This window comes from Clytia hemisphaerica, unplaced genomic scaffold (genome assembly GCF_902728285.1).
Source record: "Clytia hemisphaerica strain Z4C2 unplaced genomic scaffold, Clytia hemisphaerica genome assembly, whole genome shotgun sequence".
Classification (NCBI taxonomy): Eukaryota; Metazoa; Cnidaria; class Hydrozoa; order Leptothecata; family Clytiidae; genus Clytia; species Clytia hemisphaerica.
In genome coordinates, this window is record NW_027104114.1 from 1,758,405 (window position 1) to 1,902,583 (window position 144,179).

Consider the following 144,179-nt stretch of genomic DNA (forward strand, 5'->3'; position numbering starts at 1 on the left):
AATCAAAACATAGACCTTATTCGAAACCAGTGTATTGTATAGTTTTTCAACAACAGCCTTACACTTACTGTTTCTTATAACAGCGACAATTTCAATATCCATTCCATAGGTGGTCTACCATCGGATGTCCGAAAATTAACCAAAACTCATTTTATGTCCGGATTTAATGGTTGTATTTCTGAAGTCGAGTTTAACGAGGAGAAATCAGTAATTGATTTTGCATCAAGATCGAATAGCGTGGGAAGGAACATTGGTCAATGCATATGAAAATTTTGGATATTTATAGTGAGTGTTAAGAATCTTGCAAAATGGCATCGAGCGACAAAGCAGTGTACAGTTAGAGCTGTTTCACGCTTATTTGAATTCCCCTATAATTTGAATTTATTCCTGGTCCTCGTCAAGGAGAAACCCTTTTAAGATGTTTTCCTTTATTCAAATCTTATTGTAACTCGAACATAGAAAATTTCCCTTTCGAACACCCCCTTCAAAATTTATAGACCCGGTGGGATTTCTTTAACCAGTTGGGATGAAAACAACGGACTGAAACTCGATGGGGACTGTATTTTTTATGGCTGGGGATTTCAATTCTCTTGTTTTTAAGCCAGGAAATTCTTAGGGGATGAGAAAAATAGTAAATATTTTGCAGTAAGGATTGGTTTATTTGATTATTTTTTCAGTGGGGACAAAAAATGGAGGATAATTTTCCACTGGGGACGATATTTTGGCCAATTTTTCCAGTTGGAAGGGTCCCAGTGGGTTTCTGAGACCCCCTGTATTCGAACTTGAATTAACGAGAGTTAACTTAGTCCACATGAAATTTTCCACTTAAGGTACAATGGAAAAAGATAATATCATAGGTGGTTCACAATTTATTTTGAGTTTAATTGAAACTAGGGTTGCATTGTAAATTTAGGAGATCTAGAATATTCCGACTTATGTTTTTATTGGGTTATACCTAATCGTTTTTTGCTAAAAGATTTCAACAACTAGAAAAAAACAATTTAAATAATTTTCTTTTGAGAAATACAGAAAGTGTAAGAAAACAAAAAATTAGGCTAGAGCATTGGGATTATTGGGATCGTGTTTCTTTAAAATGATACTATTATTTCAGATTAAAAGTATTTTTCTCACTTTAGTTTCATTTGAATATTTTTTCAACAAATTTTTATTTTTTTATTTTTTGTTCATGGTCTCCTGGTCATTTTACTTTATAAATTATTTTTAAATAACCTTGCTGATTTCGATGTGCCCTATGTTGCAAAACTATGTATACATTCGCTTTTCAATGTTCCTTAGAATTAGAAATATCGCTTTGATAAAATTAGGAATTTCGCTTTGATAAAGTTGATTTTTTCAAAGCGAAAATTAAAATTTTATCAAAGGGAGATTTTTATCTTTATCGAAGCGAAAATTCAAATTTTTTAGCGAGATTTCTAATTCTACGGAATTTTAAAAAGCGAAAGTTTGTATAGTTTTGCAACATAGGCCGCGGCATAGATATCCAAGCTGTTTTAACAATATTATTTTATTTTGACATTTCTGTTAGTTTCGGCTTGGTTGGTCTACGTAAAAATTTGTAACCTCCCAGGGTCTTTCTAGTTTCTTATAATAATCAGATTTAGCTACAAGATACGCAAACGCTTCCTTCAGATTTTCGAATTCAAATCGAATTTGCCATAAGACAAATAGAATAAGTTTTAAAAATTTTACCTCACCTAGTCATCTGCAATGTTGTCAACAACAATATGGAGTAGAGCAAGTATTCTCAGTCACGTTAGTTTTTGCTTTGAAAATATTTGAAGGTATTTTAAAGGGACATAAAAGTACTGACGAAATTTGTGAACAAACCGTATGCAGCGGAATACAAAATCAAAACAAATGTCACATGTCAAAATCAAAAATCAAAACAAATATGGTTGATTTTAATTGTTTCAATTGTTTTACAAGTTTGTTTTGGACACGTGATTTGCAATCGTTTTCTTTAATGACACGTGGTTAGCGCAATGTTTACATTTTACTACTTTTATGTCCCTTCAAATGACAGAATTTTTATTTTTGAAAATAAACATAACATATTGTAAATAAAACACTTATAACACAACTATTAATATTATTCCTATTATTAGTGATATAATATAAAATTATTTTGAATCTAGAAATATGTACAGAAATTTTAGGACGATTGTACAAATAGTTAGCAGAAAAATAAACTGTAAATTTATCGCTTAAAAGCTTGGGTTAGTTGGTCTACTTTGTCCTGTTTTGCTGTATTTCTTCGTTTCTATACTCTACCTTGTTTGCAGTGCACTATGGCGCCCAGCCACAATCACGGTCGAAATATATTGACATTTTAGTGTGTTTTAACGTTTTTCAGAATTTAAAGTTCGGGCGAGAATTGCTATTTTAGCACTACCACTTTCTTTCATTGAATATTTCGATTTTAGAGGGGCTCGGTGGCTTCTAGGCTATATTCAAAGCCTTATTCGAGAAAATTTGAGCTTTTAAATCCTGAGATCCTAAGGTTGTAATAAAGCCTTGGCAACACAGAGACGACGTTGTTCTCAATTGAGCTATTATAGAAAAATTGGAAAGCCGTACTAAAGGTCGCCGGAGGAGGCACTTCTAAGTTTTCAGATTTTTGTCAGCTGGATTTTTACATACTGGCATTTTTTATTTGGTTAAATCATAGTATAAGAAAGCCGCGGCTGGAATGTGTACCGCATTGTCTTTTCAGTTAATTACTGTTCCATCTCTGTCTCCGAGCTTTATAAGAACATCAAGATGCTCATTAAATATTTCCTTTGAGAAGGAAATATTTGTTAAAACGGTAATTTTTCTTCTCCTTCTTCAAGTCTAACGCTCGGTTTTGGTCAATTTCGTGAGTTTGTACATGAGTCTCTTTTTAAATCAAGCTCCGGCGGTAAAAACAGTACGATGTTCTTTTTTTCGAGGCGGAAGACGTCATTTCTTCGAAAAACGTCTATGGTAAATATCCGTACGGCGCTCTATTCTCCTTGTCGATCGGGCAACGTCGGCCGTTTCAGAAGCGTATTGTTGATCGGACCATACTGCTTTGTTTCTAACTGTCAAACCAAAGATGGCAGAAAATAGACAACAACTTTTGCTCTTTCGCTACTTTTCTTTGCTTTGGTTTTTATGCTTTGATGAGTTGAATTGGATCATGATTTTTGAAAGATTGTCACAAGGAATGGTCGATAGTGAACTTTTCTTAATATTTCTTTCTGGATTTGATGTTTCGTTCAAATTCTGTTGGTTTGGAATGAGCTGGAATGAGAGATGATGTAAATCTCTTGGTCTTGGAAAAAAACAGGACATTTTATCAACTTTCACAACAAACTAACTTCAATTTTGTTTGTATATTTACATAAATAGTACGAAGGCAAGTGACTGTGAATAAATCTGACCATTTTATACCTGAAAAATTACACTATTGCAATATGAAAAAAGTTTGCACCCAACGAATGCAGCAAATGCGCCGGCAATGCAACAATGGGAATGGGTTGATGAACTGATTTTAGCTAAAAAAAATTTAAACATGGAGCAAATCTGACTGGTTAATGATTGAATTTTGGTTTTTTTATCTGCAACAATGAATTAAACTGCTGTAGTGACAGTTAGTGAAAACTCGTTGCAGTTATAAGTTTCAAATTTTAAAGCTGATAACCGGATCCGGAACACCACGGCCCCAATATGAAGAATGTTATGTTATACTTCTTAAAAGGTTTATTGCATTGAATATGGATGTAAATAATTTGAAATCACCTCACATATTATTAAAATTTTTCTTGAACTTGGAGATTTTCTTCCCCGCGTGCAACGTGTGTTTTAAACGTGGAAACATTTGTCGTGAATTTGGAGATTTTCTTACCATCAGCTGCTCCAACTTGGACTATCTGACAAAACATGGGACGGCAATTTGGCCACCATTTCACTGGACCTCCAAAGTCATTTGATTTGAGTTAATGAACGGCGTATTAAAAAAATGGCAAAACGATGGAACGTTTGACATCACTCGCGCGGCAAGTTACACACACGTTATTTGTTAATCCCATCGAGCGATAGGCGGTTAGGCGGCGGGTGTTCTCTAATTCTCCGATCGGCACTATCAGTGAAAGTTATCATTACATGTTACGAAAGGAAGTATGATTGATAGACTTGGTGGAGTTATCAAAACAAATTTGTTGTCAAAGAGATTTAACAAGTTAGTGAAAATACAGACCAGATATCAAACAGTCCCATGTTTCGACCGATCGTCTCAAGTTAAAGCAGTTTATGGTATGTACATTTAAAACGTGGTGGAAACTTTTGTGATAAATTTGGAGATTTTCTTACACGTGCATTCAAAACATGGAAAACTTTTGTCGTGAACTTGACATTTTCTTCCAGATGCATTTAAAAAAAAAAATGAAGAAAACTCAAGTGATTTCCTGGCATGACAATTTATTTTCTTTTCTGACATTTTTTTTTTTGGAAATTTGGATTGTTTCCAAGTATGTGACATTTTTTGCTCTTGCAGCATGCTTTTAGAAATCATAAAATGGCTTCTGTTTGGGGAATTTATTCCTATCGCCATTCTTTCAGATTATGAAATGTTTCCCAGTATGAGATTTTTTTTTTTTTTTTTTTAGCATTCTGTCGGAAAATATCAAATTGTTTCCCTGTTTTGAAAGATTTTTACTTTTTAGCACGTACATTATTTCAAAAAACTCCAAAAGTTACTTTACATTTTTACATTTTTTACAATATTTTATATATGAAAGTATAATGCAAAATATTTCATCTCATTTGGAAAATATATAAAATTTTCTTTGGTTTTTTTACTGTGGAATATTCTCCTTTTTGTTATTCTTTCATTTTAAATATTTGCCCTTTTTGGCTATATAATATTTCTGGAAATCAGCGCATGAAATAATAATTATATAATCAGGTCTTTTGATGTGTTCAACAACACTCTACTTGGCGGTGCGACGCCGGGTGACCGCTAGTATAATACTAAAATCCATTGAAAGTCCACCTAACGAAAATTAAAGTTCTAGCCAATTTGATTACTGTATGTTGTTCTCAGTCGGGTTCAGCTTGGATATATTTCGTGGTCCGTAGCTTTGAACCTACAGTCATCTTATGAATAATCCTGTAAACTGGCAATAACATAGATGGAATTTTGAAATTCTTAAGGACTTGTTGCTTGATGTTGTCTGAGATTTAAAGCACTTTGAAATCTTTTGAGGACATCAATTATTATTTTAACATTTGTAAAGGAAATATTTATCCGCATCTTTGCGGCTCTTGTTTTATTATTGGTAGATAGTCTTTGAAATTTTGCTATTATTTTTCTTCACAAATTCTTTTTTTGTTGCTAGATATCTTTAAATCTGTACCCAATAGAACACTTGAACTAATTTTGGAATATTTTAGGGGTATTTTGTGGAAACAATAGTTTTCCGCCAAAATTGAGATTATAAGAACTATATTCAAGATGACAACTTTCCTATCAGTTGGAATGATAAATTTTGAAGGTGCTGGCTTGAAATTTTCACAGTTTTGTCTTGATGTACTTTTTCATTGATTTCTAAAATATTTTCACTGAAATATCGTGAAGGCATTTGAGGCACTTTATTAAATTTTGAGTTCTTTCAGCCCAGCCATTTTGTGCTTGTTTAAATTTCTTATTGTTGATCTTTCCTTTACAATGATTTTATAATGCAATTGTATTATCAAGGGCATATCATTAATGTTTAAAACGCACTGAGAAGTGAGTGTTAATGACAAACCAATGAAATTTACCATTAAAAATAGTCATCAAATACGACAGAGATGGAACAACAGAAATTCAGATGTTATCATTCCAGCAGCGGCTTTCTTATACTATGGTTAAATCAAGTATTTTTTTCTTATCTTCTAACGTGGAAATAGACCTTATCGGAGCTTTTGATTTTTCTAAAAAAGCGATATGCATTGTGGGATTGTTTCGAGTGTATTACAATAGAATCCCCTCGAGGAATTCAAAGAGATTTCTATTGTAATACACTCGAAACAATCCCACAATGCATCGCCTTTTTAGAATAATCAAAAACTCCGATAAGGTCTATTGCAGAATAACCAGTATATTCTATGATATAGATTACTACTTTTGAGATATTCAAGTTTTAAGTTTTATAACATCACAACGTAGTGTTTCCCGAGGCTCGGAATCTGAATTTTAGAATTTCTGACCAACTTGGTTTCATGAAAATTCAACTCGTCAATTTAAGGTGCACCATAAATTGACGAGTTAATTAACTCGTAAGATTAAAGTGCACCATAAATTGACGAGTTAATTAACTCGTAAGATTATGGTGCACCATAAATTGACGAGTTAATTAACTCGTCAGTTTAAGGTGCACCGTGAATTGACGAGTTAAATTATCTACTTGTGACGTCATAATTTCCCATTGATGACGTCACATTTAACGTAACTCGTGCTTTTTGTAACTCGTGTTTTTTAATAAGGGATCATATCGAATAATAAATCCATGTTATTAACAGCCAATATACAGTTGACGCACTCTAATTCAATCTTCAATCAAGGGGAATTTGATTTTCATCGAATTAGGGACTTGCTTATCAAGAATAAGGGTGTGTCGAGAGTTTCTTGTTATGACGAATAATAAGGGGTGCTATCGAATAGTAGTAGAACGTCGAATTAGAGAGCGTCAATTGTACGCTCCTTTTGACGTATAAATGCTAAAGCCCCCGAATTTTCTCCCCCAAACTTAAGTCCCTCTGACATCACACGTTAGATTGACTCACACTCACAGTGCCAGCGATAAACATATAAAACCGACTGGACTTCTTTGCTATCTCCTTTGTATTTTTGTAGAAAGCACTGGTCGGCACTAGTAGCTTCGTTGTGTGTTGGACCCTTACCGGGAGAAAACAAAGGAAAATTTCGGGAATTTTACGACCCTTAGCAGGGCAAATTTGACCAAATTTAACCAAATTTCGATCTTTCAGGGGGTAAAAAGTTGAAATTTTCACATTTTTCCGACCCTTAGTGGGACTGAAATTAGATTTTCTAATTTTGCCGACCCTTAGCGGGACTTTGGAAGTCCAAAATAGGTACCCATAAGGGCGGCACATACTGTACCCTCCATTTGCCTCAGTACCCCCCCCCCCCGGATTACGAGTAATGTTCAAGCTCTATGAATCCTTTTACCTAAGTAATTCAAAGAAATGAAATTGTGACGGAATATTGTTGGATTTTTTATTTTATCTATGCCAATTTTGAAATACAGACGGCCCGGGGGGGGATACTTAGGCAAATGGAGGGTACGGTATGTGCCGCCCTTAACGGTACCTTTTTTGGACTTCCAAAGTCCCGCTAAGGGTTAGGCTGCTGGCATCCACTAACGGATTCGTGCTCCTTATAGAGGATGCTTAATAAGCTATATTTCCTTTGTCCAGAGATTTGCCGCCTTTAGCCGATATACGGCTAAAGACATTTTTAACTGGCGAGTGTCTACAAATATAACATTACGTAATGTTTAAATTTTCTGTGAGGCACCAAATCATAGATTGGAAAATATATTTGGATTTTGAAAAAAAGTAGGCGGAAGGAAGTTTGCTTGTTTTTCTTCCTCCTTTCTTGTTTAATGTGGAGATTTTGTAAAAGATGAGAAATTAGATTTATTGAATTTAAGTGCTCTGATGTATCTTCTGTGTGCACCAACAAAATTTTGCTTCATAAAACTACATTTTTATGCTTTAATTTGGACTTGCATGAGTGTATAATTTTTTACCACACTGGATTCGTTGATCACTTTGGCTCCAGATAATTGTTTTGTCAGTTCTACAGATATGTTGCAGATTATTTCAAGGTATTCTAGTTATGTATATACAGTACATTTTGGGGGTCATATTGAATATTTCTGACATTAGTTCTTTATGATTCTACAAAAGGGAGTGTTGTTGTTCCTTCAACAAGGGCCTTTAAATGTTAAAACAAACAAAGAACTTTTCTTCAGCTTTAGCATTTCACTTTTTAATACTGTGGCCTTTGTATCTTTCCAGGTACTTAGCTTCAATTCTTTGAAGAGATTGGAGTGTTTCTGGTTGTTTTCTTTCACTTTGTTCATATTTGTATTTTTGAGCTTCGACCGAAGAGCTGATGGAAAAGTTTTGATAAATTTACAGACCAGATATCTTATAAAAGCAAAAGTCAAAAATAAATCTACAGACTGTACATAATGCGCGCATCAGATTGTTTTTTTATCTTTTTTCTGTTTTGTTTTTCTGGTCTGGGATTCGAATTTCAAATGTAAACATTCCATTGAAAACGTTCGAAACGATCGTTTTTGCGCGCACATCAATGTCAATCAAATTACTCGCCAAGATTTCCTTTGCGAACCGGAAAGCGGTTGGTAGATCATTAAGCAGACCTATACTACCTGTGGTTTTGTAGAGGTCTGCGATTCAGACTAGCTAAGGGTCGGAAAAATCAGAAAATCAAATTTCAGTCCCACTAAGGGTCGGAAAAATAGGAAAATTTCAACTTTTTACCCCCTGAAAGATCGAAATTTGGTCAAATTTGGTCAAATTGGTCCCGCTAAGGGTCGTGAAGTTCACAAAATTTTCCTTGGTTTTCTCTTTTTTAGTCCCGGTAAGGGTCCAAAGTTCGAAAGTCGGGCAGTACCCCCCCCCCCCCGTCAGCTCGCAACCCTAGTACCCCTTACACCTCCCGGGGTGTCTTATAAGAAAAATTAAGAATAATTCTTTTGTGAATTACGAGTAATGTTCAAGCTCTATCAATCCTTTTACCTAAGTAATTCAAAGAAATAAAATTGTAATGTAACGGAATATTGTCGGATTTTTTATAACTATTTTGAAATACACGCAGCAAAGGCGGTAACAAAGCTCGCTTCAAAGAGACAATAAAAGATAGATGTCTAACCCCCTTTTCTACCTTTTTGATGCATGGCCACTAACATCACAAATTGGTGAATTTTAGGCTCGAAACTCAGAAAGTTAAGAACATCTGAAGCAGCTTCAGAAATTTGGAATGTTCTTATTCTTATAAAATAAAACGTACCTTCGGTTTCGGATTAAAATCGGGAAATTTTTTTGGCGCGAATCCAAGCCACGAGGAAGACTTGGTACAGCCGGGTCCAACTTAAATACACTGAGATAAATAGATCTTAATTATACTGTGATTATGATCTATTCGTATATTACTATTCTACGATTCTCACTTTTACGATCTTGTATACTTAGAGCATATAATAGGCAGGTCCGACTGGACTCAGTAAAATAAAAGCGTAGTAGAAACAAAAAAAAAAATATGAAAGACCTAGAAAAGACAAGCCTCAGACAACCCTTGAAGGTATTTTTTTAAGTTTTTTCAATTTGTTTGAAATCAATCATCACATCAATCATCATGCCACAAAAAAGCTCAATCATGCCATCCATCACAACTTTGGTTTTGCTTTGGTTTGCTGCGCGGCTGCTCATGAGCTTGTAGGTAACTGCTGCTTGCCTTGGCAGTCAGTCAGTGCTTCTGTAAGTTTGGTAAGTCAGCAGTGTCTTTCTCGATGCTTCTTTGTGCAGAGATCCATACTTTGTGTGATACGTGGAGTGGTCCTAAAGAATGTAAACACAGGACGCCCTGCCCTAAATCCGACCCCCCAAATAACTGCTATGAAAAAAAATTCTATGTTTACAAACATTCCCTCTCTAGTTGAAAAATAAACTATACAGATATTGCAAGAACTCTCGAAGCAAAACATCTAACAAGATGACTAAAATGTCAAGATGTCATTTAATGTGATAAAAAAGTGTGAGTTGTAAAAATAATTGCCTCTATTATTCTGAAACGCAAACTACCCATGTAAAAACTTTTCAATATATCTCCAGAACTAACAGATTTTTTGAAATTCTGTAAAAAGATCTAAGTTCCTGAATAGTTTTACTATGTTCTATGGAAAAATCATAAGCATCAGTCAAATACTCGTTCATCTATTTAAGAATGAAGACAAAAATTTGCGAAGAAAAATATACCTTGAGCACAAAAAATGCTTTTTTAAACACTTATTTCCACCGAAAAACAAATAACTTTTACAGACTTACCTTCCCCAAACATTGAAGAAGCCTCTACTAATTAAAGTAAATGAGATAAGATAAGATAAAACCTTAAAATCACCAGAATTTACAACCTTTCGTCCAAAGCAAAGACGTGCTTTTCTGCCGCCATCTTGAATTTAAAATGAGAATTCTAGAGAATTCTATTCGTTTCCAGCTCCCGCGGTCTTTTTTCATCCAATCAGATCGCGCGATTTCACTTTCGCTTCTCTAGTCCAATAAGACTGCGGATTTGAGTCATGACTTATCTATTAAAAAACCCGCGTGAAATCGGGGGTCAAAAAGAAATACAGGGGGTCACACTACTGGCTACAGGAACTGAAAGCAAGCAATTAAGGCCAATATTTTTTGGTTTTTCTGAAGGACAAAGGTATAGGAAGCTTTACTGAAAAGAGGGATAAGGCTGGGACAATATTAAAAGATATGGACATAAAAAAGCACTTTTTTGGGTGATAATTAAGATTTTACTTAGAAACTTTAATTCTTTACCCCCGTCGCTCGGCCCCCCCTGATATGAAGCAAGGAACCTGATGGCCACCCCTACTGAAAATTTCAATCAAACAAACAAGGAATTAATTCCTGTAACTCGAAGAAAATTGGAAAAAACTGGTTTTTGACTGTTTCTGATCCTAAAGTGCTATTTTTTGGTAAAAGCTATACAATTTATGTTTGGATTTCTAGAAAGCTTACCCATTCATTGTTAATACATTTTTTATTTGAAAGTAATTTCTTCATGGAATAAAAAGATATAGTCAAATCTTTTAAGGTCATTTTTCAAAAATTTTTTGCCAAATTCGATTTTCGTATTTCGCCATTTTACCCTACGCAAACGCACGTGATAGGCAGGGCTGTCGGATTTAGGACCACTCGTAACGGTATATATAGACAGGAGACCTGTTGTGTGTTTTTTTATAATTTGATGTACACAAGACGGGTTCGAGGTGTGAGTCCAATATTGGACTCACATTTTTTACAGTTGAAAAAGCGCAGGACTCACTCACTAAACAGTTAGTCACACTAGGAAATCAAGCTTTCAGAAAAAAACAACATCAGTCATCTACAGGATGTATTTGCAACAACAAGGATGAGAGTTATTTGAATTAAGTTCAAGATCCCAAGACAATCAATTTAAAACTTGGAAACTTAAAATGAGACAAAATGACAGATTGCGAACGTGCAGCAGCCAAATATCAACCAACCAAATTTTATCAATAATTCCCGAGACAGCGCTTCGATTTTTAAGGCCTTGTTTATACGCTAAAGTAAAAATAATTCCGCACATGTGTCATTGTTTGAGGTCCGGCAAAATTTCCGGGGAAATACAAGGGAGCATCCCTCAATTAAGGGATTAAGTCAAGAGAGAAAAATAGTGTCGCCGGGAGTCCTAGCGTTCCCCACTGAAACGAGTATCAAAGATTAATGCAGTGAAAGTGCTACCGTGAAGTCAGGCAACTTGCATCAGTGGAGGAAAACTTGCATAGCCATCAAATGACTGACCAATCAAAGCAGCAAAATTTCAAAACAAATTAACTACGCAGCTCCGCTCACAGCTCTACTCTATCATTTTTATTTTTATTCTACTTTGTTTTTTAATGACCAGACAGGTTATTCATTTGAGGGCTATGCATGTTTGCCTCCACTGATGCAAGTTACCAGATCTCACGATATATTGTTTACTTGCCATGTAAAGCAAAAAATTGTGCCGCAAAACTTCTAAAGAGATTTTTGAAAAAGTAAACTTTTTGCTTTTAAAAAAATGAAATTAACATTTTCAAAAGCTAGGAAAAATTACCTAAATTTGAGCGATAGATGAAAAAATTTGAACCAAACAACCTTGTGTTGAAAACTAATTTGAAGAACAAGTTCATAAGTAAAAGATCTATGGGGAAGAAAATGTGCACATAGATCTGTGCACAGCCGAATAGGCTATATTCCGGAAATTTCCTCAAACCTCAAACACTGAGTGACCCATTTACATATGTGCTGAACAGAATTATTTTTATTCTAGCGTGTAATCTAGGCCTTAAGAGCCAGTTTTTTTAAGAGCGGGGCAGGTCCAATAGTTTGAAACTGAGATTTTTTTCATTTTTGGATATGTTGTTAAGTACAATGAACTGAGTAAAATCCCAAAATATTTTGGTCTGAAAATCCATAATGGCGGATTTATGCCAATTTTTTGACATTTTTGGGCATTGCACTTAAAAATTTTTTGATATAGAACCATGCTTTCTCAAATCAAAATGAGGAATTGGTTTTTGGTTATTCTGAAACTATGGCCAGTAAACTATACAACTTTCAAAAAAAATCAAAATTTTCAAAATGGTAGCTGGAGTTATGACGTCACAAAAACACTATAAATTTGATTTTAGGGGTATTTTAGAGCCATCTGACCTGTCCCAGGGGAGTTTCTTACTGCTCAAAATAATATTTTCTGGTAGTTCAGTCCCTGGTCTATCCATTTGAAGTGATTGCAATAAAAAATTCCCTCCCTACTAGCCCCTAGAGGCCCGAAAAGCCAACAAGGTCTCAAAAAAGTACCAACTTTAGCCCAATTTTCCTAGAAATCCCAACATTGTCTGACCTCCAACTCTTCTGTTCCTGAAAGACAACCGGCTATTCTCTTAGGATCAAAAGAGAAACCTATGTGATCTCCTACCATTAATTTTTGGACCTACCTTGGAGGTCCTATAAATTAACCGATGTCCGTCCGTATGTTCGTTCGTCCGTCGGTTGGTCCGTCTGTTACCAGCTTTTCTCAGGATTGGCTCATTAGTTTTTTCTAATTTTTGGCACAATGATGCAAAATGGCAAGGCCCAAAATGTGACGGAGCCCGATTTTCGAAAAAAAAAATTTTCTGGCCGAAAATACCGGAAATATGCCGGAAAAACTGTTTTTTAGGCATTTTCTCGAGATTTTATCATTAGTTTTTTCTGATTTTTGGCTCAAAGATGCGTATTAACAATGCCCAAAACATGGCCAAGTTCGATTTTCTAGAAAAATTTTTTTTTCGACTTTAAATGCCGGAAATATGCCGGAAATCGCCGTTTTTCTGGATTCTCATTGGACTTTTTCCTTATAATTGGTTGTTTTTTTCATTCAAAAACATTATTAATAGCAATTCCCACCATCAAGCATGTTTTAATTTTCAATAAAATTGATTTTTGAAGCCGGAACTATTTAAAAATCGCTGGGACAACCTATTTTCGCAGGAAAGACATTATTTCTTGAATTTCTCAAGCTGTACTTTATATTTTTTTATGAATTTTTGCACACTGATGCAAAATGACAATTACCTAATATGTGACGGAGACCGATTTTCGAAAAACATTTTTTCCGGCCGAATATGCCGAAAATATGCCGAGAAAACCGGTTTTTGGCATTTTCTCGAGATTTCAACATTAGTTTTTTCTGATTTTTTGCACAAAGATGCGTAATAGCAATGCCCAAAACATGGTCGAGTTCGATTTTTGAGAAAAATTCTTTTCTGGCCGAAAATGCCAGAAATATACCGGAAATCGCCGATTTTGCAGATTTTCATTGGACTTTTTCCTGGTATTTCTTTGTTTTTTCACGCAAAATCATTATTGATAACAATGCCAACCATCAAGTATGGTTCAATTGTCAATAAAACTGATTTTTGATGCCAGGACTTTCTAAAAATCACTGGAACAGCCGAAAATCGCCAGAAAAATGGTTTTTCTTGAGTTTCTCGAGCTGTACTTTATATTTTTTCATGAAATTTTGCACATTCATGCAAAATGGCAATACCTAAAATGTGACGGAGCCTGATTTTGGAAAAAAAATATTTCAGCCAAAAATGTCGATAATATGCCGTCAAAAGTTACAAAACCAGTTAGTTGCCATTTTGTTGAGATTTCATTAACTGTTTTTCCTGATTTTTGCACAAAGATGTGTATCAGCAATGCCCTAAGTGTGACCGATTTGGATTTTTGAGAATCATATTTTTCCGGCCAAAAATGCCGGAAGTATGCCGGAAATCGCCGTTTTTGCAGATTTGAATTGGGCTTTTTCCATATATTTATTTTTTTTTTCACTTAAAAAGTTATTGATAACAATGCAACCATCAAGCATGATTCAATCGTCAATAAAACTTGCAATTTTGCAACCTGAACTTAATGATTGTTTTTCTCCTTATTGCTATCTAAGTTTCATCATCAGGTAGGTCCATTCAGCATGTTGCTTGTTTATGTTGATTTAAAATTTTATTAACATCGCTCGAAAAATGACTAAAATTTGGGATATCTTGGCCCATTGGCAAACTTCAAAGGGGTCTAGGTCACTGAATTTGTTATAATATAAGGGCTATGATCAATTTTTTATATAAAAACAATGAAACTAGGTGAAAAAAGTTGTCAAATGTGCTTTTTTGGGCCAAAAAGGCTTTTTTTTTCAATTTTTTGACTAGAGCTGAGGTCATTCTATTGCAGCATGTAATTGGCAGTTCGAAAGTAAATTTTATCTGAAAATTATGATTCCTCATCACATTCCAGAAAGGTTTCTAGGAAAATCAAATATGGTACTCTTCGAAAGCTTATAGAGGCTGAATTTTCACTCAACGGCGGCTTCTAACTCCCCTAACCCCCTTAATTTTGTAAAATTGACTTAAAAGTACATTTTTGGCTGAAAATTTTTGCCCAAAATATTACCATTGATACTTGATTCTTGATTTTGTGAAAGCATTCTATAAATAGTTCAAGAATTTATCAGAAGTTGGAACCTTTTCCTTTCTTTTACAGATTAGGGCTAGCTCAAAGTCAGTCTTAACTCTAAAATCCTAAAAATCTTGACAGTGTTGCTCAAAACAACAATTTTTGCTCAAGATTAAACAGAAAATGAGCCCACTAAGATAATGAAATCTTGGTTTTTGGAAAGTTTCATGGGGATAGTACAAACATTCATCAAGATCTTTACCTTCTGATCTACCATTTAAAGATCAAGTCTGTCAAAATGTGCTTCTAAACTCTCAAATCTTCAAAGGTGGACTTTACCAACCCCATAAAACAATTTTGCTATCAACCTGTTTGCTCTTAAATGCAGTCAATGAGCCCAAAGTTCAAATTATCCAAAGAAAAGGGAAGGTTTAGGAATATTTTGTACTTTTGGACTTATCTCTAAGTATTTAAGGGCAGAAAGGTTGATGGCAAAATTGTTTCATGGGGTTGGTAAAGTCCACCTTTGAAGATTTGAGAGTTTAGAAGCACATTTTCAGTGCTGCAAATAAGGAAATTTCAGTTGGCCGGTAATTTTTTGAGTGTAACGAGCAGGGGGTCTGGTGGAACCATCTTAGAAAATTTTGTAGTATGTGATGACTTAGATTGGTTAAACACCTATTTTAGTTTGAAAACTGTTCCTCTTTTAATTAGAAGCGCTATTAAGTATTTATCTAAGCCTCTAATCTTCAAATTTTAACCGGACAAAATGAAAAGCTGAGCCTCAGAATGACCGGTAGAAACTACAAAATGACCGGTAATTACCGGTCACCGGCCGTTATTTGCAGCACTGCATTTTGACAGACTTGATCCTTAAATGGTAGATCAGAAGGTAAAGATCTTGATGAATGTTTGTACTATCCCCATGAAACTTTCCAAAAACCAAGATTTCATTATCTTATAGTGGGCTCATTTTCTGTTTAATCTTGAGCAAAAATTGTTGTTTTGAGCAACACTGTCAAGATTTTTAGGATTTTAGAGTTAAGACTGACTTTGAGCTAGCCCTAATCTGTAAAAGAAAGGAAAAGGTTCCAACTTCTGATAAATTCTTGAACTATTTATAGAATGCTTTCACAAAATCAAGAATCAAGTATCAATGGGTAATAATTTTGGGCAAAAATTTCAGCCAAAAAATGTACTTTTAAGTCAATTTTACAAAATTAAGGGGGTCAGGGGAGTTAGAAGCCGCCGTTGAGTGAAAATTCAGCCTCTATAAGCTTTCGAAGAGTACCATATTTGATTTTCCTAGAAACCTTTCTGGAATGTGATGAGGAATCATGATTTTCAGATAAAATTTACTTTCGAACTGCCAATTACATGCTCGGTAAGTGTAAACCGCAGGTTACAGGTTGCAGGTTACAGGTCACAGGTTACAGGTTACAGGTCGCAGGTTACAGGTTAACAAAACACAGACCGGAAAGCTGTAACGCACTCGTAACATACAATTCATAACATACAACTTATAGCATAAGTTCCTGAAAATATTATATGTAATGGGAATGTAATATCAAAATATGTTAATAATGTTATTTAGAAGACTTAAACGACAAATCATCAACCCCAAATATTGACAACAAATGAAACTTAAATTATGTAAATAATGATGTTATCTGAAAGTATGAGGTTTTGTACGCCAATTAACAATAAAATATTCTTCATGCATAATAGGATGCTGACGATGCAAGTGGATATAGATTGACAGGTTTTGAAAACAATAAATACTCCAAGAGAGCTGTTTTAGAGAGATGAAAAAGGTGACGTCATTTTATCAAAAATACAAAGCAGGGGATAAAAATATTGAAACATTTATAAAATATAATCCCATTGACGCTATTTTCATCAATTCTTGTTATCATACCCAAGGTGATGCAGGAGATAAAATGAGATATGACATAGTGATTGTGAAATAGCTATTTTCCTGTTATGGGGCTGTTTAAAGCAAAGGTGAGATCGATATTCGAATATTTCTTTATTCTTTGTATATAACATACGTAACATGCGTATAACATTGAAAAGTTAATTTTTTTACATGTGTGATATAGATGTAATATATAATACAAGTATTACAGGTCCGTGTTATACACGGCATAAAACGCGAAATCACATGGTCAGCACGTGGGTAGATTTTTAGCTTTAAAATAGTTCTAGATCAATAAAATACCTTTGGAATTATATTTTTGACAGTTAACAACTGCTTTTCAAACATTTTCTTTGTGTTTTACAGTAATTGAAGCTGACCAACACTGACCTGTGACCTATAACCTGTAACCTGTGACCTGTAACCTGCAACCTGTAACCTGCGGTTTACACTTACCGTTACATGCTGCAATAGAAATGACCTCAGCTCTAGTCAAAAAATTGGAAAAAAAAGCCTTTTTGGCCCAAAAAAGCACATTTGACAACTTTTTTCACCTAGTTTCATTGTTTTTATATAAAAGATTCATCATAGCCCTTATATTATAACAAATTCAGTGACCTAGACCCCTTTGAAGTTTGCCAATAGGCCAAGATATCCCAAATTTTAGTCATTTTTCGAGCGATGTTAATAAAATTTTTAAATCAAGATAAAAAATTAATGGTAGGAGATCACATAGGTTACTCTTTTGATCCTAAGAGAACAGGAGGTTGTCTTTCAGGAACAGAAGAGTTGGAGGTCAGACAATGTTGGGATTTCTAGGAAAATTGGGCTAAAGTTGGTACTTTTTTGAGACCTTATTGGCTTTTCGGGCTTCTAGGGGCCAGTAGGGCCGGAATTTTTTATTGCAATCACTTCAAATGGATTGACCAGGGACTGAACTACCAGAAAATATTATTTTGAGCAGTAAGAAACTCCCCTGGGACAGGTCAGATGGCTCTAAAATACCCCTAAAATCAAATTTATAGTGTTTTTGTGACGTCATAACTCCAGCTACCATTTTGAAAATTTTGATTTTTTTTGAAAATTGTACAGTTTTCTGGCAGAATCACCAAAAACCAATTCCTCATTTTGATTTGAGAAAGCATGGTTCTATATCAAAAATCTTTTTAAGTGCAATGCCCAAAAATGTCAAAAACTTCAAATTGGCATAAATCCGCCATTATGGATTTTCAGACCAAAATATTTTGAGATTTTACTCAGTTCATTGTACTTAACAACATATCCAAAAATAAAAAAAATCTAAGTTTCAAACTATTGGAACTGCCCCAAACTGCCCCATTCTTAAAAAAACTGGCTCTTAATATATTGAAGCACTACCCGGGAATAAAAGTTTTAATTGATTGTCTTGGGATCTTGAACTTGATTCGGGTAACTCTTATCCTTGGTGTCGAAATACATTCTGCCAATTAATTTTCTGCGCAAAACTTATGTCCTTTTTGGACATTCCATAAGTTACACAAGAAACAAAATCTGCCAAGCCTGAGTTGAAAAATAGGGTGCAAACCGTCAGACAGGTTGTAGAGGGGGAAATTTGTATAATCGTGAGACATTAATCAAACTTGATTACACACTCACTATCTTTTATTGGAAAATCTGGGAGTTAGATTATAATTATTTTAGTAGAACTTTCATCATTCGATGGAGTTTAATTAGTTCTTAATTATTGGTTAGAAGTACCATCGATTGGGTCTGGTTTAAAATTTTCCTTGAGCTTGCCCTCTAAACCCACCACAGGTGGTCACCTCCTGGATTATGTTTAATTGGACCTGTAAGTTCCCATGCTTGTTCATTTAAATGCTGAGAATTAAATACAGCAGGATAAATCAAACATAATGTACAGGGAAAGAATCACAATGATTTTCTAAACAATGTTCTTGTTCTTGTCCCAAACCATCAATTTATTGGTGAAATACTTTTTAATAAGGTAGAAGTATCATGATATTTTCTGTGGTAGAATATGTGGAATATTGATAAAAAAGTACCACCAGTAGAATTTTTCCAACTTCGTACAAATTCATAGGGATATGTCAAGGTCATTAATTCAGACTTTGAACGAAAGACTTTGAACAGTTTTGAAAAATATTTAATGTGAAAAGTGAAAATGAAATTTTAGTCTACTTTCAAAAATAATTTTCCTTACTCTGAAGAATGCAGAAGCGCTTTACAGTAAGGTTTAAATGAAATGGTAAATTTGTAAAAATAAAGGATTACTCAAAATTCAATATGGAGGAATAAGTAAGTTTTCTGTGCTTTATTGTTAGATTTTATATTAGTCATGGGTACTAATCAAGGGGACAAAGATTACAAAAAACCTCATATTTTATTGATGCGAATCCAACATATCCCCCGGAAAAAGATTTACGGAAATCAATAATCGCTAGTGAAAATCATAACGCTGCAAAGAAAGGCTTCAGACATGTAAGGCTATTATTGTATAGACGTGCGTGAGTTAATTGGAGGTCTAGGGCTAAAATATGCTATTATTATATAGATTTAGATAATTTTGTATAAAAAAAGATTAATGGGATCACCATTATTAGATAACCAATTTTTTTTCTGATATACTCTTAATGAATGCTTCCAAATCAACATCCTAAGCGCTTTATCTAAATATTATTTCTTTAGTAGGTGTGTTCATTTGATGGAGTTTGTTTTGAGTGTTGTGTTGTGCGTTTGAAGTATTAGCACTTCCATTATTCTTGTTACAAGGGAGTTTCTTTCACTAAACAAAAGAACCTGAGTCTTATCTCGTGCTTGTAAGGGATATCAAACAATCATTTCATTTATGGGTTCATTCTTTTGATATGTTTCCAGCCGCCTCCTCTCGGATGGAATCAAACTATTTCTGTTCTTTTGTCTCTTCTCCTATTCTTGATATTCATGACGTAATCTTTCAACAATAAATTTGGCTGGGCTTAAAAAATTGTTAGTTTGCCGTCACCCGACCCTAGATTTTGGAGGTGGGTCGATCGGTCGGAATTTTTTTTTATTTTGGCGATTTATGAAATTTTTGTCCATGGAAGGGTTAACAGTTTGTTTACATTTAGGTAATTTTGAATAAAAAAACAGAAGTGCTAGCAGGGAATTTACGATTTTTATGCTTGAGAAAAACAAGATACGAGAAAAAATCTTCTTTAAAATGGCAATAAATTTTTTTGGGTCGGCAGGTTTCGAGGTGGGATGGGCTGGAGTATTTACAAGAGACTTCACTAATTGGTTATTTAAAGTAATAGAGATGACGCGTTCTTTAGAAAAAGTAACAAAATTATTTTATTACAGGTTAACGACCAACCAAATCAAACGAGAGCTTGTAAAAACTCCACCTTGTCCCTTTGAGGTAGGGTCGGTCGGGTGACGGCAAACCAACAATTTTTTAAGTCCAGCCTTTGACATAAAAACTTATATTTTTTTCTGGGGATCATTATCTGAGAAAGATTGCAGAGCGCAAATGTTATTCCACCTACCTCGTTACATGAATTTAAGTATGGAAGTATTTAACGACATCTGCTGACCTTTTTCTTTTTGGACCTACCTCCGGGTGCCCCGGTGGAGGTCCTATGAATTAACCTCTGTCCGTTCGTTCGTTCGTTCGTTCGTCTGTTACCAGCTTTTCTCGAGATTGGCTCATTAGTTTTTTCTGATTTTTTGCACAAAGATGCAAAATGGTAATGGCCAAAATGTGACGGAGCCCGATTTTCGAAAAAAAATCATTTCCGGCCGAAAATGCCGGAAATATGCCGGAAAACCCGGTTTTTGGCATTTTCTCAAGATTTCATCATTAGTTTTTTCTGATTTTTTGCACAAAGATGCGTGTTAGCAATGCCCAAAACTTGGCCGAGTCCGATTTTTGAGAAAAAAAATTTTCCGGCCGGAAATGCCGGAAATATGCCGGAAATCGCCGTTTTTCTGGATTTTCATTGGACTTTTTCCATATAATTGGTTGTTTTTTTCATTCAAAAACATTATTAATAGCAATGCCCACCATCAAGCATGTTTCAATTTTCAATAAAATAGATTTTTGAAGCCGGAACTTTCTAAAAATCGCCGGAACAGCCGATTTTCGCCGGAAAAACGGTATTTCTTGAATTTCTTGAGCTGTACTTTATATTCTTTCATGAAATTTTGCACAATGACGCAAAATGTCAATACCTAAATTGTGACGGAGCCCGATTTTTCGAAAAACAATCTTTTTTCCGGCCGAAAATGCCGAAATATGCCGGAAAAACTTTTTTTTGGCATTTTTCTCGAGATTTTATCAATAGTTTTTTTTTCTGATTTTTTGCTCAAAGATGCGTGTTAACAATGCCCTAAACATGGCCGAGTTCGATTTTTCAGAAAATTTTTTTTCCGGTGGAAAATGCCTGAAATATGCCGGAAATCGCCGTTTTTTCTAGATTTTTATTGGACTTTTTCCTTATAATTGGTTGTTTTTTCATTCAGAAACATTATTAATAGCAATGCCCACCATCGAGCATGTTTCAATTTCCAATAAAATTGATTTTTGAAGCCGGAACTAATTTAAAAGTCGCCGGAACAACCTATTTTCGCCGGAAAGACAGTATTTCTTGAATTTCTCGAGATGTACTTTATATTTGTTTATGAAATTTTGCACACTGATGCAATATGACAATACCTAAAATGTGACAGAGCCCGATTTTCGAAAAAAAAATTTTTCGGCCGAAAATGCCGGAAATATGTCGGAAAATCGGTTTTTTGATATTTTCTCGAATTTTCATTTTTATTTTTTTCTGATTTTTTGCAGAAAGATGCGTATTCGCAATGCTCAAAACATGGCCGAGTTGTATTTTTGAGAAAAAATTTTTTCCGGTTTAGTTTACTTATATTTCTATGCTTTTCACACAAAAACATTATTCATAACAATGCTCATTATCAAGCATGATTCAATTGTCAATAAAACTGATTTTTGCGACCAGAACTTCCTATTTATTATTTCCCTACAACCCTTCCCTCTCCCCCCATCAACAATCAATGATGAATTTATTGTGTTGTGTATTTTCGCTAAACGCTATATTTTCTGACTGATTTTTTTCATTTTTCTTTTCGCATTGCTATCTAACTTTAATCATCAGGTAGGTCCATTCAGCATATTGCTTGTTTATCTTGAAAAGAATATAGCAGAAAAATTTGGAGTACACTTTCACCAAAAAGAATGGATGCTCAACCTTGGGGTATATTGATTCCTTTTGATTCAAATAAATATATGTATGCCAACCTTACAAATCAAGGGGAAACCAAATTTGGTCGCGCACCCACGTGTGATTATATGTTTCATAAGGATACACTTACATTAAAGGAATACATGAATATATCAAAGGTACATTTTACGATTAGTAGACAACACAATGGCACAGTATGCATCAAAAATCATAGTCTCAATGGGACTTTCGTCAATGGAGAACACATTGGGAATAATGTTAACTACCCTCTCCCTCACGATTCAATAATTGCTATGGCTTTGGCTGAGAACCACGTTTTCACATTCTTGAATCGAGAAAATTTAAGAGAGGAATAATATGATATGAGGAGTACTAATGGATTGTCGGTTTTTGATAACTTTTTAAATATTTTCATGAGTCAATGGATTAGTATAAAACACAAAAATGCTATTGATGCAGTTTGCATAATTCAGACGGAAAGACAATTCCCAACCCTGTTGGACACATGACTGATTGGCTGAACTATATATTACATTCATAGACACAAACACTTCTAACACAATTGTCTTTTGTTTTTATTTTATTCGTATAGTTTTTTAATGTATATATTTGTAGTTTTTTTTAGGAAAGATTTTTATTTACAAAGGTTATATTTATGCATTTTTACCATAGGAAGTTTATGATACGTTTCTTTTATGGTCCAATTTGGACTGCTTTTTTGATTTTTTACACATATTTTTAGGTAGAAGCTTACTCTCGGGTACCTAATAGCCGTCCCCCCGCTAATTAATTTTTCGAAAATTTTCTACCCAGGAGATTCTTATGCCAAACCAACCCCCCCCCTGCGTATTACTCTTTGGGACAGTTTTGGAAAATGTTTTTGAAAGTTCCTTTATTTGTCCCCATTCTGCTGTATTAGCCTCCTTTTCAAAAATTTTCCACCAATGAAATTTTCATCATTTTTATCTCCCCCACCTATTAAGTTTTCAGATTTTTTCACCCCTCTCCCCCCCCGGCTATTAGGTACCTCGGAATTATCCGCTGTCGTCCACCCACTGTAACAGATTTTAACTGGAAGCGCCCATCAGGAGTTTTAAATGAGAAGACTAGCCAGAGCTTTCTGAACTTTATTGAAAACTAATTTATAGCACTCCTGTTTTGGACATACATAGAGGTTATATAGTGTTTTTCGTTCGTTCGTTCGTTTGTTCGTTCGTTCGTTCGTTCGTTCGTTCGTTCGTTCGTTCGTTCGTTCGTTCGTTCGTTCGTTCGTTCGTTCGTTCGTTCGTTCGTTCGTTCGTTCGTTCGTTCGTTCGTTCGTTCGTTTGTTCGGATTTTTGTACTTAGTGAAAAAATGCTTCATTATTTTTTCTGTTTTTTTTCTCCATAAAATGATGGCTGGAACAGATTTAGCAAAAAGTTTATTTCTTGGATCGTAAATGAATCTATTGTTTATAAGCACTTGTCAATATTCCCTTTTTTGATGACACACACGGTTTTTAGGGTTATATGGAATTGCTATTTTGGACAAGATATTTGGGCATGAGATTTTAGTGGTTTTCCACGGTTTTAAAGTCTAAATTTTATCTGCATGAGCTATGAGAAACGATGCATTCATTCAACTGTTTAAATCTTTTTGTACTTACATTTAGATCATACAAAAAAATAATAACAAATGAAAAATAATACCACCAAGAAGAATGGGGAAGAAAACAAACTTATTGTTTTTTGTCTTCGGGTCAATCATGGTTTTGGTCTACCAAAAATGGAATTCACGTTCAACATTCAAGACCATATCAGCTCTGCCTGGTGCTTCAAATAACATAATACAACAATCGTATAATGGAGAAAACGATAGTTTTGGGACACCTCGACCGAGTGTTATTACTATAACTGAAGAATCAATGACCAGACGAATTTATAAGAAATCAATGCCGTTTGGTACGACAAAACATGTAACATCTCATGATGAATACACTAGAACGTTCACCTTTACGAGTAAAAGACGAACGAGTTTTAGCCCAACCTTTCCAACTAAATTTGAATACAACGATAACGATAAATCAACTTCTAAAGATATCAGAATAACCGATTATAACCATGGTGTAACAACTGATAATTATTTGACCACTAAAAGAACTAAATATTTTCTACAACAGCTATCTTCCCACGCGAACATCAAAGACAGCAAGATGGTAAGGAAATCTCAGAATGAAACAAACTCTAATTTAGAAGAAATCATAAAAAATAACAGTATCGGAAAATCGGGTATAATCCGATTTGTCGGGAATATATCTTGCGATCCTATATATCCGGACGTCCTTCTATATAATCGGATTTTTAAAACCGGAAGTACCAGTATTTCCGGTTACATAGATGAAGTCACAAACCATACGGATATCGTGGTAAAAGCCGGAACAACCGAAGATTGGTACAAAACCGGTGATCCATGGCCGTACCCGGGTCATATCGAAAAATATGCTCGAATTTCGAAAAGACTTGCATATATAGCTCATTTCTTTTTTAGACGGAAGCTAAAGATCTCGAAATCGTTTACGTATATTAATATTTTTCGCGAACCAGTCGAAAGAGTTGTATCGCATTACTTTTATATGCGTAATGAAAAATTACGGCCTAAAGGTCGGATACGTGAACTTAAGAGATCAGGCCAGTGGAATATCACATTACTAGACTGTGTTCGTCATCAGTATAGAGGCTGTGAAGACAATGTTATGACTCATTTTATATGTGGGACAGCCGACTACTGTGATACAGGTTCGAGAGCAGCGTTAGTACGAGCTAAACGAAATTTGAAACGATATTATGCAGCTGTAGGGCTTTTAGAGGAAGTTCAAACTTTTTTGAAAATTTTGAAAAAAAGGTTACCATCATTTTTTATACGAGAACATGAGGAGTTGTATGCTTTGAAAAAGAATAGAAAAACTCATGCTACGGTAGATCCGACAGTGTTGGAGGTTATAAGAACTAGAAATAAAGCAGATGTAGAATTGTATGAATATGTTCGAGAAATTTATGGCCAAATGAAAACGAAATGTGGCTTATAGCTATGGTTTGATTTTCTGGGCGTAAGAATGACTTGTTAGAGAATTGAAAGCTTTTTGGGAATCTTTTTCGTAGTAGTACACACAGGGAGCCTATTTTGACGGGAACTAATTTTTGCGAAGCCATTTAATTTTGGCGAATTTGGTGAATTTAGACTGAAAGTATAATATTTTCGATCATAAAAAAACGGTTTTTCATGGTAATTTTTAGCTGATTTTTGGCGAATTGTGAATAATAAAAAATCCAAGTATTTGGCGATTCTTTCCCTTACGAAATATAAACTCTCAAAAATTGAATCGTATTAAAGAAGGAGCTTAAAAACCAAGGCTCCCTTAAGTATCGCTTGCATTTTTCTCCAGAACTGCCCAATTATTAATACCTCGTGTTAATTGTATTACTCACCAATTCGATTCCCTTAAAAATCAATTATAGATCGTCAATTTTTACTTTGGTTTGAATTGGAAGCAATCTTTTTTAAGGAGCATTTTATAGAAGTAAGGATTATATCCTTTGTGGCCTGCAGAAAAAATCTGGAAAAAATAAACAAGCGAGGGATGTTTATTAGGCACATTGAGAGTACCCTAGTTGGATCGATTTTCGCTTGATCTAGATCGCTGTCACGCGAAATTGAATATACACAAATTTTTTTAGAATCATACGTTAATTATCCGTCTTAAAAAAATACTGTAAACTTTAGTTTTCAAGGTCATTTTCAACTGATTTTTTGGCTAACTCGCGATTTTAAATACACGCCAAATCTTTGAAATCGCTGATTCCTGATATAAATCCGGAAAAATTGAATCCGATTAAGGGCTCTGACCATAGTGAATTTTTCATAATTGCCGTGTTTAAAATGTGTTTCCTGACTGATGTAACCAACAAAACTATGGCATGTTATACATTTTCTGTTAGACAAACTATTCCTGAATCTGAAAATTCAAAAATTGCATTGAAAAAATTTGATGAAGAAGAAAATGAAGACTTTTGCGAGGAAGAGTATTTCAACTTTGAAGAGCTTAGTTTCGGCGAAGAAAAAACATTTTGAAAAATTTTTCGCAGTAGATGGTGTATCTTTTACCGAACAATAAAAATTTTTGCGGAAAATTTTTGTAATTGCTTCTTTGTCTCGAAATCTTCAAAATAGTGGTTTTTCATCAATTTTTCATCCGGATTTTGCTTAAAAAACAGAAGTATAAACTTTTGACACATCTTTTTAGAAATATTTTCCGCAAAATTTAAAATAGTTCAATTCTTTGCAGACAGTGTAAAGAAATTTTGAAACAAAAAAGTTAATTACCCATTAAAACTAAGCACTTTTTGTAAATGAGGGTGATGCAACATATTATTAACATCTTTTTAAAGTTCATAACGTCATTTTTGCAATTAGATTCTTAATTACTCTTAAGGGATTCGATTAAAAAGCAATTTATAAAGGCAATTCTTTGTTAAAAGTGTTAAGGAACCTGAAATATAACTTTTATGTTCAAATACCAAAATCAATTTTTGGACTATGGTCAGAGCCCTTAAAGCAGACATTGGCAATGAATGATACTTCTATTAATTATTAGATTTTTATATAGCATGCATTTTCAAGTTTTTATTTAATAATAATTTCTTATATAACTTTTTTAGATTTTAATTTTTTCACAATACAGTTGAACTCATGTAATTCGAATTCTCAAGGGACCGAGAATTTTGTTCAAATTACATGAGTTTCGAACTAGATGAGTTTTCGTATTTTTGACCTAATTCGACGAAAAAAGTCTTTCTCAGGTTTTTTGTATTTTCGAGTTAGAATAATGAAATACTCAATTCATAATTTTTCAAAAAAGTCTATTTCGATTGTTTCATTTTCTGCTCAGTTCTGCTCTCGTTTCTTGGAAATCTCTTCGGAGATCTTCTGAATCAATGGGATGACGTTTGATGATTCGAAAAGGGTCATCTTTTTTCGAGAGTCTCGATCGCGTCTTCAATCTCATTTTGCGATGGGGTAGATTAACAAAATGTCGAGTTTGTCAGCTTCAAAAACTCAAAAAGTTCGAAAATTCGAATTATATGATTAAAATTTTTTGATGGGACCGGAAAATCTGTTTGATTTTTCGAATTACATGGGTTCGAATTATAGGAGTTTTCTTGTAGGGTTTCCAAGGTAAATTCTGAGGGGACCACAGAATCTGTTCGAATTAAGTCAGTTTTCGAATTATAAGATTTCGAATTACATGAGTTCAACTGTATGTCGATTATGTGGGTTATCTTCAAAAACTGCGTTAAAAATACCGAATGAAGTCCTTTTTCAAACTTTTAAGCCCGAGATTGAGAGCTCTTGAGTTGATTATTATGGCCAATACTCTCTGGCATCTAACAGAGGGGACTTCTGTTAACCTTGCTAATTTTTTTTTTGTTTTTTGAAAATTTCCAACTCATAAATTCTTATTCAACTTTGAAAAAATATTTTCGAAACATCCTTATTTTGCCCCAATTCTTCTATCAGCCAATTTTTAGTAATTTTCCATCCGGGACATTTTCGATCAATTCACTCGATGAATTTTGAGATTATTCTCAATCACAAACCTTATTTAAGACTGTTGGGCCGCTTATTAAAGACCTGAGTGTAGCTTTAACGAGATGAAGATTTTTTTAGTTTTTTTTATAGACTCTCAGAGATATTTTCCTTAAAATACTTTTAGGTTGTGATTTTCGCTAAATTTTTGTCGAATTGCTGACACTCTATGAAATAGTCTGAATCGCAGAACTCTACAAAACCCCAGGTAGTATAAAAGAGCACGAACCTGTTAGTGGATGCCAGTGCCAGAAGTTTATCTATGGATGGGAGTTTTTCGATTTTTGTGAATTTGGGAGCCTTTTAGTGCGTGACTTGATTTTCGTAACTATTTCAAGCATTTTTTTTGGCATCCTACCGCTTGTACATTAGGCACCCCCTTCGCACATTTTTAGCCACCCGAGTTGACCCTAGCCTATAATAAACGTCACTCGCGTTTTTCTACGCAATTAACGTAATGAAAAATCCCGGTTTTTGGTGACGTGCTCGCTAAGTAGACCCCAGACTAGGTTAATTTGGTACAGAGATTTTGAGTTGGGAGGTGTCGCCGGACAGGATACCTTTTCAACGCAGACCCAAATAGGTCGCAAAAATACAAAATTGGAAAATTAGTTCCTCCTCTTCGCAATAGCCGCACTAAGCTTTCACCCCTTTACTAGTACGTAAATTACGTAAATGTTTTTTAGTTTCGAAGCGTTTCGAACAGAAAATGAGATGGGGCATATTGAGAGCGTGAAACTCGATCCAAAATCGGAAAAACTTGATAAAATTCAATGGGAGTGCCTGGAATCATTTTCTACATACAGTGAAACCTCCAATCAACGGACACTCCAAAAGGCAGATATCTCTGAACTTTTAATTAGCGGTCACCGATGATGGTTGCCACTAATTTAATTGGAGGCTCCACTGTATATCAAAACGATTCGGAAAAGCCTAAAGAAACTTTTACGTAAAGGGCTGGAACCTAATGCGATCATCGGGGAGTGTCTTAGGCACCCAAAAGACCGAGCTCGTGGTATTAGGTTAGGATGGTTTCTTCAAAAATTTAGAAAATTAGAAATAATTTTCGGGAAATTTTAGTCCCACTCATTATTCAGGGTATCGCTATTTTTGCACAAAAAAAACACTCAAAAATTGATCCCATTCTACTCTAACTAAGGGTTAAAAAAAAATCCAGAAAAACACCGAGTTTTGACTTGGTCACTCGAAAAGGCTAAATTTCCAACCCAGCCGTCATCTGGAAAACCAAAACCGGGAGTTAGAACCATGGGGGAGTGGTCCTAATTGATTAAAATCACACCTCGAAAATCTTTCAAAGCGAAGTAAATGTGGTTTGACTCACTGTGTTCATATTAATTTACATTTTTTATTTACAAGAACAATTTTGAAGACAAAGACACCACCCTTAAATCCGGGGGGGGTTACTCAGGCAAATGGAGAGTACGGTATGTGCCGCCCTTAATCCCTTAAGGGTGCCTTTTTTGGATTCAAAGTCCCGCTAAGGGGCCGGAAAATCAGAAAATCAAATTTCAGTCCAACTAAGGGTCGGAATAATAGGAAAATTTCAACTTTTTACCCTGGAAAGATCGAAAATTGGTTAAATTTGTCCCAATAAGGGTCGTAAAATTTTCCTTTGTTTTCTCCTTTTTAGTCCCGCGCACGGTGTAAGGGTCGAAAGTCGGGCGGCATCCCCCCTGCTCCCTTCAGCTCGCAACCCTAGTACTCCCCCGGGCAAGATTAAGGCCCTCTATTGGTTGGAACAATAGAAATTTAGTTAAAGATCAATCTTAGGCTCAGCTAAAATTTGCTGGTTCTTATAAAAAAACAAGCGCGTGTATTTGCGACCCCTTTTGATCTCTCAAGAGACTTGATTTGTCTTTAATCATTTTCGTTCTTTTAATACCGTTTTTTGTGAATTGGGAATTGCTCTATTGTTTGTTTTTAATTGTTTATTATAGGACCAAAGCAAAGTCACGCAATATAAAATAGGCGGTGTTCATTTCGAAAAGAAGACATTGCAATGTACTTTGAGAAAATCGAATGTTTATAATTTTTACAAAAGCTCGTGGGCAGTTTTTCGGGAGAAGCAAATCACAACACAAACTGCACTGAAAGGATTTTTGATCAAGTTCCTAATATTGTGATATTGGATTGATTTTGTTGAAAGAAATATTGTATACCTTAAAATGATTTATGACTGTTACTGTCAGCCTCAGCCAAGCGGCAAAGAACATTCTTGTGGAATTTCTCGAAAAATGTTTATATTTATGATTTTGGTTTTGCTGCAGCAAATTGTTTTGATTTCATCATCGGACGAGACTTTTCCAATCGTGGTATCTTATGATTACGCTCAAGCGCGTTGCAAAGCAAGATGTCTTTCCTTGGTAAGAAAATATTTGTCTTCGAGCTGAATTTAGTGTTTTGCTTTCCTCCTTGTCCAATTTGTTTCAGTCCAGGGGGGGTTCTAGGTTTGCGAGGTGATGGGTATGTCTGGGTTGTGGCTTCTTCGGGTGAGAGAAGATCTTGTATTTTTCTATCTTTGATCTGGAGTTTTCTGGAGTTTCTAAATCTCTAGGATGTTTAGACAATTCTAGAGTTCAACTTTAATATTTTGAAATTTGCCAAAGTTGAGTTTCTGCTGGGATTCGAACCCCCACATGAAAAGTACCTCACGGCACAAATTCACAATCTACTTATAGTGTGTACTTTATAGACCTATATATATTGACATACCAGGGTTAGCCCCAACCCTAGTGGTATCCTTACCATGGCCTAGAGGCTTATATGTTATATTTACCTACCAATGCTACTCCCAACCCTATTTTGACTCTCGTACTCCAAACCTGACCCTATCAGAGACTAAATTGCTTTTTGAGAGACTTTGGAGGGTGCGAAAAAGGGACTGAAAGGTATCAGGGGGATCCGGGTCAGAATTCGCCGGAAATTCGGCCGTCGAAATAGTTCCTCAGTCGGCGGAATAGTCGTCCGGCCGTTGGAACAGTTATCTGGCCGCCGAAAAAGTCATCCGGCCCGCGGAAAATTGGCCGTCGGAAAAGTTATTCGGTCCGCGGAAATTGAGGTCGAGTTACTTTTTTCGAGTAATTTTTTATTACAATTTTCATGACGTTAAAGTTATTGAGAATTGTTTTTTGTAAAAGTTATTGATAAAAGATGTCTCATGACAATTAATATGACATAGAGAGAAACTTTGGTAAACATTGCCAATTTAGTGAAACCATGGAGGTATAAAGAAACAGGAGAAGTATGCTATTGTAACCAAGCTCGCCCTACGATTAAAAAAATTACGATGTATGCATGCTCATAATCTCATATATCGTGCATTCTTAATGAGCTCTTTTATCCATAGGTGAAATCCTATTGGCTCATTTAAGCTTTACAAATTAGATGAGACGAGATTCATTGTTTCTGACATCAGTGTAAGAAAATATTTGGACTAAAACAAGGCCTGTAAACTTGGCAATCCTTCATCAAATGATAAGATTTTTCGATCAATGTTTTCCTTAAGGTGAACTCTATTGCTTGATACTTTCCTCCAAAATTCTCCAGCGACTTTATGTCTACACATTGAGTCTGAAATCGTGTGTGCTTATAAAGAACTTTTCATTTTCTGGCTTGAGAAAATATTTTTTCAAAACAAAATTGAACGGATAGCGAAATGGAACATAAACTTGCTTCCTGGACGAATTTTTATCTAATTTTCGTATATTAAAAGGCGAGAATCTTCAATACTGATTATTAGAATGTTCATAGCAAACTTGAGTTCTACTAAAAAGTCTTATTTCATCGGGCGAGCTTAGAATTCCTTTTGATACATTTTATAAAAGAAATCAAAAGACTTTAACGACCAATTACCGACATATTCAACTCCTGTTTTTCTTTATACCTCTATGGTGAAACTCACACAAGAACTTTCTTTCTATAGAAGTGGTACGACTCGATACTTTTTTACGGACACCCTGTATATATTGAATGAATGATTTAGACATTTTGCGATTCTGATCTCTTATTTTGCAATTTGTTTTATTTTTTTCCAGTATGCTATACGTCAAAAGAAGACAATCAAATGTGGAATATTCGATGATTGCCGAGAGGTATGGAAAATTAAAATCGTTTGGGCTATGAGGGAGGGGAGTTATAGTTACAAAGACGTAAAGTCGTTAGCTTGATTTTATCCCAAAAAATCAAAACAACTGTTAGAGCATAGTCATAGCATACAAAGAACCTGGTCTGGACACCTTCATCTATTAAAAAATGCTTGTTTTTGTTCACCATTTGATCATGTGATTAAAAATGATTAATAAAAATAATCTCCAATTAGGTTCCCCTCTTTTATTAGGCACCTGAGAGTATATGATTTATAAGTAAACCGTAGTGTAAAGGTAACGCATCCGTCTACGTGCGCAAGCTCATTGGATGAATCCCGATCAATACCCTACCTTCGGGTAGATAGCTATTGAAAGAGGAGCCATCGGGTCACCTCCGACGGGGGTCACAGACTTACTTTTATATGATTTACATTTCGCTTTCTTCAGTGTCAAAAGATATGTTACAACGAGCAAATAGCTGACGATATTCGAATCGACTGTTCCACTCTATGCGTAAGTCAGAGACGTTTATAAATTTATAAACACTCCTATCATACAGCCCCGGTGGATTTTTTCCACAGTGGGGATAATGATGAAAATTTCTATCGATATCACATACGGCCCGAACGACCCTGAAATTCCAAAAATCGAAATAAAAATATAATTTATTTCGGTAGTACATTTTAATTTTCGTTGCTTTTACAGACTGCCAAATTTTTGAAATTTTGGTAGTTTTTCCAACTTTTTGAGAATTTTTCATTTTATCCTTGAATTTGACCTTTTTTCGTCTTTTTAGGAGATTTTATATGTGAAATTCTACTTTTATTTTTATTTTTTCGCCGACCGACCCTCTTTTTTGGGTAGCTTGGCCAGTAAAACAACAAATTAAATTGGTCTCGCCTGAATGGTTGATTTATCGTAAAAAGAAATAGCTACTAGGCTAAGTCAAGTTAACCTACTTGTAACTTATAATATTTCTTAAATGAAGCCGCTATCATCAATGTACATGTATTTTACATTAAGGTCATTGAGATGTCGAAGTTCTTGGGAAACTGATTCCCAGTATTTTTGGGCCTTGATAAGATAGAGACTCTTCACCATGGAAAACTGTTCTGATGTTTCTGAAAACATTTGATATCCTGTGTTTGCAGACTTTTCATTACGAACAAACTTCGCAAGCTAAGAAATTTAAATGAAAATAAAGATTGTCGAACTTTGGACCTATTTATTTATCTCCCTCTCAGGAAATTGATTGCATGAATCACAACAAGACTTTCTTTACTACCAAAGGGTACACCTTTTCATAAATTACGCACACAAGCCAGCACAAGCAACGTTTAGTTTGTTAGTTAGGGTTTACACCTTGTTAATGGTTTCAAAACGAGACATTGTTGCACTTAAAATGGTTTATGAAAAATTCCTGTTTTTACGCACAAGAAGTGGCATTAAAGTAAACTGCAAGTATCATATTATTTTTTCCTGAATTGAACACTAACGAACTATATATTTAATTTTCATTTTTCTAAATTACAGCGAGATCAGACTGAAGATGAGTACCAAGGGATTTGTATCAAATCGTGTCATTTTCTTTACAACGTCATCAAAGATGGTAAGGATATGGATTACATTAAAAAAAATCCATGTCATAGGATATAGGATAAGTTTTGCCTTGGAACACCCTTCTCTACTATCAAAATCTCAATGGAGGAGGGGGGGTAGAATTTTATTGTGCCCAGCCCAAGGTTAAAGAATCTAGTGAGATGATTTTGTATTACAATCTTTTGCAGGTATTTTTCTCTTTGGGGAAGAAATTTTGGCTATATCTTTCAGTTCTCGTTTTCAAACTATTGCTAATGGGGATTGGTATTGAGTTTTCTCTGTTTATAAAAGTAACACTTGATGATTCAAGGGACTTAATCACCTTGGTAATAATGGTCTTAAAACGAGGCAGCCGTTGCACTCAATAATTTATGAAAATGCGTATTTCTTTCTTTTTTTGAAGGCAAGAAATCTGGCACTTGTCCTGAGAAGCCGTCCCTTATCCAAGCGTTCAGTACCATCAGACATCAATGCCATAGCGATTGGATGTGTTTAGCTGGTAACAAGTGTTGTTCGTATCAAAAAGATAAAATGCAGTGTGAACCCGCCCTTTTCAAACAAGCTAATGGTACGTTTACATAACTACATAAATTTTACAGAATATATATTCAAAAGTGACAAGTTTCTTCTTGGTTGAGTATGTAAATTTGAAATAAAACAATATTTAAAAATTTGAATTCAAAGTTTTGTGGCGTTTTAAAGGGTTGTCATCATTAGAGTAGACGAGTTGAAGGCTGAGAGTCGAGGTAGATGCTCAAGGTCTTGGGTACAACCCCCAGCCGGATCATACCAAGACTAAGTATTATCTTTGCTTGACGCTTAACAATTAAGAGAAGATTTAGTGAAGCAATCCAGGGAGAAAGAGTGGTGCCCTCCTATACCTTGGAGTAGATAGCTATCGAAAGATGAGCCTTCGAGTCGCCACCGATTGCGGTAGCAGACTTAATTCTTGGGGACACGAGAAGATTTTTTCACGTTGGTGCAATGCAACATGCTCCATCCCACCAACCTGAAACGCTTTCTCATGTCTCGACCCCATTTTTCATTTAATAACATTTGTGCTTCTCTCACTTTTATCCCAGGGGCAAAATCAGCGTGTCTTTTGTGTATTTTCCTCACTTTCTTGTGTTGGTGGGATGGAGCATGTTGCATTGTACCAACGCGAAAACACTTCTCCACTTCTTGTGTTCCAAAGCCTTTACTTACTTCATTATTTGGTTTAGACGAATTGAAGATTAGAATCGGAGACATCAAACCGACATCTGTCCATTTATCATGGGAGTTGCGCAAAGAAGACTATTCGCGCGGTTATCAATTCGTCATCGAGAAACGACTGATCAAAGATGATAAAGAAAACACTGGATTTTGGCATTACGCACATCAGGTATGGGTTTTAAAGTTTCATTTCTATTACCTTATCGGCCAAAACTTAGTCGGCCCTAAGTGACTAAATTTTGGCTTGGTGACTAAAATTAAGGCCGACTAAAAATTTGGGCCAACTTAAAAGTTTGTAATTAAGCTTTCCTTATTTTCCAGTATTTTAAGCTTTCTCCTATTTTCCATCTGCTTGTCAATTTAGAAATGGCCCAAATTTTTAGTCGGCCCTTAGTGACTAAATTTTGACGAGGTGACTAAAATTAGGGCCGACTAATAATTAAGGCTGATTAAAATTAAGGCCGACTAAGTTTTGGCCGATAAGGTATCAATTTCAAAGTATATTGTAAATTTTGGGTATCTTAATGTTTTTCAGAATTTCGGGTGTGAGAATTGAAATATCAGTACTTCCTTTTTATTTCATAGAACATTTCTATTTTGGAGGAGTTTGATGGCTGATATTTGAATGTTATTCTCAGCCTCATCGAAATCTTTTTTGAGCTTTTGGATCCCGAAATCCTACAATATCGGTCAAAATATATCGAGAATTTTGATTAATTTCTCGTTTAAAGTTCGGGCGAGAAAGTGGCTTTTGGGCTTTTTGTTAGATTTAATCGAATATTTCAATTTGGGTGGGGTTTATAGACTTCCAGGCCATATTCTGAGCCCTATTCGACCGTTCTTGAACTTTTGGATCCTCAGATCCTAAGGTCTTAAGTCTCATGTCATAATGTTAAAACTCAGCGTTAAAACTCTCTACCCTTCCAACCTAAGTTAGAGCGCTTCCAAATCGTTTGTGGCTATAAGATTTCGTGGGAATTTCCCTTTTTTCTCAAATATTATGGCCAATATTGTAAGGTATCTTCTAAAGTCTCGTGTTAGAGTTTAAATCCGAGGGGGGGCGTCTTAAATAATCATGACTTTGATTATCGTATTGTATGGAAAGAAGTATAATATTACAAGTAGGTTGTTCTTCCATTGTAGCCGAACCTTTCTGTACCTTGAGCATCACATTCTGTGAGTATACACTGTGGCGACAGATCGTGCAAACAGTAGAACAAACAAAAGTAAAAGTAACCATAGCAATTAAGTCTTTGATGAAGGCCGAACCAATCAAATTCAAACTAACAGGTTCTCGGAGCTTTAATTTCAGAGAAAGTGAAATTGTGATACTCACGGTAATGGGAAAGTTTTTAATCGGATGTTTGTCAAGGAAAAAAATATGATGTTGTCTTAGGCAATATCTGTACAGACTGCTTCGTTTTGATTCTTTACGTGCCACAAACTGTTCATTTTAAGACATCAAAACTTCGTCACCACGCTAAAGGGTTGAAACTAAATGGCATCTATCAATTCCGCGTCGCTGCCGTTACTATGGACGGTCACCATGGTTACACCTTGACAACACCAATCACGTTACCGGAATTGAACTTAAAACCGCCCTCCGCCCCACGTAATTTTCAAGTGGTGGAAACAATTTTAAAGAATGACGAGAAAACGGCTGAAGTTGTTTTGTCATGGAGTCCACCCGCTGAACTTATCGGTAATGTTTAATACTCTGATCGTAAAGATATTCACGGTATACACCTTTTCCACCGTAGTCGTGCGGGCATTTTTTGGTCTGCTTTATATCCTACTAAAACTGTCCCAGTCCTTTTTTCACACAAATAGACATAGAAAAATGCGTCAAAAAAGGATTGGGACGGTTTTAGTGGGATAAAGCAGACAAAAACAATGCCCACGCGACTACGGTCGAAAAGGTGTATTTAAGACATAATGGTTGCATACCTTTTAATGTTCAAAACTGAAACTGTTTCACTAAACTGTAAATGGTTTGGGTTTGTTTACCTAGACAAAGAAGCTATTGCATCGCCAATTCGATTTCTAGGATCTTGCCTGAAGTCACAGCAACGAATTTCAAAAAAATACCAAAAAGCTGCGCGACCAAGCGTGGTCCGCGCTGATTTCACACAAATACCGGATTGAAAGTAAAATTTACAGCTAGATTTTCAAAAATATACCACTCGAAAACAAAGAAATTGCTAGATTCAATCTGTCATAAAAAATACGGTGCACATTTGAAAGTCCTCACTTTTTCTTGCCTGAGAAAGGTTAAAGATTCGCTTCTAGCCCTTTCGGGCTTACACTTCATTGCTTTAAACACAATGTGCATTGTTCTGAATGACACATCTGAACTTCTTTCTATTTTTTCGTGACAGGAACCAAAGTGCGTTATCGTCTTCGCTTCTCAAAAACTCGTCAACAAGGCAGGTCCAAGTACAGTATGAGCCAGAAAGTGGATATCCCTAAAGACAGATTCTTAACGCGACTTGTTCTCTTGGAAATCAACCAGATATATCATGCACAGATTTTCGCGCTGTTAACGATCGGTGGGAAAGTGTTTCGTGGGGAGAAAGCGAAATTACACTTCGATACACGCCAAGTTAAAGGTAACACCTCCTTCTCACAGACCCCAGTAGCCTAGACAGGTGTGAAGAAAGATCTACATAGGAGAGCAGATTTTTGAGATAAAGCACTTACTTACCTATTCATGGTATAAAAACATAATTACTGTGTCGTTAAAATCTGCTCTCCAAAGCAAATCTTCCCTCACCCCTGCTACAAGACCCGGTAGGATTTTTCTAACTGGTTAGGAGTTAAAATAATGGATGAAACTCGATTGGGATTGATGTTCCCATGTTTTATGGTTTGGATTTGAATCCTATAGTTTTCGAGTCAGAAAATTCAGCGGTGATGGAAAATTGCACAATATTTTGCAGGGGCTTAACTTTGTTGACCTTAGCATTATGATTTGCATGTTTTCTTTTATAAGCAACTCTAATTCGCAGGTCAAGCTTGGGGCTGCTTAGCTAAGTTGTTGGTTGCTAAATTTTCGCGGGGATTAAATTTTGCGGTTGAGCTCATCCAAAGCTCCAAGTCCCAAGCTATGCATTTTGGTTGTCGAATACGCATTATTCTTTGGTGCCACTAAAACATTATAAAAGTAGTTATTTTACAAGATATTTCGCGAATAAGTCCTTTCCAAATTTCCATTGGGACTTAATTTCGCGGATTACACCAAAATCCGGGGATGAGCTGGAGTTTTTACAAGATACCTCACTAATTGGTCATTTGAAGATGACGAGATGACGAGATGACGCGTTCTTTAGAAAAAGTAACAAAATAGTTTTATTACTGGTTAACGACCAACCAAATCAAATAAGAGCTTGTAAAAACTCCAGCTTGTCCCAAAATCCGGGAAATTCGCGAAAATTTATCCCATCAAAAGTAGATCATGTTTTTTTTTTTGATTTGACTACCACTGATATTTAAACCATATGTCTATTGAGTCCATGGTTAAATGATCAGCTAATTCGAGGCCTTAAAACCTAGCTTAAAATCAAAAGCTTATAATAAAAATGTGTATTTCTTTATTTCGGAATAATTTGAATTTCATTGGAAAAATAATGAACTCCAGGCTCGAAGCCAAGTTAAGGTTCCTTATAAAAAAACGCGTAATCAAAGAACGAATCCCTTTTAAAGAATACAATAAAGAAACAAGCTCCTTCTAAGCCGGATTAATTCAAAGTACGTCAAAAGATGCTTTTCCTGGAAAAACCTAGCTTAAAATCAATTTTTTGTGTATTTTTTAATTTCAGATCGAGCACCACCAAGCATCACTGTACAGGAGACTGAGGAGGAACCACCACAATCATCAGAGATGACGGTTGTGGACATGAAAGCTTACATCGATCGTGTGGTCAACCAAGGGAAATATGTCTCCATTCATATCATGTGGTCTCCTTTCTCCAGTGAGTTCTCCATGCATTCTTGACTTTCAATTTTTAGTTGCTTTCATACAAAAGTTCTTTTTAACAGAACCTCAGGAGTCAAATTTGACGCTTCTGCCATAGCAAATGAAATAAGAAACAAATACTATGTCCCCTAACCAAAAAAAAACTATCGCTTTCCTCCACCTGCGGTAGCGAGCGAAACATACTAGGTGTGGATGGGTTTGGGGAACAATCTTTCACTAGGTAATCTACGTATAATATCGTCTCTTTTACAGTAAAATCTTTATCTATCTCGATCAAAACTCTTGGTCCCTCTTGAACTATTGGTCTCTAGGTAGCATAAACAGGGATGAATTCCTTTCTCCATCTCAAATATTTCAAACTGTGTGTACCTTTAGTGGATCATTAAATTTCGCATGTAATAAATTTTCGCGAATTTTGGCCGTTTTCGCGAAAATTAGTCCTCGTGAAATATTTTAAAAATCCTAAAATTAGCCAAAACTCTAGGAAAATGAAAGAAATCGGGCGAAAAAAAGAGGCTGATTCGCGTAATTTTGTCCACTCAGAATAAAAACATACTGGTTTAAAATATTTCGTTCTCTCTTAGAGCATCTTCAGTTTTTTTGAATAACAAAGACGTTTAACAATTATATTTAACGACGCTAGAACGACATTACAATGGATCATGGTCAAAAATAGTGTGACATTTGAAAATTGACATTTTTCAATTTTTTAACTTCAGGTGATAATGTGGTGACATTTGTTTGACGTGAAACATTAACACTTCAAGTTCAAAGCTTACCTAGGCTTGTATTCGTTGAAAAGTCTGTTAGGTGATGGTTTGTGGTTAACCATTTAAGTGACTACTTGGAAATGTCACCCATGTTTTCACGGCGCGTTTTAACCACGATCCATCACCCATTAATAAAATTTTAATTCTCTATCGTTCCTTGAATTTTTCGTCTTTTTACACATACCTGGTAAGCCAACAATTGTTCTCCAAAAAGTTGACTCGTAAGCCACATGACAATGTAAGCCACAAAAAATCACCTGATTTAGAGTGAAATTTAGGGATATCTAGAAGAGATATTGTAATCGTTTTTTCTGCACTTTGAAATTCGATCTTTTCCCCTTTTGAGGAATATACAAACTTAGTGTCAGCCACATTATATCACCTAAAAACCTTTGGTTAAAGATATCATATACAAAATGTCACAAAAACAGGGGATATTTTTGACCATGTTCAATGACTTCTTCAGTTTTTGACGTCACGGAACATCTGGTACACTTCTTTCGCGTATCCGTGGCAGTCTTTGTTGAGACCTGATGGAGCCAGAGTTTGGAGTCTGCACATCCATTTATCTTCGGCTCGTTCTCTTTCTGCGGAGGATGAAAAGTCACTTTCTAGGATCATCACCTCAAGGTCAGCAAAGGAGTGGTCGCGATGGAAATGTTCTGCCAACTCTGAATTTTTCGGTCTCTTTCCAATGTCGTAGCGGTGCTTTGAAAAACGCGTTGACAATGCTCTCCTGGTGACAACGTCAACTTGTCATGGATCTTCACTGGCAGCATACACAACGTCTTCGTTTTGCAGCTACCACCATTGGTTACACGTAGTATAATTGTGAGTGATTTCTTCTGGGTGCAATGTTGGGCATCGCTTGCATTACACACGGTTGTGGTGTTTTGAGTGGTGGTCTTTCCAAGATATCATTTCGCACGATTTTGTTGGCGATTGTTTTTCGGCGGCGGAAGGCGACTGTTGGAGTTGAAGGGAAGACGGTGGATAAGGTGATGTCGTTTTTGACGTGTGAAGTTTTACGAGAGTGATGATAGGTTCTGAGCGGATGCCATGTGCAGACGAAGATGGATTGTTGATCTTGTTTATCTTTTTCTTTTGAACGAAAGAGAGATTCCCGGCTGCCCTTCAGGACGTCTTTGTACGCGTTTTCAACAACATCGTGTCTGTACCCTCTCTTCAGAAAGTACTGAAGGAGTTGTTTGCCATGGTTGATGTAGTCAGCTACGTTCGTACAAATTCGACGGATTCTGGTGAATTGTCCCTTCGGGATGTTTCTGATGACATGGTTTGGATGACAAGATTTGGCATTGAGGTATAAGTGTGCATCTGTGCATCCTCCGCAGAAAGAGAACGAGCCGAAGATAAATGGATGTGCAGACTCCAAACTCTGGCTCCATCAGGTCTCAACAAAGACTGCCACGGATACGCGAAAGAAGTGTACCAGATTTTCCGTGACGTCAAAAACTGAAGAAGTCATTGTAATGCCGTTCTAGCGTCGTTAAATATAATTGTTAAACGTCTTTGTTATTCAAAAAAACTGAAGATGCTCTAAGAGAGAGCGAAATATTTTAAACCAGTATGTTTTTATTCTTCGTAATTTTGTCCACGCGAAAATTTGAGAACTTCCAAAATTTTTGAAGCCTTCGGATGTTCTTATCATCCCCATTTAAAGGTTTTATTTTTACTTAAGTGTTCCCGTTTTGTATCAGACACATATTTCATATCAGGACAGTGTCTACCTATTATATGGTTATATAAGCAAAAAATGTTTTTCTTTTTCTCGTTCGACCAATCTTGCTTCACATTCGTGTCAATTCAATATCAAAAAGCTTGTGAATTTAAATTGATGAGTAAGCAAACGTTATCACTCTTATTTAAAAAAACAAAACCTTTAAGCAATCTATTCTGTTATCACCAATAGATCAAGACATCAATGCAGTGACCATTTTCAACTTTTGGATCCTCAGATCCTAAGCTCCTAAGTTTTTAAAAAATTTCTACCCCCTTCCAACCTAACTTAGAACGCTTCCAAATCGTTTGTGGCTGTAAGATTTCGTGGGAATTTCCCTTTTTATCAAATATTATGGCCGGTTTTGTACCTATTCTCTTATCATCAATAGATCCAGATATCAACGCTGTGAAGGTCAGCTGGAGAGGTGAAGATTGCCAATTACCGAAAGGTGACCAACAAGCAAGAGTCAATTACGTTTTTGTCAGGTCTTCGTTGAGAAATTACACTGTGTCTGGTCTCGACAGATTCTGCAGGTATCGACTTCAGGTAAGCGCGTTCTTAGTATACACATTTTTTTTCATGAATATTGCCCTTATGTATTACAATGAAGTGAATACAGTCGCTCTCGTGTCGTCTTCTAACCAGCCACCAGAACCGTTGGAAAACCAACCAGTCTGTGCCACTAACTCGATCGGGAAGATTCTTCCGAAATGGGAAGAACCTTCCCGAACGGGAAGAACTTACTCCATTTTTTTCTGCCCGTTTTGGAAGATTCTTCCTCTTTGGGAAGTTGAAAATTGACTGAATCTCGGCGAAGCTGTACGATGACCAGCGAAAGTTGAAACTTTTTGGAGGTGAAGAAGCATCAAATTTTAAGGTTTTTCACCGAAAGAAAAATAGACTTTACCGTAGAAATCTTGTTAAATTGTGAAAAAACTGCGTAAACTTCCAAAACGGGAAGTTCCAACCCGATCGAGTTTTCGCTAGTTTCTCGCTTCTTCCTGATTTGGAAGTCCGTTAACCTGTTTGGGTGTTAAGTTAATTTCCCGTTCGGGAGTATTCTTCCCATTTCGGAAGAATCTTCCAATTTTGGAAGAATCTTTCCGATCGAGTTAGTGGCACAGACTGCCAACGCATCCGGCGAGACTCGAACTCACAACCATGCCATTCGCGGGCAGAAGACAACATGAGAGCGACTGTATTCACTTCATTGTAACACATTTTATTATAAGTAAAAAAAAAACTATATAAGAATAAGGTTTCGATTGCTAAAGTATTGAAAGAACAAGCTAAGAAAGTTAAACCTAAAATACTTAAATTGTGAAAATAAGAACATTTTAAGAACATTTTTGAGCTTAAAACTCAAAAAGTTAAGAACACATGTTCTTTCAAAAAAAGGTGTATTTCAAAATGTTTTTAGAATATTTTTTGAAGTTGTCAAAAGCCTCTTTTCCAATTTTACTCCCACTGTCTTTTACACAACATCTAGCTTTTTAGATACCTAGTGCCTTATTGGTGATATTTACTATGGGTGTAAATTAAAGGTTCAATGCAAGAGCCACCAAATTTAAAATCTATATAACAATTCATTCCAGTTGGAGCCTCACTATCACTATGGCAACGCCGCAGGAGCAATTTTGTTTGACGTGAATACCAGTGAGTTGTTTTATAATTTCCTCTTAAAAACTCTACTTCCGTTCGTTATATGAATTTTTCGGCTAGAAAACGAGGCAACGAGAGATTACGACTTTTCACTACAGGCACTAAGTATTCATTTTATGTAACTAGTCGGTATCTTTTTAGCGGGTATTAGAATTTATGATATTCGTGACGTAATCTTTTATATGGAAACAACTAAAATGGCCCGTGATGTGTTTGTCACTAGTTCGATTGGTTGAAAATCTAAAATTAGTGGCAGATAACAGATCTTTCTTAAACACATCCGAATATCAAGAATGTCCGATAAAATATCTGTAATGGGTAATATCACTGCATTTTTACAAACGGCTGATAAATATCGTTAGGGGGGGATACCACCGCATCTGTGATACAGGGATGATGCCGTCCACTAAAGGCTCTTTGATTAAATGCTTGATATACGTGAGCCATTTTTTCTAACGGAAACACCCGGAAAAAACGGGATTCGACCCCTGTCTGTTACTAAAAAGAAACAATGCCTTCATCTTGATTACGCATACAAAGAATATCTTTTAATCTTTTTATTTCCAGTCAAAAGAAAAGCTCAGTTTCATCAAATTGACACTTTTGCTGTCACACTAAACAGACAAAATCAAGGATCATCCAATCAGATTGCGTCTAGAGCATCACGTGACCAACACCCACCAATCAAATTGTTGGTAACGTGTTTGTTTCTTTTGTTCTTGTGCACGTGTTTACTATAAGTTTTTACTATGTGACATAATCAAATCATACATGATGGCAAAGTAATATGGATAGTAAATAGTTTCTATTGTTGCTATACTCAGGTTGAAAAAATCAATAATAAACCGCCTGACAGAAGACTTTGTTGAGCTACTCCATAGATTTATAAAGCCCGAAGGGCTAGATGTCGTGCTTTGGCTGAAAAGTGTGTCTTGATTCGGTAGAAAATTCTACCTAGGTCACGTGACAATACAATAAAATTTCAGCGCTTGATCAATCAGAAGCGTCGCGGATTTTCGAAAACACTAGAAACTATATTTCTTGCGACATTCACTTTTGTTACCTGCGATGGTTTATAGCACGACATTTAGCCCTTCGGGTTTTATAAGTCTGTGAGCTATTCCTATGGTTGTTCATTCTGGCAATGACCTTTATTGACAAGTAGGTATTGTCATGGCTACCCCTCATTATTGGTTGATTAGTTAAAGGGTTAAACTTAAGAAGTTTTTAACAGATTTCATAGTTATGTTGTTCAAAATTCGTGGATTTGTTCTCCGTGTTTTAATGAAAGGATATATTATGTTTTCAGTTTAAAAAAACGTATAGTTATAATTTAGAAATTAATTTATTTCATTTATGACTTTTTTCGTCACATAATAATAACTTATTGTTTTTTACAAACTTTTTGCAACGTTTTCGAAGAGGCTTTCACATATTTTTTTTTAAACAACATAATTTTAATTTTACCCAGTCAACTTCAAACAAGAGTTCTTAGCTTTCGTTACCTGAGAAAAAGATGATTAAAATCAATTCTCCCCCATAAAAACAACTGAATTGGCCAATCAAATAGTGAACAAGGGAAAATTTGAAAGGCTGGTCTTTTTTTGTTCATGCTGCTGGGTAAAATTATTTTCACAACACCTTCGTGTCACAGAACTGTCCTTTTTTCCATCTGTAGACGGAATCCGTCAAAATGACCTATTTCACTTAAATTTTCCATCGTAACTATCTATGTACACGAAACATCTTATGGACATTCAATGGACGGCTTTAAGACCTTTGAGCATCCTAGAAACGTACATTAGACGTCCAAAAGACGTTTGTGTTCATTGGGTTGTAAGCTTTGGAAGATTAAAAACACTGATCATCTTTTATTGTGAAACAATAGCTCTTTTATTGTCAAACAATAGCAAGTGCGTTCGGGGGGTTACAGTTGCTGTCCGGGGGTAAAGTTGTGGTGATTTTCCAAGGGTATATAGGAATGGCAGTGGGACTGTGATACAAGGGTGTTTTAACTCTTTAAAGATTTGTTTTTCATTAAAAACGTTTAAGGAGTAGTTAATTTTTGTTAGTGTTTACAAAGTAAACGTGAAATCTTTTTTTTTTTTCAAGATTATTATAGAATTAGATTATTTTGATCTACGTTATTACGGTATAACCCGTTCTATCATAGTCCGCATAATGAAATCCGGTCTGGAAGCCTATTATTGCAACCTTTTGTTAGCTCTACTCTTTGTCAATAGATCTTATCGGAGTTTTGATTTTTCTAAAATAGCGATGCATTGTGGGATCGTTTCAGGGGATATTACAATAGAATTTCCTTGAGGAATTCCTAAGAGATTTCTATTATAATACCCCCGAAACAATCCCACAATGCATCGCTTTTTTAGAAAAATCAAAAACTCCGATAAGATCTATCACAAAAGATTCACGAAATTAGTTTTTAGCACGTTACCGAAATCTTCTCTTGAGATTTGTTCAAAATTTAATCACATGATCAAAAAGTGGAGCAAAACAAACAAATTTCTCAACGCAGGTCCAAGTTAGAAACAACGGAAAGATTGAAAAGGCATAAAGACTTTGTTTTTTTATACGGATTATGGTAACCCTAAAAACGACGTGCAGAAAATAGGGGTTTCGTTAACAGTTTACAATTCGACGTTCACTTGCATTTTGTTTGCAATAATTTCACTAATTTTATTTATGGTGAAAAGCCCTCAACCTTATTAATATTTGTTACACTTCATTAGCTATTGATAAAACTACTTGGTGAGGTAGCGTAGAGGTTTTTTTCGAGTATTTTCCATAGTTTTGTACAATCGAAAAACTCGCCAGTTCTTTAAACTAGTCCTAAAGTCTGTCTAATGTATTCATGATATGCACCATTGCAATTTCTTCCACGGACTAAACTGCTGATATCATTATTAGCTGATATATCAGATACCAATATTGGTTGAATGTGAGGTATTGACTGATTTTACGTCACTTACAACCAGTCAGCTATTGGGCCCATGATGTAATGTCAGAAGACATTGCAATGGTGCATATCATGAATATAGATACTTCACTTTTAAAAATTAACCTAATTTATGAAAAGGTCTATTTTGAGACAAAGAGTAAGATTTTTTCTAAGAACCTTACTTGCAGTTTCGCAAAAGAAATTCATATCTTTTCATTTATCAACGTTTTGAATTTTCGTCTTGTATATTTTCATTTCCATTCTGTTTTTGTGACTACTTTCTTAATGTTTCTTCTTTCAAACTTTTCAGTTGTTAATTTTTAATTTTTTAGTTATTTTTAAAGCAGTGTCTCTTTAACTCGAACCTCCATAACTGAAATATCTCCTTAATTCGATCACGTTCCTTCAGTTAACAACACCCTATAAACGTTACACCATAACCTGAAAAAAGTCCTTAACTCTTAAAAAAAATTGTATTCCCCGCACGGGTTCGAGTTACGGAGACTCCACTTTATTCAATATTTGACCTGGTCGATATATCTATAATCAAGTAGTAAATTAGCCTGATTTCTGTTTTTGGTTGGATATCTAAGCTGTCAACTATTCATTCATTTGCCGTTTTTACAGGCTGTTCTACCTAGATGTTTGTAAACTCATGTCAGAAAATACTTGGCTGGGTGTAACCACCATTGAATTGGCAAATAACCAATTTTGTATTTGGCAAGCATACATAAGCATCCGTAATTCTGATCACGTTATCACGCATCCCTTTGAAAAAAAATCTAAATCGCTCATCACAGCTCAAAATTTTTTCAAATAACGATCACGTTTTGACCTCTAACCACTCAATTCCGAAAAAACCTCCATAGTGCAAACCGCTTGGGGGCCTCATACAAGAATCATTAAAAATAGTTTACAGCCTTTGATATCCAAGATAGATTTCTGTCAGTTCTTTTAATTTAATATTCATTTTTAGTTTTGTTTATTTCCTATGCAAAAAGATGTTTTTGAAGGCTAGAGTCGAATCTCCTACGTAGGAGTAGCAACACTAGATTGAGAGTAACATTTACTTTAGGCGTACAAACTTTTGCGAGCAGAAACTCTTGTGATTTTTGGCCTTTTTTGTGAAAGTTGATATCTTTAAAAATTCTTAACAGGGTAATTCACGAGAGTTTATATTCTTAGAAAATCTTGATGAATGTAAAACTTTCAGCATACTCTTAGCCTTTTACGCCTTTTAAAAACACCTGTTTTTATCGGATTGACTTTTCACATTTTAGCCATTTTCATTTGAAAATTCTTATTTTTATCCAACGATTCGCCAAAGTTTGTACGCCTAAAGTACATCCAGAATGTGAAAGATGTTAAACAAGAAAACAAATGAAATGCTAGAATTCTAGATTTGTCATCCAAATGCTACGCAAACTTTGAGGTCACTTTCGCTTGCCGTTGACGATGCCCGCGTATGAAAGGCTAAAGATTCTTCTCTAGCCTTCGGCTTTATATTAATTGTTTCTAAGATTTCAGGGTCTTTTTTTCAAGTCATTTTTCTCGTGTTCACTTTATTTATTCAGTTTCTAATTTAAACCCCCAATATTTAAAGCAAATTTATTTTTGACAATTACATATTAAATTATTTAAAATTATGAAATATTATTCCGAATTAAGATACATTTAATTCCAAATAACATGTTGCTTCAAGTACTATTTGCTGCTTTACAATCCGAGACTCAAACAGACTCAAAAGATCTTAGTACAATTTTTAACGGTGTTACCTTAAAGCTTTTTTCACATGCACGTAAAATTTTATTAAGATCTTGAAGGGGGGGGGGGTTCCCTAAGCTTACGTAGTGTTTTGAGCCTTTTAAGCTTTTTTTCACATGTACGTAATGAATATGTCATAAACGTATGCAATCCCTCATTAATTTTGCAGGATATCTCGCTACATCTATGCAAAAAAATCATGGTTTTGTGTTGATGGTAAAGCAATAGTTTCAAAGGGTGTCCCGAAAGAAAAGTATTGAGTCGTATCACTTCTATAGAAAGAAAGGGTGGTTTTTCACTGAGACTGTCTGGCGAAAATCGATTAGCTGAAACAAAGAAAATTGATAGGAAAGCATTACTGACTCCCAAAACAGTTGTCAAAGCGTTTACAACCCTTTGAATTTGAAGAAAATTTTATTAAAAATCATCAACTCGCATATCAAGGATTTTGAATTACAGCCTTCTAATGAACATTTTCTGTGACAAGATTCCTCGTCTTTTGTATCAAATCAATACAGATGAAAGTTTGCTCTTCAACGTCCTTCAACTCTATCGGGAAAGAAAACACTTTTCCCATATGACCAATTTTTTACAAAAGAATCCCACTGCACATTCTGCTACTTTTATTACAACCAATTTATTTATGCTGCCTTTTTCGCTTAATTGGTCATTAAGCCAAGAGAGGTCTATCCCTCTCTTGGAGAACAAAAGGTTTAATGACCAATTTTCGATGTTAAATCTGGAATGCTGATATGAAGCGATCAAAATCTGATGTGAAGCACGAATCTTCATTGTATATCTTTTACGACCCTTAGAAATTTATGAAAAGGACCGTTGGTGAGAACCACTTATCTATCTAGCGTAGTGAAAAAGCATCCAAAGTTAAAGAAACAAAAGCAATTATTACTTTCCTTTGAACGTTTCACGTACATCAGCAAGAAGAAGTAAAAACTTCCTTTTCTTTTTTAAACATTTCATCATTCTACCAACAAAACATTTTTATGATTTAGACACGTTAAGGTCATTAGCTTGAAACTTTCAGTGTGCATACTATACATACACCCTAATACACGCATTTTTTTTTTATAAGAATGGTGTTTTTTCATTTCATCATGGATATTCTTAACTTTTTGGCGAAAATCATCCAAAAATATTCTTATGGTATTCTTAGGTTAAGATCGAAATTGGCAATCTACAGGTTAAAATGCATTAAAAATGGCATTCTTAGGTTCAGTCGCTAAATTCTATGATGGTGATATTCTTACCATATTCTTAATTTTTTGGCCATTTTCATCATGGACATTCTTATAAAGTGTATTCTTATTAAAAAAAAAGCGTGTAGTACTATTTAAAAGAGCATTTTAAAGTTTTAAACTGTAAATTGCAATTAAGGCTCATTATTTTCTCAAAAACATCCACCGACATTTTATGCATAGTCATTATAAAAAACCCCGGTCGAGCAATGTATTGTTTTAGCTTTTTGTTCAATTTTCTTGCAAACAAAAGTCAAGTTGCGATTTGCATACTTTTTTATCACGTTACCAAAATCTCTTCTTGGGATTGGTCTATTTTCTAATCACATGATCAAAAAGTTTGCAAAATAAACCAGAATTTTTTTAGATTTTTTGAAATATCCTCCACTACCCCCTAGCAGAAGATTCTTTCCGACCTCTCCTTAAATTGCCTAAATTTAGGCAAAATATTTGACGTAAGGTAAATCGCCAAAAATTAGAAACCACGCGTCGTCACAACAATTGAAGGATTATTTTTTTTCCCGCGCCTTTTAGTTTTACATTCCGAAGCTCCCCAATTTTTACCCGATGAACACGACAATGACTTTCGATTTCGAAAAAATTTCTATGTACAGGTCTAATCAAGACACCGTAGAGTCAAAATGTAAAACCTGATGTCATCAAGAAGTCCTGTACATAACACAGAGAGCGTAAGTCAAAACAATACCAGGAGTTGAACTTTTGAATATGAAGATTTCCATTTCTTGGACTTGTGTGCACTGGACGCTGAACTGGACGTCAAATCCTGAAAAAATTGCTTGTTCAATGTTCAATGGTATTGTTGTCAGATTTCTTTATAAAATTCTTCTTCCATTGTGTTTCCAGAGGGGGTTAATCTAAAGAATCCTTCATTTACTAAAAATAGACAGAAAAACAACATATTTTGCTGTCCACTTCCTTCCTCGTCGCAACTCAGTCGGTTTGTTGTCCACCCCTACACATTATTCATTCATCGCTCTTCATTTATCACAGTTTTTAAATACATATGGTTAAAAGCCAGTTTGAAGAGGGTGGCACGTTTGCTCGAGATCTTGAAGTGCACAACTCTGAAAAAGTGAGTGCAGGTGCAAAATTTTAGGTTTTAAGCCAGACCCGATCAATCGAACTTGTCGAACCAATCGAACAATCGGATTTAATCGAACTCTATCGAACGATTAAAAATCGATTAAAAAATTATTCGAACTCTAAAAGATTTCTTTAAAGATTGTGAGTGTTCGATTTTTTAGTTCGATCAATGGGTTTCGGTTCGATCAGTTCGATAAACCAATTTTGTTCGACAAGTTTGTGCTGCTCCGCCACCGTATATTAGCTTCTTTTCAAAGCCAAATTCGGAATGTAAATTGGGAAATTACCTACAATAACGGATTACACACATTTCCTGTATCCTTTTAGCACCAGAGGCGGTTTGTTGAGGCGTAGTATTCCACCACTCGGCCGTGCACGAAATCGCAACAGAGGGGCTACGGACTTTATTCTGGATAGAAAAATGTCCGGGGTACAATAAATGTCAAGCTGTTAAAAGTAAGTCCGGGAACTGTCGAAATGGCAATCGCGTGCCAGGACAAAGTTTTTGCTATGAGGATTTAATATCATCGAACTAATCGAACTTTTTACTGACCGAATTAATCGAACTGCTATTGCTTCAAAAATTGTGAGTGTTCGATTAGGTTCGACTAATTTTTTTAATCGAACTTTAATTGTTCGATAGAGAGTTCGATTAGTTCAATTGTTCGATTGGTTCGACAAGTTCGATTGATCGGGTCTGGTTTAAGTAGGGTGGTCAGTCGAAATTTCAAACTGATTTCTGAAGCTTGTAACATGGTTTTTCTGAAAGTAAAAATGCAAAAAAAATGAGGGGTCATAGAGCTCCTGGAAAAAAACGGTTCCCGAGATATTGCAATTTTTGTACCTGAGAAATTAGCGTTTTTGCACAAAATTTTCAGGACAGATAAAAATATGGAAAAGCTTTCAAAAAAGTTAAATATTGAAGTTTTGTTAAGTTGCGAAGGTTTGAGTATTTTACAGACCAGTCAGGTGCAAGTGCAGATGGTTTTCTAACCTCAAGTGCAGAGTTCTGCTATTTTCCCCTCAAGTTCAGCTAATTTTAGCAGTTTTTTGCCTTTTTGGGCCAATTTCCGAGGTATATAGGTGCACCTATTCCGGACCAAAATTTACCAGGTGCGCTCATCCACGATCCAGTGCAGAACTTTATATACTTGATATTTCCAAATTTTTTCTAGAGTGCGTGCAGCCTCGCCATACTCTGCAAACTGTGTTAACGAGAAATTACACATGCGTGTTATAATGGGCCATTCCAGGAAAAAATATTATCCCCTAAACAGTGCGTCACAAACAGCGATATTTCGATCGCACAGAAACGCTTCAAAACACCAGCTTTTTTGGAGTTTTGTCCCGTTTACCCAAACGTTTCAATCTTGCGTAGGCTTAGGGGTCAAGACTAGAACCCCCAATACGAAACATTTGCCTGACCGAAAAAAAATCATAATCAATTTTGTTAATTGTCAGAATCGTTTACTCACTGGAAATACGCAACTTTCTGAAGTTTCGTTTTTTTTTCGGTTATGCTTCATTTTAAAAATAACGAAGATGATACAGTAAGTTACCATCAATCCCGCGAGTAAAAGAAAGTATTCCGACTAGTCTACAAAAAGTGCGCTTGCGCGGCAAATAGAATATCCCGCAAATTAATATATGCATAAAACTGACGAAATCCTTTCTTTTTTATGCTTGACGTCACCACTAAAATTAAAAATTGAAACTAGGAATTTATTGAATATTTCCCTAATGAAGTATCAAACTTTTTGTTGTTTTTTGTAATTATTATAAATTCATAATTTTTAAATACTATTTTTCTGACGAGAGTAAAAGACGGGGGCATCTTAGTATGTAATATTAATTCATTGGTTTTTTTTGTTTTTTTTTCGCGAATGTGTTTGGTTTTCAATTTGGAAAATTAAATATAAATATTAGAATATTTACAAAAGTTATTTTCGTTCACTTTACGAATACTGCTGTGTTGCTTCGCCACTTCCCCCGGATTGTTTAGTAGGCACTTCGGTCACGTAAATAAAAACATGTGTATATGTTGAAGCCGACTGTGGACTGAACGAAAATGCAATTACATAAATTATTGTGGAAGTGAACGCTTTAGACGAATGTTTGGGAAATCAAAATGACAACTTTTGTGAGAATGTTGAGTTTTGCTTATATGGCTGTTTGTGGCGCACTGCTAGATGGACAACATCAATCCTAAAAATAAATTTTGGCATGGAATTCCAGTCAAACTTTAGAGAGAAAGTATCAGAATTCTTAAATTAATAACTTAAATTACTTTAATACACCGTTAGGAGTCTCCTATCTCCACCGTGTTCCACATGAAAGGGGTAGGTAAAAATGCACACTTTAATACTGTGGAAGGTTAGAGGAATGTAAACATTTCAATTTTTTTCTTCTTTGAAAAAATGAGTAGAATTGAAATGATATCAATGATAACTTTTGGATCTTTCCTGAAAATTTCACAAAATTCATCTAGAGGAAAGAATTAGATTAGAAGAGTTCTTTATCTACATTCTTCTGCTAGGTGCCTTACAGAACCAAAATTTTACCTATCGTTTCTTTTAGGGAAATAGGTGGTCGCTAAAATCAAACATTAAAATTGTTTGAACACTTGCGCATTGACACTACTAAAGTGTATTTACATACAGTATTGGAATTCAATGTTTTTTAGGTTCAGTAACAGGATCCACGGTTTTGACGGTATATATTTTTTACGGAAATTCCGGACTTCTTGAAACAATTGCTACGGAAATTCCATGTTGTCTGTGGGGGTACATAACAGTTGAAAACTGAAGGATGCCAAATGCAGATCTCTTAAAGGAACAGGAATGCCAGTCTAGACTTAACTCTAGATAGCAGGGCTAGAAAATAGGCTAGTCCTATCGAAATCTGCAACAAAAACAAAAGTGGTCTCTTCTCGTCTTCTACTGACTTTTTCTACTAAAATCTAATATTTTCATTTGAAGAATTTCCAAAATTTATTGCTTTATGAAGTGGGGGATTTTGAAAATTTTCTATGTTTAATTTTTTGCACAAACTTTTGTAACTAGGGCAAGCACCCTGTTGCTACGATTGGCGTGAAAGTGCGAAAAAAGTAAAATGAAACATCTGATATAGGAAACAAAAAATCTTAGAGAGAGTTTTTTTTAATTGAACTTTAATCGTTCGATTAGTTTGATTGTTTGTTTGGTTCAATTGATCAGGTCTGTAGTCGCGCGGCTGAGGTCGAAAAACGTTTATTCGTGATACATTTTAGATAACTCGCTGTGATATAGGAAGTTTTGGCGATTTTTTGCGTTTATACTGCTGACATGATAGAGCAAACCAAAAATTGCTAGATCTGGGCCCCAAAACCTTTTAATTTATATTCTATTTTAGACTTTTGTTAGAGAAGTTGGGAGTAATATTGCTTTTTTTGATTAATGAAGACTTTCCATGCGGGTCGAGTTAGTTCGTGAAATTGGTTTGTCCATCGAAAAAAGTGGTTCGATTGATCTAGGTCTATGTTGTATTTGATGTTTCGATTTTTTTGTATTGTCGGAAAGGTTGGGTTATGGAATTCTGTCTCGCAATGCATCTTGCCTTTGAATCCAAGCTCAAGATTTTAGTAAAAACAAAAATTACCTCAACATACCGTCAACTGCTCTAACTTGGGACAATTGGTCAAAACATGGGACTGTTGATATCTGGCCTGTATTTTCACTTACTGTTAAATCACTTTGACAACAAATTTGTTTTGATAACTCCACAAAGTTTAGCGTTCATACTTTCTGTCATAACATGTCACAATAACCTTCAATGATAGCGCTTTTTAACCCTTTTAAATTTTTTTGTTTTCATTCAAAATGACTGGACGCCAATTGGAGAATTAGAGAACGCCTGCCACCGCCTGTGAAAGTTTATGCTTGCTTAATTTTGCTATTTTTCGACCTTGCAAAAGTTTCTGCTTGCAAAAGTTTGTACGTCTAAAGTAATCAACTTACCATAAGAAGTTTTTCTGAAAAGTTTAAAAACTACTAAAAACCACATTAAAACATAAGCCACAAAAACGTCCAGCCATTTTGTCAATAATGAATCTGTTTTAGAATTTTGTGTTTGTTCCATTAGTGAGGGTCAATGTTCATTTTTTTTGAAATTTTAAAACTTCATTTTCACCATATGTTTACTTTTACTATTTGAACTAAACTAATTTTTTAGACTCTTTAATATACAGATACCTTCAAAATCATGATCATCTACGCTTGCCCAAAAACTTTGTATCAACAATTTATGAATGCCTTTGTGACATTACAAGGAGGTGGTCAGTCAAAGCAGGAATTGGTTTTGGAAGGAAATGAACAATGGCGTGAACTTAAAAATGATAAAGACAAAGTGGAGTCAATGATTGATAAAGCTAAGAAAGTGAAGACAAAGAATGCTCCTAAAAAGAAAAAAACAAAGAAACAAGAACCATCCTGCCCTGACGGTGTTTACAAGAACCCAACAACATTGTATCAAAACTTTGTCAACACATATGTCTTAACAGAGGGTAAGGATAAATCAAAACATGATGCTTGTTTAGAGGCTAACGATAGATGGAAAGAAATTAAAGACAATAAAGCTCTAGTTGAACAGCTTGTTGATAATTCTTAATTATTTGCTGTTGTGCTTTGAAATATTATGGGGAGAATGAACTTGATATATTTATTACATTTATTAAAAGCAGATTTTCATTTTTCACGATTTTTCACAAGACTTAGGAGAATTTATTTTTTTCTGTTTTTTTTTTGCATTGGTTTATTAATTTTAGTATTTTAAGTGTTTTATAATTTTATAAACTTTTAAGATTTTACTTTGTATGTATCAAAATGTAACTTGTATGTAGGATTTATTAAGATTTGCACAAAAATTATATCTCCAAGTTCTCCTTATTACCGAGTTTATGTATCGAAAGATATCGAGGGTGGTGGTAAGTGAAATCAATACAAAACAATCTATAGTTGATGTACGGCTCTATATCGCCTTTGCTCACCTAAACAGACAACGGTATTCCGGTGTTTTTACCATTGTCGAGCAAAGTGGAGACATGTCAATTTTACTTTATACCGTCCCCCTCGATTTATCTCATATACATAAACTCAATATTATTAATGTAGGCTCAGAGAGACTCTGGAAACTTAAAAACAAAATGAGAAATCTTAGCTTTTAAACTTACCAAAGTTGTTCATCTCCAGGGAATATCATTATATAGAAAAAAAAAAGTTAAATTTTGACCCCATTTTGAAAGAAATTTGTGTGAATCAGTTTTATCTCTTATCTATTTGATTTCAATTTTCTTTTTCTTTTAAGGAAAAAACAAAAAAGATAAAGGAAACAAAATAGAAAACCAAACAAAAGAATATTTTTAATGAACCATTGAAAAACACATGGAACAAATTATTGAGGGCTTAGATAATGAAGTTACACTTCTACTTTTCTTTACAACAACCATCATTGCATTGGTTGTACCTTTATATTTAGCACGAATATTTTATCCTCGTCAATCAAGAACAAGAAGTCAAGCTCAATCTAGTGATGCCACTGTTGATAGTAGTAATCAGAATGAGAGACCTTCAGAAAATATCAGTACAACCCAAACTGAATCTCCACCCTCAAGTACCAATTTAGCTTCTGAAAAGCAACCCTTGAATTTTCCGCCAACAACATCAAGGCCTTCAGAAACAATATCATCAGATAGTCCAACTACATCAACAAATCCACAAGAAACAAACACAAATACTCAAAATACAAGTAGCTCTAGGGCTGAGCAAGAAGAATTTCTATTGAAAGTCAAAGTACAGGAATCAAATTATGAATATTTTGTAAACAAATCATATACATTACTTGAATTAAAAAGGTAAAGTATAATTGAATATTTTTTTCTTTGTTTTTACCCTAATAATAGGGGATTGTAAGCCTATCAATCGTAAAAGGGGTTACGCACGGAGAACGAGTCTCGTGTTCGCAAGGCGAAAGGATTCTATAGACGCCTCAAACCCATACTAGTTATGTAAGAAGAGGTGAAGACTATCAATCCGCTGCTCAAAAGAATATCGTACTCTTTTTCCGAAAATCCCAAACCCCAAAGAAATTCCGAAAATCCAAAATTCCATAAATCTAAAAATTACAACTTAAAACGGATCAAAACTGAAAATACTGTGAATCTTATGACGAGGACGTCATTTTGGCCCTGAATGTCGTCACCGAAAGGGTAATAAATTTTTAACATTACTAGAAATGAAATCGATTTCTAATTGATGATCCGATAGATTATATCGATGATTACCAATCCAATGAAGACTCAATAAGTAATAGTTATCGCATGACTTTGAGTGCAAAACGAGAAATATTTTACGAGCGAGCGAGGCGAGCCTTTTTATTAAACGTAAAATTTAATATATTTAATCTTTTTACAGAAAGTTAATTAAAGGAAGCCAAAATTCCCGAGTTCAAAAAATAAAAAAAACTCGGATAGTTAAAGGAAGCACAATTTTCCGAGTTAGAAAATCAATAATAACTCGGAAAGCTAAAGAAAGCAAAAATCAAATTATAAAAATGAAAATACTTCCGGGTCTCTTTAATTTCGAATGTTTTGTTCGAAATCTTGCTAGATTCGAATTTTTAATTCAAACAAAAACTTCGACGAGTTCCCGCGAAATTATGCACATCAAAATAAAGAAAGATTTTGTCGATCAGAAGCTTCAAATAATTGCAGCAGCTTTTTCAGAATGTGAAATTATTATAATTACAGTATACACAGAAAAAGAAGATGTATGTATTTTTCGATTGAGAAGAAATTTTCATTATTGCGTTCTCTATCAGATTATAACACTTTTCGATGTTTTTCTTTGATGCATAGCTGAGAAAATGCATACTGGTTTAGCTATGAAGTCTGCTGAAACAACATTTTTGCAACAAAACTAATTGGGGCGAACTTCTCAACTTTAACTATCGTCAGCGTAAACGTGTCGAATTTTCGAGTACGAAGTGTGATTGTTGAAGATGATGTGCAAAGCAAAGACACGTTTTGTGAGGATTGGAGAGACAAAGAGACTTTTTTACAAAACCCCCTCTTCCTGGTTTAATCAAAGACATTGAATTCCCCGTTTTGGTTATGGGAAATATTCTTGACAAGTATTAAAGATTTCAGTTTTTATTGCATTGATAAAAAAACTGTTTGTTTTCACGACGAAGTGCGATAGCTGAATTTATTTGCTATGGTCGTGTCACGTGCGTGTCGAGTATTTTGTAATAATTTCTATATTTCATCAGATTTATTTCACTGAATTTTTGGAGAATGGAGTAAGAGCTGCATCAAAATATTTTTTTTCTTTTTTCCATTATGTATTTATTCCGAGGTTCAGTCTTTTCGGCTGTTTTTTTTGATTTTCTCACGCTGCTTACACAAATGTTAATCAATTTTATTTAAGTCGTCCTACGGCCTTCATAACACCCGTCTCTTCATTGCATTCTCGATAAATTTTCGCCCAAAGAGGGGTAGCCATTCCAACTCCTTTCAATCTCGAGTTATCGCAGTTTTGTTTGAGACGCTCAACTGAAAAGCTAAAGTTCAGCAAATTTGAAAATCGTGCTCAAGCGGTATAAACTCTTCAATCTCATTCAATAAAATTCCCATAGAAGGGGTCAACGACCTCCCAATCCTTCCAATCTACGTTTTTCTTTTTTTGTTTTGAGACGTCATCAACTGAAACTAAAATTCAGCCAAATTTGAAACAATCAAAGCCTCAAACCTTCCCAATCATTCCCATAAAGTTCTCGATCTAATGAGGGGTTAATTGGGGCGAACTTCTCAACTTTCAAACTATCGTCAAGCTGTAAACGTGTCGAATTTTCGAAAGTAAGAAGTGTTGATTGTTGAAGAATTGATGCTGAAAAGTCAAAGACACAGTTTTGTGGAGGATTGGGAGAGACACAAGAGACTTTTTACAAAACCCCCTCGTTACCTGGTTTAATCAAAGACATTGAAATTCCCTCGTTTTGTTATGGAAAATATTCTTGACAAGTATTAAAGAATTTCAAGTTTTTATGCATGCATTGATAAAAAAACTGTTTGGTTTTCACGAACGAAGTGCCGATAGCTGAATTTATTTGCTATGGGTCGTGTCACGTGCGTGTCGAGTAGTTTTGTAATAATTTCTATATATTTCATCAGATTTAATTTCACTGACTTTTTGGAAAGAATGGAGTAAGAGCTCATCAAAAAATATTTTTTTTTTACGTTTTTCCATTATGTATTTATTCCGAGAGTTCAGTTCTTTTCGGCTGTTTTGTTTTGATTTTCTCACGCTGCTTACACAAATGTTAATCAATTTTTATTTAAAGTCGTCCTAAGGCCTCATAACACCCGTCTTCTCTCATTGCATTCTCGATAAATTTTCCGATCCAAAGAGGGGTTAGCCATTTCCAAACTCCTTTCCAATCTCGAGTTATCGCATTTTTTTGTTTTGATGACGTCATCAACTGAAAATGGCTAAAGATTCAGCCAAATTTGAAAATCGTGCTCAAGCGTTATAAACTCTTCAATCTCATTCACCATAAAATTCCCGATAGAATGAGGGGTCAACGACCTCCCAACTCCTTTCCAATCTCACGTTATTGCATTTTTTTGTTTTGATGACGTCATCAACTGAAAATGGCTAAAAATTCAGCCAAATTTTGAAGTCCTACTCAAGCCTCATAAACCTTCCCATCTCATTCCCCATAAAGTTCTCGATCTAATGAGGGGTCAACGACCTCTCAACTCTTCTTCAAACTCGAGATATCGCATTTTGAAGTTTTTCCCAAACCCGTGACGTCAGTGGGTCCCTTTACCCCTAATGTTATCAACGGTCAATTCGCGAATTTTGAAATTTTTGCGGTCAACAGGTACCTTATACCCCAAGGGTCCCAAAAAACCAAAAAACGTCAATTTTTTCCAAGGGAAAGTGGGTTTTTAAATTTGTGAAAGATTGACACTGCAACGACTTCTCTTAAAAACGCTAATTTTCACGAAATTTTCAAAGTTGAACCATTCCAGAGGCTAAACATGTTGGAATAGCGGCTAGACGAAAAAAAAGGTGAATTTCCATTTTTAGTACCCGCATATCATTGAAATTTTGTAAATTTTGCTTACGCGCATGCGTTTGCCAAAAGAGTCGCACTCCGCTCGCTAACGCTCGCTCCGTGCGTAATAAATTCTATACCATGCACTATTGTCTCTCATACAAACTTATCTTCCTTAGGATTTTTGGAAGATTCCTTACTCTAAAGTTTTTGTGCTTTGTGACTCAATTTAGCAAAACTTGTAAAATTTTATCCACTTCAAATTTTATCCAGGTAACTCTTTCCAGTTCTCACTAATCCAATTTTTTTTGGAGTACATTATCACTACAGAAACTCTGCATAACTTCAAAATTCATAATGAAATTTCTCTTCAAAAATTGATTGAAAAGTAAATAATGAAAAAAATGTTGTATGTCTTCATACTTATCTTTCTATTTATTTGATTTTTAAGGAAATTCTTCCCAAGGGAACTTGAAGAAGGAAAACAGATTCGTTTTGTGTATGCTGGTAAAATATTAACTGGTGATCAACAAAAAATAGAGACATTTGGTATAAATAAACCCACTGTGGTTCAATGCGTCATATCAGAACCTAACTCCAATACCACAACTCCTGGGCAAGGTGGTGGCGCACCACCGCAAGATACAGATTTGGACTTATCAATGGTAATGTATATTATGTATGGAATTTTATTGTTGAGTTCGTGGAGTATGATGTTTTTGTTTGAAGATTGGTTTTCCAATATGGGAATATTGCTGTTATCAATGCTATCAGTTTTTGGATATTTTTTGCTACTGTGATGTAGTGAAATGTGATGTTCCTCTGTCTCAGATGGATTTCCGTCTCAGAGAGATGTGAAGAGAGAGAGGCTTTTCCACCCTTAGAAGTTAGAACAATCTAGCAAAATATTTAAAATCTTGGCAAATTTGTTTGTGTTGAGTTGAGTCTATTTTTTTGTCAGAGATGAAAAAATTTGCTTCAACCACTGTGCTTTAAAAATTAGCCAACAATATTTCTTTGTAATTTACTAATGGAGGTGTAGTTACTAATTAATGAGGTTTTGGGTTTTTAAGGACTGTATAATAAAATTTTCTTAAGAGTTTTCATGGTCTGGTACTCTTTAGTTTTTAAGTTTCAATTTTGGGTTTTTTCCTAATTTTGGGGAAATTTATTTGTAGTTTGACAGACTTCTTTTTTTTTGTATTATAAGGAATGATTTTTATTGCAGTAGTAAACCTTTTCAAAAAATTCATTTGTATACTTTATTGTACATGCATAATATAATTGTTTTCATTATTAGCTTTCTTGACATTTTTTATTCAAACTTTTATTTAGAGAAAGAATTTTGAATCCCTATTTTTCTAGACAAACTTAAATGAAATGGAGCCTAGATTATGGAACTTGGCTTAATATTAATTTTAAACACATGAAATTTATTGCTATTTGATGCAAATCCTTCTCTTAAGTTATCTCCAAGAATTGATCGATACCCAGGGGGGGATACTAGGTTTTGCGAGATGACAGGTACCAGGTATGCCAGAGCTAAAGTTCGAGAGACTGAATTGTGAAAATTATGTCTTTCTTTGACCTTTTTGTCACCCTTAGAGAGACTATTTCCCTAAAATGTTTGCTAAAATTTTCAAACTTTACATACATTTATGATCTTTTGAGGAAGTCGATTTTTGAATTTGGTAATTTTGTAACCCTTAAAGACTCCATTTGCTTTTTAAGAGTTTTTGTACCCCTTTGAGGGACTTTTGAGGGTGTGAAAAAGGGACCATTTTGACTCGCACATACCCAGCACCCATTTTAAGCATCCCCCTATCGATACATACTTTCTCTTTATTTCACTTAAAGAATAAAATAGTGGGGTCGTGGCATAATTTACGGGAAAAAAATCTATATACTAAAAGTCTAATTTTCTATGAGCCGTGGGGTGGCCATTATGGATTTTTGAGATGGGGTTTTGAGAGTTACGTGACCGACTGTTTGGATGGGTGTGGGTGGGTGGTTGAAAACGAAAGCGAAAGTGGTCAGGGGAAGAGTGTGAAAATTAGCGTTTTTGTGAAGAAGTCATTGCAGTGTCAATCTTTCACAAATTTAAAAACCCACTTTCCCGTGGAAATAATTGACGTTTTTTGTTTTTTTGGGACCCTTGGGGCATAAGCTACCCGTTCACCGCAAAAATTCCAAAATTCGCGAATTGACCGTTGACAACATTAGGGGTAAAGGGACCCAATGACGTCACAGATTTGGGAAAAACTTCAAAATGCGATATCTCGAGTTTGAAAAGGAGTTGGGAGGTCGGTGACCCCTCATTGGATCGATAATTTTATGGAAAATAAGATGGGAGAGGTTATGAGGCTTGAGTGCGACTTTAAAATTTGGCTGAACTTTTAGGCGTTTTCAGTTCATGACGTCATCAAAACAGAAAAAATGTGATATCTCGAGATTGGAAAAGAGTTATGAGATGGTTGACCCCTCATTGGATCGGAAATTTAATGGAGAACAAGTTGGGAGGGGTAAGAGGGGGTATAGAGCGACTTTCGAAAATAAATGTATTCAAACTGAGGCATTTTGGGTCCGATGACGTCATCAAAACCTTAAAAATACAATATCTCGAGTTTGATAAGGGTTTAAGCAATGGTTGACCCCTCATTGGATCGGAAATCATCAAGAGAATCTTTTCAGTCAATAAAGAAATACTTTCAGAGGAGTGAAAAGTTTATTACCCTTTCGATGACGTCACTTAGGTCCCAAATGACGTCACCAAACATAAAATATGCAATTTTTCAACCTTCAATCATTGATAAGTGGTAATATTTCGTTTTTGGGCTTACAATATACAAATCAGATCTTTTTACCCTCCCCCGCCATCCAAAGGGCTTTTGATGTGTTCAACGACACTCTACTCGGCGGGTGCGACGCCGGGTGACGGCTAGTAAGATCTAGCTGAAACTTTCTCCAGACCTTCTCTATAGGATGGTTATGCCTCAGGAAAAAATCCCCTAAAATCCCACTGGTGGAACGTCCCTTTTTTGGGACATTTCTTTTTTCCCCAGGCAAAACCCTAAGGGCAAAAGCCTAAGGACGAAATTTTTTGATAATTTCAAACTCATTTTCAGAGATTATCAAGTATACTATTCGAAAGCTCTCAAAAAACTCTATAGAAGACTTTTAAACGGGCATAGCCGATTTCATTACCTAACTCAAGATAATTCACGCCGAAGATGCTATTTATGGTCAATTTTAGACCAAAATGTGGCGAAAAGTGGAACTTGCGCATGAAATATCTCATGTTAGGTAAGGAAATCGGCTATAACCGTTTAAAAGTCTTCTATATAGTTTTTCGAGAGCTTTTGAATGGTATACTTGATAATGTCTGAAAATGAATTTGAAATTATCAAAAAATTTCGTCCTTAGGCTTCTGCCTAGGGAAAATAGAAATTGCCCAAAAAAGGGATGTTCAACCAGTTGGATTTTAGGGGGTTTTTTCCTGAGGTATAAGCATCTTATAGAGAAGGTCTGGAGAAAGTTTCAGCTAGATCTATTTTTTTTCCTACAAACAGCCTGTATTTTTGTAACACGACCACACTAAAAGGAGAGACATTTTTCCCAAAGTTTCTTGCTTTAGTTGGTCAACTGAGGACTGCAAGAAACTTAAAGTATTGGGAAAAAGTTTCTCCTTTTATTTTCAAGTATGGTATCACTCTGTTGAGTGAACTACAGTGTTGAGCTCTTGGTTAAATTTGTATTCAGTTGTACATTTACTCTTGTGTGCTTAATTGTAGGGGAGATGGAATATGCAGGAGGGTGGGTACTCGAGATAAAAATCAACAAAATGGGGTAGTCATAATTAAGTGCTTGACCTAATTTTGCTAAAAATCCCTAGGAAAATGAAGGTTTTTGGCCAATTTTTGGCACTTTGTAGCATTAAGGTCATTAAATGGGGGGGGGGGGGCATTAAAAAGTGATATGGAGTGATTTTTTCCAAAAATTGCAAAATGTCCCCCCTACAATTAAGTACACAAAAGTAGTTCTCTACATTTTACGTATTTGCTTCATAGTTCTCTATTTTGTCTAAATCATTCTTTCTTTTCAACAGTATCTAAATTACAAAAAAAATAACAAAATAAATATTACCAACAACAATGATGAGGAAAAGTTTCCGGTTGAGAACAGCCAAGGAATCAGTTGGTTTGAAAGATTCTCATAAGCATGTACACACACGGACAGCTCAACGTAAATTTGCCAGTAATGTTCATACACCATTCGAAAACCAAGTTCAGTCCATTGATACAGAACCTGTTCCTGAGGTTGTTGATCAAACTCCACCTAAAACTGAAGATTTTATCAATTTTTTGTGTACAAGAGATTTATCATACCTTCCAAAAGATTTGGAGATATTTGCCAATCCATCTAATGCTGTTATCCCCGATGAAGAAATGGACAACTTCTTTAAAGGCGAAACTAACGCTGAGGACGCTTTAGAACCACAAGATACCACTCCACCCGTCAACAAATTTCAACCTGCCCTACCGCCCACAACTGGTGATAATGAAACACATTCCCCAGCAACAACAAAGCGACAAGAGAAAGAACCATCACTTGAACCAAAACCTAAAAAGCCATGTTTTATTGAATCACAGCAGAAAGAACCAGAGAATTCTTTTATTATGGTAGAGGAAATAAAACCCACTAGTAATGAAATGTCTGCCTTGTTTCCTTTTGTTGGTAAATTATTTGAGGAAACTGAATCAACACATAGAAGTATCGTTGTTATTCAACCAGATCAAACATGGAAATGTTTCTCATACGTTCAAGAGAATCTAAAATTTGAAGTTGAAGTATACCATGTCCATCGGTTAAAGCATCCTGCTGGCAGTAATTTCACAACACTACAATGTTTGCGGAAATGTTTTGAGAAGAATGAAGAGGAACCTTTTAAGATTCCATCTGTTGGTCTGGTTGAAGTTGATTTACCCTATTTGATGGAGGTTGTTAGTAATTTTGGTGGTGTTGATTCTGTCAACTCTGACCAGAGTTGGAAAGAACTTGCTGAACAATTACATATACCTAGATCAGCATCTCGGCGTGCTATACAGCTAGAGAAAATTTACATGCAGTATGTTTTACCATATGAGTTACTCACTGATGCAGAGAAAAGTCGAATTGCATCTGCAGCTAAAAATGAAGCCAGGAAGCATGATGAAAAAAGTAATATTTGTTCAAAGAAGGTATCTATTGAGACTTTCCATCGAATGGCTTGTAACGTTGCAACGTGTTACGAAATCAAAGACATGTCTGCTGAAACTATTGAAAATCATTTCTGGAAAGTTGTCAATTCTAGTAATCGACATACAGCAACATACGCGGGTACTTTAGATTTATTATCTGATCCCCAATCGTACCAGAATGCTAAAGCAAAAGTATTTTGGAAATTATCCACAGTTTATAATCATGAGTTATCTGCTTTAAAATACCTTGGCAAGGTTTCACAAGTTAGCTCACCGTTTTTGTTAACTGAGAGCGTGTTTTCAACCAGTGGATTCTGGGAGATAGATGAATACGGATTTTACATTCTGTCTTATCTACATTCAGGATCTGATAAGATCTGGTACGTCATCGAAACACCAGAATCTAAGATTGAACAAACAAAGTTACAAAAGCTTATAGATGAGAATCAAATACATAATACCTTTTCAATGCCAAATGAAATTCTGGAAAAAGGTTTTACAGTGAAACGTTGCGTACAAAAAGAAGGACAATTCTTGATTCTAGAACCAAATTGTTATTATTTCACTATCAGTACTGGTTATTCGCTATCGGAGATAATCAATTTTGCACCAATGTCATGGTTAGAAGATTTCAATGGTTTCGAATTCGACGAAGATTCTTTCATAGAAACGAGAATGCTTTTGAATTATACAAATGATGTTTTAAAGTGTGAAAAAACTACTAGTTATAATAAAGATTTCTTGAAAGAGAAACTTGACCAGTTGAAAAAACTGATTCTAAACTTGCAACAGAAATGCCAGAAAGCTGGAATCACCAGAACTAAATACACCAAAAACGCAACTAGAGATGCTGCTCATTGTTTTGAATGTGAATGTAACTGTTACGTTTTAGTCATCTCATTACCAGATAACCCTGATGAATTCTATTGTAATATTCATGGTTTTAAATTGAAACGTTCATTGAGGACTAGTGCTGTTGCGACGTTTCTCATTTCACCGACAAAACTCTCACAATTGATCAATCGCATCGACACTTTGAGTTAGATTGGAAAATCTTTAAGACTGGTAGACAAATCCTTAACTGTAAATTCTTTTCATAGCTGCTCTATGTAATTTCCTTCGAATGTCTTACATGTAGAGAAGAAATTTTTTTGATTTGAATATTATTTTTAAGGTGATTTACCAGGATTTGCTGAAAATTTCCTATTCTCAAGGTTAGTGAAATATTTTAAAGGAAATGATGAATCCATGAACAAAATGAATATCCTTTAACTCTTTTATCTCATTTTAAATTCTAATTTTCAAACTAATCTTCTGTTACTGTTTATACCCTAAACGTCATTCGCTTTAATTGTGCACTAAATTGTTGTTTTGTTTGCCAAGCCATTTTTTAACTTACTCTTTAACTAGGCGTTTTCAGAAAATGTACCAAAAATCCACCGGGGGTGGAGGATATAACGTTTTTTGGAAATTTACCCCCGGACATTGAATTATGACCTCCGGACAACAGATGTTACCCCTCGTACAAGCGTCAGTTGACCCCCCGGGCATTAAATTAGCCCTAATCAGAGCAGTTTGCCCCCAAAACAAGGCAAATTCTGAAGATTTTTCACTACCGCCGGACAAAATATCTAATATAATCTCCACCCCCCATTGTACAAAAATTTTCTGGAAGAGCATTATGATCTTTTTTAAATGAAGATGAAAAATGAAGAAGTAAAAAGAGAAATAAACATTTTTCTTTTCTGGTGTGGAGGTACTTTGATGTCAGCTATATAATACCTTATTGGCATAGTGGGCAACACCCCTCCAACCCCCACCTGAAAAAGATCACCCCCACCTACATAGGGTTACCCCCACCTGAAATCTCATATCAGCCCAACCCCCACCTTTTTCAGAGCAACCTCGCCGGTAGAAAGGGGCTACACCATACTCCAACTCATATGCACAAAACGGCGCAATCGAATCACACCTTCGAATTTGGAGGTCTTGTTCCTTTTAGGAACACTAAAGATCCCAGTTAAAAGTCCTGAGGACTACAAAGTGGAAAGGAAAAGACTGGAGAAAAAATGAACTCTTTTTAACCTTCAGAACTTATCACAGTCATTTATTTATATATTTATCTAGTATAGTATGTGGAAAGTTGAAAAAGACAAAAAAGTACAAAATCAAACGAAGTTAAATACAGAAAACTTGACAACCCCCACCTGAAAAATGTTACCCCACCTACATAGGGTTACCCCCACCTGAAATTTCTCATCAAACCAACCCCCACCTATTTTTAAAAATCTGAAAATTCTCAACCCCCCCCCAGAATTCAGGGGGGGGTGCCCACTATGATTGGTATTATATTTCGCGTGTTACAAAATTTCGCGATTTTTTTAGCCAAATTTCGCGATTTTTTAAGCCAAATTTCGCGAAATTTAATACCGTTTAAATTTTTCAAAAATACGAAATCGCGAAATTAAATACACGCGAAAAATGTTCAAAATAGGTCGAAATCGAAAATACTTATTTGTTATGTAGTTTTGTTACAATTTTAGGTATGTTTACTCCCAATACGTTGTGGTTCAAGCGAAATCAGGCATTTTCTTTCTTTTTTCCCACTTTTTGAAAATGCCCAATTTAGTGAATCGCGAAATTTAATACACGTGAAAATTTCAAGAAACTGGCAATCGCGAAATTTTGTAACACGCGAAATATAATACCAATATGGTAATTCTTCTTTTTTTTCTTCATCAGTTTTTACATTTCTGTTCCTAAATCCTGTGATCTTATAAATAAGAATGAAATACACAGGCTGCAAAATTAAGTTATTAGCTAAAAGTTGTAAAGTAAGTAATATGGGAATAAAATCACGTGAACTTTTCGAGTAATCGCACGATGGGTTATTTTTTCTTATTTGGCACGCCCTCAAAGAGAGCAATTAATCGTTAATCACACTCTCCAATGCCGCGCCAATGTTTACAAAATTGATTTTAATGTTTTTTCTTACATTTTTTTTGCATCGAAGAAAGAAAGAAAAACAAACAAACAACAATAAAAGAAAGACATAAAGAGAAGAAAAAAATATAAAACTCTCAGTGTAATTTCTGTTATTTACTTTCCCAACTGGGAAAAAGTAGTGCAAGCCATTGTGCGATTAGCTCGTAATCACATATCTCGTACAATTCGAAAATTGCACTCGTGCAATTATATTCGAATTGCACTCGTTATCATGTGATTACGTATATACTAATCACATGTTTTGACTGCACTAATATAATTATTTTGCAACCCGTGTATTTGCTATTTTTTTCTCGGAAAGGCAAAGGAAGCCGATATAAGAAGTTGGCATACATAATGATTATAAAAGGTTGAAAAAGAATTATTAAAACTAACTTCTACCAATTTGCATTTATTGTTTTAGTAATATTCAAAAAAAAATTAACGGATAAGAATGTGATTCAAACTTCACGCTTCGAACAGATGACAGTAGGAACCGGAAATTAATCGTACCGAATGGATAAACGGGATGTCCGTATTTCACACGTGGAGTAAGTATATCCTTATTTCTTATATGTAAGCGAAATATTCTGTTGTTAAAGGGAATATCTCGTGTGATACAAGGAGTAAATAATTTTGGATACCCAGCTTTAGTGTCGTAATACAAAGGTTTCTTATTAAAAAATCTAACTAAAGATAAGTAAAAATCTAAAACGTAATATAAATTAAGTATAAAAAATTAAAAAAATTAAGCAAATTTGCCAAAATTAATTCCCACCAAAATTATTTCATGTATAAGGGAGATTAATACCATTAAGAACCTGGTGAGGTCAAAATTAACAAAAACTACTATATTTGCTTTAAACTGGAATTGTTGCTGACGTCAGCAATTTTCTTATCCTCCTTTCAAAACTGCACGCATTTTATTTTAGCCTGGAAACCTGTAAAATACACGAACGGTGAAATTTTGTTAGGTCTACTATTTTCATCTAATTTTGACCTTGAAAGTACCATTGTGTGAATCTCAGTATGATCATATCATTATTTCTTCATCAGTTCTTTCCAAACAGGACCATTCGGATATTGATATTCTTGTAATGTGTTTTCCTTGATCTTTGAACTGTACCCTGGTCTCTGAAAAATGAAGGAAATATATCTTGAACTGAGGTTATTTAAGATATTGTAAACAATTTTAGTTGCGTTTCTGCAGTCTGAATAATAACACATGGTAACATTCTAATGGTCTAACCTTTTCGACAGGCATAAAGTTCAGGCAAAGATCCTCACAAATTAATTTATATCGGATACCCACTGTTGGTACTTTATAGCAGCCATTTTGAATAAGAACTGGGTCTTTAAAATGTTCGTTTAAATGGTCGGCATATTCTATCATCCTAGCCTTCCCATGTGGGACATCGTGCGAAATGTTTTGATTTTTTTTTCAAAATGTGCATTTCTCTCGTCCGGAAAGGGTTTATATAATGTACCTAGGAAAACCTTTTTTGACAGACATACTTTCGCAAAGATCCTCACAAAATATTCTTTTTGTATAAATCGGTTGCCTTTGTAGAAAGATTTAGATGTACCAGCAAGCAGTCGAATACTTACCGTTGGTACTTTATAGCAGCCGTTTTGAATAGCAACTGGATCTTCAAAATGTTCGTGTAAATGGTCGACATATTCTGTCATCCTATAAAAAGAATTGAAAAATGATATCATTCTTTATTGAGCTATATGCTGATGAAGTCACGAAAGATGACGAAAATTTCTACTTAATTAGTCGCTTCATTTTTTCTGTTTTACTATAAAAAGATAGATAAGGGTTCAGATTATGCACTGTGTTGCAAAAAAGCACTTTTTCCGCCAATTTCACGAAACAGCTTATATTAAAGCAAGAGTATTTTTCGAGTATTCAACAGTTCATGGTGGTAAACATTCCTCACCTCTCGTCATGCTTAGCAAAATTCTTCAAATATACTTTTGCCTATGCTACATGTTTATTTAATGACGTAAATATTTCACATTTTTGAAGATCGGCCAATGCGTTAGTTTGGGTTATGAAAAAACTTGAGTACAATCTCGGTCAAAATATATGGCGAATTCTGGTTAATTCCTCTTTTTCGGCCTTTTTCAGTAATTTAAAAGTTCGGGCGAAAAAGTTGCTTTTGGGCAAATGGATAAATTTATTCAAATATTCCAATTCGGGAGGGGTTTATAGACTTCCAGGCTATATTCTGAGCCCTATAATTGGACCATTCTTGAACTTTTAGTTCTTCAGATCCTAAGGTCCTTTAAGTCTTAAGTCTAGCGTTAAAACTCAGATTTAAAACTCTACCCATCCAGAGAAATGTAAAGAGATGGAAAAACAGCTTTTCTGATTACTCAAAGTTCAACGATCACTAATTACCAAAAGGTATATTACCGTCTATCAAGAGTCATTGATCTGTTTCTTATAAAGTAGGTGCTTATAAGAAAAATAATTATTTCCATTTTAGGCGCTAGTTCCATGTTTACTTTGAAAGAACTAATCACCGAAAGCTAAAACTTAGTGGTTGAAAAGTTATAGATCCTTTTTTTATAAAGATGATGCTTAAAAGAAAAATAATTTTTTCCATTTTAGGCGCTATCCCATGTTTGCTTTGAAAGAACCAATCACCGAAAGCTTAAACTTAGTCGTTGAAAAGTTATAAATTATTTTTCTTGTAAAGATGATGCTTGTGAAAAGTTATAGTATTCCAGGGGAATTTAAGCTTGACCCAAAATTTTCTTATAACGATAATTCTTTTAATAGTTGATGCTTATAATAAGATATTACTTCTTGTATATGATAGGAATTAGCTAAAATATACCTAAAGTTCAAAAAAGGTAAAAGTAATGGTAAAAGCTATTAATGGGGTACCATTGATTTTAAAGATCGTGTTTTACATATCTGCGCAGAAATTGATTTACATATCTGCGCAGCTCAAAATTACATAGTTGCGCAAAATAATTACATATCTCCGCAAAAATTACATATCTCCGCAAAAATTACATATCTGCGCAAAAATTACATATCTGCGCAAAAATTACATATCTGCGCACGACAACTCGGGACTTTTGGGACCAAGGGGGTATGTGCATATTTTGGGGGTGTATTTGGTATATTCTCATCTCGGAACCTCGGGACCTTTGGGACCAAGGGGGTATATGTATATTTTGGGGTGTATTTGGTAAATTCTAATCTCGGGACCTCGGGACCAAGGGGGTATATGTATATTTTGGGGTGTATTTGGTATAGTCTTATCACGGGACCTCGGAACCTTCGGGACCTAGAGGGTACATGTATTTTGTGGGAGTGTACAGCATAATATCACGAATATAGAACTGGTTCGGTAAAATACACAGGAAGAAATCTTTAGCCGACGTTGTAAAAACTCCAGATCATCTGTAAAAATGGGGCTTTTTAGACTTTCTGGGAAATTACTTCATTAGTTTTTTCTGATTTTATGCATAAAGATGGACGGCAAGGTTCTCTAAAAAGTGGCTGAAGCAGTTTTTTTCGGAATTTTTTTTTTGGCCGTAAAAATCGGATTTTCTTATTTGGGGAAATTCCCTTATGTCATTTTTAGGGAAAAAGAGCATTTCTCGCGATTGGATTGATTGATTTTTTTGCACTTTTGATGTAAAATGGTAATATTTAAAATCTGATGAAGTCCGATTTTCAAAAAATATATTTTTTGGGGTAAATTTGGGCCAAAATGTGCCTAAAAATGGGGTTTTCTGGACTTTGTGTAAAATTGCTTCATTAGTTGTTTCAAATTTTTTGGACAAAGATAAAAGGCAAGGTTCTATAAAACGTAACTCAAGCCGCTTCTTCCGGAAAATTTTTTTTGGCCGAAAAATCGAATTTTCTTATTTGGGGAAATTCCCTTTTTTTCATATTTAGGGGAAGTGAGCATTTCTCGAGATTGGCTTGGTATTTTTTCTTATTTTTTGCATAGTGATATAAAATGGTAATATTTAATTTCTGGTAGATCCCGATTTTCAAAAAAAATAATTTTTTGAGCAAATTTGGGCAGAAAAGTGCCTAACATGGGTTTTTTGGACTTTTTGGACTAATTTGAGCTGTGATACTCACGGTAATCTATTCAAGCTGCTCATTACACTTTCTTACTCTCTTGCTATTTGTCCTTTTTTTATCTAATTTTGATCACCAGGTAGGTCCGTTCAACATGTTGCTTGTTTTTTCTAGATGCAACCTTCCAGTTCATACTGAACGGTCTTCAACACAAAGATCTTGCACAAATGGCTTCTTTTTCGTTATCCAAATTCTGTATGCACTGTTGTCAGAAAATGTTTCCAGTACTGTTAGAGGTCTGTTAAGCATCTCTTTTCAAATTCCGGTTTCATAGGAGAAAAGAAATTTAAATAAATCGAAAAAAAATCACCTTAATCTTTTGAAGTATTCAAAGATTTTTACCGCGAGTCAAAAAAAATATTTAAATCTTTTCACTCATTAAATCGCCCAATATGTCACGGTGATTTATTTGACCATTTTCCTGCGTTTTAGAATCAACTTTTCAGATACTTTCGTTCGTCCAGAGAGTTTTTCAATTCATAATAATCGTTCTAAATATCACAGTACCTAGATCTGCCTAGATAGTTTAAGCAAATTTTATTTCATACTTTTATAATCGATACAACTTCTCTCATTTCACTTTAGGTTTGCAAAGTTGTGGAGACACTGAACGTTGATAATGAAGTTGTTATTGGTATACTGACTGGTAGGTCGTTGTTTTAAAAATCTTGAGTTCTTTTTAAGTAAGCTACTTTTATTAAAGCTAACAACCCACTGATCCAGCGGAAATTCAAGGACACAAAGTATTTGTTCGAGATGGAAAGATTACTCTTATATTTTTTAAATGGATGCACGCGCACTAACTTACTTTGCCTGTCTGGTAACTTTAGTCAGGAGTGTGGCATACCCCTTAGGCCTTAAGTTAAACTGAATGAATTAACTTTTCCTTCGACACATATATCACAAAAATTAAAACATAAAATATTAAATATATATGTAATGTTAATCGAACCTCGAATCGAACCGGCTTGACTTGAATATCTTTTGATTGGTAAACAAGCAAAACAGATAAAGGAAGCTTTTTCCTTCGACTTTTGCTGATATTTCCAATTTCTAGGAATCAAAACCGTTGATTATTCTATTATAATATTTTTCCTGTTGATATCTGTAAGAAATTTTTCATTGCGAAATGGCTTGTTAATATCAACAAGTAGATTTACCAGTAAGCTAATTCATATCTTCTTTCGTTTCGAGCGTAAAACTCCTACTCTTAGTAAGGTCTAAAAGCCTGGAGCTGTCTAATGTGTAGACTAATTTACCAGTAAAAATACATATAAAATGGTAATACTGTGGGAATTCTGTGTCAGCTCTTTTCGTTTAAGCAAATAATGACGTCACGAGAAGCATTATTGCAAAGCTAATGACACCAATCAAAAGGGAAAAAAATGACATAGTAATCAAAATACCTGATAATAGGAAATCTAAATATCGGTATATAAGTAGCGCACATTTATTTTGAAAAAACAAAAACAATCATCCAGTCAACAATCAATTATCACCATCTTAAAAGCAGAAAATACTTTGGAACAAATCTTTATCAACGTTAACTACAGTCGATGCATAAATTAAATTCTTGTTTGGTGATTATCATACTTGCTGCTGATGCATTAAAATCATCTCAAATAAACGAATCTCCTCAACGGAAAAACGACCAAATTGGCAAATCAAATGTCTTGAAATTTGTTCAAGAAGATGGAAAACTTGAGTCACCTGTGAAGGAAGACTCACAATCACAAAGACTCAGCAATTCAAACGAAGATGTCAGCTTTGGCAACCAAAACGAACAAGTTGATGACGATGACGATGAAGTCTATTTGAGAATCAGACGTTCCCCTAAAGGAAGACGTGGAGGCGGAGGTCGATCAAGCGGTGGGCGTTCTTATCGCTCGGGTAATGGGCACTCCTCAACAGGCCGTACCAGTGTTGGTCGCAGAACTCATTTTCAACCATACGTTCGCTCTCTTCCCTCTTATCCTAATATCAAAACGAGATCTATCTCACCTCAATTCATTAATCATCGGATCGTAAACACAGCCAATGTCCACCGCACCTCAACAAACATACGGAGAATTAATTCAAGAATCAATAATCATAGACGACTCCCTAATATTCCCAACAGATCTAACTTCCGACGACGTATTTCAAGAAGGCTGCCGAATACCAATACACGTGGATTGAACCATCCAAACTATCGTGACGTTGAAAAGAAACGAACAAAGCTTTCCGCAGGAGTTATTGTTGAATGTGAAATGGTTATTGTTCTTCCTAACGAAATCCGGAATTTGACCCCTTTTTCTGATAGAAAGAATGACGCAATCTTGACTCATAGCAGCATATCAAGAAAGTGTTATTGGAATATTTTTGTGATTTTTATAACTAGTCATGTAGATGATCAGCTAAACGAAAATAAACGAGTTATGATTGGTTGATACCTTTCTCGTAACACGAGAGTTAGACGATGTTATCGTCTGTTACAATACTTTTGTCATTTAATGAATAAAAGAATGAAAATATGCATTTTTTAAATCTCCACGGTATTTTCATGATCATTTTTCACCAAGATTCAAAATGATCAAGTTTTTTAGAACTTATTTCCTTATCTTACAAGCTTTCCATTGATCGAGAGTTTGACTTGGCCTAGACAAAAGTTTTAGGTTGTCTCGTTCGTTCGTTCGTTCGTTCGTTCGTTCGTTCGTTCGTTCGTTCGTTCGTTCGTTCGTTCGTTCGTTCGTTCGTTCGTTCGTTCGTTCGTTCGTTCGTTCGTTCGTTCGTTCGTTCGTTCGTTCGTTGTTTCGTTCGTTCGTTCGTTCGTTTTCGTTCGTTCGTTCGTTCGTTCGTTCGTTTCGTCGTCGTTCGTTCGTTCGTTCGTTCGTTCGTTCGTTCGTTCGTTCGTTCGTTCGTTCGTTCGTTCGTTCGTTCGTTTCGTTCGTTCGTCGTTCGTTCGTTCGTTCGTTCGTTCGTTCGTTCGTTCGTTCGTTCGTTCGTTCGTTCGTTCGTTCGTTCGTTCGTTCGTTCGTTCGTTCGTTCGCTCGCTCGCTTTCTCGGGATCAGCTGATTAGTTTTTTCAGATTTTTGGCACAATGATGCAAAATGGCAATGTCCAAAATGTAACGGAGTCCGATTTTCGAAAAAAAAACGTTCCGGCCGAAAATGCCGGAAATATGCCGGAAAAACGGGTTTTTTGGCATTTTCTCGAGATTTTATCATTAGTTTTTTCTGATTTTTTGCTCAAAGATGCGTATTAACAATGCCTAAATCATGGTCGAGTCCAATTTTTGAGAAAAATGTTTTTCCGGTTGAAAATATGTTTTTCACACAAAAACATTATTGATAGCAATGCTCACCATCAAGCATGATTCAATTGTCAATAAAACTGATTTTTGCGACCAGAACTTTCTATTCATTTTTCCCTACAACCCTTCCCTCTCCCCCCATCAACAATCAATGAAGAATTTATTGCGCTATGCATTTTCGTTAAACGCTATATTTTCTGACAGATTTTTTTCATTTTTCTCCTCGCATTGCTATCTAACTTTCATCAGCAGGTAGGTCCATTCAGCATCTAGCTTGTTAATTTTTTTTTTTGCAAAGAAATATAACCGTGTTGGCTGAAAAATGGTGACATCAGTCAAAGATTTTAAAGATTTATTTCGTGGATCGCCGTCTTTTATTGATTCACACCTTTGGTGAAAATTTGACGTCGAAAGCTTTCTCCTACTGGACGTTATTCCCGTTTATTTATGTGACGTCATCACCTCCTGAAGTGGCTATAAATTATTTTTTTTCTCCCTCTTTTGCTTTTTTTCTCGCCGCTTGACTCGCCCGGCGTCCGTCCGCCCGCTTTTAGTTTTTGCCAGGTAAAAAAAGAATGAAGCAATGTTTTTATTTGAAAATAATGGAATTCAAAATCTGTTATTGATGTTTGTTTCTCATTCTTAATAATATTTTTCAACTTCAAGTAACATTTTTGTTATTTGGATTTTAAGCATTCTTTTTTTCAAAATGGCAACCTCGCCAAATGCTCCTAGTCTACATCTGACCATACCCCATCTCATTTTCTGTTCGAAACGGCCGGGGACTTTCACGCGGTAATTTGAGGGTGCTTTTGTTTTTATTTTCTCTTCGTTACCTGTTTTCCAGTGTTCCAGAAACAGCGATGTAATCGAAGATGGAAAGATGTTGAGCAAGTTCACATAAACCAACTCCTCCAGCGTGTGGGCATACTGGTACTGTATGGAAATGAAAGAATGTTTTCGATGATGTTAGCAAAAAATCAGGTATGTTTTAAAGTTAAGAAATAAAGTTGAGATGTTCATCTACAGTGTGTAAGGTTGTGGATTCAACCCCTTTTAGTTTATGTCTTTAATGTTGATTAAAACTTGAATTACAAAAAAAAAGTGACGTTATGAACTTTGTATTTTGTGTGTATGCTCGCAGATTTTCATATTTACTTTGATCTTTAAATTTTCAAACGGGGCTGAAAAAGACGATTTGAAACGAATTATGAATAATGGTCCCTACAAAGAACTACGCTTAAATTTTATGAAATATGGCTAAAAGTGGTAATATTAAGGCATATTTGTCTCGAAATCAATTTCAAGCTCATTTAAAATTTTCTTAACAATAAACTTACTTCCAAATTTGGCAGCCATTAGAATAATCGATAAATTCTCATTTACTCCTCCCACTCGGCATGTATCGATTTGACAAAAATCGATTGATTTGGCTTGCATAAGTTGCTTGAAAATCACCCGATTCTGGCAAGCTTCACCCGTTGCAACTCGAATCCCATACGGTTCTAATGCTTCTCGAATTTTAGCATGACCTATAAATATTTTAATTACACCTTTTTTATAAGAACACTTTATATAAGAACATAAGACCTCCATGGCCAAAATACCAAGAACAAATTAGAAATATTTTAAGCCTTTTTGGGATCTATAACACTTAATTTCCTGGGAAATTGCTCAAAAATACTCATTATGAGAATTAGAACATTTTAAGAACAAAGTCTGAAAAAGTCAGGAACAGCAAAAAAAAGGCTTCGAAAATTTTGTACTTCCTACGTGTACTACAGTCAGCTTTTTTCAATTCGAATATCTCCTATTTGATGTCACATTCGATGTGATTTTGAAATAAGGGATGTGTTTTAGTCCTTTTACAGACCTTTTATGGCGAAAAAATATTCACGAAAATGGTCATTATGCGTGAATGGGGTTTCTTAAGGGTTTTTTTATATCGCTCAAAACTTTTGTCTCCTTATATAGATAAATCTAGCTAAAGCTCCTCTGGCCAATTCTCGGATCTCTTAAGGGTTTTTTTATCATATCGCTCAAAGCTTTGTCTCCTCGTATAGATAAGTCTAAAGCTCCTCAGGCCATTCTATCCTGAGTTATGGATCCTGGGTTAAGCTTGTAAAATTTTAGTTCTATTATTCCGTTTAAAATTTTTAGTCCCTTGAAGCAAAGGTTTAGATATGAAGCTCCCGTAGTGCAAAGGTAGAGCATTAGGCTACGATGCGCAAGGTCTTTGGTTCAATCCCTGGTTGGGTCCCAAAGAATTCGTACTTGACTGCTCGTCAATTCAGGGAAGGGTGGAGCAATCCGGTGAGAAAGTGGAGCAATCCGTGGAGAAAGTGGAGCAATCCCTGGAGAAAGACCACTGGTACCCTGCCCTGTCTTGTGATAGATAGCTACTGAAAGAGGAGCCTTTGGGTCGCCTCCGACTGGTCATAGGCTTACTAAAGTCTGTTCCAGAAAAATTGACAGCCCACTCATTTTGATACAATAATGAGGTTATCAACTATCTTAAGTTATCAAAATTAACAACAACAAAAATTTTCCGGCCGGCCGGATGAGTGCTTTTTTCCTTCACCTGCATTCCGGAAACAGTACATTTTTTTTATTTTCGCCTTAGGTTTGTTCGAAAATATGGACCAACCTAGTATATCATCCGGGGAAGTTGGTTCTTCAATCCATAGAGGTTTATAAGGGGATAATTCTTTCATATGTTGAATAGCTTGTTCCACGTCCCATACTTGGTTCGCATCCATCATCTGGATGTAGAAAAGAGAAATAAGTTTGTAAAAGTTTAGTACTCAGAAAGATCAGATTCGAAGGTCGAAAAGTGAAATTTTTGAAAAATTGAGCCATTCAAAGGGTTCAGGCTTTTAGTTTTTATTTCTTCCAATTTCGTCTTTGAGAGTCGGAAAAAAATTTTCGGTCAATTTTCCGATTTTGAAACTTGTAGGAAGGATATATTTAGCCATAAAGAGCAACAAAGCTATTTTTAAGCCCTCGAATAGCAGAAAAACGAAAAATACATGCAAACTAAATTAGGTTTGGTTGGAATTTAATTTTACGAATGAAATTTAGGTGGGAACTTGATTAAAATAGGATGAGCGATGCTGACAGAATGATTTGTTATGAAATTTAGAATTCGTTAACTTTATTGCACAACTTGGCTGGAATACGAAACGTCAAAATCGCGTCTATCTAACATTCACATAACGTCAGATGAACGTTAAAAGAACGTGGTGCAATTTTTTTTCTGAAATAATTGGCAAAAGCACATAAAGTGAGAACAAAGACAATATAAAAACATAAATTTTCTCTCTCCAACATTTGTTTTTATATTCTGGAGAGAACAAAACCATATTGAAAATTTAGCGGAAAGTGAAAATAGAGGATTTTCTTCCCTTTCAGGTACTTTAATGGGATAAACTTTCGCGGGGATNAAAATCCAAGCCCCAGGAACACCCGCAATTCAGAGGAGGACATGGTACTTTTTAATACAATTATTAATGAAGATACATCCTTAACTGTTCTTAATTTCTAAGACTTACAACCTTTCAACCTTTATACCTTGTTTCAACGATGAAAAACAGCTGACGTTACTGGCATTTTTGAGCCTTATGTTTAAAAAGGTTAGAATAAGAATGCGTGTCTTTCTTAGAAAATTTGAAAATCAAAAATTAATAATCAGAAATTGAAAGTGATTTTCGAAAATCATTACAGTATGTTTGCCTACGTACTTTTAGTCGGACAAAATTTCATGTACCATGTGTGTGTCATCCGTGTATGAAAACGTCCATTCGATTGTTGGTCAATTTTCAATATTTTGAAAATTGAAAATTGATTTTTTGCAGCAATTTTCAATATTTCAAAAAGTTCAAAAACTGAATTTTGAATTTTTATCCAATTTTAATTTTTTTTCACGCTCAAAAAAATTTGAAAATGTAATTTCGGTCTTATTTTTAATTTCATAAAAAAATATTGACCTTCGAAATTTATTGAAATTCCAATAGGGGTCAAAAGGGAAAGGCACTAGTGGTAGTGAGGAGGCCTGTGAACTAAATCCACAACACAACCTTTTCTCTTTTGGGGATCTGGGAGCAAGAAAACATGTGTGCAGTTATGATACGATACAGAATACATTAATTGTTATAAGAATCCAACTGTTCAGTCGTAGATTTACTTATTTGAAAACACTTATTTATAACACCCCTAAATCAGTGTCCCTGTCAGTTCCGCCCCGGTGAATAACCCGGTGAAAAAAATAGCCTAAATTTAAGCTCCAGTGAAGAAATGACTCAACCCAGGCAATTGAGGCTGAGTGATCTCAACCCCAGTGAGAAATTGAAATAAAAGCTGTCCACCCCGGTGAAATTTTATATAACCCAGGCTACCCGGTCAAAAAGCACACTTGCACTTGGCAGAAAAACAGGTAGAAAAGTGTATATATCAACTAGAAAATCCCCCAAAAAACTAGTGTCACAAAAAAGTGACGTTTAGTAGATCTGGAGATTAGAACGCCATATGAGTAACCCAAGAACCTAATCGAAATTCAACACCAATCAAAAGGCTCAAATTTCCACCCAGTGGAAGTTGTTTCTTTAAAAGTTCTTCCCGGCCGATTTTATCTTTTATCAGACTCACAATCGGTGAGGTTTAGCACCACCAGGTCATGGGAACAGGGGTGTTTTTACGAATAATAAATAGTTATCCGCTGACCTTGTTAATTTGTGTGTTTGGATTTAGTTCCGGGCCTCCTCACTAGTGCCATTCCCTTTTGACCCCTATTGGGATTTCAATAAATTTTTAAAGGTCAACATATTTTCTGAGATTAAAAATAAGAACAAAATTACTTTTCAATTTTTTTGAGACGGAAAAATAGTGAAAACTGGATGAGATTCAATCTCATTTTTTTAGGCGTGAAAAAAAATTTAATGGATCAAAATTTAAAAGTCAATTTTTGAACTTTAATGAATATTGAAAAGCTGCAAAACTCATTTCATTTCCCAAAATCTTGAAATTGCCAAAAAGCGAATGGACTTCATACCCGATGGTGTGTCAGTGCTGGAAAGCTACCGTGTCCCATTGGCCAAGTGTGCTTCCCAAGAACAGGCTCTCATCTCAGATAAAATGCAATATTGATTTAAATCAAAAATCAAGAATTGGTTTGAAATTTGATTTTTAATTGGGAGGGATTTAAAAATCTTTTCTTCTGAAATTCGATTTGATATCAAATGAACCCCGGGTCCACTGGCTTTTTGATTTTTGATTTCTTTTGATGATTTTTGATTTCTTTTTTTTTCTTTTTGATTTTTGATTTCTTTTTGATTTTTGATTTTCTTTTTTGATTTTTTTTTTTTGTTGATTTTTTTTTTTTTTTTTTTTGTTTTTTTTTTGATTTTAATTTGTATTTTTCTTTTTTTGATTTCTTTTTGATTTTTCTTTCTTTTTTTTTTGATTTCTTTATGATTTCTTTTTGATTTTTGATTTCTTTTTGATTTCTTTTTGATTTTTCAAAAAGGTGTACGTGATTTTTTTCAGTGATTTACCCCTCGTTTGATGTCACATTCGATGTGATTTTGAAATAAGGGATGTGTTTTAGTCCTTTTGCAGACCTTTTATGGCGAAAAAGTATTCACGAAAATTGCCATTATTCGTGACTGGGATTTCTTAAGGGTTTTTTTATATCGCTCAAAACTTTTGTCTCCTCATATAGATAAGTCTAAAGCTCCTCTGACCAATCCTCGGATCTCTTAAGGGTTTTTTTATCATATCGCTCAAAACTTTTGTCTCCTCGTATAGATAAGTCTGGTTGAAGCTCATCTAGACAACCTATTCCGAGTAAGGTTAAGCTTGTAAAATTTTAGTTTAATTGTTATTAAGCAAATGTTTGCTCCTGTAGTGCAAAGGTAGAGTATTCAGCTACGATGCGTAAGGTCGTGGGTTCGATCCCCGGGTCCCAAAGACTTCATACTTGGTACAAAACTGGTACTTGATACCTCTATGATTGAAGCTCGTCAATTAAGGGAAGGATCGAGAACAAGTGGAGCAATCCAGGGAGAAAGAGTGACGCCTTCCATTACCTTCGGGTAGACAGCTGGAGAAAAGCGGAGCCTTCGAATCGTTTCCGACTGCAGTCACAGACTTACTAAGGTCTGTTCCAGAAAAATTGACAGTCCACTCATTTTGATACATTGATGATGTATACATAGGTATCACCTTTAATTATATATTTACACCTTCAAAAGCAACATATCAAAACGTGCTCACTGCCAATATCTTTGAAACAGACAACAGACGCTTAGTGGTTTTGTTTTTAAATAAGAGTTATAACGTTTGCTTACTCATCAATTTTAATTCTCAAGCTTTTTCGCATTGGATTGACACGGATGTGGATCAAGATTGGTCAAACCATTAAAGAAAAACTTTAAACTTTAATCAGCACAATATAACAATAGGCAGACACTGTCCTGATATGAAATATGTGTCTGATATGAATCGGGAATACTTATGCAAGGCTCGAAATAACGATTTCAAAATGGACCAACCTAGTATATCATCTGGGGAAGTTGGTTCTTCAATCCATAGAGGTTTATAAGGAGATAATTCTTTCATATGTTGAATAGCTTGTTCCACGTCCCATACTTGGTTCGCATCCATCATCTGGATGTAGAAAAAAAAGTTTTTTGGGCCATGCAAAGGGTTCAGGTTTTTAGTTTTTTTTTTCCAATTTTATCTTTGAGAATAAGCAGGCTCGACGGAACAACCGTAAAGGCGGGGGGGGGGGGCTCAAGGCATGAGATAAAATTCGCTAGAGAATTCGAGAGTAAAATCTAATTTGTTCGAAATTGGGGAGGCTGAAGTCTGCCCGCTTCCACCGAGCCTATGATAAGAAAACTTTTTGTCTCTTTTTTGATTTTGAAACTTGTACGCCCTGCCTGATTCATGTCAATTCACCGGGGGACCATTAGGCTATCAACCCCTACTCTCGCCGATTCTTTCTTTAGAATTTATTAATAAAAAGTTTTGGCGGGACTTTGATTTGGTGGATAGACGAAAAAGTTTTTTCTAAGGAAATTTAATTTGGTGCATAGCTAGAGTTGGCTAGAAAAAATAAATTTTGCGGGAATTGAATTTGGTGTATGAAAGATATTTTTGGCCAAAAAGGAGCGACAAAGCTGTCTTTAAGCCTTCAAATAGCACAATTCTGAAAAATAAATATAAAATAAATTAGATTTAATTTGACGAATGAAATTTAGGCGGGAACTTGATAGCGAGCTCCTCACCGATAACCGGGATTTTCATTCTGTTTCTTAAGGTCGGTGTCCACTTTCGTGCGAAGCGCGCGAAAGATTTTTTCTTAACTGTTTTTGCCTGAAGAAAAGATTACGTCATAAAAAAGTTTCGCGCGAACAAAAAAAAGTTGAAGGAAGTTCAACTTTTTTCAACCGTTACGTCAATTTTGACCAATGGAATTGCTTCTTTTTTCAATCAACCAATGATTTCATTGGAAAAAAAAAAAGTGGACACCAGCCTTTAGCGAGTTCCACAATGACGATTTTTGAAAAAATTTTGAAGAAGCCTTTCAAGTGCTTTGACGCAAATTCGAATTTTTTGCTACTGCAAGAGTTTCGAAAGTTAAAAGTGACGTCAAAAAATCGAATGTTTAGAGCCCGAAAACCTGGGCTCCAAACATTCGAAAAAGTCACAAAATGGAAGAGACGTTAATTGCGTAGAAAAAAAGCGGGTGACGTCTGGTATAGGCTAGGAACTTGATTAAAATAGGGTAAATCTGCAAAATCCGCAAAATTTTCTTTCCGTTAATTTGTCTTCCCTTTCAGGTATTTCTTACCAGTTTGTGTTGGTAACCAATCTCTTCTCTTATGATTCGACTTCTTCTTTTATCATCTTCAACGTCTGATCCGACTTTCATTTTGAATCTCGTCCATCCTTCTTTAAGGGCTTGTTTACACAGTCGTTGTATTTTCTCATCTGAATAACCTTTCCAACCGATTGATGTCGTGTAAGCGGGGTATCCGTTTTCAAATAAATATTTCTCTTTGGTTAGAAAAGAATAGAAGACATTTAAAGGTACATTGAAGTCTCAATAACTCGACCAAGAACGGGGAGTACATATTATTGTTCGAGGTTAGGAAATTTCGAGCTGTGGAGTAAGGTTTATGAGGTATTGTTAACTGAAGGAACGGAAGAGCTTGTTCGAGTTAAGGAGATGTTCTACTTTAAGGGCGGAAACTTTCGCGTTTTTCGCGATTTTGATCCTTTTTCGCGAAAGTTTCTGCCAGGTAAGAAATTAAACCTGAAAAACGCGAGAGTTTTTCTTCGCGAAAAACAAACTTTCCTACTCAGTTTTGAACTGTTTGTTAAATTTTTGCATGTTTTATGAGTTTTTGTTACCAAAAAAGGTAATTTAAATTCGCTAAATTGCACGACTTTTTGACTTCGCGAAACTTTCTGCCCTTAAAATAGTTACTACAGAGACTGCATTGTACCACTGAGCCATATATAACCCTGGAGACAATTTCTCATCAATTTAAGCTGCCGACTCTGTTTGATCGGATTTTTCGAACAGGTCAGTGAGTGGCATACTGAAGTTGTTTCAGCGTTCATCTAATATTATTCAGACATAAATACCGGACGGACGTTTGCGACAACTGGAATCGGAGATCAGAGTTATATTTTTATAAGAACCAGTAAATTTTTTAATGAGCCTCGCTTGTTCTTTTATTTTATCTATATTTTCTTAAACACTAAGTGTTGAGCTTTGCATAATCGTTTGTGGTGAGCAGAGAAGCAGAGCTTGCTGCTATAGAGATTCTATAAAGTGCTCAAAAAACCCAAGTTAAAGAGAATAAATTTTTTTACACAATATACTCCCAGTCTTACTGTCTTCCTAGCCCGGGGTCCACTAAGAACTTTTGTATAAACTGGATGGTCTTTTTAAGTGGCCCGGTAGTATATGGTAATATGCGTTTGCTTACGCAGACAGTAAAATAGTCCGCCAGATTTGTTTTTGATTTGAAAATAACGTATTGCAAATCTGTTATGCATATTTATTTCCTATTCCGAATCGAAATTTTCCACTCCAAGTAGTTTTTTTGTTATCTGGAATTTTTATGTTTTTCTTTCAAAATGGCGACCTCGTCAAATGTTCCTAGTCTACTTCACTGGACTCAGCGTCATTAAAAATTATGAGAAAGCAAAGTTCAGTCAGAAAGAAGTAGACTCTAGTCTACTGTCTTCCTAGAAAGGTACTTGTTCATGAACATTAGTTTGAAACAGTGGCGTTGTGGGAAAAATTTTCTGGAGGGGCCAAAGTCAATTTTTTTAAATGCCCCCCCCCCTCAATTTTCCAAAGCAGCACCCCCACCCACCAGTTTCTAAACTTTTACAAATTCATTTGCATAGGCATAATGAGGAAGGAAATATTGTTTTCCCTTCTTTTTCAATTAATTTGTCTTGTTTTGTTTTTCTCAGGTGTCTGATAACTTTTCTTCTCTTTGTTTGGGGAGAAGACATTCGGTGAAATATCTTTGACGAATGGAAAAGGGAAAAACAGGCCCCACCATGGTTGGGGCCGACTAGAAAAATTTTTGTTGTTCAAATTGTTGTTTGTTTACCTCTTTTTTGTTGTCCTTCCTTCTTTTGCCTCAACATTTCTAAAATTAGAGGATAGGAAGAAAATAGTCTGTAAAAATTGACGAAAAATGTTAGTAAATCAAAGGAAGAAATATTCACGGAAATTTTGTTTGGTGGACAGTCGAAATAAAATTGTTTAGAGGGAATTTAATATTTGGCAGATGGTTTGAAATTATAAATTTGACGGGAAGTAGTTCGGTATTAAGTAGTATTCTTGGCCGAAAATCGACATCGATAAGCAGAAAAACCGTTTTTCGAGCCCTGAAATGACAGACTTTTTGGAAAATATATATGAAATAAATTAGATTTGACGGGAACTTGATTTGACAGATTTCGGGAAAATCCGCCAAATCTTTAAAAAAGTTATGAACCAAGGAAACTTATCTTTCACCGATTTTTTTGATTTTCTAAGTTGTTTATAAATTAGGTGCAAAATTTTCTTCTGTTTTGAATATGATAGGCTTCCACTTGTCAAATAATAAATACCCATGCATTTCAGAGGATAGCTTGAGGAAAAGCGGGGAAGCTTTGAAAAATCTTAAGGATATTTTTAGATTTTTAAATTATTTTAACCAGCATACCTATAGCTTCTTCTTTGGTCAAAACATCTGTGAGGTAAGTGAAATCAATCGTATTGACCAACTGCTCTGGCTCCTTTAAAATTCGAAAACAAAAAAATTTCAATGCCCAATTTTTTGGGTAATTTTCTGTTCAACCATACTCCTTTAAATAAAAAGAGAGCACTTTCCAGCAAAGATGAATCACCCTAATTTATTAAAGGTTTTAAACTAATTTAGCGCCTCTCTTCCTTGGTACGCTGATCTCATCAAAAACCCTTAACAAAGCTATATCCACCATCTTTAAAAGGTGGTACCTGCAAAGAAGTCAATTCAGCGCAACTTTGCCTGACATCAAATAATGCTACATCATAATATCTAACGAAAAATATTTCATTTGATGCATTTACACCGCTATCGAGTAGTGGTCTGTACCCATCAAAGATTTTGGTTAGCAAGGTTTAAGAAACCTACAGACCTACAGGGTTCATATGAAGTTCAGAGCTTGGTAAAGTGGATATAAAAGATACATATTGAGGTTGATACAAAAGATTATTTGGATTGTCAAAATCTTACCATGTCTGCAAGTAATTTCCATAAAGGCTAAAAGCAAAAGAAATGAAATTATATAGGTATAGCAAGAGCATTACCAGGACTATATATGTTTAAAAAAAAGATTTTTTGATACAGTTCGTTGTAATTGTTTAACCGCCCCGTTGTCTCATAACCAGGTTTCAGCCACGTCAGTGCCATTGAGGATCGCAAATACACGGACTTTGAAAAAATGGGAAAGTCTGAGAAGGCTTTTTTGGAAATAATTTTGAAAAAGATTTGGGATTCTAGTCCCATTCATGGTCACTTCTTTCGCGAATTTGAAAGAACAAATTGAACTCTACGTAAGATGCGGCACACTTCTAATAATAGGTAAGGGTATCCCCTGGCACAAAGCAATCCTTGCAACGTTTATGTGGCAGCCCAAACGTTAGATGAACGTCAAAACAGCGTTATGTCAAATCTCGTATCAGATCATCCAATCTGCGCTCACCACCTCTGCTGTTTCTTTTTTATTTAAAGGTTTTATTTTTACATAACTGTTCCCATTTCATATCAGACACATATTTCATATAAGGACGGTGTCTGCCTATTGTTATATTGTGCTGATGTAAGAAAAACAATGTTTTTCTTTTCCTCTTTATGGCCAATCTTCTTCCACATCCGTGTCAATCCAATGTGAAAAAGCTTGTAAATCAAAATTGATGAGTAACCAAATGATATCACTCTTACTTAAAAACAAAACCTTTAAAACGAAAGCAAATGGGTTCATAATGTTTATGCTTATGGTTGACATTTAATTTTGGTGCGATTGTTTTGTTTTAGCCAATTAACGCGCTTAAAATCTCATTTGACATTCATCCGAAATCTGGATGAAAAAGATCAAAGCTGTCCGCCAGCCTAGACAGATTCTCTTACGGAGCCATGGCCTTGAGAGTGAATGCGTGCCATGCGCGGAGTAACAGAATCTGCTCGTAAATTACGTTATGCTTCACTCCTAAATCAGAGAAAACTCACCTTTTTTTCGAGTTTCGCCCATATATCCCATAATGCATTAATAATGGCAGCGATCGCTAGATGTGTCACACCTTTCTCTGGACCGAGCTGTTAAAATAAAGAAATAAAGTTTTGAGGATACTGTTTCTGCTAGGTAGCCTTGCATGATAGACCACAAATTCATACGAAGTAGATAATTAGCAAATTTAATACACCCCCTTCTCGCAGACCCACTGGAACCCCTTTCCACTGGAGAAATTGGCTTAAAATATCGTCTCCGATGGAAAATAATACTCCAACTTTTGTCCCCACGGAAAATAATCAAATAAACCAATACTCACTGCAAAATATTGGGAAAACGAGGCTAAAATGATGTCTTACTTACCCATCTGATTTGATCTTCAGTAACCAGTTCTTTCCAATATTGGGAAAACGAAGCAAAAATCTTTTTGACATCACGTCCAATTACCAGGGGTTCGAAAAGTTCAATGGTTTTGACAACTGAAAATCAAAAATAAAATTCAATTTTAGTGATAAGCTGATCGAGTTAATTTCGTCTGTCTGTTCATCATATGATTTCTCAACCGCAGTCGCGACAAAGGATTCAACTCGCTGATGCCATGAGTCGTGGTCGCGCATAGTACCTTATCGGTCCTTTTTACACCGGCCCTTATTTGCGTTATTTTTGGGCTCGTGGCGTAATGAGGGCCGGCGTAAAAAGGGCCGATAAGATCAAGGCCAGTATCCCTGTTTATCACTCCCAAAAAGATAATTTTCAGAGTAAAAGGCTTTTACAGGGATTTTTAATCTTTTTTGTATATGAGAAATAATGAAGCCTTTTCTAACCTTGGACTGATTTGAGTTAGTATTGGAAAGGCTTATCTGATTTGTTTGATTTTATTTTCAGCGCGCAACGTACCGATATCTGTACCTCGACCCAGTGTGAATGCGAACCCACATCCAGTCAGTGATTCTCTTGTTGTCTTCAATTCCAAGTATGCTGCTGAATAATCAGGTGCTGAATGCTGGTCAAAAGTAAGATAAGTCTTAGTAAGTGGACACTGCATGCATTTTTTTTGATTTTCTAATTTTTTTTCAAATGAAATTTCGTTACCTTTTTTAGCGGTTATAAAGTATCTACTAGGGGTGGAAGATATTTCAAAAAATCGAAAAATAATTTCGCATAGATAAAAATTTTGTGATGACGTCAATGCTTTTTTGAATGACGTTATCAAATATTTTTTCTTCCTGGAAATTCGTGTCATGATGGAGAACATCTGCACCAAATTTCATGACCATAGCTCTTCTGATCAAAAATAATCGAAGGTGGTAGAGTATACCCTCCTCCTGGGGATACAAAAATAAAAAAAGCTTGGGTTTAATAGGGTTAACATTAGCCTTTTTCATAGAATTCGTGCATCTGTTACATTATATTTTCTATTCAATTTAAAGGGGGAAATGTACAAATCTGTGCAGATCTCCTTTCGAGAAAGCCGTTGAAAAAATTTATTTTTATCATCATTCAATTGACTTGAGAATTCAAAAACTCTTATCCATTGTTGTTGCTTTTGTAAAACTTATAATTTCAATTCGCAAAAGAGTGCTCAACCATAAAAAGTTGATTACTAAAATAACGTTGACAAAAATCATGTACTAAAAACATGAATTTATGAAATGCCGACTTCGAGTATACTCGAAATTCTACGTCGATTGGTATACAAGTTGAACTGATTTGAAGCAAAACTCGGGCCAGGGGAGCCTCTGAAAGTCAAACTTCCGATCAAATTCAAGAGTCTTTGAATTTTATCAAAAGTTTGGCTAGAGGTCAAATTTTCGATTTCTAAAAAGAACTCGGCACGTGTTAAAGTGTTCAATAAATACGTAAACACTTACCATAGCATCTGAACCATGTAATTCTAAGGATGTTGGGAAACGTAAATCTGTAATGTTCATTGATGTGATGGTTATTGCCTCCTCCATATCTGTAATTTTTTGTATTTTTCCTATCTCTGTAGATCCTTCTCTTATTCTTGTTTAAGAAGAACAATTTTATAAGAACAATGAGTGTAAAAGAAATTTCAAAAGTATAAGAACAAAAGGGTGTGACACCTAAATGTGTTTTAAAATAAGAACAGGATAAGAACACTTTTAGGCTCAAGACGCCAAACCGGGAAAAGTTCCCTATGTTATCAATGGAAAAAATTGCACTCCAAAAGCATTCCTCACTGGTGTATTTTGCTGAAAAACAATAAATTATGTATCCAAAAATGTTCTCCAGAATCCAGGGGGGGGGTGCCCACAATGACATCCTTATGGAGAGATTTTTTTAAATATTCGTCTTGATGATAGCAAAGAAAACTATATAGGAAGAGAAATAAAATTTTCTACAACAATAATTCATCAAAATATCACAATAATTTCAATCCACCAAATTATGCTATACAAACATGTCCTTTTTGCTGTGCACAACTTGTCACCGTCAAATCAGACACAAATTTCCATTTCTGATTGTTTAACTACGAGGCATATCGTATGTCAAAATATTATTTTTTTTGCGTAAACTCACTTTTTAGCTTTACTTACACTCGCATGAAGCGACTATTACCTCTTTTTAAAGGTCACTTTAGATCGCAGGAGTTCTGACATTAGCTTAAAGGTTTTATTTTTACATTCCGTTTCACACCAGACACATGTTTCATATCAGGACAGTGTCTGTCTATATTGTGCTTATATTCTCTTTCTGACACCAATCTTGCTCCACATCCGTGTCAATTCCATGTGAAAAAGCTTGTGAATTAAAATTGATGAGTAAACTAACGATATCACTCTTATTTAAAAATAAAACCTTTAAGGGTTATTTACCGATAATTAGTAGGCCCAGGTAAATAAATAACAAAGAATTGTGAGTTAAAAAATGCACATATCTGTGTCACTTACCCCCTGACTTTTGGCTATTTGCTTAAATCTGAATCAGTAATAACCAAAAAGTAGTACAAACTTAAAATTCTCAGCCAGAAAGGGTCACAAACATAGAGGAACCTTATCTTAAAAAATGATGGTCCTGCAACTATCACATTTAGATCTAAGACTCTTTTTTTTATTAAACATAAAATATTTCTTTCGTTAAACACTTTTAGTTTTGCCATATTACATTTATTTTTATAAGAACAAATTATAAGAACACAAGGCAAAATTTTGACCGAAACCTAAGGACAAATTAATGGAGTTATGTGAGCTTGAGGTTTCAGAGGTTGAAAGAAAATTCCTATTCTAAACAGTTATTTAATTTCAGAAATCTGAGATTTAGATTGTTCTTAAAATTTGTTCTGACTTAATTTTGCTTTTATAAGATTGTCATTTCCGATAATAATCCACTTTATTAAATTGTCCTGCTATACTTCAAGAAAGTGTTAGTGTTTTCATACAAATTTGGCTCCTTGGTGTACATTCACTTAACTCAATTTTTATTGAAATGTCTTTATTGATATTATGTCCATCTCACCCTGATTTGATTGATAAAATCAACTTCGGCCCAGATCTTCCTCCACCTATTTCCAATATTCATTATTTCAATGCGATTCCGTGGGAAAACGCATCACTGAACTCAAAATTGAAGATAGGGGAATGCCACACAGATATCTGAAAATTCTTGTGTTGTGTACTGTTTAACGGGCTCATAATTTCACTCATTTGGACTATAAAAAATATCCAGTTTTCAACTCATGCCAATCCAGTCTAAATTGTGAGTTCAGTGATAGCGTTTAGTCCTCTTTAAGGTCACTCCATCACTCCATCAATGATGTCTGTGTCTTTACTACCATGACTTATCAAGAGTTCAGCCAATTCAAAATGACCATTCATAACTGCGAGTTTTATGGGTGTTTTCCCGTCTTTAGTCTGTAAATTAACATCCACATTGTTTTTTATCAACAATCTAATAATAGTCATATTACCGTTTAAACAAGCATGATGTAATGGTGCTAATCCGTTTCGGATTATATTCAAGTCTACTTTATCCGATTCAAGAATCCGTTTTACCGTTCCGACATCTTCATGTGCGACTGCATTCAAAAGAACGGCTTCACAGTCGGCGTATGATGAGCTCCGTGATAATTTTCGGGTACCCGGCATATTTTTAGATGCCGTACGTCTCTCATCGTCCCCGACACCGGAAAAGCTATTCCGGTGTAAATTACTTTGTAGTTTACGGGCTATCATCTCACCAGTCAGATGTAAAGATTTTGACTTCTTCCGACTCCGTTTTGATAGTACATCCTTGAAAAGTGACATCTTTGCTTTGATTCTTTGTGGTGGTTTTCAATTTATTATAGTATTTTATCTGTAAAAACAATAAGCAGTCAAATTATGAGGAGCTGATAAAACCATTAATTCCTTTTTTTCTCGATTTGATGGAAGATTCGAACATTTTAAAATAAGAGTTTCACTTTAATACATTACTGAAGTTAAGCGTAACCTAAGGATAATAATGACAGCGGACGAAAAATATAATAGGCTAGTGAAAATACGAAATTTGATTGGTTGAAACTAGACTGTTAAATTTTCGTTCGTCGTCGTGATTTTCCCGATTTACTTAACTTCACTATTGTCTGTAAACAGATCCAATATCTGCGTAAATTCCATACTTCATTGCTACGTTACGTGAGCATACTTTGCGCAGAGAGAAAAAAAGTTCAAATTATAGAAAACTCGAATCATATTTTTTCTATAGAAGACACGACTCCCCCTCTTGTATTTTACTGCCACTAACGTTGTTTCAACGTTTTTCTGACATCCATAACGTCCATTTAATGTTAATGAATGTTGAAACAACGTTGTATGGTCAGCTGGGTGTTTCGTGTCAAGCAACGCGACCTACACGTTTTTTATACGAACAAACTATATAAGAACATAACGCTTCGTTGACCAAAATATTAAGAACATTTTATTTCTTAAGAAAATGGTTAAAAATATTCACAAAATGGTCAAAATAAGAACACGTTAAGAATATTTTAAGGCTTAAAACCCAAAAAGTTAAGAACATCTCAAGGCCTTTCTTATAAAAAAACGTGTATCATGATAAAAATCAATGAAAATACCATTCTTAAAAGCCAGATACCTCCCCCTGGACACTTATCATGATTCATTCTTTGGCAATTTATTATAATGTTATAACCACAAATATTAAGCCATGCTCGTTTAGCCTCACTAGACATTGTGGCAGGTTTAAATCATTCTCCCTTGACACAATATTAGATAGCCTATTCCATAAGGTTCGTGTTTTTTCTATATGACATTTTTTTATGTCACTGCAGTAATCAACTTTTTAAGATTGGTATTTTAAGTTCTCACCCAAATTAAAAAGATTGCTGTCTCGTCATTATTGACGCTCCAAACTTTCCAAAGCTAGACTTTTTCATAAATTACGTTTCGGAATCACTTGCCTCGTTTTGAAATTATTGCCATGGTGATTTACTCCCAGTGGATTTTATTACTTTAATCGTAGAAATTTTAGCGAGACTAACTTTAGCGTTTTAGCGAGTTTTCCCTATTTTCGCTAAAATAAATATCGCTAAAACACGCCGAATCGACAGATCGCTAAAATTTATCCACGCGAAATTTTTTGAAATCGTGATTCGCTAAAATAAATCCAAAAAAAATCAAGATTTTGACGACTCGCTAATATACGCTAAAATTAGTCTCGCTAAAATTTCTACGATTAAAGTAAATCTACTTCCTATTCATAAAGAATCATTTTAATGGCTCCAGAGACATAATCACCATGGTAATCGTTTGAATACGAGGCAAGTGGTGTTCGTGACATAATTTATGAAAAGGTCTATTTAGCCTGTCATTGGCTAAAATTTGTCATCAAAATTATTTCCTTTCCATGAAATCCCAAATAAAATGAGTGAAAAATCGAAAACATACATCAGAGAGTGCCAGGAGTGTTCAATCTTGTTAAGGAAATGGTACAGTATTTAGTAATGTGAATCTTCTGTGATGGTCCTTTGTATTTTCAATAGAAAGTCAAGCAAAACAAACAAACGTCACAACAAGTGATTACTTACACTTAACATAAAACCAACTTTTTCATCCAAGTAGTTTGCTAAGCTACTCTACTTTTCTTCCCACTGCTAATACACGTTTTTTAATAAAAACAAACTATATAAGAACACAATGCTTCTATGACCGAAATGTTAGGAACATGTTAAGAACATTTTAAGGCTCTGCGGACTCTAAAACAACCTATTTCTTAGGAAAATTGGCAAAAATGCTCACAAAATGGTGAAAATTAGAACATGCTTTTTAGCCGAAGGCTTCAACAATTTTGGATGCTCTTATAAAAATAACATGTACTTCATATAAATTCTTCTAGTGTGTTTTTGAAGGATTTGAATTTTCTATAAGAGCATGCCTCGGTATTTGCTGTGACTACAAATTCACACCCCTGTCTCAGTGCCCCGGTAGAACTTTTTCCCTCAGTGGGGATGGACATTTCTATCAAAATGCCAATGGGGATAGAAAACCTATTGTTTCCAGCTCGAAAATTCCAGTGGGGATGGTTTTGGAGTGCAATTTTTTACATTCAGTTTTCAATGGGGATAAAATCATAGAGCAATTTTGCAGTGGGGTTAAAATTGTAGGATATTTTTTCCACCGGGGACGATTTTTTGGCCTATTTTTCCACCGGGGTGGGGGGTCCACTGGGTCTGTGACACAGGGGTGTAAATTCTAAGTCTATTCATCTCGCGTTCTACGAGAACAAGAGTAACCATGGCAACCATCTAATTTAGATGAAGGCCGAACCAATCAAATCGCATTCTTTGAATACTAATGTGATTGAGTCATGCGCGATAAAGTTGTTTTAGTCCGACCTCACAGCTTAAATTTCTGGGAAACTACATCCTGACTGACTGAGGACGACGGTAAATCAGCACTTTCACCGTCCTTGATTTTGCGGGTCAGAGCTGCGGGTTTTTCCAAATCGCTACATACACTCTACCGTCCTCAAAAGTGCAAATACATAAACTCGCTAATTTACTCTTTTTGTTCAGATAAATATTTTATTGGAATAATGAAATGATTCAACTCTAACAGGTCGATCAAAATCCTGTTTTTCAAATTCTTTAAAATTTTTCAAAGAAAGTCATGAAATTAAAAAAAATTCAACTAACATTCTCTTATAACTACACGAGCACAAGTATAAAGAAATTCAGTTTTTCATCAGTTTTGATCTTAATCAAGATGACTTCTTGAATAATATTTGTACAGTATTTTCTCTCCACTTTAAAAAGTCAAAAGTCAAATGTCATATTTTTCTTGAGTGATGTATTCATTACCATCGACCATTCCACGATCGCAAATAATTATAGATAACCAGCGATATCGTTCTCTGATAGGCTTCCCGTCACTCTAAAATTATAGGTCTTTTTTCGTCTAACCAATTACTCTCGGGTACCTAATAGCTGGGGGGCTGGAATAAGCAGGGGGTTCGAAAAAATCACAAAACTTAATAAGCAGGGGGGGTGGAATAAAAATGTCCTGGGTGGAAAATTTTCGAAAAATTAATTATGCTCATCCTCTAGCGAAAAGAGTTTCTTATATAGGAAGGCTTTGCGGACACTAGAACACCGAATTTCATAGGAAAATGGACAAAAATACTCTAAAAATGGCGAAAATAAGAACATGTTAAGAACATTTTTAGGCCTCAAACTCCAAAAAGTTAAGAAAATCGCAAGGCTTCAAAAATTTTGGATGTTCTTATAAAAAAAACATGTATTTGCCAACAGGACGCCATTGTAGAGGCACAATCAGTGATGATTCATTTATTTATTTATTTATTGAAGTATATTTCGCAGGCCTTGACCTCTATGAAACAATCTTTTATAATTACACGTTATAGATTTCGTTTGAATAAAGCTGAAAATTAATTCAAGAAATTGAAAATTTAGAAAATCAATCAAGCATTCCATACACTAAAATTTTATTATGATCTTCATCGAAGATAAAAAAGTGAACTTTTGATCCAGATATTTTTTGGAAAATATTTTCAGTACCTTACCAACCCTGATGAATGAAAAATTTATTCTTATTTTACCGACCGACCGACCCATATTTTTTTAACGATCTGCCCGTAGAACAACAAATTAAATTGGTCTCGCCTAAGTAAACATAGTGGAATGAGTTTATTTCACCCTATGATATATCGTAAACATTCCTGGAAGAACTTTCCTACCTTAAGGGAAGCGATTTTCGCGGAATTTAATTCCGTGGTTCACAGCTCAAAATTTGGAAGTTTCGCGGTTTGGAGAATTTTTTGTTTACAAAATGGCCAAAAATTATTTTTCCGGTAGGCCCGGAAAAAATAACGGAAAGATCCCGGAAATGCGCCAAGAATGTTTCCCCGGGGATGAAATAGCTATTCTATTGTAGCAGCTAAGGAAGCTTTCATGAACTGCATAGTAAAAGAGTTATCAAAATCTATTTTTATCATTTTCGAATAATGAAGTTGCTTATAACAAGAACTTATACTGCTAAATTTAGCAAGATCATGTTTTGAAAAGTAACACATAATCTATATATAGGTATGATCCACTTGTTTTTAAAGGCATGATGGCATGGATCGATCGAAAAAATCCAAAAATCCAAGCCATTCCCAGCAAGCACACAACGTTGTTTTGACGTTCAAATAACGTTATTTGGACGTTATGAATGTCAAATGGACGCTAATACGACGTCAACTGCAGGCCGGGTTTGTTATTCTTAGCGTATTACTTCTGAAAATATGATATGCCTAAAATGTATTTGTCGATACTTACTAAGATTTCTTTCAAAACCCTTTTGTGAGGTAATTTATCACAAACGCATATCTAGTATTACGCTGGGTATCCAAGTTTTCGGAGAAAATATTGACGGTAATTATTCGAGCTGTGATACTCACGGTATTCTACAGTAGAGCCTCTTTAACTTGAAGCTTTATAACTCGAATGTCTCCCTAACTCGAACCTCTTTAACTCGAAGGTCTCCCTAACTCGAACCTCTTTAACTCGAATGTTTCCCTAACTCGAACCTTTATAACTTGAATGTCTCCCTAACTCGAACTTTTTAACTTGAAACTTCCTTAACTCAAACAAATCTGTGTTCCCCATGCGTGTTCGAGACTCCACCGTAGAATCTGTCGAAGGGTGGGGTTCAATCTGTTTCAGGAAATTAATTTTACCTTGTGATTACCACTCTGGACCGAAATTTGGTTGTTTAAAAGATAGAGAAAGTAGTGGTACTTTGAGTCCCCCCGGGGGGGGGGTACTACCTTTGCCGACCGACGGGGGTGCTCCGCTGAGGTTTGGGACTCGTTTTTTCAAAAATTTGCCAAAATGTTCGAAAAAAGTGACCCTACGAGGGACTGATTTTTCTATTTTGGTGTTTTTGCAACCCTACCTGGGACCCTGGTACTCGTGGAGGTTAAAAAAGGTACCCTGACCAGCGGCGTATCCTTGTAACCCATTTTGCCCTAGTACCCCCGGGTTTGAGTCATTGTCACCACATAAAATAAAGCGAAAGATTGCCATGCTGTTCATGACGTAATGTTTTCTACGGAAAGATCCCGGTTTTTGCCAGTTGTGGCAAAATTTTATACAACTTTTGTCTAGTTTAAATTTGAGACTACTGGCTAAAACCGGGGTCTTCCCGTGGAAAACATTACGTCATGAATATTGAATGCAAACCGTTCGATATCCTTAACCCAAAGCAAAAACACAAAATATAAAGTGGACATCCAAAATTATTTTCTGAACTTTGGTCACATAAGCTAAATCGTACTAAATGTGCCTGCCTGATTCTTCTTGATGAATCAAAATGACAACTTTGACAAAATATTCAACGACCAAAAACCTCTTGATGAATTCACATAAATATGGATGAGACACAAAGAAAAACAAACGACTCCTATATCTTTTTTGAGTTCTTGTGCGGATTAAAATAAACGTCATTTCTTAAAATTAATGGAACTCCTTTATGACTAAACCTTACCATATTTTAAACTTGCTGATGTTGGTTCCATTTTTACTGGCTCCGCGTTTGGTGAGGTTCAATGCTGGACAAAAGGTTGTAGACAAATGAAATTTCAGTGAAAAATGATGAGAAATAGAGCAAAATGACTCTTCAATGTGTCTGAATGGGGATGGAAGTTTTCCAGCATTGTTGCCAATTTGAGAGAAAATGTTAAAAATCCAAATAACAATAAAACTACTTGGAGTTGAAAAATATAATCAAAAATGAGAAACAAACATCAATAACAGTTTTGCAATTCCTTGTTCTCAAATAAAAACATTGCTTCATACTGTTTTTACCTTCCAAAAACAACTAAAATCTGGCGGAATGTTCAAAAGCATATTACCATATACTACCGGGCCACTTAATCGCGCCATGCAGTCTATAAAAAAAGCTTTAAGTGGACCCTGGGGCGGACTGTTCAAACATTTTTACACATTTCTGGCATTTGGCATTTGGCAATGTAAGCAAAGTTAGTCAGAAGTAGACTCTACATATTCTCTCGCAGCTGACACACAACGTTATTTAAACGTTCGTCTAACGTTATATGGACGTTGTGAACGTTAGATAAACGTTGATACAACATCGTGTGCTTGCTGGGCCAGCACTAGAATCGCAAAACAACATTAGATCCACATTCAACCCAAAGTTTAAAACTGCAATGCCAAACCTAAAACATTTGAAATGCCTTAGGTCGTCTGTTTAGGTGAGCAAAGGCGATATAGAGCCGTACATCAACTATCAACTTTGTTTTGCATCGACTTCACTGATATCCTCCGATACATAAACTCGCTAACCTTGCTTTGACCACTGTACTCGAACATCAATATTCTTTGTTTGTTTTTGTGGTATTTATTTCCTGACTCAGATAAAATATTTGTTTAAATATTTATTACGGAAGTGTTTTGTCTTGCGCTTTACAGTGTCAACCCACACACTGTCTGTCTGACGTCAATCAGTCAAGTGTCTTTTTTTGACTCAGACAAACCATTTTTCCCGACTTTCAGAGCTTTAGCAATCGATAGAAGATTTCTGCATCTGAGTGCCAGTAAAAGGTAAACTCTGCGCGCATACTTATTTTCTGAATTTAATACCCCTGTAACGGGACAAAAAAGATTCTTTTAGAGACTCGGAATTAAAAGCATTGTTTAAAGATTAAAGGGATAATCAGATGGTTTGATATATTTTGCCTGTAATAAATTAATTCACTGTTTCTAAGCTGAACTTCCAATTCTTTTTGTCTGACTTTATCTTCAAAAGTCCAGATATTGGATCTAACAGTTCTAATCCCCGGATAGGCATCAGTTGACCCTTGACATTCATAATTACCCCTAAATAGAGCAGTTTTGTCCCCAAAACAAGGCAAATTTTGTAGATTTTTCACTACCCCCCAGACAATATATCAAATATCCTCCAATCCCCCCATGTAAGAAATGTTTCTTGAAGAGCCCATTATGTGAACAGGTGAAAGATCTCAAAATATCTGATTATCCCTTGACGGTTCTCTAGCTCTAGAACTTAAAGATAGGGTGACGGTGCTTTAGACAATTCGAATTTTTAAACAATGCTTTTATTTTAGTCTATCCTTATTTGGCATGCCATAAGTCACACTAGGCTACGTTTCTTGAATTTTCGAAACGATTTTATCGTTAGTGTGATTGACAACTTCAACTTTCAAATCTGTTTGCCATTCAATTTTCATATTTCGTAAGCTCTCTTCAAAACCTTTCCAACTCTAGTACCTACTTGTTAAAAAAACGTTAAAAACTATAATTATCCCATCAAACATCTATTGAACTAATCTATGTCCCTCAAACCAAGGCCCGGTGTAGGACCTAGAATGGAAATGAAAACAACGTTGTTTTAACGTTCTTCTGACGTTATATGGACGTTACGAACATTAGATGGACGTTGAAAAAACATTGATGGCCGACCATGGCTCAAAGCAACCAAAAGTACTGACTCGTCTCAATTCGAAAGAAGAAATTTCTTTCACTTTGGCTTAAAAAAACCCATCTCGAACCTTAGCCTAAAAACCTAAGCTAGATTAAATCAATTGGTTTAATCTATGCAGTGCCGTATGGAGCATTTTGATAGCGAGTATTCGAGATAAATCGAGGGGGCGGTATGAAACAAAGTTGACATGTCTCCAAAATCACCGTCCACTTTGCTCGACGACGGTAAAAACACCAAAATACCGTCGTCTGTTTAGGTGATCAAAGGCGATATAGAGCCGTATATCAAGTATCGACGTTGTTTTGCATCATTTCACTTACCGTCGCCCTCGATATCCTCTGATACATAAACTCGGTGATATTATCAGGGACGCCGTGAGGGCCAACCATGGTTTGGCACGAGGGAGGAAAACTAGAGCTCTAAATTGGCTAAAAACAAACACTCAAAAAACTAAAATAATTCAAATAAAGGCAAGGTAAAATACTCCATTTTATGAAAAAAATTACTCTTGAAAAAATTATTGAGGGGGTCCCTCTGTAGCTACGGCACTGATCTATGGTTAGCTGCGACTGAATATTCATGAATATTCTAGGGAAAACTCTAAAATCCGTAAATATAGAAAAATCTTTAAAACGCTGAAAACGCTGTATTGACGTAAACCGTGTGTCATGGCTTTGTGAATACAAGATTAGTTAACTAGTCTACTTGAACTTTTCAGCTTAATTTAATGATGTACTTAACAGAAATGTCAAACTATTTCTTAATTTCACCTTTTAAATCCACTTCTAGCTTTCAAACTTAACGTTATTATCCTAATCGTTTGATTTGCCTTGCCATCATCTTCCCTGAATGAAAATATAAAGTAGAGTCTCTTTAATTCGAACTTTGTCTCCTTAACTCGAATGTCTCCTTAACTCGAATGTCTCCTTAACTCGAATGTCTCCTTAACTCGAATGTCTCCTTAACTCGAATGTCTTCTTAAATAGATAAATCACCTGAACCAAAAAAAAATCCAAAATGTTTGATTTTTACCGAGATTAGGGCTTTGAAAGGTGAAATACTCTTCTTCGGAAAACTCTTCGTTTTCTTCTTCATTTAACTTTTTCATTTCGATATTTAAATTCTAAAAAGGTAGGTTTAACACGACATATAAAAAAAGTTATACATTAATCTTTTTAAAATGCAGAAATTGCCATTTAAGTTGGTGGAAAATCGTAAAATCGGGTATGTCCAGAGCCCTTAATTTTAACCACGAGGGGAGGGCCACGTATATGCGTCCAAAACAACCAAAATACTGAGTCTCAGACTTGAGGCCATAGCTCCTGACCACTTGATTTAAAGTGGTATAAACCGAATGCTTTTAGAAAGAGTATAAAAATATTTCCAATGGTACCCAAACCATCTTCTAAATCAAAATCTATAAGCTTTTATGGCACTTTATAAAGTTTTGAGTTTCAAAAAAGAAATTTAGAAAAATTTCAACTTTTTAAAAAATACAGTGCGCACAAAGGGTTAAGCTGGCTTTAAGCGGAAAAGATGCAAAAGCTTCGAAAAGCTGAACAAGATTATTAAACTACGTTAGCCTTGTTTCTGATATACCATAAAAAACACCCGGAAGTCTACTAGGGTAAAGAGTGTACTTGTATGTGCCATACCAGACTTTCCATCCTCGGGCTCTTAGCTGAACTAAAATATAGGAACATTTTATGAATTTTACGACCCTTACGACTAATGACCAAAATTCGATCTTTTAAAGGGCAAAAAGTTGAATTTTTTTTCAGATTTTCCAACCTTTACACGGACTTCCATGTTCCAAAGAAACACTTGCATAGCCCCCACAGGGCAAAAAATGCCTTGCCGAAAATCTACAAAGTCACTTACCAGAACTCAGCTCTTTGTACCAGTTTTCTTGAGGCTATTTTTCATTTTTTTTACCTGAGTAAAGCTCTCATGAAATATAAACTACAAGCATCAATAGATGTTTATCTAAGATAGGGTGTCATACAAAAATTAAGCATTTTGACACAGTATCGTTTCCCTTTGACGTAAAGATGTTATCTTTTTAGCATCTGGAAAAATATATCTCTCTGTTTTTACCATTCACATAGTAGTAGATTAATTTCACAGATATCAAGACTAAAACCCCCTCGGAGAAGTGTATTTTCATGTTCCGTTAGCTGAACCAAAGCATTATTTTACACTCCTTCGCATTGTGTTTGAATTTCTGTTTTCGTTTTCCTTGATATTTGGCTAACTGTGTAGGTAGGTCAACCCATTTCCTTTTTAACACATTTAATCTTTGCCCTCTTACTTTCTTTTAAAACTAACCAGATTTTTTACACTGAAAAGTACAAAATCTTGTGGGTTATATTTTTTCAATTTTCTCTTTCAGTCGGAGAATATAATTTTTTAGGTCTGAGGGGTTACAACTCTATTCAACATCCGCCGAGGTTTCTTCCATAACCGCCTATATTCACTTTTGAACAAAATAGTGTATGCTCTTGGGTACCTAATAAGCGTCCCCCCGTTAATTAATTTTTCGAAATTTTTCCACCCAGGACATTCTTATTCCTACCCCCAGCCCGCTTATTAATTTTTGGGAAAATATTTTTGAAAGTTCCCTCTATTGCCCTAATTCTGACTTTTTTCCACCCACCCCGCTTATTCCAAACCCCCGCCATTTAATAGGTACTCGAGAGTACGCACCTGTTCTGCTCAACAATGCGTAGGGAAAATTTATTGTTACAGAAACTTTTTTCAACGCAAGGTTTCGGATTCCAAACAAACTTCCTATAAGAATTTTAAAGATAGTTACATGATTTTGATACACCCTAGTAAAATCCCTCTGCTTATGTAATACAATTGAGAGAGTGCATAAAGCTATGTAAATAAAGCAATCTAGGAGTAACAGGGGTGTGGACTAACCTTTTTACGGCAAAAAAAATTTAGAAATACCCCCTGGAAAATGGTAAAATTTGCAAAAGAAGTCTTGAAAAAATTATTCTCATACCTTAAAAGCACCTTAAAATAAGTCTATTACCCGCTGGAAATTTTTGAATAAACTTCTACCTACTGGAAAAATGAAAAAAAATACTTCCTGGAAATTCTTTTCCAATTGCCCCCATAAAATGTTCGTCCACCCCCTGTATGGATATAAAATGGAATGGCATTGTTAGACCATGGCCAGGTACCTCAAAACGTTTCACTTTTTTTCAAAATGTCGGTGAATAAACTTTTGATATCTTTCTTGGTCAATTTGAAGGTGCTGATTCGGAATTTGAATGTTACCAAGCTTGAAAACCCGCAGTTTTTACGTAATTTGCGATTTTTTGCGTTTTTAGGCAAAACTGTAAGCCCCTGAAAATTTGTGATTTTGGGGGGGGGGGTCTTCAAAATCAAAAAAGACCTATACCACGTGATAAAGCTCTTCAAACTGAGCAAAAAAATGTATTATATCAAAGTCTCAACTTTTCTTAATCAAATGTTATGGGCGTTTTTGTGGTAAAAAAAAATGCTATAATTTTGCATAAATTATGCAGATTGTGGGGAAATACCCTGTTTTCAATCGATTTTTGACCATAAAATCGTCTATAACTTTTTATCTAAAAAAGTTGAGACTTTGATATAATACATTTTTTTGCCCAGTTTGAAGAGCTCTATCACGTGGTATAGGTCTTTCTTGATTTTGAAGACCCCCCAAAAATCACAAATTTTCAGGGCTTACAATTTTGCCTAGAAACGCAAAAAATCGCAAATTACGCAAAAACTGCGGGTTTTCAAGCTTGGTAACATTCAAATTCCGAATCAGCACCCTCAAATTGACCAAGAAAGATATCAAAAGTTTATTCACCGACATTTTGAAATTTTTATTTATTTTTGAAACAATAACAATCCACTGGCCACGGCCTATGTAACTTACTTACTGTTTTCTTCTTATTTTCAAGAATCCGAAGGACACAGGTAAAAATGAGAACGATTTAATATAGAGTTTTTTTTTCATGTTTTCTTAAAGGTTTTATTTTTACATAAGTGTTCCCGTTCCATATCAGACATATATTTCATATCAGGACAGTGTTATATTATTATATTATGTTGATATAAGCAAAAAATGTTTTTCCTTTCCTCTTTCTGACCAATCTTGCTCCATATCTGTGTCAATCCAATGTGAAAAAGCTTGTGAATTAAAATTGATGAGTAAGCAAACGATATCACTCTTATTTAAAAACAAAACCTTTAAGTTACATAAATTCTTTTATTATGGAAAACAAACGTTCGATTTGCGTAAGAGATCGCCTCGACTCGAACTTTTGCTTCCATAATTGCGTAAGTTATGTAACATAAACATAAAAACCTCTATTCTGTAAACCTTTAATCCAAAAAGATGAAAGAATATTATAAGTTTCTCTCTCAACGTTATAAAGTAACATAACACTTAGGTCTACTGAGTCAAGAAATAACCACAAGTTATTATACCATTACAAACAAAACTTAAACCACAGAGCAATTTGACGGGCTTTGAAAAGAGGGGTATGTGTAGCATTTTAACTGGACATCTTACATTTTTTGTACCCTCTCTAGGGCCAAATTGAGGTATTCTAGGTTTAATAGCCTATTCTCACTAATTTGACCCATGGTTTCCTTTAAAATCCAAACTATAAGATTTCCAGACTCAGCGTTATTCTTTAATTGTTCTTATTTTTGAAAAACTATTGTTCTTACAAAAATATTCTTACAAAAAAAGAATCTACCTGTGTCCTTAATTTTTGGAAAAGTTACCAAAAACAGCTCCAGCACAGCCTCCTCTCGTCGACACTCCAGACCAACCATCAATAGCAGAAAATGACAGCCAACAATCAGAACAATCAATACCAACAAACATTCAAAATGAGATCCCATTGTGGTAAGAAGTATTGAATACATATATGAGAAGATTGTATATTGGAGGAGAAATTTATTTATGCTGCCATTCGGCAAAGTTGGGAAGAGCTACATTGAACAAAATAACTATCTTCTCAACATGACTCTCCCTTAGCAAGTATATCATTCAAAATGATAATGGTTATGCCTCAGTTCTTCAAAAGCCTTCACCGAAATCCAAAGCGAAAGATCACAGTGCTCACCTAAAAAGAAGGCTGGAGCTTTGGATGAAAGGAGAATTCAATCAACTGCTAGAGGAAAGTACATCAATTCAACAGAACTTAAAAAGTTCGAGCAAACCAAAAACAATCGCGGAAACCTCGAAACGCTTCCTGAAAGAAATGCCTTCGATACGGGTGGAATTTAAAACGTCTACCAGCCAAATGCGAGTGTGGTGAAACGTTTACGATTGAACATTCACTGACGTGCAAGAAAGGAGGATTTGTTTCACTTCGTCATAATAATTTACGAAATTTGACGGCGAACCTTCTGAGTAGCACATGCAAGGATGTTTGTGTTGAGCCAGCTCTTACACCTCTCACTGGAGAGGAGTTTAACGAACGCTCAGCTATTGTCTCAGACAATGCACGTTTAGACATTAAAGCACGGGGTTTCTGGCAAGCAGGACAGTTGGCCTTTTTTGATATAAGGGTGTTTAACCCACTTGCCAAGCGATACGCCAACCAGAGCCTCAAAAAGTGTTTTGAAATAAACGAAAAGGAGAAAAAGAAATCTTATGGTGAACGCATTCTTCAAATTGAACACGGTTCGTTTACTCCCCTTGTTTTCTCCGCTACTGGTGGAATGGGGCGAGAAACAACAAAATTTTACTCTCGTTTAGCAGAGACTCTCGGTGAGAAAAAGAACATCACCTACTCTCTAATGGTTACGTGGTTGCGAAGAAAGATTTCTTTCTCCCTAATAAGCGCTGTTGCTATGTGTATTAGAGGAAGTCGATCGTGTAGGTCGCAGAAAGAACTATTAGATTCACTAGACAAGGGTAACCCCATTGTCAGTGAAACAATTGCAAATAAGTTACCAAATTTGCAAAAGTTTCAAAAATAAACCACGAAAAATCAATTGACCTCTTTTTCACATATTTGCAACAATTTACTTGAAAAATCAGTAATGGATTTCATAGACCTCAAGAAAACCATTTTTAGTCCTTCAAAATCTTCTTAAGTCCTTCAAATCAACTTAAGTCTTTCCTGATTATAGAGTAGAAACACTTAAAAGAAAATGTTACTATATGATTCAGAATAGAAGACCACAGATATCATATTCCTTTACACACTAGATAGGCTATTTGCTCACAGATTTCCTGTAAGTGTGTCCAGTTTTGAAGTCAACTAGTCTGCCAAGTCTGCTAATTTTTCTTAGATTTTCAAGCGTTCGAATTTCAATACATTCGAACCGCTTGCTTTTATATGGGAAGCCCGATCCAGTCAAGTAGTTCAAGATCAGTGAGAAGACCACGTTAATCAAACATGGCGGAATCTCTAAAACAGATTTTGTTACTTTTATTATTGAAATGTCATCCGCTGTTTGAATCAGACCCGATTTCTCCCTTCTCAGAGCATGATACGAAAGCCTTTCTCTCGGCGGATCTTAATTACTCCCGTTAAAAGAGCAATTTTGGCCAAAACCTAAGAACAAATTAAGAACAACCTCAGCCACAGATTTCGTAAATTTCACTTTTGGAACTATGCTTTTTGGCTGCAAATGATGTATTGGGTAGAGAAAACTGGAAAAGTTACATCAATTTAAAAGGGTGCACTCTAGAACTCCCACGTTCCTCCATCCATTTTGTTTTCATAGCATTAACCACAGATATTCAACCCAGAGTTAAGATTGCATTTTTCCTATTCGTCTGACTTCACAAGACGTCATTAGGCCTTCAATATAATATAATCTTGGATATAATTCAATATATCCAAGATCATCTGCTTACACATCATGTTTTAAAACAAAAATTTCGCTACTAAATTGTTTTATTACTGGTTAACGACCAACCAAATGAAACAAGAGCTTGTAAAAACTCCATCTCGTCCCTTTGAAAATCATCAAAATTAATGTTTTTAGTATGCTCATTGATTCCGAAATAAGTATTTTCTTATATTAAAGTCCATTGCTTAACATTTATAAATGACGGCATGTGCCACCAAGAAAATTGCTCTCAGAATCGGACCCTTACAGTGCAGCCCTGAGTAGTGAAAAGGTACTCTTACAGTGCATTTTATCGAACGTTTTTTTTACTCTTACAGTGTTGTTTTGTTTCATATCTTATTTTGACGCGAAGTTAAAAATGGTTGCGAAAAAGCATGGCTTACAACAACGATGAGAGTGAATGAACAAGATACCCGAATACACGCTTCTATATATTAATAGCCGTAGTCTGTATGTCTGTTTTCTGTGTGTCACTTTCGTTTTCGCAAGCAATGTTTTTGTTCTCGATACGTTTGTTTTGATTGATAGATCGGATAGAGCCTGGTTTAGACTTTATTCAGCCTTTGTTTTGAAATTTAAGACCCATCTACATTTAGTAATTTTATAAGTCTCTCTAAGGGTCGGAAAATTCAGAATTTTTAGGAAATTTCTTCATTTCCAGAGAAAAAATGACTTTTTTCTAAAATCGAAAAAAAAAATTCAAAAAGTCTCTCTAAGGGTCGGTTTTCGGAGTTCCCGTCTGCACATACTTCCCTCATTCGCCAACCCTAGTACCCCCCACCCGGGTACAAAAGTGTGTACGTCATTTTACATGTTTAAATTCGAAAAGTTATGACAAGGGTTTAAAAAAAGCAATTTAGAATTGACTTACCGTATTACTTTGCATAAACGCCCGGGGCGTTTATTTAATTTCTTCCATTTTAGGAGGAGCGATTATTCGAGAGGGGCGTATAAAAGAAGGGGGCGTTTATTAACCCTATTCGTACTAGGGGGGGGCTCTTTCTGTTCGGAGGTCAAACTATTGCTAATAGCTCCTGAAATAATAGAGCTTTTGCCGTGAAATTTTCTGTAAATTCCTAACTTTTATTTAGCTTCAAAATAAAAAAAAATTGACACCTAAATATTTTCACACCTTGAGCATGATGACATTTCTGACAGTAAGGTGTCACAAAAATTGACACTCTTCCAATAGAAATTTATTTTCATTGTCAAATATATGGTTTAAACCGTAATTTATTGAATATTTAGGATAAAATAAGCATTTTAAACTCAGGCAACTTTTTTCTAAAGCCTTTGTTAGAATACAATAGCTATTTATAAGAACAAAGGAAAATTTCGGTTTTTACTCACTTTGGGCATGATGAGTGACGTCATCAAAAATATTTTTTGTCAAAAGTTACCTTACGTCACAAGGATCTTGTGTGCCAAATTTCATCCAAAAAGACCCACTAGATCAAAAGTTAAGGGGTGGTACAGGAAAAGCCCCCCCCTAGTTCTGAACCGCCCCTAAAAGCCTAGTATGAATAGGGTTAAACTATTTGAGTCTAACGTCGAATATTTAGAGCAAATCTACTTTTTGTTTTAGTTCTATTACAGGATTTCAGTGCAAATTTCTTTGGGTCAGCGATAAAATTGCATCAAAACTTATCTGGTTACAAAAAAGACTAAAATCTTCCTTTGCAATTCTAATCAAAATTTGTATCGAAGTATTTAAGTCGCAAGTTTCTATTAAACGCCCCTCCCTTAGAGGAGGCATTCATCTGTAGGGGGCGTTTGTTAAATAATTTTCCTTTTAGGAGGGGCGTTTATTCGAGGGGGCTTTTAAAAGAAGGGGGCGTTCATTCGAAGTAATACGGTTTTTATTTTTTTTAAATCTGATAAAAACAAAGAGTTGTACTATTCTTTTCCTGAAGAAATGTCATCTTTACATTTCACCCTTCTCTTTTACCGTGACATACAATTTTTTCAAATTATCGAGAACTGGACGGCGTATTTAATGCGAGTAAAGCGAAAAAAAGATCTCTGGGGAAGGGCTAGAGTCAAACTTTGAAGTTCATTTGATCGTTTTTTGGACCTACCCCGGTGGGGTGGAGGTCCTATAAATTCACCTCTGTCCGTTCGTCCGTCCGTCTGTCCGTTCGTTACCAGCTTTTCTCGCGATTGAATCATAGGAATCATCTGATTTTTGGTACAAAGGTGCAAAATGGTGGTAGCCAAAATGTGATGGAGCCCGATTTTCGAAAAAATAATTTTTTGGGCCAATTTGGGCCAAAAAACGGCTAAAAAGCAGCTAAAAAACAGGTTTTTTGGACTTTGTGAAAAATTGGATCATTAATTTTTTCTGATTTTTTACATGAAAGTAGGGTGCCATCATAGGTAAAAGATGGCTCAAGCAGATTTTTGCAAAAAAATTTATTTGGCTTAAAAAACGCATGTTTATCTATAAGAATCACTATTAATAAGCATACATCAATGTTCTTAGTCAAATTACTCAATTTTTTATGAGATATATGTTTTTTTTGCTCATAAGGGCTTACTTTTAAAGAATATGTGTGTTAGCCATGAAATTCTTGTTGCTTTGCGTGTTTTTATAGAAAGACTGGCCAAATTCGATATTTTTTTATAAGCACATTATCAATTACTTAGGTACGTTAGCTTTTCTCGAGATTGGCTCTTTCATACTTTATCATTTTTTGCACAAATATGTAAAACTATAAACCCTCGAATGTGAAGGAGCCTGATTTTTGAAAAAAAAATGTTTTAGGGCAAATTTGGGCCAAAAAACGGATAAATATCGGGTTTTTTGGACTTTGTCAAAAATTGGATCATTGATTTTTTCTGATTTTTTGCATGAAAGTAGGTAAAAGATGTGTCAAGCAGATTTTTGTAAAAAAAGAACTTGTCAGCTCAAAAAACGCATGTTTATCTATAAAAATCACCATTAATAAGCATACTTCAATGTTCTTAGCCAAATTAATTTTTTGATGAGATAGATGTTTTTTGCTAACGAAGTCTTGAATATGAAAGAATATTTCAAGAGCATGAAATTTTGGCTTCTAAACTTTTTTTTTTATAAGAAACAAACGACTAATTTTAGTAGTCGTCACTATTTGTGTTCTGAATGATTGTTTAACGTTCATATGCTCACGTAGATATCAATTATATGTGTTAAATGCATAACCAGGTAGGTCCATAAAAGTATCACTTGTTTTAAGCCAGCTTCAACATCCAAAGAACTTTTAGTGCGTTCAGCTACAGCTTAACCGACGTGCGACGCCGGGTACCGGCTAGTTTTTTATAAGAATACACTTTATAAGAATGTCCATGATGAAAATGGCTAAAGAACTAAGAATACTAAAGGCTGGTCTCCACTTGCGCCCGCTACGATCGCACCTTTTGGCTTCAATCCTTTTTGCTCGGAAAAAAAGATTACATCTTAAGGGCTCTGACCATAGTCCATAAATTGATTTTGGTATTTGAACATAAAAGTTATATTTCAGGTTCCTTAACACTTTGAACAAAGAATTGCCTTTATAAATTGCTTTTTAATCGAATCCCTTAAGAGTAATTAAGAATTTAATTGCAAAAATGACGTTATAAACTTTAAAAAGATGTTAATAATATGTTGCATCACCCTCTTTTACAAAAAGTGCTTAGTTTTAATGGGTAATTAACTTTTTTGTTTCAAAATTTCTTTACACTGTCCGCAAAGAATTGAACTATTTTAATTTTGCAGAAAATTTTCTAGAAAGATGTGTCAAAAGTTATGACTGTTTTTTAAGCAAAATCCAGATGAAAAATTGAAAAACCACTGTTTGAAGATTCGAGACAGAAGCATTTACAAAAATTTTCCGCAAAAATTTTCATGTTCGGAAAAAGATCACCATCTACTGCGAAAATTTTTTCAAAATGTTTTTTCTTCGCCGAAACTAAGCTCTTCAAAGTTGAAATAGTCTTCTCGCAAAAGTCTTCATTTTCTTCTTCATCAAATTTTTCAATGCAATTTTTGGATTTTAAGATTCAGGGAATAGTTGTCTAACAGAAAATGTATAACATGCCATAGTTTTGTTGGTTACATCAGTCAGAAAACACATTTTAAACACGGCAATTATGAAAATCATATGGTCAGCCCTTAAAAATGTAATGGGCGCTCGAAAAAAAGTGGAACACATTTCAACTTTTTTTAACGTTACGTCAGATCGCGCCAATGATTGCTCATTTTTCTTTTGACCATAGCGTGAAAACTTTGCTCGAAAAAGGCGATCGCGCGCCAAGTGAGGCCGGCCTTTAAGATGTCATTTACGATGCTCAATAATTCGAGAGCCCCGTTCAAGGCACGATGAATGAGATAACAACATTGTAATTAAAGGTTTTGTTTTTAAATAAGAGTCATAACGTTTGCTATTACTCATCAATTTCAATTTACAAGCTTTTTCACATGGAATTGACGCGGATGTGGAGCAAGATTGGTCAAGAAAGAGGAAAATAAAAACATTTTTTTGCTTATATCAGCATAATATAACAATAGACAGACACTGTCCTGATATGAAATATGTGTCTGATATGAAACGGGAACACTTATGTAAAAATAAAACCTTTAATGGATATCTAGATTATTGTAAATTTGAAAGTTCTATATAACTTTAGATTGTTTTTCATGGAATACACCCCTGTCTTATTAACCCAGTAGAGTTTAAAAAGTCACGGGGTGGCTAAGAAAATAACGGATTTCACTGGGTGGATTTTTTGATGATTAAAGTCGCCGGGTGGAAAAATTGAGGAAATTTTAACCGGTTACAGTAAAATTTTAATTAAATTGTGTTAGAGCCTCTCTTTTTTTATTTAAGCCACAGATTTGTTCTAATGCTTTTTTTGTGGTTAATTGAGACATTTCGGTTATACCCCCTGCTTTACCTAAACGTCAATAGACGATATGGCTTCCGATCTCACCGAATGATTACCATGATGCATTGCGCAAAAAAATTCACGGACGATATTGACTTTCCGTGAATTTTTTGCGTAATGCATCATGGGTAATCATTCGGTGAGAATTCGGAAAGCCATATCGTCTATTGACGTTTTAAGGTTACTAAGCCGTATATCAAATGAAATAAAATATCGAAATTACAACAACTAAATGTGCTTTTTTTCAAATGAAGAATTAAATGATAGGAAAAACATGCCCTGGCGTGATTTGCTCAGATGCGCTGGCTCTTTCAAAATCAAAACCGGGAGATGCTTTTCGGGACCTTAGGCATGTTGAAGATATTTAGACGAACTAAAATGTTTAAATAACATGAATGCTGGACTAGCGATCTGCAGTTATTTTATGAAGGGTGAAACCCATTGAGTTTCAAGCCCGAAGGGCGAGAGGCGAGACTCCTGGATGAGAAATGAAACCACTTATCTCCCATCCAGAACGCCCGCGCGTAGTTTATAGACAAACAGCGGATTGAAACTAAAATCTATCGCTAAATCTCAATGTAGTCCTCCAAAACACAGGAACCACTAGATACAAACCGTCGTCATGATTACGGTGCGTTCTATGCGCGTTTTAGATGGGAAATAAGTGGCTTCAATTTCTCTTGCCTGAGAAAGGTTAAAGTTTCGCCTCTAGCCCTTGGGGCTTGAAACTCAATGTCTACCATAATGGTATTAAAGATTCTAGTCTTTTTTTATAATTCGTTGCTATGACCGTATTGTCATTAAAGGTTGATCGTTTAACTTAGCTTGATGATATTAGAGTTCTGTCAGATTTGTCCACTTTATCTCAAAAGTATAAATGATGCCTTTTAAATTATGGGAATCAAGATTTATATTGTATTTAATTGAAACATAGTTATATATGTGATTTTACAAGAAAATTATCAACAAAAAGTAATTGCATTCTAAATGAATATTCTCTAATTTTAAAAATAACAAAACAGTAAAAGTGGTAAAAATCTTAATTAAACTAAAGTCTGTCTCAAAATAATACTCAGCGAAGAAAAAAAAAGGCTCTAACTTTTAATACATTCAAATTAAATTCGCAATTTTGTGCTTGTTGAAAAGATTGAGTGTCAAAAGTTCTTTTATCAGTCAACCGGTAAATGAAAAAAATCTAATAGTGAAACAAAAAATATTAAAATACTAAAATTATTGTAAATACATTATAAAAGATACTAGCCGGTACCCGGCGTCGCACGCCAGTTTAGCTGTTTGCTGAACGCATTTAAAGTCCTTTGAGATGTTGGGAAGGTGGCTTAAACACGATGAAATCAAAATTAAAGGGAAGAATTCTCTTCAAAGTTTGACTCTATCCCTCCCGGGTGACGTATCTTTTAACCATATTTTGAAAAAGATTTTTGTGGCAAAAATAATCAGAAAACAGAAAGGGCGTCATTCCCAAATTACACCATACCGGCGACCAGCGACGTCCGAGACGGCTCTGCAATTGGATTTTTTTTCTCGCTTCGCTCGTGTTATATTTGCCGTAGTTCTTGATGTTTAGGAAAACTTTGATGTCAAGATAAGCGGAGTGAAATAATAGACATGACACGCGATTCTTCGAAAAGAGGCAGCCCGGGGGAGGGGGTACTTAGGCAAGAGAAGGGTATGGGTATGTGCCGGCCTTAAAGGTGCCTTTTTTGAAACATGGCAGTTTGAAAAATCGGAAAATCAAACTTCAGTCCCACTAAGAATTGGAAAAATAGGAAAATTCAACTTTTTGCCCCCAGAAAGATAGAAATTTGGTCAAATTAGTTCCAAAAAGTGAATTAAAAATCACACAATTTCCCTTGTTTCTTCTCCTTTTTATTCTGCTAAGGGTCCGAGGGGCAGGGCCGAAAGTCAGCTCGCAACCATAGTCCCCCTGGAAGGCAGCTAGGACACGCAGACAAAAAAGCGTGATAGCGCAATTTTATGTTGTTTTTTATAAAATAACTTCGTCATAACTTCAGTAATTTTTCAAATTCAACAATGACTTAGATTTACAGCAAAATAATTATCGACATACATGTTTAAAGGTCCCTTTTTACGAAGAAAGAATTCTAGTTTTTACCGCCTTTTGAATGTATTTTTAATGTTGCTGTTGTTCTAACAAACCTGTTATGTGATTCTTGTGTTTTATTTTATATTTGTTCTTTTCTTTAACATAACAGATTCTTTTTAAAAGATTTTCTTTTGTTTTGAAAAGAATTCGAATGTCTCAAATCAAATAAGGTCGTTAATTACTTTACATTCGAAAACATAAAACAAAAGAAAAGAAAGAAAAAAAAGAAAAAGTCTAATCTGTCAATCAAAATAAAGTCTTTATAAAACGACGCGAATCTGATTTAACACATTTGTGGAGCAAGAAGCAAAAGTCATCTTTTAAAAGAACAAAAACATTGCGTACGAAAACGAAAGTAGCACAGACAGAAAGAAAGACAAAACGACATACAGACTACCGCTATTATAAAAGATATGATATGATAACTTATCAATATAAATTGCAGTTAAGAAAATATGACAAAATCAATTTCAGGGTTCAACTAAATAGTAAATTTAAAATGTCAAATTATTCATATTATTCAGATTGTCTTCTTCTATTTCATTCATCATTATCAAATTTTGCAAAAAGAATGAAATTGTTTTTCACGTGATACTGTTCAATGTGTCCCAAAAAAAAAAAATATATATATTAATCGGACAAATTTTTATATAAAGTAAAATCGTTATAATTGACAACATTGTATGTTAGTCCTTGCATAGTATAAGAAAGCCGCGGCTGGAATATCTACCGCATTGTCTTTTCAGTTAATTGCTGTTCCATCTCTGTCTCCGAGCTTTATAAGAACATCAAGATGCTCAGTTTATCATTGGTAGATAGCTTTTGAAATTTTTCTCTTACTTTCCTTCACAAAAAGTTTTTTTGTTGCTAGATATCTTTGAATCTGTACCCAATAGAACACTTGAACTAATTTTGGACATATTTTAGGGGTATTTTGTGAAAACAATAGTTTTTTGCCAAAATTGAAATTATAAGAACTATATTCAAGATGACAACTTTCTTGTCAGTTTGAATGATAAATTTTAAAGGTGCTGGCTTGAAACTTTCACAGTATTATCTAGATGTACTTTTTCATTGATTTCTATAAAGATTTCAGTGAAATATTGCGAAGGCATTCGAGGCACTTTGTTTATTTTTTAGTTCTTTCAGCCAAGCCATTTTGTGCTTGTTTAAATTTCTTATTGTTGATCTTTCCTTTACAATGATTTTATAATGCAAGTGTATTATCAAGGGCATATCATTAATGTCTAAAACACACTGAAAAGTAAGTATTAACGACAAACCAATAAAATTTACCATTAAAGATGCTACATTACTGATTTCTTGATCAAAAAATAGTCATCAAATACGACAGAGATAGAACAACAGAAGTTCAGATGTTACCATTCCAGCCGCGGCTTTCTTATACTATGGTCCTTGTTTCTTAACAATGAAAAGGTTTGTAGTACTTCACATACAAAAGTATTGTTCCTTTATGTCCCAGTTTTGCCATAAGAAGTATAGTATTTGAGAATTACTACTTCGTAATAACATGTAAAGTCTTGTTTCTTTTACTTTAAGAATGAAAAAATTCGTTACATATAACAATTAAAAGCATTGTATCTTGTACTTAGTCCATAACAAGCAATATATCTAATAAAATGAAAATTTTATTTTGCGCGTTCTCTGTCCCAGTTTCGTGAAAAAAGGCAATATTTGAGAATTTTAATTTCATGATAATAATGTACACTATAAACAACGTAGCACATCGGATACAAAAGTTACACTCGTAATAATTTCATTGTGCTGCTCTTCCCCAATTCCGCAATAAAAAGCAGATTACTTAAGAAATTTCTCATCACGTGATATTATTTCCTAGTTCCTATATTTAGTTCCTTTTTTTAACAATGAAAAGGTTTGTTGTGCAACGCATACAAAAGTTACACTCGTGAGAATTAAAAATACGAAGTTTCTTATCTGTAAGGTTTACAATGATGGTTGGCCATTCAAAGCCATCAATGTTATATCGTCCAGCAAACAATATACCACCATTTAAAAGATGATCATAAGGAGAAACTTGACTTGTATTCATTTTCTGTTTAACCCATTCTCCAACAGGACTTTTGACGTATTCATCATAATAACTGGAGACGTTGGAATCGATAACTAGGATACCCTCCTTTGTCAATTCTCTTGCTTTATCTAATGCTTCTTCAATAGAGTACGTGTAAATCGGTCGACATCCTTGTGGAAATATTGGAAGAGGCATATTTAAGTGGCTTTTGTATATATACGATGTTTCTTCGGCAATACTTTTCGTTTCGAGCACAATTTCTTTTGTGTTTCTGAGGTTATTTTTCAGATGGATTGTTGTGAAATCATTAATGTTTTCATTTTGACTGTATGCGTCCGGTGCGATCCACATCACATCAACTAATGTTGATAAATGTTCGATTGTCTTCTTTGTTTTATCCTCCACATGAACACATTCATCGAAGAAAAGAGCTTTTATCCCTTTTGTGGTGATTGTTAATTCCAATGCTTTCTAAAATATAAAAAAATAAATTTCATTGATATATGGATAATCATCTAAACGAGATGAAGCTTTGAATAACGGGTATGTTTTATTCAGTTTTCTTAGTCTTATAATAAAAAAAATAGTATTAAATGAAGGCTAGTTTCGATATTCAATGGTCAGTTGAAAGGGAAAGATTTGAACAAAATGTAAAGTTGGGTATAATTTACGTTGAAAAGTAACGAAGTTGACTAAGGTTGTACAGGGTGTCCAAAAAAAGTATCGAGTCGTACCACTTCTACAGAAAGAAAGTTTTTGTGTGTGTTTCACTAAATTTGCAATGTTTATCAAAGTTTCTCTCTGTGTCATATCAGTTGTCATGAGACATCTCTTCATGAATAACTTTTACAAAAAACAATTCTCAATAACCTTAACGTCATTAAAATTGTAAAGAAAAAGTTAATTCTTTTTAATCATAATGACTGTTGTAAAACCAATTATTGTGTTGGTATATATTTTCTTATATTTATATATTACTGCAGCCTTCGACTCAGAATCATGTTTGAACTCGATACTCTTTTTCGGAACACCCTGTATTACATAGGTTACTTACGATATCTAGAACGACATTGTTTACAATTATCCCATGAGATTGTAATTCGTGCTTTGTTTGATAGTACAGTAAGCTATTTCGCAAGAGAGTTACATGAACAATGAACATCACACGACCGTTGAATTGTGGATCCTTACTCAACATTATTGCCCTTTGCTTGAGTATGTGTGTCTTTCCAGCGCCCGGACCACCCTTAATCAAAAGTTTCGTATATTGGGCGTGATCTCCAATAAATACTGGTAATTGTTCTTTTGAGTGAAATAAAATATTGTGGCTGGTACAAAGTGTGTCGATTGCATCGCTGATATATTTGACCCAGTTGGTTGTTGTGATTGGTGCTATTTGGTCTTTCTTCGAAATGTGTACAGCGAAAATTATCAAACGCAAAATCTTTATGAGATGCTCGGCGGACGGTAAAAATGGTATCGGAACAGTTTTTTCTGGAAATCGTTTGAATATCGATGATAACCATAATTCAATGTCAGTGTTTATGTTAATGTAATGTTGACTTTCGAAAGACAGGGTATTCTCACCGACACAGATCACTGGGAAAAATGTCCAGTCGGCACCAAACTGATCACCTAATCTTTCTTGGAATAGCGTGTGATATTTTTCGATTTGGTTAAAAGCGGTGTCATTGAGTTGTCTCTTTATTTCGATACCAATGACGAGTTTTCTTGGCCAAGAGAAAATGATCAGGTCAAATTCTTGATGTTTCTTTTTGTTGACGTCAGTTATAAAACAAACCGATTGAAGGATAACTGTATCGTTTAATAAAGTATCCTCTCTCATAGACAATAATTTATCGAAGAACATTTGTTCGTAAGCCTCGCCACGATATGATAACACCAATTCAAAAAACCATAACAAGTTTGAATCCGTGCATGGTTTTTGTTCAATCAGTTTCTCTATTCCACGTTTGAGAATCTTTTTCCCGTTCACATTCCTCAAAGTTTGTAGACAATTTCGTAGAGTGGCTTCAAGCTCTGTTCCTGGTTTCTTAGAAGCCAATTCAGCAAGGCAGCCTTGAATGAAGATATTCGTTTCTAAAGTTGAAGGCGGTAAATTGACCTCGTGTCCATGCAATTCCTGGGCGACGAGATATGACGTTTTAACATTTAGGATCCACTTGTTAAAATCAGCAGCATCAATATTTTTAGCATCATCAGTTGATAATCCTTGTTGTTGGACGAAAGTTTTTAACTGTTCTGTGAACCAATGATTGGGAAATTCATTCGATAAGTTAGCCAACGTTGTCAGAAATCTTGTTTCGAAGTCGTAATCCAAAAGAGGAACTGCAGATTTACTTGTATATTGATTTGAACAAAACACTGGAGGAATGAATACACATTCGTGTTTTGTGTTATCAACGAGAGAAGAATCGCCATATTCTCTCTGAAGTAAATAATCAGCTGCAGTTATTGGATCGGTGAATATTTGCCCGTTCCCGAGGTTAAACTGTTTCGTTTGATGTTGTAATGTTTTTCTAGAGTATCTAAGAACTTGTTGGTGTAGTGATTTACCCAGAGTGCATTTCGATGGGTCGATAATTTTCGGTTTCATAGCCTTTACCTTATTCCCCATACTGTTGTTATTCGCTGCAGCCATTTTTTGTCAAATGGTATACGTAGTGTTACTTTTTTACTCTGCTCTAAAATAATAAAGGTTATTTTTCAGCTATCATTTACAAAATAAACCCAAAAACAGATAATCTCTTAGCCTTGGTATCTTGAATAGATTTTAGAAAATAAGATGTTATTATTCCGTCCATTTGAATTTTAAGTGAAAAACTTTTCTTTCTACTGTTAAAAAATTAAGAAATAAAGTGTGTTCAAAAAGACATTATCCAAATGATAGAATGTGATGTACCAAAAAACAGTATTCTAAACTTGAAGCACCTTTAACATCAAAATGAAACATAAACATGTTGTAGTTTAATTGATAAACTTTCTTTCAAGTTGCCATTTGAAAAGCTTACGACCACAGAAATAAAGTGTTTTCAAAAAGACATTATCCAAATGATAGAATGTGATGTACCAAAAAAACAGTATTCTAAACTTGAAGCACCTTTAACATCAAAATGAAACATAAACATGTTGTAGTTTAATTGATAAACTTTGTTTTACGTGGCCCTTTAAAAAGCTTACGACCACAGAATTAAAGTGTTTTTAAAAAGACATTATCCAAATGATAGGATGTGATGTACCAAAAAAACAGTATCCTAAACTTGAAGCACCTTTAACATCAAAATGAAACATAAACATGTTGTAGTTTAATTGATAAACTTTGTTTTACGTGGCCCTTTAAAAAGCTGACGACCACAGAATTAAAGTGTTTTCAAAAAGACATTATCCAAATGATAGTATGTGATGTACCAAAAAAAACAGTATCCTAAACTTGAAGCGCCTTTAACATCAAAATGAAACATAAACGTGTTGTAGTTTAATTGATAAACTTTGTTTTAAGTGGCCCTTTGAAAAGCTTACGACCACAGAAATAAAGTGTTTTCAAAAAGACATTATCCAAATGATAGGATGTGATGTACCAAAAAACAGTATCCTAAACTTGAAGCACCTTTAACATCAAAATGAAACATAAACAAGTTGTAGTTTAATTGATAAACTTTGTTTTAAGTTGCCCTCTAAAAAGCTTACGACCACAGAAATAAAGTGTTTTCAAAAAGACATTATCCAAATGATAGCATGTGATGTACCAAAAAACAGTATCCTAAACTTGAAGCATTTTTAACATCAAAATGAGACATAAACAAGTTGTAGTTTAATTGATAAACTTTGTTTTAAGTTGCCCTCTAAAAAGCTTACGACCACAGAAATAAAGTGTTTTCAAAAGACATTATCCAAATGATAGGATGTGATGTACCAAAAAACAGTATCCTAAACTTGAAGCACCTTTAACATCAAAATGAAACATAAACAAGTTGTAGTTTAATTGATAAACTTTGTTTTAAGTTGCCCTCTAAAAAGCTTACGACCACAGAAATAAAGTGTTTTCAAAAAGACATTATCCAAATGATAGGATGTGATGTACCAAAAAACAGTATCCTAAACTTGAAGCACCTTTAACATCAAAATGAAACATAAACAAGTTGTAGTTTAATTGATAAACTTTGTTTTAAGTTGCCCTCTAAAAAGCTTACGACCACAGAAATAAAGTGTTTTCAAAAAGACATTATCCAAATGATAGGATGTGATGTACCAAAAAACAGTATCCTAAACTTGAAGCACCTTTAACATCAAAATGAAACATAAACAAGTTGTAGTTTAATTGATAAACTTTGTTTTAAGTTGCCCTCTAAAAAGCTTACGACCACAGAAATAAAGTGTTTTCAAAAAGACATTATCCAAATGATAGCATGTGATGTACCAAAAAACAGTATCCTAAACTTGAAGCACCTTTAACATCAAAATGAAACATAAACAAGTTGTAGTTTAATTGATAACTTTGTTTTAAGTTGCCCTCTAAAAAGCTTACGACCACAGAAATAAAGTGTTTTCAAAAAGACATTATCCAAATGATAGGATGTGATGTACCAAAAAACAGTATTCTAAACTTGAAGCATTTTTAACATCAAAATGAAACATAAACATGTCGTAGTTTAATTGATAAACTTTGTTTTAAGTTGCCCTTTAAAAAGCTTACGACCACAGAAATAAAGTGTTTTCAAAAAGACATTATACAAATGATATGATGTACCAAAAAAACAGTATCCTAAACTTCAAGCATCTTTAACATCAAAATGAAACATAAACATGTCGTAGTTTAATTGATAAACTTTGTTTTAAGTGGCCCTTTGAAAAGCTTACGACCACAGAAATAAAGTGTGTTCAAAAAGACATTGTCCAAATGATAGGATGTGATGTACCAAAAAACAGTATTCTAAACTTGAAGCACCTTTAACATCAAAATGAAACATAAACAAGTTGTAGTTTAATTGATAAACTTTGTTTTAAGTGGCCCTTTGAAAAGATTACGACCACATACTACTTACAAAACGAACACAGAAAAATATATAGCTCCTCCCCCGCAATGCACTAAGTGATATCGCCAGGGGTAATACTCCAACCCTAACCCTAACTGATCCTGACCCTAACCGATATAAACGATTTTCACCCGTATTGTACGGATTGAATAACAAAAAATCTACTTTCACCCGTATGAAGCAGTCAGCACCCTAAGGAGACAGGGGCTGAAATTCCCGAGCTATTCTTTCTTGAGTTATTTTTTTCCGAGTTATTTTTTTCCGAGTTATTTTGCATCTGACGTCATAATTTCAGGCTTACTGTATTTTAAGAAATAAAATATTTCTAGAAATAAAATATTTCTAATTTGTAATTTAAGTATTTTATTTCTTAAAATACGAAAATGAGAAATATCCTTATAATATACTTATCAATGGATGATCCGGATGACATAACACTTCACTGATGTAAGGTATTGCACAGGTATTGACAGTTTGTGACACAAAAAATTGACTTTATATGCAGACGTCAACAAAGGGTATTTCTTAGAAATATTTTATTTCTCAAAATACAAATTTAAGAAATATGCAATTGTAACTTTTGATTGGAAGATGGCAGCAAATTCAGATTTTGCAGTCTTGTACCACAAAAATCATCATTTTCGACTTATGCTGCCAAACCCGTCAGCTTGGCCAAATATAGTTTCAAGGATAGACAGAGACTGGTGGTGTAAGCTATATGTTGCTAAATTCGCGAAATCTAATCCTCACGAAAATTCATGCTAAAAATTCTTTCAGCTAAGAAACTCTCTTAAATGAGTCTCCATTACTCGAATGTCTCTATAATTTGAATAATTTTCATTCCTCGTAGCCGTTTAAGTTATGGAGACTCGACTGTACAGACAAAATCTCGTAATCAAACTAACGAAAAATGTGAAAATCTGAAAAAATTCGCCAATTCGCGAAATTAAATCCTCTCGAAAATTTACAGTCGAAGTTAGTCGCCAAAATAAGTCCCGTGAAAATTAAATTATTTCGCGAGGGAAAATTAGTTGCCGCCAAAATTTATACCCTTAAGGTAACGTGTCAAGCTTAGCGCCTATATTATAAAGTGGTTGCAAGCTCAAAGTGAACATTGAAATACTGAAACCTATAGGAAAAATACTCATGTAATCTGATATATAATAAAGTATAAAGGGGAAGTTAAGTAATTTCTTTGCGCCCGTCAAGGGCGCATTAATGAGTAGTAGCTAAGGAAAATCTCAGAAAATCGTCCTCTAAAAACTTGGCTCGATGGTTCGATTTTATTTTAATCTTACGTTTCTCGGGTGGATATATCAGACAGCGAGTCAAGTTTTCATCTCGATAACTTGATATCATTGATAACGTCTCGATTTTAGAGGCGTTGCTAGGAAATGCCTCAATCTACTGTTTTTTAATGAGAAAAATCAAAACAAAACATCCAGAAGAAAAAATTACACACCAAACACTTTTTTAAGAAAAAGTCAATCTTATATTTCTGTCTTTTATTTTTAATTCTTTTTATAAGAAAACTTCATCATCTAAGAATATCATGAATTCTCTATAAAAGTATAATCCATTTAAAAACATAGATAAAAAGATTGAAGCGATTTTACTAGTTTCCTATAGAGGATGTAACCCTTGTTGTCGAAATGTAGGCTTTATTAAATAGGTGCTAATTGTTTCAGGAGTTTTTAATTGCAATGCTCCGATAGAGTACTATATCCGTAGGCTGCATGCATCCCCAAATTAGTTTTGATATACATATATCAAAACTTATCAGAGGGGATGTGTGCAGTCTACTATATCCGGTAATGTTATTCCAGAATAATACTTTTAGCAACGGGCGCATCATAGTCTTGGCTATTAGCTAGTTATATGACAATATTATGTGCCTCAGGTTACTTTTTATTCGTTCGAAACACTTTTTTCTACTAGATATAGCTCCCTCTTTTTTGCATTAAAAGTGAGTTTTTAAAGAGAACGCGTTTTTTAAAGAGGAATGGCACGAGCATCTGTTCTGACGTAATTTGCTCCAAATTCTTTTAAACAAAATCTGTACTGATAAACAGTGTTTTGTAAAGAGATTCTGCTAGATCTGGCTAGACATTTATTCGTTTTTTTTTTCAAGATTTCTTCACGTTTCTTCGATCCTATACTTTCTCATTCTTTCTAGCTACAAGATTAGTAAGTCCTTGACCTTTTGTGATAATTTTAGTTTGATGAAGCAACCGTAAATGCTAGATTTGTAGATGCGGAAAAAGCTTCGGCTCTCCAGAGGAAAATGTGTCCACGAATAGTCCTCATCCCGATTGGGTAAATCGCTAATTCCACTTGAATTTTGTGGCTGAAAATGAATCCATCGAGAAAAAAAAGAATTAACATATCCCATTTAAAAGTCTCTTATTTTGACTTTGACTTTACTGTGCGAGATTCAAAAGTTCCCTAGAAGATTCTCCTTCCTTTACTTCTCCTAGAATTTAGAAAAATATATATTTAACCCAGTTGCTTTCAGACTTCAATTTCCCACTGGATTAGCTAGCCTTTAGAAAAACCTACTGGTAAAAACAAGTTCTAGACTTTATATATAGGGCGCACAACGTACGTTAGCATTAACTCACTAACGTTGACTTGTCATGAAATAGGAATTATTTAACAACATTGTTCTCTTTAAAGAGCGAGGAATGGTCTAAATACAATTTTTATATCTCTTGTCTTTCGTGTTTCATAACTATAACTTTACTTACGGCCGCTTCACATGGAAAGAAGTCCAAAACTTACTAAGCTTACAGGACCTTACTGAAAACACAGATTCCTTCACATACCTAGATATTGTGGCTACCATTGAATTTCTATTGAAAAAAACAAGGTTTTTGGATTCTAGTATGGTTAGACCGTTATAAAACATCAAGTAATGAAATATTGAAAAAATCAGGGGTTGAAAAAAGTTTTGATCAGTTATGATACAGCTCTTTTCTACTACAAAGTCGTTTAAAAAAGATTCTTTCTGGAGCAAATGACGTCACACGAAAGAGAGATTAGAAGAAATTTTAAACAAAAAAGGGGTCTTTTAACGATGTTTAGACATTGAAGTTGAGATTTTCGTGAATTCTATGATGTTAGGATTGTTTTTCAGGGGAAAAACATATACACGTTTTTTTCTTTATCAGAACCTAGTCTATAAGAACATTGAGGCTGAAATTCGTCGAAAAATTAAGAACATTGTAAGAACATGCTCAGCCTCAGTTTGGGAAAAATGACAAGAAACTACAATTTTTTCCTCTTTTCAAGCAATTTTAACCAAACTTAGGGATGGATTTTCTAAAATCGAGAATCAAATATTGTCCAAATTTTATCAATTTTAAGTGCTCTTTATTTTGCATGATATTGTTGATTTAGAGTAGTCTGAAAAATTTTTAAGAACGCATTTTAAGAACATTTTAGGCTGAAAATTTCTAAAAAAATAAGCACATCCAGGCTCAGCTGAATTTTAGGTGTTCTAATAAAAAAAAAAACGTGTACCTTAAAAATCACTTAACTTCCCCTATAAATTGAACACGTGGACTGACGCAAAAAAAAATCCAGTAATTTTTTACCTAAAAGTTAAAGTAACTATACTAAATTATATGACAATTTTTTTCAAAACATTTTCACGATTGTCAATACTAGAATAATAGATCCTCAAGTCCAGCGGAGTCTGCGGGCTAGTGTAACTTCAATTTGTCTAAAAACTTACCACTTACCAAAGACTTGGTTAATTTGTTTAACTGCGGACTGGTCGGTGCAGCGGTCCGGTTAAAAATCTGGCCAGACCCATGACAAACGAAAACATTCTTAACCAGTCTGTGGACTGGGCGGACAGCGGCCCATTTAGAACCTTGCCAGTCCCATGACAAACGAAACATAGTTAACTGGCTATTCGTAGTTCAGAATTTATGGCCATTTTACCTTTTTGCCATGCCAAACGTGTAAGCTTGTCTAAAATGATGATTTTGCCATAGAAACCGATGACGTCATCTGCCATCTTCCAATCAAAAGTTACAAGCATATTTCTTAAATTAGTATTTTGAGAAATAAAATATTTCTCAAATTACGAATTTAAGAAATATTCTTATAAAAAGTGCTAACGTCAGCAAAACGAGATGAAATTTTGCAGAAGCCCTCCCCTACCAATACAAGTTTGTGAGCAAAATTTCGTGCAGATACAATTTGGGGTTCATTATATTTTTCATTTTCGTAATTCAAGTAATGTTCTAGCAGAATTTTCTGACGTCAGCATATAGGTCAATTTTTTGTGTCATAAAACTGTCAATACATGTGCCTTACATCAGTGAAGTGTTATGACATTCGGATCATCCATTGATTGTATTGATAAGTTATAAGGATATTTCTTATTTTCGTACAAATTAGAAATATTTTATTTCTTAGAATACAGTAAGCCTAATTTCAGTTTTTATGACGTCACCGCAAAAATGATAACTCGAGTTTTTTCTTCTCGAGCTTTTGACTTTTCGAGTCATTTTACAAATTTTAACTCGGTTTTTTTTCGTGCCTTTAACTTTTCGAGTTATTTGTTGATATATTTAACACAAATCTACCCCTTCAGGTAACAAGCCCATATAAACAAGTCAAATTTTCCATAAATCGAATATCTACTATAAAAATATAATGTACAGTATGTGGCCCCCAAAGCAAAACGTCGATCAAATTTAAAATTTCTCTCAAATCTAGAGGAAAAGAAGTTTTACAAAATTTTTGCTACATGAAAAACTTTAACATCTTTACTTTATTTCCGTGAAGTTCTTTTTCAAAATTTTCAATTTCAACAATATTTTTCAATCACTTAAAGATAAGTAGCTTTTTTCTAGGTCCCCAAACGTAGGTTTGCAATTTTAGCGATTTCTCGAGATATCTTTAAGATATCAATACAAAATTTTGACCATAGTTTGGAAATGTGATTTTGAGGGTTTTGGGCATAAAGTTATTTGATAAAATATTTACAGTATACACCTGGTTGTCAAAACGCAGGTTTGGGGCCTAAAATCAAACTACTTCAGGCGTACAAACTTTCGCGATTTTCGCGAATTTCGACCTTTTTCGCGAAAGTAAATGTCTTTAAAAATTGAAGGAAGGGTCATTCGCGAAAGTTTATGCTCGCGAAAAATTCTTGACAAAATAGAAAATCTATAAAACTTTTAACTTTGAATAAGATGTAACTTTTATGGCACTTGTTAGCCTGCTAAAAGACTAATAAGTCAAAGGACACATGTTTCAAGCCAATCCAAGAAGTCTTTGTCCCTCTAAGCCATTTTTTCATGTGAAAATTCTCAAAAGAAAATTTATGCTCGCGAAAAATATTTTTCCGTTAAATTTGCGAAAGCAAATGTCGTGAATTTCGCGATTTTTCGTCCTCGCAAAAGTTTCTGCTCGCGAAAGTTTGTACGACTAAAGTATTAAGCCCAGTGGTAATAGGGGGAGAAACTATGAACATATTTTGTTTTCCCTTAGATTTACGACCCGGTGCATGTAAAATTTATGACTTTTATAAAATATTTCGAGATATTCGATGATGCAAAGTCCAAACTGAAAATTTAGAAATTTTCAAAATGACAATTTTGATTTAACAACGTCTTAATCAAGTTTCTGAAAACCAATTTCTTTTGAAAATAGTTCCATTCATGTATGGAATATGCTGTGAAAATTTTAAAAATTCAGCTTAACAGAAACTGAAAATATTAAGCTTTAAAGGTACCTTATCGGGGAAAAAAATGTCGGAGTTTTATTTAGTCGGGTTTTTTTTTCGTCGGGGAAAAAATTCGTCACCTACAGGCATTTTCGTCACTTTTCCCCGACATTTTTTCCCCGATAAGGTATTTTTCTCCTACATTTTGCAAAAAAATTACAGATTTTGCCGTTTTTGCTGATTTAGCAAAAAATTTTATATATAATGTTAATTTTTTGTTACAAGCTATTAAGCCAGGCTAATTAGAATTTAATTCCAAGATTTTTTGCTGTTACTCATATTTAGGATTTTCGGTTTTATCGATGCTGATTCTAGGACCCCCAAAATACTGGATGATCTTTAAGATGCTATATCTTTAACCCATCCTCTAAAGTCACAGACGTATCTGTATTATCTGAAAGGCATTAGGTGTAGAAAGTTTCCTATATCCCATTTTCATAACTTATTTTCAATATCCAAGGAGCTAGAGTGAGAGCAATTTTTATCTAATTTTGGTGTTGTAATATTTCCTTCAGGCGCAAATATGTCCTTTTGAATCGTCTTAAACCATCAAGAACATACTCGTTTTTAAGAATAACCATCATTCTTTCAAAATAAACAAAAATCGTCTAATTCTGATAAATCTACAGGTCAGAATCCTCATTTTGATGACGACCTACGTTTTGGGGGCCGTCTCCGTTTTGGGGGCCATATACACTGTAAATAACTCTGAAACTTTGAGGCATGAAATAAACCCGAGTTGAAATTTATAAAATAACTCGAAAAGTTAAAGACACGAAAAAAATCTGAGTTAAATTTTTTCAAATAACTTAATAACTAACTTATAATTAAAACTTGAAAACTTTAAAATGAGACAAAATGACCGAATGCGAACGTGCAGCATCAACCAACTAAATGTTGTCATTCAATTGCCGAGACAGTGCTTCGATTTTTAACGCTTAAGTAAAAATAATTCTGTACATGTAAATGGGTCAGTGTTTGAAGTCCGGCAAAATTCCTGGAAAATAGCTTATCCGGCCTTTTTCTTGGGAAGTAGATCTTCAAATTAATTTTCAAGGTTGGCTTGGCTCAAATTTTTTCATCTATAGCTCAAATTTTATTCATCTTAGTTTTTGAAAATGTTAATTTTATTAGAAAGCACCTGGTTATTTTTTCATGAATCCCTTTAGAAGTTTTGCGGCGCATTTTTTTGCTTGCGAGTCAAGTAAACGGTATAGCATTTTCGCAGCATTAAACCTTGATACACATTTTGGCGGGATGCTAGTTAACTATTAATATCTTGAGTTGCGGTTAAAGGTAATAATGTTATCAATGATTAAGGAGGCGCAACCGACAGGAGAAAAATTTCAATTTTCAACTGCTTTGTTCGCTAAAAGCATTGTATTTTCAGCTCTTTTTAAAAAGGCTATGCTGACATAAAAAAAAAATTTCGAACCCCCCCCTCTAAAATCCTCCACCCCACCCTAGTAGATACTTTCTGACCACTCCCTAAGCTATTTTTTTGTGAAGCATTTATCTACATCATGTGATGAAGAGTATACCCCCGTTTAGTTATTGATTTATTATTGTTAAAATTACTTCAGCCTTATGTACCAGTTATCGCATGACTTCGAGTACAATACGAGAAATATTTTACGAGTTCCGTAAATTCCGAGATTTTTCCGTAATATTTTTCCGAGCCTTTAGGCGAGAAAAATATCGGTAAAATCTCAGAACCCTTCATCATTGGATTAATCAGATTGATAACATTCATTCTTTTTCTATGTTTTTGTTTCGATGTATGGAAAAGAATAGAATAATAGCAGAGGAAAGGAGTCCCATGATGGATGTATGCTTGTAATAATGGTTAAAGAACAACATTTTTTCAAGAGCAAAACAATTTGGATAGTTTCTTGATTATCGTCAAGCTTTAAATGTTTCGAATTTTAGAAGGAAGATGTAATGATTGTTGAGTTGAAAATTCAAGGACGTACACGAGGTACGAGAACGAGAATTAGAAGAGAACTTTTATAAAAATCACTCGTCATTTGGTTTAATACAAGACATTACACTTTCCTTGTTATGTTATGAGAAATCTTATTGGCAAACATTCAAGAATCTCAAGTTTTTTTGTATGCATTGATAAAAAACTGTTTGGTTATCACACGGACGAATTTTATACCAAAAGCTGAAAATATTTGGGTGGTCTCAAGTAGTAATAATTTGTTACTTTAATCGTAGAAATTTTAGCGAGACTAATTTTAGCGTTTTAGCGAGACTTCCCTATTTCCGCTAAAATAAATCTCGCTAAAGCACGCCGAATCGACAGATCGCTAAAATTTATCCACGCAAAATTTTTTGAAATCGTGATTCGCTTAAAATAAATCCAAAAAAAAATCAAGATTTTCCTGACTCGCTAATATACGCTAAAATTAGTGTCGCTAAAATTTCTACGATTAAATCAAATTTGATTTTAGTGTATTTTATGCTTTTATGGAAGAACTCCAAAGTAAAAATTAATCTGAAAATATTTTTGTTGCGTTTTTTCTTTGACTCCCAAGTCCGTTTCTCCGAATCTGAGTTCTTTTCGGCTAGAGAAATATGAAATATCGCAAATATCTCGATGCTCTCGACCAATCAAAACGCTGATATTTTTTGGGTCGGCAATAATGTTAGATATTGATAGTTTGAAATTTGAGAGTATATATACTTATTTAAGCTTTCTAACAGCAATTTTTTATTGTGCAATCAAGAAACATTTATTGATATTACGCAGTGAAACATGATATCATTGAGTGACTGTCGCAAAAACTCGAACCCTATAACTTGAATGTCTCCTTAACTGGAACGATTTTTTATCCCTTCAGAACAAATTCAGGGTATTTTCACCTGGATATATCTAATGTGGGTTTTAAAACACCCCCATGTCACAGACCCGGTGGACCCCCACCCCGGTGGAAAAATATGCCAAAAAGTCGTCCCCGGTGGAAAAAATATCCTACAATTTTAACCCCACTGCGAAATTGCTCTATGATTTTATCCCCATTGAAAACTGAATGTAAAAAATTGCACTCCAAAACCATCCCTACTGGAATTTTCGAGCTATAAACAATAGATTTTCTATCCCCATTGGGATAGAAACTTTCATCCCCGCTGAGGGAAAAAGTTCCACCGGGGCACTGAGACAGGGGTTTGTTTTAAAAATTGATTACTTTCTAAAATTATTTGAGATTTAGGAAGAACACAAAAGCAACAGAAATATTATATAGTTTTGGAAAAATATTTTTTAGGCTGATTCCAATTTCATTATATCTTTTACTAACCTTTATTTAAAAAATCAATTTCGACCATTTTAACGATATAACACGAATCAAAAGGATACTGCTTTTTAACGATCTTGTACATTCGCAAATCACACTGTTTAGCTTTTAAGCTCTTTAAAGCTATTCGGGCGATATTCCAGCACAGCTGGTTTATTGTATCATAAACAAAAATCGTCTAAAGTTACCTGCAACAGCCCAAGACTAACCGTCAACTCAATTTTTTTTTATTTAGAAAAACCAAACTGTAATCCATAAACATCAAATTAAAATTCCTGTTAACGATTTGCAGAATATACCTTGCCTGCCATTTTATTTAGTTGACTCCCTGTAATGTTTTTCTTGTCTCGATTATTTATCTTGATGGTCCTTGAACATTGGTCGATATTTTAACTCTTATGTTATGTATTCACTATCAACACATCTGTTTACATACTTTGCTATAAATTTGTATTTTGTAAGAACACTTTTATTAAAAACAGTAAACACCCTTTATATTTTCACAAGATACATAGGCGTAGCGAGATACCCTGCAAAATTTATGAGGGAGTGCAGACGTTTATGACATATTCATTATCTTATGATAAAACAAAGACAGTAATTACAGTGTCGTAAAAACCGCTCTCATTCATAAATTTAACTTTGTTAGAAGTCCGTGGTATCTCGCTACGCCTATGCATGATATGAAGGAAATTTAAATAATCTTGAAATTATACATCTGTTGTATTGTAGACATCTTATCCAAATTGGAATAAAAATATACCCTCTATCTTAAACTAAATAACACTCAAACACTTCTTAAACCAAAGATATCTTCTTTTTTTAAACGTCTGATATTCAAAAATTCAGAGTTAAGGCTTTGGGACACGAGAAGTTTTCTTTCGCATTGGTGTAATGCAACATGCTCCATCCCACTGAACTGAAACGCTTTCTCGTGTCTCCACCCTTTTTTTCTTTCTACCAATATTTAGTGAAATCTCACTTTTGTCCCTATGACAATGGAGCAAAATCGATTCGAATCAAATTTGCTCCGCATTGTCCCTGGGAAAAAATCAGCGTGTCTTTTGGGCATTTCCCTCACTTCTTGTCCCATAAAACAAAAAAAGAAACCATGAGACACGCACCTTTTTCTTGTGTTGGTAGGATGGAGCATGTTGCATTGCACCAACGTGAAAAAAACTTCTCGTTTCCCCAAGCCTTTAAATTTTTCAATTAGATTGCAATTTTTATGAGGTTTTTGGCGTTGTTACTAAAAGTGGTAACGGTAGGTAACGATAGGTAACGATAGGTAACGACAAGTAACGGTAGGTAACGACAGGTAACGATGAAGTAACGGTCGGTAACGATGAAGTAACGCAAGTAACGAGGGGTAACGAAAAAGTAACGAAGTAACGATGGGGAAAAAGCTGAAAATGGTGGCCCTGAGGTGTCGAACTATCAAAATTTGTAGATTTCTGCGGCAGAGCTAATGGTGAATGGTGATTTTGAGAGAACCTAACGACTTTGGTTAATCTATTCAAGAATTTTGGAAATCTAATGATTGTACAGCAGGATCCAATCGTTCTGGTGAATATGACTGTGGAGATGATAAATCCAATCGTTTTTATTGTAAATTAGTGTTTGTGAATAAACTGAAAGATTTGACGGCTTTGGTGAATCAATGGTGTTGATCAACGCAATGGTGAGATAAATGGTGCTGGTCAATGCAGTGATGGAATCAATGGTGTTGGTCAATGCAGTGATGGAATCAATGGTGTTGGTCAATACAATGCTGGAATCAATGGTGCTGGTCAATGCAATGATGGAATCAATGGTGCTGGTCAATGCAATGAAGGAATCAATGGTGCTGGTCAATGCAATGATGGAATCAATGGTGCTGGTCAATGAAATGATGGAATCAATGGTGCTGGTCAATACAATGATGGAATCAATGGTGTTGGTCAATGCAATGATGGAATCAATGGTGCTGGTCAATGCAATGATGGAATCAATGGTGCTGATCAATGCAATGATGGAATCAATGGTGCTGATCAATGCAATGATGAAATCATTGGTGCTGGTCAATGCAATGATGAAATCATTGGTGCTGGTCAATGCAATGATGGAATCAAAGGTGCTGGCCAATACAATGATAGAATCAATGGTGTTAGTCAATGCAGTGATGGAATCAATGGTGTTGGTCAATACAATGCTAGAATCAATGGTGCTGGTCAATGAAATGATGGAATCAATGGTGCTGGTCAATACAATGATGGAATCAATGGTGTTGGTCAATGCAATGATGGAATCAATGGTGCTGGTCAATGCAATGATGGAAACAATGGTGCTGGTCAATACAATGATGGAATCAATGGTGTTGGTCAATGCAATGATGGAATCAATGGTGCTGGTCAATGCAATGATGGAATCAATGGTGCTGGTCAATACAATGATGGAATCAATGGTGCTGGTCAATGAAATGATGGAATCAATGGTGCTGGTCAATACAATGATGGAATCAATGGTGTTGGTCAATGCAATGATGGAATCAATGGTGCTGGTCAATGCAATGATGGAATCAATGGTGCTGATCAATGCAATGATGGAATCAATGGTGCTGATCAATGCAATGATGAAATCATTGGTGCTGGTCAATGCAATGATGAAATCATTGGTGCTGGTCAATGCAATGATGGAATCAAAGGTGCTGGCCAATACAATGATAGAATCAATGGTGTTAGTCAATGCAGTGATGGAATCAATGGTGTTGGTCAATACAATGCTAGAATCAATGGTGCTGGTCAATGAAATGATGGAATCAATGGTGCTGGTCAATACAATGATGGAATCAATGGTGTTGGTCAATGCAATGATGGAATCAATGGTGCTGGTCAATGCAATGATGGAAACAATGGTGCTGGTCAATACAATGATGGAATCAATGGTGTTGGTCAATGCAATGATGGAATCAATGGTGCTGGTCAATGCAATGATGGAATCAATGGTGCTGGTCAATACAATGCTGGAATCAATGGTGCTGGTCAATGCAATGATGGAATCAATGGAGCTGGTCAATACAATGATGGAATCAATGGTGTTGCTCAATGCAATGATGGAATCAATGGTGTTGGTCAATACAATGCTGGAATCAATGGTGCTGGTAAATGAAATGATGGAATCAATGGTGCTGGCCAATGCAATGATGGAATCAATGGTGAAAGTCAATACAATGATGGAATCAAAGGTGCTGGTCAATACAACGATAGAATCAATGGTGTTGGTCAATGCAGTGATGGAATCAATGGTGTTGGTCAATGCAATGCTAGAATCAATGGTGCTGGTCAATGCAATGATGGAATCAATGATGCTGGTCAATACAATGACGGAATCAATGGTGTTGGTCAATGCAATGATGGAATCAATGGTGTTGGTCAATGCAATAATGGAATCAATGGTGCTGGTCAATGAAATGATAGAATCAATGGTGCTGGTCAATGCAATGATGGAATCAATGGTGCTGGTCAATGCAATGATGGAATCAATGGTGCTGGTCAATGCAATGATGGAATCAATGATTCTGGTGAATTCAATTGTGGAATCGATGGTGGTGTACTGGTGGATGCAACGCTGCACTGACCAATGGTACTGTTGTGCAGGTGAATGCAAGTTAGGGATTGTGCATTTTTTGTAAGCATCATCTTTATAAGAAATCTATCGATAATTTTCGATTCAAGGGGTATTGACTTTTGGCGATGGGTTCATTCAAAGCTAGTTGAGGATTGTGCAAAATGTGGGCATACACTCATTTTGTTTTATAAGCATAACGTTTATAAGCATACTGAAGCTCAAATTTCCAGAAAAATTAAGCATATGCTAAGCATACCTTGAGGCTCAGCCAAAGAAATTTTTAGAATCATAATTTCCAAAACTTTAGAAAATAACAGAAGAATGAAGAAGAGAATTACAAACAAAATTGGTGATTTTATTTTGTTTAATCTCTTATAAATAACACAACTTTGTCTCTTAAGAATGTACACTTTCTAAACTTATAATAAGCTTTTCGTTTTTTTACCAAGCATAGGGTTAAGCATAGCCGAGGCTCAAAATTGAGCTTTACTTAAGCATAGTGAGCTTCAGCCGAAATTTACCGTATGCTTATAAAACAAAATGAGTGTATTCATTTTTCTTATAAACATCATCTTTATAAAAATACAATTTTGTATCACATTCTACCTTTTTTTCTCAGTACGCTTTCATTCAAGCATTCATAAGACAAAAGACATCAACTTTCTCCTCCGTTTGACAAATTTTGCTTTATTTGGAGTGTATTTACAAACTTACACAAATCTCTTTCTTTGATACTCAATACAATGTAAAATAAGAAGATACAGCTGCTACCTCGTGTTAAAAGGTGCGAAAGTACGTTTCTTTGGGAAAACATTTTACATAAACATGAGATTTTCCTTTCTAAATAGGATTGTTTACAACTTGTAAGCATATTTTGTATCATACTGCAGGTGGAGCTCTACAATCGTGTATATTACAATAGTCAAGAAAGTTACATAACACTAAGGGTAGACTTCTTCTTTTGACCTAGCCTATTATTATTACTGCATGCTTTTTCCCATGAATCATGATTTTCTCACGGGGGTCGCGAACACCAAAATACCGACGCATTTTTCTTGAATCATTTTTTTATATAAGAACCAGTAAATTTTCGTGATTTCACCACATGATTTTCGGGCTCGAATGTTTTTAAATCTCAAAATGTCCTTAATTTCGTTAGTTTATTCACTTATTTTCTTAAAAGTTAAAAGAGCTGTTTTTGAAATCTGACATTTTTAATTAAAAAAACATTTTTTAACTCGAAGGAAAGGGCAAATACTGGCATTTTTTGGTTGACTTTCAATGAATTTATGAACATTTTCGAGTCTAATTATGACTTGACCTCCTTTTCACAAAGTACTTTACATTTTAAGACGTATCTTATCCTCAATGTAATATTGTTTTGTTAACTTGATTTGCAGAATGGAATGCTGAAATTTTGCTACAATGTCAATTGCACAAGAATCAATTAAGAAACGAGCAATCAGTGAATGGCGATCGAATTGTTAAGAGCTTATTCATATTTCAATTTGGAATAAAACGAAACCGAAAAAAATTAAAATTAAATGCTATTCTTATGTGAAATCGTTGACTTTCTTTGAATCAACCAATCACCAAAATTCAAAACCTTCAAAGGTTATGGATTGTAATCTCATAAAGATGATGCTTATAAGAAAAATAAATATGCTCACATTTTGCACAAACCCCAAGTTGCTTTAAATGAACCAATCGCCGAAAGTCAGTACCCCTTGAATCAAAAGTTATTGATTGTATTCTTATAAAGATGATGCTTATAAGAAAAATAAATATGCTCACATTTTGCGCAATCCCTAACTTGCTTTAAATGAACTAACGGCCGAAAGTCAATACCCCTTGAATTAAAAGTTACGGATTGTATTCTTATAAAGATGATGCTTATTAGAAAAATAAATATGCTCACATTTTGCACAAACCCCAAGTTGCTTTGAAAGAACCAATCGCCAAAAGTCAATACCCCTTGAATCAAAAGTTATTGATTGTATTCTTATAAAGATGATGCTTATAAGAAAAATAAATATGCTCACATTTTGCACAAACCCCAAGTTGCTTTAAATGAACCAATCGCCAAAAGTCAATACCCCTTGAATCAAAAGTTATTGATTGTATTCTTATAAAGATGATGCTTATAAGAAAAATAAATATGCTCACATTTTGCACAAACCCCAAGTTGCTTTGAATGAACTAAGGGCCGAAAGTCAATACCCCTTGAATCAAAAGTTTTTGATTATATTCTTATAAAGATGATGCTTATAAGAAAAATAAATATGCTCACATTTTGCGCAATCCCTAACTTGCTTTGAATGAACTAACAGCCGAAAGTCAATACCCCTTGAATTAAAAGTTACGGATTGTATTCTTATAAAGATGATGCTTATAAGAAAAATAAAAATGCTCACATTTTGCACAATCCCTAACTTGCTTTGAAAGAAGCCATCGTAGAAAGTCAATACCCCTTGAATCGAAAATTATCGATGGATTTCTTATAAAGATGAAGCTTACAAAAAATGCACAATCCCTAACTTGCATCCACCTGCACAACAGTACCATTGGTGAGTGCAGCATTGCATCCACCAGTACACCACCATCGATTCCACCATTGAATTCACCAGAACCATTGATTCCATCATTGCATTGACCAGCACCATTGATTCCATCATTGCATTGACCAGCACCATTGATTCCATCATTATATTGACCAGCACCATTGATTCTATCATTGCATTGCCCAGCACCATTGATTCCATCATTGCATTGACCAGCACCATTGATTCCATCATTATATTGACCAGCACCATTGATTCCACCATTGCATTGACCAGCACCATTGATTCCATCATTGTATTGACCAGCACCATTGATTCCATCATTGCATTGACCAGCACAATTGATTCCATCATTGCATTGACCAGCGCCCTTTATTCCATATCATTGTATTGACCAGCACCATTGATTCTATTATTGGATTGACCAGCACCATTGATTCCATCATTGTATTGACCAGCATCATTGATTCGAGCATTGTGGTGACCAGCACCATTGATTCCATCATTGTATTTACCAGCACCATTGATTCCATCATTGTATTTACCAGCACCATTGATTCCATCATTGCATTGACCAACACCATTGATTCTATCATTGCATTGACCAGCACCATTGATTCCATCATTGTATCGACCAGCACCATTGATTCCATCATTGCATTGACCAGCACCGTTGATTCCATCATTGCATTGACCAGCACCATTGATTCCATCATTGCATTGACCAGCACCATTGATTCCATCATTGCATTGACCAGCACCATTGATTCCATCATTGTATTGACCATTGATTCACCAAGCCGTCAAATCTTCCAGTTTATTCACAAACATCAATTTACAATAAAAACGATTGGATTTATTATCTCCACAGTCATATTCACCAGAACGATCAGATCCTGCTGTACAATCATCTTGAATAGATTAACGAAAGTCGTTATGTTCTCCCAAAATCACCGGGTTCGACACCTCAGGGCCACCATTTTCAGCTTTTTCCCCATCGTTACTTCGTTACTTTTTCGTTACCCCTCGTTACTTGCGTTACTTCATCGTTACCGACCGTTACTTCATCGTTACCTGTCGTTACCTACCGTTACTTGTCGTTACCTATCGTTACCTACCGTTACCACTTTTAGTAACAACGGGTTTTTGGTGCTTTAAATACTGACATACATAATCGAACAAAATTCCCCCTACTAATACCCCTTGAATTAAAAGTTATGGATTGTATTCTTTTAAAGATGATGCTTATGAGAAAAATACATATGCTCACATTTTGCGCAATCCCTAACTTGCTTTGAATGAACCAATCGTCATAGTCAATACCCTTCAATCAAAAGTTACGGATTGTATTCTTATAAAGATGATGCTTATAAGAAAAATAAATATGCTCACATTTTGCACAAACCCCAAGTTGCTTTAAATGAACCAATCGCCGAAAGTCAATACCCCTTGAATCAAAAGTTATTGATTATATTCTTACAAAGATGATGCTTATAAGAAAAATAAATATGCTCACATTTTGCGCAATCTGTAACTTGCTTTGAATGAACTAACCACCGAAAATCAATACCCCTTGAATTAAAAGTTACGGATTGTATTCTTATAAAGATGATGATTATAAGAAAAATAAATATGCTCACATTTTGCCCAAACCCCAAGTTGCTTTAAAAGAACCAATCGCCAAAAGTCAATACCCTTGAATCAAAAGTTATTGATTGTATTCTTATAAAGATGATGCTTATAAGAAAAGTAAATATGCTCACATTTTGCACAAACCCCAAGTTGCTTTGAAAGAACCAATCGCCAAAAGTCAATACCCCTTGAATCAAAAGTTATTGATTATATTCTTATAAAGATGATGCTTATAAGAAAAATAAATATGCTCATATTTTGCGCAATCCCTAACTTGCTTTGAATGAACTAACGGCCGAAAGTCAATACCCCTTGAATCAAAAGTTACGGATTGTATTCTTATAAAGATGATGCTTATAAGAAAAATAAATATGCTCACATTTTGCACAAACCCCAAGTTGCTTTGAAAGAACCAATCGCCAAAAGTCAATACCCCTTGAATCAAAAGTTATTGATTATATTCTTATAAAGATGATGCTTATAAGAAAAATAAATATGCTCATATTTTGCGCAATCCCTAACTTGCTTTGAATGAACTAACGGCCGAAAGTCAATACCCCTTGAATCAAAAGTTACGGATTGTATTCTTATAAAGATGATGCTTATAAGAAAAATAAATATGCTCACATTTTGCACAAACCCCAAGTTGCTTTGAAAGAACCAATCGCCAAAAGTCAATACCCCTTGAATCAAAAGTTATTGATTATATTCTTATAAAGATGATGCTTATAAGAAAAATAAATATGCTCATATTTTGCGCAATCCCTAACTTGCTTGAATGAACTAACGGCCGAAAGTCAATACCCCTTGAATCAAAAGTTACGGATTGTATTCTTATAAAGATGATGCTTATAAGAAAAATATATATGCTCACATTTTGCACAAACCCCAAGTTGATTTGAATTAACCAATCGCCGAAAGTCAATACCCCTTGAATCAAAAGTTACTGATTGTATTCTTATAAAGATGATGCTTATAAGAAAAATAAATATGCTCACATTTTGCACAAACCCCAAGTTGCATTGAAAGAACCAATCGCCGAAAGTTAATACCCCTTGAATTAAAAGTTATGGATTGTATTATTATAAAGATGATGCTTATAAGAAAAATAAAAATGCTCACATTTTGCACAGTCCCTAACTTGCTTTGAAAGAAGCCATCGTAGAAAGTCAACACCCCTTGAATCGAAAATTATCGATGGATTTCTTATAAAGATGATGCTTACAAAAAATGCACAATCCCTAACTTGCATCCACCTGCCAAACAGTACCATTGGTGAGTGCAGCATTGCATCCACCAGTACACCACCATCGATTCCACCATTGAATTCACCAGAACCATTGATTCCATCATTGCATTGACCAGCACCATTGATTCCATCATTGCATTGACCAGCACCATTGATTCCATCATTATATTGACCAGCACCATTGATTCCATCATTGTATTGGCCAGCACCATTGATTCCATCATTGCATTGACCAGCACAATTGATTCCATCATTGCATTGACCAGCACAATTGATTCCATCATTGCAGTGACCAGCGCCATTTATTCCATATCATTGTATTGACCAGCACCATTGATTCTATTATTAGATTGACCAGCACCATTGATTCCATCATTGTATTGACAAGCATCATTGATTCGAGCATTGTGGTGACCAGCACCATTGATTCCATCATTTTATTTACCAGCACCATTGATTCCATCATTGTATATACCAGCACCATTGATTCCATCATTGCATTGACCAACACCGTTGATTCCATCATTGCATTGACCAGCACCTTTGATTCCATCATTGCATTGACCAGCATCGTTGATTCCATCATTGTATTGACCAGCACCATTGATTACATCATTGCATTGACCAGCACCATTGATTCCATCATTGTATTGATCAGCACCATTGATTCCATCATTGCATTGACCAGCACAATTGATTCCATCATTGCATTGACCAGCATCATTGATTCCATCATTGCATTGACCAACACCATTGATTCACCAAGCCGTCAAATCTTCCAGTTTATTCACAAACATCAATTTACAATAAAAACGATTGGATTTATTATCTCCACAGTCATATTCACCAGAACGATCAGATCCTGCTGTACAATCATCTTGAATAGATTAACCAAAGTCGTTAGGTTCTCCCAAAATCACCGGGTTCGACACCTCAGGGCCACCATTTTCAGCTTTTTCCCCATCGTTACTTCGTTACTTTTTCGTTACCCCTCGTTACTTGCGTTACTTCATCGTTACCGACCGTTACTTCATCGTTACCTGTCGTTACCTACCGTTACTTATCGTTACCTATCGTTACCTATCGTTACCTACCGTTACCACTTTTAGTAACAACGGAACTTTAGAGATAACTTTTACTTTTTGTCTTTTTGGAAATTTTGGAAATTATGTTTGCAAATATGTGACATTTTTTGCTTTTGCAGCATACTTTTGAAAATTATAAAATGCCTTCTGCAAGGGGAATTTTTTCCTTTCAACGTTCTTTCAGATTATGAAAATGTTTCCCAGTACCTATATATGTGATTTTTTTTTCTTCTTTTTTTTGCATTACACCTTTTTTTATATAAGAACCAGTAAAATTTCGACTGTTCTTATTTATTTATTTTTGCACTTTGAGCCTCTATCATGTTCTTATTAATAGGATGTAAGTGAGGTTTTTTAGGCATTATACCCAATTTTTATTACTTGGCCCCTAAATTGCTTGAAATTGAGTACTTTAGGCGTACAAACTTTCGCGAACAGAAACTTTCGCGATTTTCGCGAATTTTGGCCCTTTTCGCGAAAGTAAATGTATTTAAAAATTCTAGGAATAGGGCCATTCGCGAAAGTTAATGCTCGCGAAAAATCCTTGACAAAATAGAAAATCTGTAAAACTTCAAACTTTGAATAAAATGTAACTTTATGGCACATTTTAGCCTGCTAAAAGACTAATAAGTCAAAGGACAAATATTTGAAAGCCAATCCAAGTAGTATTTGCTATTTTTTCATGTAAAAATTCTCAATTTTACGTCTTGATTCGTGAAAGTTTATGCTCGCGAAAAATATTTTTCCGTTAAATTCGCGAAAGTAAATGTCGTGAATTTCGCGATTTTTCGTCCTCACGAAAGTTTCTGCTCGCGAAAGTTTGTACGCCTAAAGTAGTTTCAGGCTCAGCATTGTTCTTACATTGTTCCTGTTTTTTGGCGATTTTGGGCCTCGTTGTTCTTATAAAATTGTTCTTATATTAAAGAAAGTGTATGTTTGAAATTATGAAATTGTTTCCCTGTTTTGAAAGTTTTTATCTTTTTGACATGCATTTCAAAAAATATAACTTTTGGATGCTATGTATAATTTTTTACCTTCTTTTCAATATCTTATATATTTTACCTTTTCTCCAATATTTTATATATTAAACCTTTTTTCCAATATTTTATATATTAAACCTTTTTTCCAATATATTATATATGAAAGTATATGCAAAATATTTCATCTATTTTGAAAATATAAATTCTATTGTTGTTCTATTGTAAAATATTCTCAATTTTTGATGAACAAGATCAATTTTTGTAGATATACATTACCCCCTGATTTAAGAAAACGAGAAAAGAGAAAAAGACAGAACGAAATTCCGTTACTTTGCGCCAAGTATCATAAGACATTTTTTATACCAAAAAATCCTTATTATGTTCATATTTTAGGTCGAAATTTTAAGATATTTGGGTGAAAAAAAACTTCAGAAAAGCAGTTTGTTTTGAAAATAGAATATCAACTTTCTTTTGGTTCACCAGAGTTTGTACATGTTTAAAATGCATTGATAGAAATTTTCCTTGCTCTCGTGACGATCATGAAAATTACCAAAAAAGGTTTATTTACCATGCAAGTATCGCGAAAATAGCCCAAATCATGCCCCGAATTTTTTCCCGATCACGCATCACGCAAACGTTTTTAAAATTATATCATAAAATGGCTAACTTTCTCATTCCCGGGAAAAGATACCTGCCCCATCTCCGGGATCTTTTTGCTTCTAGAAGTCTCCGGCAAAAATCGGTGTTAAATCTACGTTTGTGGCGTTTTGCTCCTTTTCCGTTGTACACTAGCAATCGGAAAGTTTCGCTGGGAATAAGGAAGTTTAGCAATCTTACGGTATATGGTGTAAAAAACCTTTCGCTTGCAAACACGAGATTTTCGTATCGTGCGTAACCCCTTTTACAATTGATTATTTTTATTAGTTTTTTTAAGATGAAAATGTCATGATGGATGATTTGAGTTTTCTAGAAACACTTATTATTTTTTTTGGCTGAAAAACGAATCTTTGTCTATAAGAATCACCATTTATAAGCATAGATCAATATTCCTAGCCAAATTATTATTATTTTTATTATTATTTTTTCTAAAAGAAGAAAATGTCACGGTAGAGCGCCATGGTTTGAGTTTTCTGGAAACCTTATTATTAAGTGCATTTTTCTGATAGTGCTGGATAGTGGATTGTTTTTATAAAGAAAAGCGTTTTATAGCTTTTTTATTTCTTTTTCAAAAATCTTTTTCAATAGTGTTCATAGTTTCTCCCAATAGATATGCTTTCATTTTTCTTTATTTTTTGTATTTTGACCAGTTATGTCTTATGTGTTTCATTGTTTCAATGTTCATTGATTAGTTTGATAACCAGGTAGGTCCATAAAAGTATCACTTGTTTAACCATAAGTTGTTAATCTTCGCAATAAACAAACAGGAATCAAAACACTGACCGAATGATGGCGTTGCACTTTTTCAGATAATTTATGCGTATTGGCCAATATGCCAATATACAGTTCTATAGCAAATCCTGTCCTTTATAATTATATATTTGACTTTAACTTTTTTATATTTATTAGAAATATTTAGAATTGAAAAATTTTCAACCAATACCTTGATCATGCTGAGAGAATAATGACGATCATAATTATAAAAAATGGTACCCACTCTATAAACATTGAATGCGCTGGCCTCACTTACCTACAATATTGCCCTGATGATGACATCTACAGGTGCGAATACAGTGACTGGGCGTTTGGCCTCTTTGCAATGTTGGCAGTTATCGCTTTATTGGTGCCCATAGTGCTCGCTATTCATTGTGGAATCAGATGGTATCACAGGAAGTTGGATGAGAATTTCAAACCGAATGTGAGCCGGCAGACATCTTATTCTTCTTTATATCCACATGAAGTAGAAGGGAGCAGCACAGAACCAGTAAGATACTCTTTTAAGTTCAATCTCTCAGTGATGATATTGATATGAGCCCTCCCCATGGGTTGACCCCCGGCGAAGGTATGTTTCTTCAATGCCAAGTGAATGGAGTACTACAGTGGGAAAACTAACCTCTCTTCCTGTGTGTCTTATGGTTTGAGTTCACCCGTTAATAATATTCTTAGAGACATTATCTAATCTAAGGGGTTGTTTGTATGGAAACAGGTTGGTCTGGCTAGGTGAGTTGGGATGGGATAGGTTTTCCAACACTACGTTACAGCTAAAAATAGATCATTATTTTGTGAACTGTTCATGCTATGTTTTTAGCAGTCGATGGGGAAAATCAATTTTAAACTACCATAATTATTTTGATATATTTTTATAGTATAAATTTTACTTTGGTCTTTTCAGTCCAGTTTTCTTCAGGTCTTTTTAATCAAGATCAATGAGTGAGTGAGAGTGATGACTTATTTCTTAAAAGAAGTATCAACCTCTGAACCACCATAATAATTATGCCTGAACCTTCTTCATACTCAAGTTTGGCTTTCCATATCAGGATTAATATTTTCTTTTGCTTCCTTTAGAATGGTGATGTTTTGTACCATCAGCCAAAGAAGAAACAGAAAGGTATTTTTCGATTTTTTGAATTTTTATTTGTTTAATTTTTCAAATCGTCCAATCATTGATTGAATGAAAACAAGCTTGTTGGGATGAAAAGATATTATTGAGGCCTATAATATCTTTTCATTCCAACGAGCTTGTTTTCATTCAATCATAAGCTCTATTCATGGTACTTCAAGAACTAATGACCTCAACGATCAGTATATTTTTCGTATATGTTTGTAATAGGTTATATTGCTTATTTTGCGTAAATATCTTATATATCTAGAAGATTATCTTTTGATTTTTAGCATACTACCCATACCCTGCATACGGGACATACGATGACGTTTCCTTACCTGGGTCTACTGCTTCTTTATACAATACCGACACAGCGGACGGACAAGAAAATCGCCCGCCACACAACAATGCTCATCCTCAACACGAGCCACAAAGAATACCATCTAATCCAAGTCAACAGCAAGCTCAATCCTCACCTTATTTGTCGAGTAGTTGTCCGGTAGTTTCATCGAAATTGAAAGGTGTCCGAGACGCGCTTCACCAAGAGGGAAGAGTCCAAGAAGAGGATGGTCCTGAATTTAATTCATTAGGAAAAAGTCAAGCATCTAGAGACAGTTTTTACGACAAAGATGACTTTAAAGCTAAGTTAATACCATCATTTAGTGCTAGTTCGACGTCTAGTGGGTCAAACACACAATCGTTGTTAGATGATTCGGTTGTCGGTGATCGAACGAAACCGATCGCTCCATCCTGGGTTCAACACGATCGTGATTCACCCGTGGATAAGAATAGGATACTTTCAGCGACACCACCAAAGAATATGGTCACTCGCCAGGTTGGAAACTCTTTCGTTTTTTATCCTTTTTAAAATTGGTTAATGATACATATTAATCATTGAATATGTAGATATGTAATTCTGATTTAGAAAACGTAAAATGTAGAAGCAGCAAATTAATAGAACAGAAAAATGAAGTGACTGCTTATGTAGAAATTTTCGTCATCTTTCGTGACTTCATCAGCATATAGCTCAACAAAAAATGATTGTATATGTAGATATGTATTTCGAAAATTTTACAATACACATGATTGTTGACTTTTTATGATAATTCTCTCCACCAATGACAACCATGTGTTTTTTCAGAGGGGTCGAATTCTGTCTGAGATTTGACAGGGATCAGACTCGGGTGAATTCTTGCAACTTTGAATATAACTTGCTGTCAAAAGGTCCACACAACCTTTGCTGGGAGGCCACGCCTCTGTTAAGCTTTTTTCTTAAAAATAAACATGAAACTGCCAAACAATTGTCTGAATCACAGACCTCTATAGATGTATGTATGAGAAATAAGAAACCTTTTTCGCTAGAGGACAAGCAGAAGCCTAGAGACATTGAAGCGAATCAATGAAGTGAATTTTAATCTCAAACTCTTTAATTGTCGTTTATCCTATTCGCTTTATAAAGTAGTTATTTATTTATCTTTAGAGTATAGTTAGTTGTAGTAATGAAGACTTGATTGGTTCGCTAATCGAACAATTATCTGTCATTTTTCAAGATTATTAGGGTGCCTAATGAAGCACTCTCTTATCATTTTTTGCACTCCCCTTTCTTTGTATTCGCAATCTCTGGCAATTATTACATAATTTATCCACTTGTTTCGTCATTTCCAAACGTAATCTTTGCTGCCTTGAGTTTGTGACACGTTTCTTTCAAAACAAAATACTAATTGATTGTTCTTTTGTTTCTATCGATCGATAATGACCACTCATTATGTAATTTGTACCCCGGATTTCTTCTGGTTTTCTTCTCCGTTATACCGCTGCGGACAGGAGGAAAGGAGAAATGAGGGTGTGCTTTGTTGTTGTTTTTTTTCATTGTTGTTGTTACAACAAAACAAAAAGAACGAATCAAAAAATCTTTTAAAGCTCTTTTAATGTGCTCACGAGCTTAAAATAGATGCACCCTCAAACACCCTCAATATTGACAATCATTTCTTTCTGATTTCATCCCTCTCTCAGGGAATTTTTCAAGCAGCTCAATAAATAGTCCACCAATGCACACTAAGCTAGTATTGAAAGCTATTTGTTCTGGGGATGTTATAATCAATTTAGGCTTTAGGTTGAATGTCCACCAGCTTTTTTTATTTGCCAACATGCAAACTGCTAAAGGGCCTCGTTTTATTGTTGTGATTGCATTTGCTATTAATCGTTGTCGATTCAAACTTGTTTAAAAGCAATCATCAGAAAATTTGATTTTGAAGAGCT

The 144,179-nt window shown here is 34.8% G+C and overlaps 7 protein-coding genes across 7 annotated transcripts in view; 5 read left to right on the forward strand and 2 right to left on the reverse strand.

Moving 5' to 3' along the window:
• LOC136813433 (pikachurin-like) overlaps nt 1–760 on the forward strand; it is a 6,127-nt gene extending 5,367 nt beyond the window's left edge. The window contains exon 7 of the mRNA XM_067069955.1: nt 110–760. Coding sequence (XP_066926056.1) covers nt 110–267 — 158 coding nt within the window. The 3' untranslated portion in view covers nt 268–760. The remainder of the gene's footprint in view (nt 1–109) is intronic.
• A 22,856-nt stretch (nt 761–23,616) lies between these two features.
• LOC136813443 (heparan sulfate 2-O-sulfotransferase 1-like) lies at nt 23,617–25,202 on the forward strand. Its single transcript, XM_067069964.1, has one exon. The coding sequence runs from the start codon at nt 23,661–23,663 to the stop codon at nt 25,023–25,025; it is 1,365 nt and encodes a 454-aa protein (XP_066926065.1). The 5' UTR covers nt 23,617–23,660; the 3' UTR covers nt 25,026–25,202.
• A 4,366-nt stretch (nt 25,203–29,568) lies between these two features.
• LOC136813445 (anosmin-1-like) lies at nt 29,569–44,135 on the forward strand. Its single transcript, XM_067069966.1, has 12 exons — nt 29,569–29,967; nt 31,639–31,695; nt 32,137–32,202; nt 33,223–33,298; nt 33,692–33,856; nt 34,512–34,672; nt 35,962–36,205; nt 36,882–37,112; nt 38,322–38,474; nt 41,379–41,536; nt 42,586–42,646; nt 43,220–44,135. The coding sequence occupies exons 1-12, from the start codon at nt 29,770–29,772 to the stop codon at nt 43,390–43,392; spliced, it is 1,743 nt and encodes a 580-aa protein (XP_066926067.1). The 5' UTR covers nt 29,569–29,769; the 3' UTR covers nt 43,393–44,135.
• An 18,799-nt stretch (nt 44,136–62,934) lies between these two features.
• LOC136813444 (protein Jumonji-like) lies at nt 62,935–65,285 on the forward strand. Its single transcript, XM_067069965.1, has one exon. It carries the CDS (start codon nt 62,977–62,979, stop codon nt 65,104–65,106), a length of 2,130 nt encoding a protein of 709 aa, XP_066926066.1. The 5' UTR covers nt 62,935–62,976; the 3' UTR covers nt 65,107–65,285.
• A 2,380-nt stretch (nt 65,286–67,665) lies between these two features.
• On the reverse strand, nt 67,666–88,263 carry LOC136813446 (mitochondrial enolase superfamily member 1-like). Its single transcript, XM_067069967.1, has 13 exons — nt 88,113–88,263; nt 87,139–87,244; nt 86,605–86,720; nt 86,241–86,327; nt 85,248–85,274; nt 84,696–84,768; nt 84,096–84,134; nt 82,310–82,515; nt 81,006–81,120; nt 75,798–75,989; nt 75,294–75,393; nt 68,656–68,737; nt 67,666–68,181 (listed from the first exon to the last, which is right to left on the reverse strand). The coding sequence occupies exons 1-13, from the start codon at nt 88,197–88,199 to the stop codon at nt 68,089–68,091; spliced, it is 1,323 nt and encodes a 440-aa protein (XP_066926068.1). The 5' UTR covers nt 88,200–88,263; the 3' UTR covers nt 67,666–68,088.
• A 1,733-nt stretch (nt 88,264–89,996) lies between these two features.
• Nucleotides 89,997–90,350, reverse strand: LOC136813342 (protein phosphatase 1 regulatory subunit 27-like). Its single transcript, XM_067069854.1, has one exon. It carries the CDS (start codon nt 90,348–90,350, stop codon nt 89,997–89,999), a length of 354 nt encoding a protein of 117 aa, XP_066925955.1.
• Nucleotides 90,351–140,935: 50,585 nt separating this feature from the next.
• Nucleotides 140,936–144,179, forward strand: part of LOC136813447 (uncharacterized) — a 13,475-nt gene continuing 10,231 nt past the window's right edge. Inside the window, exons 1-3 of the mRNA XM_067069968.1 lie at nt 140,936–141,302; nt 141,884–141,926; nt 142,211–142,755. Coding sequence (XP_066926069.1) covers nt 141,003–141,302; nt 141,884–141,926; nt 142,211–142,755 — 888 coding nt within the window. The 5' untranslated portion in view covers nt 140,936–141,002. The remainder of the gene's footprint in view (nt 141,303–141,883; nt 141,927–142,210; nt 142,756–144,179) is intronic.

Coding starts and splice junctions, on each gene's coding strand:
- LOC136813342 (XM_067069854.1), bottom strand. CDS start 90,350: ATGCCGGGTACCCGAAAATTATCACGGAGCTCATCATACGCCGACTGT.
- LOC136813446 (XM_067069967.1), bottom strand. CDS start 88,199: ATGGAGGAGGCAATAACCATCACATCAATGAACATTACAGATTTACGT. Junction 75,394..75,797: donor AATGGCTGCCAAATTTGGAA/GTAAGTTTATTG, acceptor ATTTCCATACAG/TACCAGTATGCCCACACGCT. Junction 68,738..75,293: donor TCTGGAACACTGGAAAACAG/GTAACGAAGAGA, acceptor TTCTTTTTATAG/GATGACAGAATATGTCGACC.
- LOC136813444 (XM_067069965.1), top strand. CDS start 62,977: ATGATGAGGAAAAGTTTCCGGTTGAGAACAGCCAAGGAATCAGTTGGT.
- LOC136813443 (XM_067069964.1), top strand. CDS start 23,661: ATGGGGAAGAAAACAAACTTATTGTTTTTTGTCTTCGGGTCAATCATG.
- LOC136813445 (XM_067069966.1), top strand. CDS start 29,770: ATGATTTATGACTGTTACTGTCAGCCTCAGCCAAGCGGCAAAGAACAT. Junction 33,857..34,511: donor CCTTTTCAAACAAGCTAATG/GTACGTTTACAT, acceptor TATTTGGTTTAG/ACGAATTGAAGATTAGAATC. Junction 34,673..35,961: donor TTTGGCATTACGCACATCAG/GTATGGGTTTTA, acceptor GTTCATTTTAAG/ACATCAAAACTTCGTCACCA.